Source organism: Eumetopias jubatus, unplaced genomic scaffold (assembly GCF_037043125.1).
Source record: "Eumetopias jubatus isolate StellerSeaLion01/CBP00866 unplaced genomic scaffold, mEumJub1_p1.0 scaffold_10, whole genome shotgun sequence".
Taxonomy (NCBI): domain Eukaryota; kingdom Metazoa; phylum Chordata; class Mammalia; order Carnivora; family Otariidae; genus Eumetopias; species Eumetopias jubatus.
In genome coordinates this window covers 73,322,433-73,465,641 of record NW_028274816.1, presented here as the reverse complement: position 1 = coordinate 73,465,641, position 143,209 = coordinate 73,322,433, and the positions used below count along the sequence as shown (strand labels likewise).

General features: G+C 47.3%; 2 protein-coding genes and 1 pseudogene across 2 annotated transcripts; 2 read left to right on the top strand and 1 right to left on the bottom strand.

Moving 5' to 3' along the window:
• Nucleotides 1–49,694: 49,694 nt before the first annotated feature.
• LOC114197872 (U6 spliceosomal RNA) lies at nucleotides 49,695–49,792 on the top strand (annotated as a pseudogene).
• A 21,558-nt stretch (nucleotides 49,793–71,350) lies between these two features.
• On the top strand, nucleotides 71,351–106,079 carry ARHGAP44 (Rho GTPase activating protein 44). The gene is made up of 13 exons (XM_088027230.1): nucleotides 71,351–71,401; nucleotides 73,570–73,651; nucleotides 74,076–74,203; nucleotides 76,927–77,038; nucleotides 77,456–77,537; nucleotides 80,384–80,464; nucleotides 82,919–83,032; nucleotides 83,654–83,745; nucleotides 84,482–84,662; nucleotides 95,639–95,860; nucleotides 98,414–98,568; nucleotides 101,274–101,657; nucleotides 105,940–106,079. The coding sequence occupies exons 1-13, from the start codon at nucleotides 71,351–71,353 to the stop codon at nucleotides 106,077–106,079; spliced, it is 1,824 nt and encodes a 607-aa protein (XP_087883356.1).
• Nucleotides 106,080–108,127: 2,048 nt separating this feature from the next.
• Nucleotides 108,128–135,550, bottom strand: ELAC2 (elaC ribonuclease Z 2). Its single transcript, XM_028089066.2, has 24 exons — nucleotides 135,291–135,550; nucleotides 134,671–134,721; nucleotides 134,465–134,535; nucleotides 133,659–133,723; nucleotides 124,507–124,564; nucleotides 123,747–123,815; nucleotides 122,557–122,664; nucleotides 121,222–121,280; nucleotides 119,083–119,141; nucleotides 118,907–118,979; nucleotides 118,036–118,148; nucleotides 116,612–116,707; nucleotides 115,682–115,820; nucleotides 115,519–115,604; nucleotides 113,847–113,965; nucleotides 112,699–112,795; nucleotides 111,431–111,569; nucleotides 110,915–110,953; nucleotides 110,679–110,788; nucleotides 110,102–110,201; nucleotides 109,905–110,025; nucleotides 109,726–109,804; nucleotides 109,075–109,219; nucleotides 108,128–108,529 (listed from the first exon to the last, which is right to left on the bottom strand). Exons 1-24 carry the CDS (start codon nucleotides 135,521–135,523, stop codon nucleotides 108,293–108,295), a joined length of 2,466 nt encoding a protein of 821 aa, XP_027944867.2. The 5' UTR covers nucleotides 135,524–135,550; the 3' UTR covers nucleotides 108,128–108,292.
• Nucleotides 135,551–143,209: the final 7,659 nt, after the last annotated feature.

The window sequence follows — 143,209 nt, the reverse complement described above, 5'->3', positions numbered from 1 at the left end:
AGGGGCAAAGGGAGCCCAATGCGGGGCTCAATCCCAAGACCCTGAGATCATGACCTGAGCTGAAGTCGAGTCGGACGCTTACCTGACTGAACCTCCCAAGCACCCCTCTTTCCTTTCTTTTCTTTACCTCCATCCCTTCCTCTTTTTTCTCATTTACATTCTTTCTCTCCTGGGATCATCATCATTAGGTCTTCCATGCTTTGTCCTAGGTTGACTGTAAAAGTTCAAAAGTTAATTAAGTGCTTGTATGGCTTACTTAAATGTTGTGGATTGCAGAGCCCGATACTATGTCAATGACTTTTCCCATTCTGGAGACCTGATCACACAGAGCGGAATAGTGCCAAGGCCACACAGAATCCCTTTTCTTAACATTCTACCAATTCTCCAGTCATGCATCAGTTTACTTTGATTCATATTCGAATCCTATCTTTTTTGGGCATTTTTTCCCCTGGAATTGTATGGATTACCCTTTTTTCTTTGTTCCTAGTGGGAGAATCCTATGCTTTCATACCTTCCAACTTACTCATTCCATCTATTATTTTGATTGTGCTCTTCACTTTAAAGGCTACTGAATTTTGATGTGGATTTGCTACTTTCTAAGTCTCTTGCGGGGCTGGCATTCTGGGCATCCTCCTGTTGCTCTCAGGCTTAGTTCTATCATTTCTTACTTGGTTCAAGTATTACCCTGATTTTTCTGGAGTGCGTCCTCAAAGAGTTTTCTCAGAAAAGGAGGTTCTCTCCTTTTCTGTTTCTACAAATGATTTTGTTTTGCTTCTAGACTTGGCTGACAAGTTACCACAGTACAATTTTTTTTTTTTTTTTTTTTTTAGATTGAAATGGATTCTCAGTAAGAACTTTGGAATTGTTCTGTTTTATTCTAGCATCAGTTCTTATAATTTCTTCGTCTGGTCTGATCACTGCAGCTTGATGGCATCCTCCTCTCCAGCTTTTTAGGATCTCTTCTTCATTTCTAGGCTGCATCTGACAGCTCAGATCCTTGCAGTTTGAAGATTTGAGTGCGTCTTCAGTTCTAGGAAGATTTCTGTCTGTCTCTCTCTTTTTAAAATTATTTCCCATTCTGGGGCACCTGGCTGGCTTGGTCACCAGAGCGTGTGACTCTTGATCTTGGGATTGTGGGTTCAAGCCCCATGTTGGGTATAGAGATTATTGAAAAATAAAATCTTAAAAAAAATAATTTCCCATTTTTTTCCTATCTCCACCCACCCAGGGACTTGTATTATAATTTACTTTCAGAAGTTTTTCCTGTGTTCTAACTGTTCTTTTTCATAGCATTCATTTTTTGTTTGTTCGTTTGTTTATTGGTATCTTTTTCTTCCTGAAGGTCTCATAAGAAACTAGTTAATAACACTTTTTTGGTTCTTACTGTAAGCATTTTCTGTGCCTCAAAAGAGTGCAGCTATCATGTTGGTTTAAAAATACAGATTTGTCCCAACTTTAGAATAACTTTGCTATCTGTTGCTCCTCATTTCTCTCTTTGCCCTTAATTCCCAAGAGGGAATTCTCCTCTCCTTAACCGAATCCTCTATTTTATAGCCTTTTTTTTGTGCCAAGAGAGTGTCTGTGGTGATTGCTCCACCATTTTGGACCTACTCCCATGTCTCTGCCTGGCAGATCCTACCAAGCCCTCAATGCCTACCAGTGGCCCCCCCCCCCCCCAGGAACCCTTTCTCCACGACTGCAGCCCCCTTCCCTCTAATGCACATCCTGGTACAGCTTGGTGTTCCGTGAGGGCCTTTAGGGAAAAGTTAATAATTGCTCTGATGATTTTAAGACTGGAGAACCATGGGCAATTTCAGGAATAACAAATAATCATGCTTTTACTCAGGATAAAATTAGTTGTAGGACAAGATCCCCTACTGCCAGTATATTAAGCTAGGATTGTATAGAGCTGTTGTAACAGAGAATCCACTTAGGATGGCTTTGGACAGAGTTTATTACTCTCAGAAATAAGTCCATGTGTAAGTGGTGGTTGGGTCAGTGGTTGGATCAGTGACTCAGTGATGTCAGGTCAGGTCCATCATCTCTTCATTTCTCTCGCTCTCCTTTTTTAAAGATTTTATTTATTAGAGAGCGTGAGCGGGGCGGGGTGGGCAGAGGGACAAGCAGACTCCCTGCCAAGCAGGGAGGCCCATGTGGGGCTCTGAGATCACGATCTGAGCCCGAAGACAGACGCTTAACCGACTGAGCCAGCCAGGGTCCCTCTTCATGGTTCTTTGCCATTCCTTCATGGTTACAGGATGGCTACCACCATTCTTGCCATTGAATCTGCATTCAAAACAGGAAGAAGTGACAAGGCTCCACAGCTGTGTCTTGTTCATTTTTAGCAGGAAAGCAGAGCTTGGCCGGATGACCCTATGGCACACTTCTGCTTTTGTCTCATGGCTTGGGACCAGGTCCCATGGGTACTCTGAATTTCAGGGGACCCTGGGACTGTACTGGGCTTCTGTCTTCTATAGCAAAGAAGGCAGTGGTGGATAGTGGCCTTGGGAGAGCCAGGTAACGGAGTCTACCGTAACAAGCAAGACAGGGCAAGACAGTGAGCAAAAGCAGTTGTGCCCAGTTCTATCAAGGTTGTACTCCATCTTAATAGGCATTTACAGAGTGCAGGCATCCCCCGCCATTTGAAAGTTCTCAATTGTGCCACTTTGCTTTTACAAAAGACCCACATTAGTACCTGTTTTTGCTAACTGAAAGGAAATCCAAAGCTTATTTTTGCATTTATGAAAAAAGGTGAAAAAAGAAAATAGCGTTCAGTGTTGGTCTTGCAGCAAGCCGTTGGAGAGGCAGCACACACCCCAGGCATCGCGAGTGACCCCGCCAGCCTCCTTCCCAGGAACACTCAGCACCTCAGCGTCCAGCTGCCATAGCCTTGAACCCTGTCTGTGGGCATCTGTGCTTTCCCTCAATTTGTTTTGTGCGTCTGTCGGCAAGATGTGTCCTCAGATATCAGAAATGTTTAAGGGAGGTTATTTATTTATTTATTTATTTATTTATTTATTTATTTATTTGGATCTGGGAACGGCTCAGACATCGTTCCGTATAAATTCATGCTTCTTCCCTTTACCTCATTTTAGCTTAGGAAAGGCTTCTCAGGACTGCTGTACTTTTGGATAGCAAGGGAAGGAAACCTGCCCTTGCTTCGCCTCAGTACTGTGCTAGTGTGGGGCGTGCTGAGTCCCAGTGGGAACAAGGGAAAGAAAGAGTTTATCAGGCAGGGCAGGGTAGGAGAGGGACAGAATGAAGGGCAGGGGATGGCTGGGAGTAGAAGAATGGGGTAGTTTAGGGGAACTTGAAGAGCTAAATCTGTTGACTCAGAGTGGGATTTTCCAGAGCAGGGATTTTAGAATTTATTCCATGCACCAGGGTTTCTTAGCATGCTTCAGAATCATCTGGAGGGCTACTTGAAACACATGGTGCTGGCCCTCCCTCCCAGAGTTTCCGCCTCCGTAGGTCTGAGCTGGTGCTGGAGAATGTGCATTTCTAAGAAGTTTCTAAATGACGCTGATGCTGTAAGTCTAGGGAAGGCTGTGACGACGTATAAAAAAATGGGTATAATAACATCTTCTAGGTTTTTAAAGGAATGAGTGACTGAATGAACTATATTTTCTGTATCCTTGATGCTCTGGCATCTGCAACCTCACTGACCTGGCAGATGCCGCCCCTCCCAGGGCCAGCTAATTTCTAGAAATAGCAAACAACTAGCCTGCAAGCACATCTTTGAAATGCAGACCAACCAATCCTAAGTCTGTACCTCCACCCCACCTTGTATTAGGCTCTTGCAGTCTGGACACTGTCCTCTGCCTAAAGTCACCCAGGGCGAGGTACTGGACATCTAGGGACAGCCCTGATAGCCCAGAGCCCACCAAAATTATTCAAAACTATCCAGTCCTAAACCTCAGTTGGTTCGCCTTAACTCCCTTATTCCTTTCAATGAAAACTACAGTGAAGGCTCTTACCCACACTTTGCCTTTACTGTCTTTGCCCCCTGCATGGTGCACGGCGCCTCCCCCCCCCCCCCCCCATTGTAGGAATCCCGGAGCATACATTTCTTCAGGGCTGTCAATTTCATGTCTTACCATATCTGATTGAAACAAACCCTGGATACATTTTAAAACAATGTACAATATACATTTTATTTTATTGTATATTTTACAATATACATTGTAAAACAATGACAAAATGCTTGTAAAGCACTTACCAGAAGACCTCCTAGGCTTTAGGCAAAAGGGAGTCGGGAGGCATTTGGGGAAGAATGTCTGAGGACAGCGTGAAGGGTGCATGGGAGGGTGAGGATGGTGGAGATCCAAACCTCAATTTGGAGGATCCGGTGGTAGTTCAGGGCTGAGCCCTGCGGGGCTAGCCTGGGACTGTCCAAACAGAAAGGGAGAAACAGGGGGCTGCAAAATATTAGTGGTGTGAAAAGAAGAGGATTTGGCAATTTTTTCGGTGTGGCCAGGTGGTGACCTTGTATCTGAAATGGTTTGTAAGGAGACTCTCTCTACCTGAAAAGCAGCCTATGTCGCTCAAGGACTTCTGTGATGGCAGCTGGGGAGTCCTGATTGCTTTAACCCTCCGTCCAACTAAATGTCTTTCTGTGATGAGGCCAGAACTCCCAGGGGAGATTTCCAGAATCAAGATGTAGTGTGGTGACTGTTTCCTTCTGCCTCACATTTCCTAAAGCATATTTGGCGCTTGGTGGCATGTGAAATATAGTTTCATATTTGCATACAGTTGGGAAATAATGGGCTAGCTCACATTAAAGCATTTTATTTACTGCAGGACTTCTCAGAACCTTTAAAAATTTTAATGAGCCTCCATTAATGAACATAGTATTCGGTGTTTCCTTAACTTAGTTGTCCACAGGATCTTTTTCTTCAGTGCTTTAGGAGTCTTTTTTTTTTCATGAAACACGTTTTGGGAAATGCCACTGTGACCGTACAAACTCAGGACAATGCTGATGACAATCAAGATTTTTTTTGTAGGTGGTGTGGATTGTTCTCCTGAAGCCTGTAACTAGAACAATGCACAATTTTTAGACCAGTTTGCCAAGGCTCTGTTTTGCTTTAGTCTGTTGATGTAAAAAATAAAATAAAAAAGACATGACTTGTACCCAGATGTCACCTACACAGTGTTTGTCATCCTGTGGAATGACTCATTCCTTGAAAATGGTAGTGTTCATTGTCTTGATAATGGATGATGCTCTGTCTTTCATTTACAAGGATGAGGCCAGAAATACCAGGCTTCCTAAAAATAGCATCACCTGCTAGCCCACCTCCTTTCCCCAAAGATTACCTTCCATTGGTCAGTCTGTAATGCTCTGTTGAAATGCCTCGGGAGTGATGGAAGGAAGTCTCTCAGAGGAGTGGAAAATTGGGCTCACTTCCTTGTTCCTTCCAACTCAGTATTGATGAGTCTTTCCCTCAGTATAATGTGTTCTAGAATGTTCTTAAATCCTTTGGATCTTCAAATAAGTTTATGACCCCAAATTTTTAAGAATAGACTTGAGCAGAATTTGTCTCCAGCACAAGATGCTTCCCTTCAGAGGAGCAGAGCTTGTTGCTTTCTTATCAGCTGTGTAGCTAGGGTGCTTTTATTGGTTATTTTAGTTTACATGTAGTTGATGTGTGAGTAATTGCCCTAGCTAACTGTCTGGATGTCCTGAAACTCAGCTGTTTCTTTTAAGCAAAAAGTAGTAAAAACTTTAAAGAAGGTGTTTATATATAAAATTAATGTGTACTTAAAAACTTATATATGTAATTAATGACATATGTTTATATATACATTGTGCATATATATGGTATACGATATGTGTGGGGTGTGTGGGTATTACTATTTTTTTAACCAGAATATAGAAAATCTGATGGGCATAATTTTTTAAATTTATTTATTTTTTTATTTTTTCTCTTTTTCTTTCTTTCTTTCTTTCTTTCTTTCTTTTTTTTATTTGACAGAGAGAGACACAGCGAGAGGGGGAACACAAGCAGGGGGAGTGGGAGAGGGAAAAGCAGGCCTCCCGCGGAGCAGGGAGCCCAATGCAGGGCTCTATCCCAGGACCCCAGGATCATGACCTGAGCCGAAGGCAGATGCTTAACTGATTAAGCCACCCAGGCTTGATGGGCATAATTTTTTGGTTTGTTTTTAGACTTGTGGGATTGTTGTAATCATTTATAAAAGTTTATGCTTGATACTTAATGCTTGGTTTTTGTTATTTTTGTTATATTACCTATCATTTAATACATAGATTAGCTGTATTCTTATATGTTTTGAAACATTAGGAGAGCCATGAACCTACTACACAAATTTAGAAACAACTCACTACCAGTTACATTGAAGCCACCTGTGTATTCCTCCAAATCCAATCTATATTCTTTTTTTGGAGATAACCACTTTGAAATTTTGCGAGTAAAATCTTTTCATTTTACTACACCTATTTTATCCCTTAACAGTATGTTGTTCAGTGGTGTTTGGTTTTGAACTTTATGAAAATGGTATAATTTAAGTAGTCTTTCTGTTATTTGTTTTCCCTATTCGGCGTTGAACTTCCAAGAATCACCATCAGGCTTCCCACTCAGCAGGGAGTCTGCTTCTCCCTCTCCCCCTCCCCCCTGCTCATGCTCTTTCTCTTGCTTCCTCGCTCTCTCTCAAAATCTTTAAAAAAAAAAAAGAAGTCTGTTTCTTGACTTGTCCTTTTGCTCATTTGTTTTGTTTTGTAAATTCCACATATGAGTGAAATCATATGGTATTTGTCTTTCTCTGACTGACTTATTTCACTTAGCATTATGCCCTCTGGCTCCATCTTTGTCATTGCAGATGGCCAGATTTCATTCTTCTTTTTATGGCTGAGTAATATTCTGTATATAGACCACATCTTCATTATCCATCATTCAATGGACACTTGGGCTGATTCCATATCATGGCTATTGTAAATACTGCTGCTATAAACATGGGGTACATGTATCCCTTTGAATTAGTATTCTTGTATTCTTTGGGTAAATACCCAATCCTGTGATTTACTGAATCATGACATAATTTTTTTTTTTTTTAACTTTCTGAGGAACCTCCATACTGTTTCCACAGTGGCTACACCAGTTTGCGTTCCCACCAACAGCACACATCCTCGCCAACACCTGTTGTTTCTTGTGTTGTTGATTTTAGCCATTCTGACAGGTGTGAGGTGGTATCCCATTGTGGTTTTGATTTGCATTTCCCTGATGATGAGTGATGTTGAGCATCTTTTCATGTGTCTGTTGGCCCCCTCTGTATATCTTTGGAGAAATGTCTGTTCATGTCTTCTGCCCATTTTTTAATTGGATTGTTTGGTTTCTGGGTGTTGAGTTTTATAAGTTCTTTATATATTTTGGATACTAACTCATTATCAGATATGTCATTTGCAAACATCTCCCATTCCATTAGTTGCCTTTTAGTTTGTTGTTTTCCTTCGCTTTGCAGAAGCTTTTTATTTTTGGTGAAGTCCCAGTATATTTTTGCTTTTGTTTCCCTTGCCTCAGGAGTCATATCTAGAAAGAAATCGCCACAGCCAGTGTCAAGTTACTGCCTCGCCTGTCCTCTCTTCTAGGATTTTTGCGGTCTCACACACATTGAGGTCTTTAATCCATTTTTAGTTTATTTTTGTGTGTGGTGTAGGAAAGTGATCCAGGTACCTTCTTTTGTTTGTAGTTGTCCAGTTTTCCAACAGGCATTGTTCGAGAGACTTTTTCCCATTGGATATTCCTTCCTGCTTTGTCAAAAATTAATCGGCCATATAATTGTGGGTTTATTTCTGGATTCTGTTCTGTTCCATTGATCTATATGTCTGTATGTGCCAGTATCATACTGTTTTGATGATTAAGATTTGAAATATAATTTGAAATCTGGAATTGTGATGCTGCCAGCTCTCTTTTCCTTTTTCAGGATTGCTTTGGCTATTCAGGGTCTTTTGTGGTTCCACACAAATTTTAGAATTGTTTGTTCTAGTTCTGTGAAAAGTGCTGTTGGTATTTTGATAGGGATTGCATTATATGTGTAGCTTGCTTTGGGTAGTATAGACATTTTAACAATATTCTTCCAATCCATGAGCATGGAATATCTTTCCATTTCTTTGTCATCTTCAGTTTCTTTCATCAGTGTTTACAATTTTCAGAGTACAGGTCTTTGACCTCTTTGTTAGGCTTATTCCTAGGTATCTTATTATTTTTGGTGCATCTTTATTCTCTATTTGATGGACTTTTTTCCCCTACTTTTTTTTTATTTTACAAAAAACCCACAAAAACAAAAAACTGCTAGGAATTTTTTATAAATGTCTCCTGGTAAATGTGTGGGGGTTCCTCTAGGATAGTGTTTCTTGAGTACAGGTTCCAACCTATTAGAGATAATAGAATCAATTTAGTGAGCATAGTAGAAAATATTAGAGCACTTCAGACATAATATGAGTAAATATTCTGTATTGTGCTCTTAAAAGATGTTTCGTTTGGGTACTGAGTTTCAGTGTCAGATGTACCAGATAATGACACACTATTTTTCTACAATGCTTTTTAACAGTTTATACTTAGAGTCGTGCTTTGTAGAGATTTCCCTTACTCCCTGTCTTCACTGTTTGGAATTGTCAGATATTTTTGTCAGGCTGGTAGATAGAGAACTGTATTTCTGTATAGTTTAATTTGTATATTCCTGCTTACTAATGAGGTTGGCCATATTTTTATATATTTGTTAATCATTAGAAGTTTCTCACCTAAGAAGTGCTAGTCTTCAGCCTATTTTTCTATAGAGTTGATTTTTTTTCATTGACTTTTGGAACTTTCTGATAGAATATGAATGTTAATCCTTTGGCAGTTATATTTGTTTTTTTTACATATATCTTCCTCCATTTTCTGACTCTCTTTTCATTGTTTTTTTTTCTCAACTACTGTAACAGAAGTTAATTTTTATGTAAACAAATTTATTATTCTTCTCTTTTATGGTTCATCTTTTTTTCCTCCGAAGTCTCATTCCATGGTCAGAAATATAAGACATTGTAGATGTATTTTCCCAGAAGTTTTAATATCTTGTGTTTAAATTTAAGTCTTTAATTCATTGGGACTTGGTTTTTATGCATGGTTTTGGGTAGAACTCTCATTTTCTTTTCTTTTTGTGTTTTTTTTGGGGAAGGGGTATGCAATTGACTTAGCACTACATATTGAATAACACATCTTTTCTGCAATCCGGGATCACACCTCTATCATCTTTTTCGTGTGTGGGTCTCTTCCTAGACACTCTCTTCTGTTCTCATGTTCAGTGTGAACACTGATATAATACTGTCTTAATTGCTTTGACTTTAGTCAGTTTCAATATCTGGTAGTGAAACTCTCCCAGCCTATTCTTCCTAAGGATGACCGTGGTTTTCTCTTATGTCTTTGCATTTTCATATAAGTTTTAGATTCGCCTCATTAAATTAGTTTTCTTTTAAGATTTTATTTGTTTGTTTATTTGAGAGAGAGCGAGAGAGACCACAGAGGGAGAGGAAGAAGCCGACTCCGCGCTGGGCAGAGAGTCTGACGCGGGCCTCTATCCCAGGACCCCAAGTTCGTGACCCGAGCCAAAGGCAGACTTAACCAACTGAGCCACCCAGGTGCCCCTAAATTAGTTTCTAAAAGTCCTTATTTGGAATTTTTATTGAAGTTCCATTGGTATAAAGAGAACTGATATCTTTACAAAGTTAATTCTTTCTATCCATAAATACAGTGTAGCTCTCAGTTTGTCTTGTTAATGTCTTCTGCTAATTTTTTCTCCATAAGATATTGCCCATCTTTTATTAAATTTATTTTTTTTCTGTGTTGTGATTTTAAAAATTAGATTTTCTAAGTATTGGCTGGTTATATTGTTATATTGCTCTTATATCAAGCTGTCATTCTAAACTTTCATTATGTTTAATAACTTCTATGGATTATGTCAGTCTAGGTTCTTTCTCTTCAGTTTTTAAATCTATTTCAGTTACTGAGCCAGCGAGAAAGTGATAGTAGGCATTGTTGTCTTATTCTTGACTTTATTATTTTTAAAGATTTTATTTATTTATTTGACAGAGGGAGACACAGCGAGAGAGGGAACACAAGCAGGTGGAGTGGGAGAGGGAGAAGCAGGCTCCCCACTGAGCAGGGAGCCCGATGCAGGGCTGGATCCCAGGACCCTGGGATCATGACCTGAGCCGAAGGCAGATGCTTAATGACTGAGCCACCCAGGCGCCCCTTATTCTTGACTTTAAAGGGAATATTTTCAACATGTTCCCAGTAAGAATAATGTTTTATAGGTACACTTTAAAAAACAAAGGTAAGGATTTCCTTTTTCCTATTTATTATGAATAAGCATTGAGTTTTATTAAATATTTTGTCTGCATTGTTTGAGGTAGTCATGGTTTATCCTTTAATCTGTCAATGTGATGAATTACACTTGCAGATATCTGAAGTTAAACCATTCTTGGGGTGCCTGGCTGGCTCAGTTGGTGGCACATGTGACTCTTGATCTCAGGGTTTTGAGTTCGAGCCCCACGTCGGGTGTAGAGACTACTTAAAAATAAAATCTTTAAAAAAAGAAAAAACACTCCTGCATTCCAGCGATTAATCTAATTTGTTCATAATGTGCTAATTTATTTTTTTTGAGGATATTTGTATGATTGTTAATGTATAGGACCAGTCTGTAATTTTCTTTGTGCATCCTTCTCTAGTTTTGATAACAAGTTATACTTATCTCTTGGCATGAGCTGTGTGTGTTGCTTTTTTTTATTCTTTTGAAGAGTTTGTACACATTTGGAAAGAAACATTTGTTGAAAAGTTTCCTGTTAAATATCTTGGTCTTCTTTCTTCCTCGTGGACAGATATTTAATTACCACTTCACTGTTTTTTAAAGGTTTATAGGACTATTCAGACTTCCTGTTTGTTCTTGAGTCAGTTTGGGCTTGCTTTATTTTTCTAGCTCTTTGGCCATTTTGTCTGTTTTCAAATAAAGCTGTTCATAACTTTCATTATCTTTTTAATCTCTGCAGTATCCCCAGTTATATTCCATTTTTATTTCCTATTGTTTCCTTCTCTCTCTCTCTCTCTCTCTCTCTCTCTCGGTAAATCCTGTAGAGATCGGCTATTTTGTTAGTCTTTTCAAAGAATTAACTTTTGACTTTGTTGATTTTATTACATGTATTTTTCTATTTTACTAATTTCTTCCCCTTTGTTATTTTCTTCCTTCTCATTTCTTGAATTTTATTCTGCTTATACTTCTCAAGTATTTTCAGCCTCTCTTCTAAAATAAGCATTTGAGTTTCTATTTTTTTAAATTATCACTTTGGTGACAAGTTTGATATTTTAATTGTTCAATTCTAAATATTTTAAATTTCTAGCCATTTCTTTTTGGCCTATAAGCTATTCAAAATTGTTTTAAAGTTTCTAAATCTTGTATATGTGTTTTTTAAAATTTTAACTTTTTAGGAATGCCTGGGTGGCTCAGTCAGTTAAGCGTCTGCCTTCAGATCAGGTCATGATCCCAGGGTCCTGGGATTGAGTCCCATATCAGGCTCCCTGCTCAGCGGGGCGCCTGCTTCTCCCTCTGCTTTCCCTGCCCCTCCCCCTGGTTGTGCATGCATGTGCTCTCTCTCTCTCTTTCTCTCTCTCTGACATATAAATAAATAAAATCTTTAAAAAATTTTTAATTTTTTAGCTAATTATTTCAATTTAAATTGCATTGGGGTAAGAGAACATTGTGTGGCATCTGTCCTTTGGTGTTTGTTGAGATGTGCTTTATAGGCTACTAAGTGGTTAATTTTTGGAAATGAATACTTATATGCATGAGAAGAATTTATATTCTATGATGATTAGATTCAGGGTTCCATGTGTGTCTGTCAAATAAATCTGCTAACTTATGTTTTTCAAATCCTCTGTATCTTTACTAACTTTTTATGTGTGTGTGTGCTTTACCTCTCATTAATTAAAAGAGAAATGATGACACTTCTATTGTACATTTTTTAGGGCTTTCCTAAAGTGCTCTTATCAGTTTTGATTTATATATTTTGTGATTCTAATCAGGTACATCCAAGTTCAGAATTCTTACAGGCTCTTGATGAGGTAAACTTTTTCATTATATTGGGTTCCTCTCTCCCTTATAATGCCTTTTTTTTTGGTTTTTCGTGTGGTTTTGTTTTTTCCTCAGAGTCTTTTTTGGCCAGCAATAATATAATATTAATTAAAAATAAAAATAATATAATATTAATTAAAAATTAAAAATATTAATTAAAAATACGTGTTTTTTTTTTTCTTTTTCTCTTCAATCTTCCCGATTCTTTATATTTCAGATACAGTTCTTGGAATTAGCATAGACCTAGACTTTTTTTATTTTATTATTTCTGAGCTGAACATCTTTAGCTTTTAACTGACATATTTAGCCCATTTTTACTAATAATATATTTGAACCGATGTCTCCCATTTTACTTTGTGCTATTTTTTTTCTTTTTTTCCCATAAGCCTTCACCTACTACTGTCTTTTCCCCTCATTTTGATTCATCGAGTTTTTACTGTGGGTTGTTAGGCTGTTTTTGTATTTTTGCCTCTATTAGTATGGAAGATACATAGTCTATTTCTACTCTTAGTGCTGCCCTTCCAATGTTTATCATGTTTTAGCCTAACAAAATCTAATGATCACTTTACCTCCCAACAACCAGTACTGGGAGCTTAGAATACTTGATTCCAGTTACCTTCCCTACTTGACTTAAACTATTGTCTATTATCCCAGTTTTCTTTAAAAAAATTATTTTTGGGGCGCCTGGGTGGCTCAGTCGTTAAGCATCTGCCTTCGGCTCAGGTCATGATCCCAGGGTCCTGGGATCGAGCCCCGCATCGGGCTCCCTGCTTCGCGGGAAGCCTGCTTCTCCCTCTCCCACTCCCCCTGCTTGTGTTCCCTCTCTCGCTGTCTCTCTCTGTCAAATAAATAAATAAAATCTTAAAAAATAATAATAAATAAAAATTATTTTTTTTAGAGGTGTTTGGGTGGCTCAGTCAGTTAAGTGTCTGCCTTCCACTCAGGTCATGATCTCCACGTCCTGGGATCCAGCCCCCAGTAGGGCTCCCTGCTCAAAGGAGAGTCTGCTTTCTCCTCTCCCTCTGACCCTCCCCCCTGCTCATGCACACGTACTCTCTATCTCAAATAAAATCTTTGAAAAAAATTATTGTTTTACTTCAGAAATTTGCACAAGGAGAGTCTGCTTTCTCCTCTCCCTCTGACCCTCCCCCCTGCTCATGCACACGTACTCTCTATCTCAAATAAAATCTTTGAAAAAAATTATTGTTTTACTTCAAAAATTTGCACAAAGTACACCTCAATTTTTCAGTACAGTTCTTTGAGTTTTAACACACATGGATTTGTGTAACCACCACCCACAAACAGGTAGGGAGCTGTCTATCACCTTCACCTGAAATTGGCTATTTTCACTGAGCGTAATGTTTCTGAGATCTATCCAGTTGTGGCATGCATTAGTGCTCCCATCCTGTTTATTGCTGAGTAGTAGTCTGTTGTTAATCCACTCACTTGTTGATGGTTGGGTTGCTTCCAGCTTTTTGTCATTGCAAATAAAGCTGTTGTGAACATTCATGAGATGTTATAGCAATGTGTGTGTGGACGTAAATTTTATTTTCTCTAAGGTAGCCTTGCTAGGTCGTATGGCAAGTGTATGTTCAAGTTTGTAAGAAACTGCCCAGCTGTCTTCCATAGGGGAAAACATTTTGCATTGCCCTCAGCTCCCAGCAATGTGGAAGAGTTACAATTGCTTTACATCCTCTCCAGAACTTAATATGGTGAGGTTTGATATTTGTTGTTGGTGGTCATGGTATTTTTGCCACATTAATAGCATTACCTCATTTGGGTATTAATTTGCATTTTCCTAATGGATAATGTTGAGAAGTGTTTCCTGTGCTTATTTGCCATCAATATATCTTCCTCGATAAAGCTTCTGTTCAGATTTTTTGCCCATTTTTTAATAGGATTTTTTTTCTTATTGTTGAGTTTTAAAGTTCTCTATATATTCTGGCTGTGATTCTTTTGTCATGTATCTGATCTGCAACTATTTTCTCTTTCTGTGGGTTGTCTTTCCAGTTTTTAACACTGCCTTTCATAGAGCAAAAGCTTTTAGTTTTGATGAAGTTTAATGCATCAATTCTTTTTCTTTCCTGGATCATGCTTTTGGGTTTTTTTGGGTTTTTTTAATCAGTTATTTTATTTTTAAATTTCATTTTATTATGTTAGTCACCATACCATACATCCTTAGTTTTTGATGTAGTGTTCCATGATTCATTGTTTGTGTATAACACCCAGTGCTCCATGCAGTACGTGCCCTCTGGAATACCCATCACCAGGCTAACCCATCCCTCCACCCCCCTCCCCTCTAGAACCCTCAGTTTGTTTCTCAGGGTCCATCGTCTCTCATGGTTCGTCTCCCCCTCCAACTTACTCCCCTTCATTCTTCCCCTCCTGCTATCTTCTTCTTTTTCTTTTTCCTTAACATATCTTGCATTATTTGTTTCAGAAGTACAGATCCGTGATTCATCAGTCTTGCACAATTCACAGTGCTCACCATAACACATACCCTCCCCAATGTCTGTCACCCAGCCACCCCATCCCTCCCACCCCCCACCACTCCAGCAACCCTCCATTTGTTTCCTGAGATTAAGAATTCCTCATATCAGTGACGTCATATGATACATGTCTTTCTCTGATTGACTTATTTCACTCAGCATAACACCCTCCAGTTCCATCCACGTCGTTACAAATGGCAAGATCTCGTTCCCTTTGATGGCTCCATAACATTCCATTGTGTATATATACCACAACTTCTTTATCCATTCATCTGTCGATGGACATCTTGGCTCTTTCCACAGTTTGGCTATTGTGGACATTGCTGCTATAAACATTGGGGTACACGTACCCCTTCGGATCCCTACATTTGTATCTTTGTGGTAAATACCCAGTAGTGCAATTGCTGGATCGTAGGGTAGCTCTATTTTCAACTGTTTGAGGAACCTCCATACTGTTTTCCAGAGTGGCTGCACCAGCTTGCATTCCCACCAACAGTGTAGGAGGGTTCCCCTTTCTCCGCATCCCTGCCAACATCTGTCATTTCCTGACTTGTTAATTCTAGCCATTCTGACGGGTGTGAGGTGATATCTCATTGAGGTTTTGATTTGGATTTCCCTGATGCCGAGCGATGTGGAGCACTTTTTCATGTGTCCGTTGGCCATTTGGATGTCTTCTTTGGAAAAATGTCTGTTCATGTCTTCTGCCCATTTCTTGATTGGATTATTTGTTCTTTGGGTGTTGAGTTTGATAAGTTCTTTATAGATTTTGGATACTAGCCCTTTGTCTGATAGGTCATTTGCAAATATTTTCTCCCATTCTGTCGGTCGTCTTTTGGTTTTGTGGACTGTTTCTTTGGCTGTGCAAAAGCTTTTTATCTTGATGAAATCCCAATAGTTCATTTTTGCCCTGGCTTGCCTTGCCTTTGGCGATCTTTCTAGGAAGAAGTTGCTGCGGCTGAGGTCGAAGAGGTTGCTGCCTGTGTTCTCCTTTAGGATTTTGATGGACTCCTGTCTCACGTTTAGGTCTTTCAACCACTTGGAAACTATTTTTGTCTGTGGTGTAAGGAAATGGTCCAGTTTCATTCTTCTGCATGTGGCTGTCCGATTTTCCCAACACCATTTGGTGAAGAGACTGTCTTTTTGCCATTGGACATTCTTTCCTGCTTTGTCGAAGATGAGTTGACTATACAGTTGAGGGTCCATTTCTGGGCTCTCTGTTCTGTTCCATTGATCTATGTGTCTGTTTTTGTGCCAGTACCATACTGTCTTGATGATGACAGCTTTGTAATAGAGCTGGAAGTCCGGAATTGTGATGCCGCCGGCTTTGCTTTTCTTTTTCAATATTCCTCTGGCTATTCGGGGTCTCTTATGGTTCCATACAAATTTTAGGATTATTTGTTCCATTTCTTTGAAAAAAGTGGATGGTATTTTGATGGGGATTGCATTGAATGTGTAGATTGCTCTAGGTAGCACTGACATCTTCACAATGTTGGTTCTTCCAATGCATGAGCATGGAACGTTTTTCCATTTCTTTGTGTCTTCTTCAATTTCTTTCCTGAGTATTTTCTAGTTTTCTGAGTACAGATCCTTTGCCTCTTTGGTTAAATTTATTCCTAGGTATCTTATGGTTTTGGGTGCAATTGTAAATGGGATCGACTCCTTGATTTGTCTCTCTTCTGTCTTGTGGTTGGTGTATAGGAATGCCACTGATTTCTGTGCATTGATTTTATATCCTGCTACTTGACTGAATTCCTGTATGAGTTCTAGCAGTTTTGGGGTGGAGTCTTTTGGGTTTTCCACATACAGTATCCTATCTGCAAAGAGTGAGAGTTTGACTTCTTCTTTGCTGATTTCGATGCCTTTGATTTCTTTTTGTTGTCTGATTGCTGTGGCTAGGACTTCTAATACTATGTTGAATAGCAGTGGTGATAGTGGACATCCCTGTTGCGTCCCTGACCTTAGGGGAAAAGCTCTCAGCTTTTCCCCATTGAGAATGATATTCGCTGTAGGTTTTTCATAGATGGCTTTTATGATATTGAGGTAGGTACTCTCTATCCCTATACTCTGAAGAGTTTTGATCAAGAAAGGATGCTGTACTTTGTCAAATGCTTTTTCTGCATCTATTGAGAGGATCATATGATTCTTGTTCTTTCTTTTGTTAATGTATTGTATCACGTTGATTGATTTGTGGATGTTGAACCAGCCTTGCAGCCCAGGGATAAATCCCACTTGGTCGTGGTGAATAATCCTTTTAATGTACTGTTGGATCCTATTGGCTAGTATTTTGGTGAGAATTTTTGCATCCATGTTCATCAAGGATTTTGGTCTGTAATTCTCCTTTTTGATGGGGTCTTTGGTTTTGGGATCAAGGTAATGGTGGCCTCATAAAATGAGTTTGGAGGTTTTCCTTCCATTTCTATTTTTTGGAACAGTTTCAGGAGAATAGCTATTAATTCATCTTGAAATGTCTGATAGAATTCCCCTGGGAAGCCATCTGGCCCTGGAGTTTTGTTTGTTGGGAGATATTTGATGACTGCTTCAATTTCCTTCGTGGTTATAGGTCTCTTCAGGTTTTCTATTTCTTCCTGGTTCAATTTTGGTAGTTGATGCATCTCTAGGAATGCACCCATTTCTTCCAGGTTATCTAATTTGCTGGCACAGAGTTGCTCATAATATGTTCTTATAATTGTTTGTATTTCTTTGCTGTTGGTTGTGATCTCTCCTCTTTCATTCATGATTTTGTTGATTTGGGTCATTTCTCTTTTCTTTTTGATAAGTCTGGCCAGGGGTTGATCAATCTTGTTAATTCTTTCAAAGAACCAGCTCCTAGTTTCGTTGATCTGTTCTACTGTTCTTTTGGTTTCTATTTCATTGATTTCTGCTCTGATCTTTATTCTTTCTCTTCTGCTGCTGGGTTTAGGCTTTATTTGCTGTTCTTTCTCCAGCTCTTTTAGGTATAGGGTTAGATTGTGTATTTGAGACCTTTCTTGTTTCTTGAGAAAGGCTTGTATTGCTATATACTTTCCTCTCAGGACTGCCTTTGCTGTATCCCAAAGATTTTGAACACTTGTGTTTTCATTTTCATTGGTTTCCATGAATTTTTTAAATTCTTCTTTAATTTCCTGGTTGACCCATTCATTCTTTAGTAGGATGCTCTTTAGCCTCCATGCATTTGAGTTCTTTCCGACTTTCCTCTTGTGATTGAGTTCTAGTTTGAAAGCATTGTCTGAAAATATGCAGGGAATGATCCCAATCTTTTGGTACTGGTTGAGACCTGATTTGTGACCTAGGATGTGATCAATTCTGGAGAATGTTCCATGGGCACTAGAGAAGAATGTGTATTCGTTGCTTTGGGATGGAATGTTCTGAATATGTCTGTTAAGTCCATTTTGTCCAGTGTGTCATTTAAAGTCTTTATTTCCTTGTTGATCTTTTGCTTAGATGATCTGTCCATTTCAGTCAGGGGGGTGTTAAAGTCCCCCACTATTATTGTATTGCTGTCAATATGTTTCTTCACTTTTGTTAATAATTGTCTTATATAATTGGGTGCTCCTGTGTTCGGGCATAGATATTTACAATTGTTAGATCTTCTTGTTGGATAGACCCTTTAAGTAGGATATATAGTGTCCTTCTTCATCTCTTATATTTGTTTTAAAATCTAATTTGTCTGATACAAGAATTGCCACCCCAGCTTTCTTTTGGTGTCCATTAGCATGGTAATTGGTTTTCCACCCCCTCACTTTCAATCTGGGGGTGTCTTTGGATCTAAAATGAGTCTTTTGCAGACAGCATATCGATGGGTATTGTTTTTTAATCCAATATGATAGCCTGTGTCTTTTGATTGGGGCATTTAGCCCATTTACATTCAGGGTAACTATTGAAAGGTATGAATTTAGTGGCATTGTATTGCCTGTAAGGTGACTCTTACTGTATATTGTCTGTGTTCCTTTCTGATCTGTGCTGCTTTTAGGCTCTCTCTTTGCTTAGAGGACCCCTTTCAATATTTCTTGGAGGGCTGGTTTCGTGTTTGCAAATTCCTTTAGTTTTTGTTTGTCCTGGAAGCTTTTTATCTCTCCTTCTATTTTCAATGACAGCCTAGCTGGATATAGTATTCTTGGCTGCATATTTTTCTCGTTTAGTGCTCTGAAGATATCATGCCAGTCGTTTCTGGCCTGCCAGGTATCTGTGGATACGTCTGTTGCCAATCTAATGTTTCTACCATTGTAGGTTACAGATCTCTTCTCCCGAGCTGCTTTCAGGATTTTCTCTTTGTCTCTGAGACTCCTAAGTTTTACTCTTAGATGTCAGGGTGTTGACCTATTATTATTGATTTTGAGAGGGGTTCTCTGTGCCTCCTGGATTTTGATACCTGTTTCCTTCCCCACATTAGGGAAGTTCTCTGCTATTATTTGCTCCAATATACTTTCTTCCCCTCTCTCTCTTTCTTCTTCTTCTGGGATCCCAATTATTCTAATGTTTTGTCTTATCGTATCGCTTATCTCTCGAATTCTGCCCTCGTGATCCTTTAGTTGTTTCTCTCTCTCTTTCTCAGCCTCTTTATTTTCCATCATTTGGTCTTCTATATCGCTGATTCTCTCTTCCTCATTTATCCTAGCAGTTAGTGCCCCCATTTTTGATTGCACCTCGTTAATAGCCTTTTTGATTTCGACTTGGTTAGATTTTAGTTTTTATTTCTCCAGAAAGGGTTTCTCTAATAACTTCCACGCTTTTTTCAAGCCCAGCTAATATCTTTAAAGTCATGATTCTGAACTCTAGGTCCGACATCGTACTAATGTCCGTATTGAGTAGGTCCCTGGCAGACGGTACTACGTGTTGTTCTTTTTGCTGAGATGATTTTTTTTCGTCTTGTCATTTTGTCCAGAGGAGAATAGATGAATGAGAGAACAAAATGCTAACAGGTTAACAACATCCCCAGGAAATATACTCTACACAAATCAGAAAAGACCTGAAACCAGGGGAAAAGAAAGGGAAAGAAAGAAAAAAGAAAGAAAAGAAAGAACGAAAAAGAAAATCAAAAAGATGAAAAACAAAAACAGAACAGTACAGAAAAAACCGAATATGATCAAATATGATCAGGCTAGTGCATATATCAGTGCCACAGACTAGATTTGGGGCGTATTTTGGTCTGTTAGAAAAAAGTGCCTCCTAAAATTTTAAAGGAAGAGAGACTTATATATGTACAAAATAAGGGTTGATGCAATGAAGGGATGGAAGATGACTGTAAAGATGAAAATTATAAAAGATTATATAAAAGGAATTGATACGATAAGTTGTTTGAAAAAAGAAAGAAGAAGATTTAGAAAAAAAAGGGAGAGAATGTGATCAGGCAGGAGACTAGAACAAAGCCATACATTAGTGATTTAGGGTATATTTTGATCTGTTAGAAGAAACCGTATCTGAAAATTTTAAAGAGAGAACAACTTATATATATATATGCCAAAAATAAGGGTAACTACTATGACGGGATAAAATATGACTCTAAAAAATAAAAATAAAAAATGTTTTTTTAAAAAAAAGGATTGATAAGATGTTGGTTGAAAAAGGGAAAAAGAGAAATTAAAAAAAAACAGTTAAAAAAATTAACTTTGAAAAACTAATGAATCATGGTAAAAAAAAAGCCATGAATTCTATGTGCAGTATTCCCCTAGCGCTGGAGTTCTCCCGTTCTCCTTGATCGGTGAACTTGGTCTTGGCTTGCTGGCTGTTCGTGCTGATCTCCTGGGGGAGGGACCTGTTGCTGTGGTTCCCAAATGCCTTTGCCGGAGGCGGAATTGCCCCGCCCTTGCCGGTCCGGGCTAAGGAAGCTGCTCGGGTTTGCTCTCAGGAGCTTTTGTTCCCTGCAAGCTTCCCCTACGGCTTTGGAGGACGACAGTGAAAATGGTGGCCTCCCAATCTCCGCCCCAGAGGAGGCAAGAACTCAGGGCCCCGCTCCTCAGTGCGTCCCCAGAGAAAAGCAGTCACTCCCGTGTCCCCGGTCTCCGGCCGCACTCCGTGCTCACCCGGCCTGTGACCGAGCATTTCTATCTCTGGCACTTGACCCCGTGTGGAGTCTCCAAACCCAGCAGATCCCTGCGGTGCGCTCCCGCGCCGCTCCTCCCAGGGGAGGAAGGGGAGTCTCCCCGGATCTGCCGCTTGTTGGGTCCCTGCTGGAGGAGCAGTGGCCTGACTGGGCCGAGGATCACAGTTTATGGCCACCCCGAGCTGAGAGCCCGCGCCTCGGCTCTGTCTCTGCAGCCGGCTTCCCCGCTCCGATCCCTGGGAGCTCTGCTGCACTCAGGCACCCCCGGTCTTTCTGTGACCCTGAGGGTCCTGAGACCACACTGTCCCGTGAGGGTTCCACCCCCCACTTAGCCACTGCAGCGACGTCCCTCCGCGGAGCCGGCTTCTAAAAGTTCTGATTTTGTGCTCCGTGGCTCTAGCACTTGCCAGAAGCGGTCGACGGAGGGCCCCTCCCCCGCCGTCTATCCTCCCGAATATCGCCTCGGATTCACTTCTCCGCACGTCCTACCTTCCAGAAAGTGGTCGCTTCTCTGTTCAGAGAGTTGTTGCTACTCTCCTCTTCGATCTCCTGTTGAGTTCGTAGGTGTTCAGAATGGTTTGATCCCTATTCAGCTGAATTCCTGAGACCAGAGGAAATCCAGGTCTCCTACTCCTCCGCCATCTTGCCCCGCCCCCTTAGTTAGTTTTTATACGTGATGCGAAGTATGAGTCAAGGTTTATATTTTTTGTATATGAATATTCAGTTTTATCAGAACCATTTGTTGGAAAGTCTATTTTCTTCCTTTGAATGGCCTTTGCACTGTTGTCATAAATCAGTTATATTGTCTAGATCTTTCTTATTTATTTTGTCTATTGCTCTTTCTGTCTTTTACCACCATACTCTTTTGATGACTTAAAGAAGTCTCAACATTAGATAGTCCTACAAATTTATTTTTTCTAAAAATTATTTTAGATCTTCTTTCTTTTCAGTTTTATATTGATTTTATATTCAGTTTGGCTGTATCTACACAAAATCCTCTTGAAGTTTTTATTGGGACTGCATTTAATCTATTACTAATTTTTGAATATTGATAACTTTATTATGTTGCATTTTCCAATCCACACAGTATGTGTCTCCATTTATTTAGAACTTCTTTGATTTGTCATAAGCATTTTGTAGTTTCCAGCATATACCTTCTGTACCTATTTTGATTTGTAGGTAAATATTTTATTTTTTTTGTAGCAGTTGTCAATGGCATTTAATTTTTAATCTCAGGATTCATGTGTTCATTACCAGTATATAGATGTAAATTTTATTTTTATATGTTTACCTCATGTCATGCAACCTTGTTGAACTCATTTGTTAGTTTTAGGTATTTTTTTCCCTGTAGATTTTTTGTCATTTTCTCCATAGTCAATAATGTCATCTGTAAATAGGGATATTTAAATTTGTTCCTTTCAGATCTATTTCCTTTTTGTTTACTTGTGTTAATTGCACTGACTCAGACTTGTGGCACCATGTTGGATGAGTGTCAAGGTCAGACATACTTGCCTTGATCTCCATCTTAGGTAGCAAAAGATCTAATCTTTCACCATTAAGTATAATGTTAACTGTAGGATTTTTTTGTTGATTTTGTGTCTTGTTTTGTTTTGCAGATGTTATTTAAGTTGAGGAAGTCCCCTACTATTTCCAGCTTTCTGAAAGTTTTCACCAAGAATGGGTTTTGAATTGAATTGCATTGTCAAATGCTTTTTTCTATGTCAGTTGATATGATCAGGTTTTTCTTCTTCAGTCTGTATGATGGATTACACTGATTGATTTTCAGATACCTGGAATACTATCCCTGGAACAAACCCAACTTAGTAATGGTGAATAATTATTTTTATATATTACTGAATTCTATTTGGTAATGTTTTGTTAAGGATCCGTACACCTATTTTCATGAGGAATATTAGTCTATAGTTATCTTTTTTTTTTTTTTTAAGTGTTCTTTGGTTTTGGTATCAAAAGAATACTCCCATCATAAAATGAATTGGGAAGTGCTCCTTCCTCTTCTGTATTCTGGAACAGATTGGGTCGTAGTGGTGTTAATTCTTTTTTAAACATTTGGTAGAATTCTTTTGTGAAGACTTCTGGACCTGAAGATTTTTTGTGGGGGGGTTATTTAATAGTACAAATTCAGCTTCCTACTATTATAGGATTATTTAAATTGTCTATTCCTGAGGTGCCTGGGTGACTCAGTTGGTTAAGCGTCTGCGTTTGGCTCAGGTCGTGATCTCAGGGACCTGGGATCGAGCCCCATGTTGTGCTACCTGCTCAGTAGGGAGCCTGTTTCTCCCTCTCCCTCTGCCGCTCCCCCTGCTTATGCTCTCTCTCTCTGTCAAATAAATAAATCTTTTAAAAAATTGTCTACTCCTTTTTTTTTAAATTTATTTGACAGAGGCTCCCCTTCTCTGTATTGAAATCTATTTTATACGTTCATATAGCCACTCCTGCTTGCTTCTGACTAATGTTTATGTGGTATATTTTTCTACAATTTTACTTTCAGTCTACTTACATAATTATATTTGAAGTGAGGTTTTTGTTGAGAACATATTTTTTCAAAGGTTTTATTTATTTGAGAGAGAAAAAAGCATGAGTGGGGGGAGGGGCAGAGGGAGAAGGAGAAGCAGACTCCCTGCCTAGCAGGGAGCCCAATGCAGGGCTCGATTCTAGGACCCTGGGATCATGACCTGAGCCAAAGGCAGATGCTTAACCAACTGAGCCACTCAGGTGGCCCTAGACAACATATTTTTTAACCCACTCTGCCAATCTCTGTCTTTTAATTAGCATATCTAGGCCATTTACATATAACATAAGTCCAGCTATCTTAAGGCTTAAGTTCATTTCATTTTTGGTTTTATGTCTGTTTTTTTCTGTTTTTCATTGTTTTGTTTTCTTTTTCCTTCTGGGTGAGATTACATTTTTATTTCTCTGTAGCATTTTTGAGTGTATATCCTTGTGTAGCTATTTTAGTGGTGGGTCTAGGTATTACATATACATAGCTTATCACAGTCTACTGGTACCATTATTTTACCAGTTTGAATGAAATCTAGAAACTTTACTTCTTTTTGTGTCCCTTTATACTCTCCCAATTATAATTGTATTAAGTATTTCCTCTACATACATTTAGAGCCACATAGACAGTGTTATAAATTTTGCTTCAACCATCGATTTAGAAGGCTTAAGAGAAGAAAGAAGACAATTTTACTTACTATTTTTGATCACCAGGATTTTTTTTCTTTCCTGATAATTCAAGGTTGTTTCTTTTACCATTTCTTTTTGATTGTTTATTTGTTGTTGTTTTTTTTTGTTTAGAACTTCTTTAGCAATTCTTTAAGGCAAGCCTGCTGATGCCACATTTTGTTTGTTTTCCTTTATCTGATAATATCTTGATTTTTTTTCATTCCTGTAGGATATTTTCATTGAATAGATTGTAGGTTAGCAGTTATTTTCTTTCAGTATTTGAAAAATGGTGTGCCACTTCCTTCTGTCCTCTGTAATTTCTCATCAGAAATCTGTAATTTGAATTGTTTCCCCTCTGTTAATAAGGTATCATTTTTGTCTCTCTGCCATCAAGTCTTTGTCTTTAGTTTCAGAAATTTGAGTCTTGGTGAGGACTTCTTTGTGTTTATCCTGTTTGGGTTTGCTCAGCTTCTTGAATATTAAGTCTTTTACCAAGTTTGGGAAGTTTTCAGCCATTATTCCTTTGAGTATTTTTTCATCCCTCCCTTCTTTTCCCTCTTCTGGGAGTCTGATGACATAAATATTTAATCCTCTGTTATAATTCCACGGGTCCCTTGTTTTTGTTTGTTCATTTGGTCTATTTTTGCTTTTTTTTTTTTAGACTGGGAAATTTCTATTGTGCTTTCTTCCAGTTTGCTGATTTTTCTTCTTCCTTCATTCTAGAGTTGAACCTGTCGACCGGGATTTTTCAGTTTAGATTATTGCATTTTTCAACTTCAAAATTTTCATTTTGTTCTTTTTTTTTAAGATTTTTATTTATTCAACAGAGAGAGATGAGGGAGAGAGAGAGAGCACACACAAGCAGGGGGAGTGGCGGGCAGAGTGAAAGGGAGAAGCAGGCTCCCTGCTGAGCAGGACTCTGGGATCATGACCTGAGCCAAAAGCAGACACTTAACCAACTGAGCCACCCAGGCACCCCCATTTTGTTCTTTTTTAATCTTCTGTTCTGAGACTTTGTTTTTTGTTTTTGTTCTTGTTTTGTTTTGCTTTAAGCATGTTCATAAATGTTCATCAAAGCATTTCACAGTGAATGCTTTAAAGTCTTTGTCAGATAATTCAAACATCTCTGTTATTCTGCTGTTGTCATTTATTGTCTTCATTCAATTTGAGATCTTTCTGATTCTTGATATGATAAGTAGTTTTTAATTGAAACTTGAGTATTGTATTATATTATGAAATTCTGGGTTTTATTTAAACTTTCTCTTTTAGCTGATTTTCTCTGATATCATTCCAGCAGGGGAAGGGAGAATTCTGCTTTGTTACTGCCAGGTGGAAACAGAAGTCCGGGTTTGCCTCTTGGCCTTCACTGGCTCCCCGAAGGGGGTGGTGCTGCTCATGACTGCTGGGTGGGAGTGGGAATTCTGACTCCCCACTGGGCCTTCACAGATACCTCCCTGACTGGGAAGGGTGGGAGTGGTTTGTTATGGCTATCTACTTGGCTTGCATTGATGCCGTGACAGAGGATGGTTTGTTATTACTGGATGGTGGTGAGAGTCCTGACTCCCCACGGTGCCTCCTGTTACACCACCTCTGTAGGGAGGGAGAGGGATGTTTTGTCACCACCAGGTGAGGGTAGATGTGTGGACGGCTCGTACGGTTTCCACTGTTATGGCCCAGCAGTGACAAATGTCCCAGCTCCATACTCGGACGTCTCTGATGCTATACTGGCCAGGAGGAGGTAGGGAATGTTGAGTGCCTTGTTATATAGCCTGGCAAGTGTAGAAGGCTAGGCTCCCTTCCCAGCGTTTGCTGGTATGGGTGGGGTAGGACAACAGTTTTTTGTTTTGTTTTGTTTTTGTTTGTTTTTCCTGTAGCATTTGGCTCGAGTGAGCAATTATTGTCTATAAACATTTCCTATCTTGCCAGGTTGCTTCTTTCTGATCCTTTGGTTACAGAGACCTGGCTTTTGTTGGGCTTGTTTTGGCTGTCCTCACTGGTATTTCAGTTCACAGCTTCTGAAGCTCCACGTGTGGAATATATGAAGCAGAAATCCCCACCATGCCATGCCATTCATTGGGTATGGTGGTACCTAGCCACGCTGCCTTCTGTCCACCTTGCAGAGTTTTCTTCTTTATTTTTTTTAAATTTTTTTTCTTAAAGATTTTCTTTATTTGACAGAGAGAGAGGGAGAGAGCGAGCACAAGCAGGGGGAACAGCAAGCAGAGGGAGATGGAGAAGCAGGCTCCCTGCGGAGCAGAAAGCCCGATATGGGGCTCGATCCCAGGACCCTGAGATCATGACCTGAGCTGAAGGCAGATGCTTAACTGACTGAGACACCCAGATGCCGTTCTTGTTTGTTTTATACATAAGGTGCCAGCGTTTTGTTTTTACTTAGTGAGGGGGAATAGGTGAAATGTGTTCACTCCATCCTCCCAGAAGCAGAAGTCCTCTCACACTCTTACTTCAATGTATCATTTGTTCTTCAATATTTCATACATATGTCACAGTTTTTGATAACTCTGGTCATTGAAGTTCTCCAGGCTCTCCGTATGTTGTTTCTTCTTTCTCAGTACCTTTAGTGTTGACAGTTTGTTTTCAGGGGAATTTGCACTTTGGATGTGGGAGCGTGAGAAGGAGAGACTCCTAGAGACACAGAGAACACACCTATGCGAGAGAAATCATTGACTGAACCTTATCTCTGAGATTCTCCAGACAAGAAATTGAGAATGCTTTGCTCCAAAGAAGATTCTCATTCTCCCCGGATGTGATGCAGGGGTTGCTAATTGGTTGGGGCCCCTCCAGCCCGTGTCCAAGTTCTTTCTTGGAATGTGTTCATCTCAGGTTCAAGCCCCCCACTTTCTGGTGGGGGCGCCTAACACTTGGTTGCCATATCTCCGTGGTGGCATTTGCATTTGTCACCAGAACTCAGTGTTTTTTCTTCTTTGCTGTTTATTGATGCCTGCTCGGATTTCTGTTTCTTTTACTTGCTTATTTGGGGGAGGCCATGGGGTACGGGTTGGGGAACATACTTAATTCTGTCATGTAAAAAAAGAATGTCTGGAAAGAAAGAAACGTGTTTGCTGTCCTTCATCCAGGTTCCAGTCTGTAGGAGAAGAGTCTGCAGAGGATCTTGTTTGCCAGAGGATTTACAGTTCCCAGTCAATCCCAGGATTATTTTCTCTTATTAGACATCTCTGCTGCTCATGTCTGTTTTTCTAGTCTCGCCATGAACAGAGAGAGTGGGGAATAAGAATGAGACTCTGTTCCTAATTTTTTTTTCTTTTTTTTACTGACATGTTTCTCAATTTTCTCTTTAGGGCAGAAAAGACTGAAGTTCTGAGTGAAGACCTTCTTCAGGTAAGGTCGTCACCAGCCCCTATATACGGACACCAAACATGTCTTCCCTTTACAACTTGAGCTGTTTCAACTGCAGAGACCGCTCTTGGTGCAATCTCTGTAGATGCAACCTTTTCTCCTTTACGGTCTCTTAATACCAGTTTGCATAAGAGTTTTCAGGAGACATGGCAGTCATTTGACGGTGGGGTTCACAGAGAGCCCCTGACTCTGCCATTGCCCGCCCCCCTCCAGTTCTCCAGCATTGGGTGTTGTCTCCCGAGCAATGCTTGTCTCTGCAGAGCATGGACCAGACTCCCCTCCCACGATCATCCCGATCAATGGCCCACTTCTCCTGACCTTGCCCTTGCGCAGTGACACGACCCCCCCACTGCTCTATCTGCAGGTAGAGAAGCGCCTAGAACTGGTGAAGCAAGTTTCCCACAGCACGCACAAGAAGCTCACTGCATGTCTCCAGGGCCAGCAAGGGGCCGAGGCTGACAAGCGTTCTGTAAGTGCCTTCCTACCCCCTGCCCCGCCAGCAGCTTCATCCCTGGAGGACAGGGCACCCACCTTGGAGCCTCGTTTGGTGTGGCTGTGTCGTCTCTCTGGCCATTTCTATGTCTGCGAGTTGTCAGGTGGTGTTTCTGTGGTGCGACAACCCCTTCGCATCTCTTCCCACCCTTTAACCTGCCTGAAGCACGCCCCACCCTGAGCAGGCAGGACACGGTCCCTCTCTCTGTTTTTCCTGCATTGGGGCAACCAGGGTGTGCTTGGGAGTCCACTGTTAGGAAGCTTAAACCTGGGTCTTGTCTGCTTTAGCTCGCTCATAGATTCCATTCCGTGTGCTTCCGTGGTACCATAAGATCTCCCGGAAAAAATTACACTGTGGTTTTGGAAGTGACAGGTGACCTATAAAGACCCTGGGAAAAGGATTTCCCCTATAACGAAACAGTTAAAGAGAGCCAAATGAAGGTATCCTAACGTCTTTGTGTGTAACCTATATCAGTACTCACGGGCGGTGCGTATTGTGATTCTGTTGAGCAGTTCTTGCTGTAAACAATCATCATCACTGGCTCACTTTCCCTCCTGACCTCCTGCCCCGCCCCCAACTCCACCAAAGCTTAAAATATTTACTTAGATGTTCCTTTGGCTTTATGACAAGGGATCTGCAATCTGGGACGTTTTAATCCTCCTTGAGTTTAGAGTCGACGTGTTTGGTGTCTGATTGTCTCTCACCTGGAGTTACTGTTGACTTCTGCTTCCCAGTGGTCTCTCTGAGCCTGCCTCCCACCCCCCAGCTCCCGTGGCCTCCTTTCTAATGACGGTCACATGATGTGTCCTGACACTTCATCCCAGTCCCACGCTGCAGTACAAGATGCCGTGCTGCCTGCCCTGTCCATCGTTCTGTCTTCTTCCCAGCCCTGGGTGTCTTCCTCTTCTTTTTTTGAGTATCCATTTTGACTTTTTTATTTATTTTCATTATGTTATGTTAGTCACCATACAGTACATTCTTTAGTTTTTGATGCAGTCATTCACGATTCATTGTTGGCGCACAATGCCCAGTGCTCATTGCAGTACGTGCCCTCCTTAATACCCATCACTGGGCTCACCCATTCCCCCACCCCCTTCCCCTCTGAAACACTGTTTCTCAGAGTCCATAGTCTCTCATGGTTCCTCTCCCCCTCCGATTTCCACCCCCCTTCATTTTTCCCTTCCTTCTCCTAATGTCCTCCATGTTATTCCTTATGTTCCACAAATAAGTGAAACCATATGATAATTGACTTTCTCTGCTTGACTTCTTTCACTTAGCATAATCCCCTCCAGTTTCATCCATGTCGGTGCAAATGGTGGGTATCCATCCTTTCTGATGGCTGAGTAATATTCCATTGTATCTATGGACCACATCTTCTTTATCCATTCGTCTGTTGAAGGAGCCAAGATGCCCTTCAACAGACGAATGGTGTCTTCTTTCTTAATATTGCCAGCAGGAATCTCTTAATGTGTGGTAGAAATGAAACGTTCATGGGTTTGGAAAATGTCTATGGAAGTAATTCTGTGTATATCGGGACTTTCAGCAAGGGGAACCTGAACAGTCTAAAGGGAGAGTCTGGAAAATTGCTTTGGACATGAGACCCATTCATTAAACAAACATCTAAGGTGGGACTCCAGGACATAGATGTTTTGAGTAGGGGCCTGCTGCCAGGCCTGGCCATGACCCACTTCCTTTCATCTGTTCTAAGAAGTACTGTTTTTAAAATAACTGGTCTACCATACAGAATAGGATCAGGAGTAGCAACTGAATATTATCTCTAGAGGGTTGAAACTGGCCTTTGGTGTTGGCAGGTTGATTACTACTAGTGTTATTTTTTCTGGGATGAGGTAAAATTGCCTAGATGTGTCGGATTTGAATTGAATTGAGGATCTTGCAAACTATATCAGTTAGGCATTTGGCTCCCTATGTGTTCTGAAAGATAGGATATTAATAGAAAATGTAAGATCTGGCAAGGCCAACAGGTCAGGGGATCACTGGCATTGAAAATGTAAATTTGATGGGGGGTGCACCCTGTGTCATGCAGGGCCATGCGGGGAAGCACCAGAGTTACTCAGGATAGGAGGAAAATGTGGGCGAGAGACATGATTGTGCTTTCCCCTGGGAGGAATGGATGAGGCAGGATAAGCAGGCTTAGTTAGGATTGGCTTGTTTGAGAAACTTCAGCAGGCTCTCATCCCTAGTTGTCTGGTACCTGGCCCTGAGGGGATTAAGGCAGGTGGATGGTGGCCTGGAGAATGAGAGCCCCATAAAAGAGGTAGTTGGGGTGTAGGCTAGGCTGTGGATTGGTTGGTTTTCATTTGACAGGCATGCTCATGCGTGAATTGTTGACTGTCTCTAAGTATTGGCTAACCCCGGCAGAGGCAGTTCCCCCAGGTTCAGCAAGACACCGGATGTCAAAGCCTCAGAATACAACCAAATAGAAGACATAGTTAACACACTAATTAATTGCGACTTCAGCAGAAAGGCACTTACTATGTATCACTTCACAAGATGTCTGGAGTAGCGGGTTCCAAGGTGTATTCAACAGCTTTGGGTCAGCAGTTCTGCAATGTTCTGGCTCCTCCCAGTTGTAATGAGGCTGCTGCAGCCCTGGACATCACGTCTTCACGTAACCACATCATAGGCAGAAAGTGTGAGGGTGGGTGGTAAGAGGATGAACTATCTTTGCGTGCTTTTTTTTTTTGTTTTTATCAGGGAGAAAAAAGTCTTTCCTGGGAGAATTTCTTTTATGTCTTCCTGCAAGAGAGGCTGAGGAAGTGAGCATGTGTTGGAGAGAATTGGGTTTGCCTTGACTGGCCGTGAGGCACCTGCTGGGACACACGTGATTGGGCTTCTGTGGGCAGGGAGGGCATGCAGTGGTATGGTCAGGCCCTGAGGGTTGCAGCCACATTGATACAGTGATCACCATGCAAGCTGGATACCCATGGGGTTGACCTGGAGGAAGTATGTGCTGGAAGTGGGTGCTCAAGTATGTATAGGTCAGTGATTTCCCCACACAGGCTTCGCATGTTTGATTGGGTCATTGATTTCTTGAGCTGATCAGTCTTTTCGTGTCTTCATAGGACTGAATATAGGATCCGGCTGAAAAGAAAGTCGGAGAGCTGTTTTAAATATTTAACAGCCACAGACCGGCAGGAGAAAAATGTCCAAGGCCACGACTCAAATACATTTTTCCAGTTTTTTCTAAAGTAACGCATCAAAGGATTTAATAGGACACATGACACTTATTAATGGCCTCGGGTACTGAAATATGTACTCGGTTCTTTGAGATTATTAGGAAAGGAGATGTGTCAAGATCTAAGGAACAGCGAAAAGAAAAAGAGATTAAAAGTAAGAAACCCAAAAAAAAAAAAAATTGAAGGGGGAAAAGTGGGAGTGAGGGAAGCAACGAACAAACACTAAATGGGGAGGTTGGGGGTGAAGAGAGGGTTGAGAGGTTAATACAGAGAAGAAACTGATGGCGGCCAGAGAGGAGGGCGGTGGGGGGGGGGGGGACGGGTGACATGGGTGGGAGAGCAGTGGGAGGTACTAGCTTTCAGTTACGGATTGTACAAGTCAACAGGGATAAAGGCACAGCATAGGGAACATAACGTATTGTAATGGTGCCATATGGTGACAGATGGCAGCTATGCTTATGGTGAGCATAGTGTGCGTGTGTATACAGTTGTTCAATCACTGTGTTGTATACCTGAAACTAATGTGACATTGTGTGTCATCTCTACTACAGTAAAAAGGGGGGGGCGGTCAGGAGATGGTTGTTCTCTGAGGGAATGAGGCCATCTGAAGTGAGCAAGTGGGGCCCTAGCGTCTCAGAATGGGAAGGGACTACAAGAGTGTCCAGGTAGAGGGGCGCCTGGGTGGCTTGGTGGTAAGCGACTGCCTTCAACTCAGGTCATGATCCTGGAGTCCTGGGATCGAGCCCCGCGTTGGGCTTCCTGCCTGGTGGGGAGTCTGCTTCTCCTTCTGCTCCTCCCCCATCTCATGCACACTCTCTCTCTCTTTCAAGTAAATAAATAAAATCTTAAAAAAAAAAGAGTATCCAGGCAGTGTTGGGCATTTTATTAGAGCATGTGACACGTTGCTATTTGTCACTTTTTAAACAAGCTCATTAGCCCTTTAGCAGTTGAGTGCAGTTTCCAACACCAAAGCTTTTATCATATGCCTCTAAAGGTTTGGCTCTAAAAAATGGAGCTGGCTGTCACATGGGAGTAGACAGAGATGTGGAGTTTTGTGGCTGCAACCTGAGTGACCAGAGCAGGGTTATTCGGTGAGCACGGAGTTAAACTGGATTCCTTATATGGGATGGAGAATAGAAAGGATACTAATTAGGTTTCCATTTTGCTTCCTTCAGTCCAAGCTGATCGCCGGTTATTTCATCGGTTTTTAAGACCGTCAGCATAAGGAAAATGTTTGGTTTTTCCCTGTCCTTGCATTTCTTGTGGGGAAGTAACATTCAGCAAATACACCATTAGCGGGAGTCCTTCTCCACCTTCCTCACTAAATACTTGGAAAGCGCCACGTCCACCACGCAAGGTGGTGCATCTGCCAAGTGCTGAGCAAACCCAGCAGGATCCCCATCCTCTGGAAGCTCATGGTCTTCCAGGGAAGCAGCTGGTACACGGAGTCATTAGTTCCTCAGCTGAGGTTTCAGGGTGAAGAAGAGCTCACTAGGAATTAAATAGTCGAAGGTGTCTGTGAGGAAGTGGCCTTTAAGGGCAGCAGAAGGGAATGGCAGCCAAAGGGATGAAGCTGCTTCTAGGACGGGGCAACAGCTGCAGAGTTTTCAGAGACAGGAAGGAGTTGGGGGCATCTTTGAGAGACACGAAGGTGGCCAGTGACTAGAGTACGGACAGCGACAGGGAGAGGGGCCGGAGATGGGACTGCGAGGACCCCATCGCACCTTAGAGGCCATGGTAAGGATTCGGGGGGGCCAGTGCTTTAATCAGAAGGGGCATGGTTTATTTATTTATTTATTAGCAATCGTGCCAAAAATGGATACATGGGGGCAGAAGCTATGGTGGAAGTAAGAGACCGACAAAGATGGGAGCCATCTAGGCGAGATGCATTGGGGTCGGGGAAGATGGAGAGAAATCGGCAGATGTGGTAGATACACGAAGTAGAGCATGAGGACTTGAGTCGACGTGGGGTCGTTAGGAGTGGAGAGGGCTTTCAGGGTCTCTGGTTTGAGTGACTCTTGACTTCGTAAGATTTGATGAGATCACCTAAGGAGACAAATGGCCCTTGAATCAAGAGCCCCAGTACCTGTAGCATTTTAAGCCCTGGCGGGAGCTGGATCTAGCAAAGAAGGCAGAACAGTCAAGAATAGTATGGGAAATCCACTGCCTACTCACTTCTAACTCCCAGAGGTCACCCGATATTTTTCTCTTTCCACACCCAGACTTTCAGAAGGTCCCACCTGCTCTTCCTCCAATTTCTATTGCCTTCAGTATTTGCCACCCTCATCCATGCACGCATCCTCTCTGGCCTCAACATGGCCAAGCCTGGCAGGTCTCCTGCTCCTCCTCAACCTGGTCCTCTTCATGATGCATTGTCTACACCGGAGATCAGACGGAGCCACCATCCTGCTGAAATCCCACCAAAGGATTCCCATTGTAGAATCAAATTTCACCTCCTTACCCTGGCCCTCAAACCCTCATGATGAGCCTTCGCCTGCATCTCTGAGCTCGGCTCTTGCTCCCACCCCTGTTAACACTGCACCCACGGCACTGACCTGTCACAGAACACAGACATGCCCACAACTTTTTTCTTTTCTAATTCTCAGCCCTGGGGTTCTCAGGATGGCTCCCCTTCCCACCTGATGTTTGCTCCCTTCCTCCCCCAATCACACTGCCACATTTTATTTTCTTCAGGGTGCATATTATTATCTGAAATCATGGTGATCGTTCCCCGTCACTGATGAGTTGAGCTCCATGGGAGCAGGGATCTTGTCTCTCCATCATGGCTATATATTTTAATTTTTTTATTGTTATGTTAATCACCATACATTACATCATTAGTTTTTGATATAGGGTTCCATGATTCATTGTGCGTAACACCCAGTGCTCTATGCAGAGCGTGCCTTCTTTAATACCCATCACGAAGCTAACCCATCCCGTCACCACCCTCCCCTCTAGAACCCTCAGTTTGTTTTTCAGAGTCCATCGTCTCTCATGGTTCGTCTCCCCCTCCGGTTTACCCCCCTTCATTCTTCCCCTCCTGCTTTTTTTTTTTTCTTAACATAGATTGCATTATTTGTTTCAGAGGTACAGATCTGTGATTCAACAGTCTTGCACAATTCACAGCGCTCACCATAGCACATACCCTCTCCAATGTTTGTCACCCAGCCACCCCATCCCTCCCACCCCCCACCACTCCAGCAACCCTCCATTTGTTTCCTGAGATTAAGAATTCCTCATATATATACAGATCCTTTGCCTCTTTGGTTAAATGTATTCCTAGGTATCTTACGGTTTGGGGTGAAATTGTAAATGGGATCGACTCCTTGATTTGTCTCTCTTCTGTCTTGTTGTTGGTGTATAGGAATGCCACTGATTTCTGTGCATTGATTTTATATCCTGCCACTTGACTGAATTCCTGTATGAGTTCTAGCAGTTTTGGGGTGGAGTCTTTTGGGTTCTCCACATACAGTATGCTATCATCTGCAAAGAGTGAGAGTTTGACTTCCTCTTTGCCGATTTGGATGCCTTTGATTTCTTTTTGTTGTCTGATTGCTGTGGCTAGGACTTCTAATACTATGTTGAATGGCAGTGGTGAGAGTGGACATCCCTGCCGCATTCCTGACCTTGGGGGGAAAACTCTCAGCTTTTCCCCATTGAGAATGATATTCACTGTAGATTTTTCATAGATGGTTTTTATGATATTGACATATGTACCCTCTATCCCTATACTCTGAAGAGTTTTGATCAAGAAAGGACGCTGTACTTTGTCAAGTGCTTTTTCTGCATCTATTGAGAGGATCATATGATTCTTGTTCTTTCTTTTGTTAATGTATTGTATCATGTTGACTGATTTGTGGATGTTGAACCAACCTTGCAGCAGGTTGGTTAAATCCCACTTGGGATAAATCCCACTTGGTCATGGTGAATATTCCTTTTAATGTACTGTTGGATCCTATTGGCTAGTATTTTGGTGAGACTTTTTGCATCCATATTCCTCAAGGATATTGGTCTGTAATTCCGCATTTGGATGGGGTCTTTGGTTTTGGGATCAAGGTAATGGTGGCCTCATAAAATGAGTTTGGAAGTTTTCCTTCCATTTCTATTTTTTGGAACAGTTTCAGGAGAATAGGTATTAATTCTTTAAATGTCTGATAGAATTCCCCTGGGAAGCCATCTGGCCCTGGGCTTTTGTTTGTTGGGAGATTTTGGATGACTGCTTCAATTTCCTTAGTGGTTATAGGTCTGTTCAGGTTTTCTATTTCTTCCTGCTTCTATTTTGGTAGTTGATACATCTCTAGGAATGCATCCATTTCTTCCAGGTTATCTAATTTGCTGGCATAGAGTTGCTTATAATATGTTTTATAATTGTTTGTATTTCTTTGGTGTTGGTTGTGATCTCTCCTCTTTCATTCATGATCTTGTTGATTTGGGTCATTTCTCTTTTCTTTTTGATTGGTCTGGCCAGGGGTTGATCAATCTTGTGAATTCTTTCAAAGAACCAGCTCCTAGTTTCGTTTATCTCTTCTGCTGTTCTTTTGGTTTCTATTTCATTGATTTCTGCTCTGATCTTTATTCTTTCTCTTCTCCTGCTGGGTTTAGGCTTTTTTTGCTGTTTTTTCTCTAGCTCCTTTAGGTGTAGGGTTAGGTTTTGTATTTGAGACCTTTCCTGTTTCTTGAGAAAGGCTTGTATTGCTATATACTTTCCTCTCAGGACTGCCTTTGCTGCATCCCAAAGATTTTGAACAGTTGTGTTTTCATTTTCATTGGTTTCCATGAACTTTTTAAATTCTTCTTTAATTTCCTGGTTGACCCATTCATTCTTTAGTAGGATGCTCTTTAGCCTCCATGTATTTGAGTTCTTTCCGATTTTCCTCTTATGATTGAGTTCTAGTTTCAAAGCATTGTGGTCTGAAAATATGCAGGGAATAATCCCAATCTTTTGGTACCGATTGAGATCTGATTTGTGACCTAGGATGTGATCTATCCTGGAGAATGTTCCATGGGCACTAAAGAAGAATGTGTATTCGTTGCTTTGGGATGGAAGGTTCTGAATATGTCTGTGAAGTCCATTTGGTCCAGTGTGTCATTTAAAGTCTTCATTTCCTTGTTGATCTTTTGCTTAGATGATCTGTCCATTTCAGTCAGGGGGGTGTTAAAGTCCCCCACTATTATTGTATTGTTGTCAATGTGTTTCTTTATTTTGTTATTAATTGCCTTATATAACTGGCTACTCCCATGTTAGGGGCATAGATATTTACAATTGTTAGGTCTTCTTGTTGGATAGACCCTTTAGGTAGGATATAGTGTCCTTCCTCATCTCTTATTACGGTCTTTGGTTTAAAATCTAGTTTGTCTGATATAAGGATTGCCACCCCAGCTTTCTTTTGGTGTCCATTAGCATGGTAAATGGTTTTCCACCCCCTCACTTTCAATCTGGGGGTGTCTTTGGGTCTAAAATGAGTCTCTTGCAGACAGCGTATCGATGGGTCTTGTTTTTTAATCCAATCTGTTAGCCTGTGTCTTTTGATTGGGGCATTTAGTCCATTTACATTCAGGGTAACTATGAAAGATATGAATTTAGTGGCATTGTAAGGTGACTGTTACTGTATATTGTCTGTGTTCCTTTTTGGTCTATGCTGCTTTTAGGCTCTCTCTTTGCTTAGAGGACCCCTTTCAATATTTCTTGGAGGGCTGGTTTCGTGTTTGCAAATTCCTTTAGTTTTTGTTTGTCCTGGAAGCTTTTTATCTCTCCTTCTATTTTCAATGACAGCCTAGCTGGATATAGTATTCTTGGCTGCATATTTTTCTCGTTTAGTGCTCTGAAGATATCATGCCAGTCTTTTCTGGCCTGCCAGGTCTCTGTGGATAGGTCTGTTGCCAGTCTAATGTTTCTACCATTATAGGTTACATATCTCTTCTCCTGAGCTGCTTTCAAGATTTTCTCTTTGTCTCTGAGACTCGTAAGTTTTACTATTAGATGTCGGGGTGTTGACCCATTTTTATTGATTTTGAGAGGGGTTCTCTGTGCCTCCTGGATTTTGATGCATCATGGCTATATATTTAATGCCTAAAACAGGGCCTGTCACAGGGTAGGCAAGGCTAAAAATACATTTGTGTCATGAATGGATGGCCCATGACTATTTTAGGCGCAGAACCTGCAGAATATGTCAGCACGCCACTTTGAATCTTTCCTGTTCTCTACAGAAGTAATTTAGCATGATGATTCTGCATATAAACTCTGGCAGCTTGACTGCCTAAGATTGAAGCCCATTTCCCCTGCTTCCTGGACAAGTCTGTTAGCTCTGGAGGCCCTGGTTTCCTCATTTGGGAAATGGTTATAACAGTAATAAATTTTTACCCACTAAGGTTGTTTGAGAGCTTGGTGAGGTTAGTCCGTGTAAACGCCTAGCACGATGCTTTAACATAAGAAAATATTAAAGAAGTATAACTTGCTGAAAGAGGACACTATATCCTACTTAAAGGGTCTATCCAACAAGAAGATCTAACAATTGTAAATATCTATGCCCCTAACATGGGAGCAGCCAATTATATAAGGCAATTAATAACAAAAGCAAAGAAACACATTGACAACAATACAATAATAGTGGGGGACTTTAACACCCCCCTGACTGAAATGGACAGATCATCTAAGCAAAAGATCAACAAGGAAATAAAGACTTTAAATGACACACTGGACCAAATGGACTTCACAGACATATTCAGAACATTCCATCCCAAAGCAGTGGAATACACATTCTTCTCCAGTGCCCATGGAACATTCTCCAGGATATCACAGACTAGGTCACAAATCAGGTCTCAACCGGTACCAAAAGATTGGGATTATTCCCTGCATATTTTCAGACCACAATGCTTTTTTTTCTTTTTATTTTTTTATTGTTATGTTAATCACCATATATTACATCATTAGTTTTTGGTGCAGTGTTCCATGATTCATTGTTTGTTCATAACACCCAGTGCTCCATGGAGAACGTGCCCTCCTCAATACCCATCACCAGGCTAACCCATCCCCCTACCCCCGTCCCCTCTAGAACCCTCAGTTTGTTTTTCAGAGTCCATCATCTCTCATGGTTCGTCTCCCCCTCTGACATACTCCCCTTTTCTTCCTCTCCTGTTATCTTCTTCTTTTTCTTTTTTCTTAAAATATGTTGCGTTATTTGTTTCGGAAGTACAGAACTGTGATTCAACAGTCTTGCAAAATTCACAGCGCTCACCGTAGCACATACCCTCCCCAATGTCTATCACCCAGCCACCACATCCCTCCCACCCCCAACCACTCCAGTAACACTCAGTTTCTTTCCTGAGATTAGGAATTCCTCATATCAGTGAGGTCATGTGATACATGTCAGACCACAATGCTTTGAAACTAGAACTCAATCACAAGAGGAAAGTCGGAAAGAACTCAAATACATGGAGGCTAAAGAGCATCTGACTAAAGAGTGAATGGGTCAACCAGGAAATTAAAGAAGAATTTAAAAAATTTAAGGAAACCAATGAAAATGAAAACACAACTGCTCAAAATCTTTGGGATGCAGCAAAGGCAGTCCTGAGAGGAAAGTATATAGCAATATAAGCCTTTCTGAAGAAACAAGAAAGGTCTCAAATGTACAACCTAACCCTATACCTAAAGGAGCTGGAGAAAGAATAGCAAATAAACCCTAAACCCAGCAGGAGAAGAGAAGGAATAAAGTTCAGAGCAGAAATCAATGAAATAGAAACCAAAAGAACAGCAGAAGAGATCAATGAAACTAGGAGCTGGTTCTTTGAAAGAATTAACAAGATTGATCAACCCCTGGCCAGACTTATCAAAAAGAAAAGAGAAATGACCCAAATCAACAAAATCATGAATGAAAGAGGAGAGATCACAACCAACACCAAAGAAATACAATCAATTATAAGAACATATTATGAGCATTATGAGCAACTCTATGCCAGCAAATTAGATAATCTGGAAGAAATGGGTGCATTCCTAGAGATGTATCAACTACCAAAATTGAACCAGGAAGAAATAGAAAACCTGAACAGACCTATAACCACTAAGGAAATTGAAGCAGTCATCCAAAATCTCCCAACAAACAAAAGCCCAGGGCCAGATGGCTTCCCAGGGGAATTCTATCAGACATTTAAAGAATTAATACCTATTCTCCTGAAACTGTTCCATAAAATAGAAATGGAAGGAAAACTTCCAAACTCATTTTATGAGGCCAGCATTACCTTGATCCTAAAAGCAGACAAAGACCCCATCAAAAAAGAGAATTACAGACCAATATCCTTGATGAACATGGATGCAAAAATTCTCACCAAAATGCTAGCCAATAGGATCCAACAGTACATTAAAAGGATTATTCACCATGACCAAGTGGGATTTATCCCTGGGCTGCAAGGATGGTTCAACATCCACAAATCAATCAACGTGATACAATACATTAACAAAAGAAAGAACAAGAAGCATATGATCCTCTCAATAGATGCAGAAAAAGCATTTGACAAAGTACAGCAAGTATAGGGATAGAGGGTACATACCTCAATATCATAAAAGCCATCTATAAAAAACCTACAGCAAATATCATTCTCAATGGGGAAAAGCTGAGAGCTTTTCCCCTAAGGTCAGGAACGTGGCAGGGATGTCCACTCTCACCACTGCTATTCAACATAGTATTAGAGGTCTGAGCCTCAGCAATGAGACAACAAAAAGAAATTAAAGGCATCCAAATCGGCAAAGAGGAAGTCAAACTCTCACTCTTTGCAGATGATAGCATACTGTATGTGGAGAACCCAAAAGACTCCACCCCAAAACTGCTAGAACTCATACAGGAATTCAGTCAAGTGGCAGGATATAAAATCAATGCACAGAAATCAGTGGCATTCCTATACACCAACAACAAGACAGAAGAGAGACAAATCAAGGAGTCGATCCCATTTACAACTGCACCCAAAACCATAAGATACCTAGGAATAAATTTAAGCAAAGAGGCAAAGGATCTGTACTCAGAAAACTATAAAATACTCATGAAAGAAATTGAAGAAGACACAAAGAAATGGAAAAACGTTTCATGCTCATGGATTGGAAGAACCAACTTCTTGGTTCTTGGAAGATGTCCATGCTACCTAGAGCAATCTACACATTGAGGGCAATCCCCATCAATATACCATCCAGTTTTTTCAAAGAAATGGAACAAATAATCCTAAAATTTATATGGAACCAGAAGAAATCCCAAATAGCCAGAGGAATATTGAAAAAGAAAAGCAAAGCCGGCGGCATCACAATTCCGGACTTCCAGCTCTCTTACAAAGCTGTCATCATCAAGACAGTATGGTACTGGCACAAAAACAGACACATGGTCAATGGAACAGAATCGAGAGCCCAGAAATGGACCCTCAACTCTATGGTCAACTCATCTTTGACAAAGCAGGAAAGAATCTCCAATGGTAAAAAGACAGTCTCTTCAACAAATGGTGTTGGGAAAATTGGACAGCCACATGCAGAAGAATGAAACTGGACCATTTCCTTACACCACACACAAAAATAGACTCCAAATGGTTGAAAGATCTAAATGTGAGACAGGAGTCCATCAAAATCCTAAAGGAGAACACAGATAGCACCCTCTTCGACCTCAGCCGCAGCAACTTCTTCCTAGAAACATCGTCAAAGGCAAGGGAAGCAAGGGCAAAAATGAACTATTGGGATTTCATCAAGATAAAAAGCTTTTGCACAGGAAAAGAATCAGTCCACAAAACCAAAAGACACCAACAGAATGGGAGAAAATAGTTGCAAATGACCTATCAGATAAAGGGCTAGTATCCAAAATCTATAAAGAACTTATCAAACTCAACACCCAAAGAACAAATAATCCAATCAAGGAATGGGCAGAAGACATGAACAGACATTTTTCCAAAGAAGACATCCAAACGGCCAACAGACACATGAAAATGTGTTCAACATCGCTCGGCATCAGGGAAATCCAAATCAAAACCTCAATGAGATACCGCCTCACACCCGTCAGAATGGCTAAAATTAACAAGTCAGGAAACGACAGATGTTGGCGGGGATGCGGAGAAAGGGGAACCCTCCTACACTGTTGGTGGGAATGCAAGCTGGTGCAGCCACTCTGGAAAACAGTATGGAGGTTCCTCAAACAGTTGAAAATAGAGCTACCCTACGATCCAGCAATTGCACTACTGGGTATTTACCCCAAAGATACAAATGTAGGGATCCGAAGGGGTATGTGCACCGCAATGTTTATAGCAGCAATGTCCACAATAGCCAAACTGTGGAAAGAGCCAAGATGTCCATCGATAGATGAATGGATAAAGAAGATGTGGTATATATGCAGCTATCAAAAGGAATGATATCTTGCCATTTGCGTCGACGTGGACGGAACTGGAGGGTTTTATGCTGAGTGAAATAAATCAATCAGAGAAAGACATGTATCATATGATCTCACTGATATGAGAAATTCTTTTTTTTTTTTTTGTATTTTATTTTTTAATGACATGCAACATACAGTGGAGCACATGAATCTTATCTATATAGCTCCATCAATGTTAACAAAGTGAATACACCTGTATAACCACCACATATAGCAAGATATAGAACATAATGTCCCAGAAATCTCATTCCTGCTTCATTTCACTCACTATACCCTGCATCAAAGGTAAGGACTATTCTGACTAAAATCATCAAAGATACGTTTTCCTTTTTTCAGATTTATGGGATCAGACCTCAGAAACGCATGCATCTCTTCTTTCTTTCAATCAAAATTATCTATGACCTGTCCTTTTTACATTGTTCTATAGTGTTTCACTGCATAAATAGCTCATAATTTATAAGTTTTACTCCTAATAGAAAACTGAGTTGTTTCTGTTTTAAACAATTACTAATGATGCTATGAACATTCTTACGCATGTCATTTGGTGCACATGTATATGTTAAGTATGCCTCAGAATGTAATTCCTGGATCCATAGTATGTTCATATTCAGCATGATAGGTCATACTAAGGAGTTTTGTAAAGAACTTGGATCAATTTTACACAACCATCATCATTTTACAAGAATTAGGGGTCCTCCATATGTTTGCCTATACTTAGTATTGTTACTTTGTAAAATTCCAATTTTATGTGCATGGAAACATACCTCATTATGGTTTTTTTTCTCATGTGTATGGAAACATACCTCATTATGGTTTTTTCCCCTGATAATTAAAATTGAAGATCATTATATAGGCTTACTGGCTATTTAGCCCTTCTCTCTTATGCAATATATGCATTCTGGTTGCAAGTTCTTCTTTAGATAGACGTATTGCAAATATCTTCTACCAGTCTGTGGAATGCCTATTCACTCTCTTAATGGCATCTTTAATGATCAGAAGCTTATAGATTTAGTGAGGTTCAATTTACCAATTTTTAAAATTTAATCGTTAAGTCTCTATCTACCCCAGATCATGACGGTATTTTCTTTTGGCATCTTCTAAAAATGATTGTTTGGGCTCTGATTGGAGCCAGCACGTGGTCATCTCTATGCCTCCAGGTCAGCAGCAGAAGGCACCAGAGCCAAGTGAGACTCAATCCGCAGGGTATACGACTTCTTTGAGTCTGCAAGTGGACCACGTTTGGCACATCTGCCATTAAGATGTGGTCCTGCCTTCTCCCAGCAGCTCTCCTCAGTATTAGGCTTCGCCGAAATTTCACAAACTCCCACCTGGATCCCCAAGCTCCTAAAAAGTTATTTTTGTCTGAGGATGGCCGCATCATTGTTTATTGATGAGGACAGGAGCTGGGGACTTCCTATTCTACCGCCTTGCTCACCCTACGAGTCTTTTTTTTTTTAAATTTTTTATTGTTATGTTAATCACCATATATTACATCATTTGTTCTGGTGTAGTGTTCCATGATTCATTGTTCGTTCATAACACCCAGTGCTCCATGCAGAATGTGCCCTCTTTAATACCCATCACCAGGCTAACCCATCCCCCTACCCTCCTCCCCTCTAGAACCCTCAGTTTGTTTTTCAGAGTCCATCCTCTCTCCTGGTTCGTCTCCCCCTCTGACTTACTCCTCTTCATTCTTCCTCTCCTGCTATCTTCTTCTTTTTCTTTTTTCTTAAAATATGTTGCGTTATTTGTTTCAGAAGTACAGATCTGTGATTCAACAGTCTTACACAATTCACAGCGCTCACCATAGCACATACCCTCCCCAATGTCTATCACCCAGCCACCCCATCCCTCCCACCCCCGACCACTCCAGCAACCCTCAGTTTGTTCCTGAGATTAAGAATTCCTCATATCAGTGAGGTCATAGGATACATGTCTTTCTCTGATTGACTTATTTCACTCAGCATAACACCCTCCAGTTCCATCCACGTCATTGCAAATGGCAAGATCTCATTCCTTTTGATGGCTGCATAATATTCCATTGTGTATATATACCACATCTTCTTTATCCATTCATCTGTCGATGGACATCTTGGCTCTTTCCACAGTTTGGCTATTGTGGACATTGCTGCTATAAACATTGGGGTGCACGTACCCCTTCAGGTCCCTACATTTGTATCTTTGGGGTAAATACCCAGTAGTGCAATTGCTGGATTAAATGGTAGCTCTAATTTCAACTGTTTGAGGAACCTCCATACTGTTTTCCAGAGGGGTTCACCAGCTTGCATTCCCACCAACAGTGTAGGAGGGTTCCCCTTTCTGATATGAGAAATTCTTAATCTCAGGGAAAAAACTGAGTGTTGATGAGTGGTGGGGGTGGGAGGGATGGGGTGGCTGGGTGATAGACATTGGGGAGGTTATGTGATATGGTGAGTGCTGTGAATTGTGCAAGACTGTTGAATCACAGATCTGTACTTTTGAAACAAATAATGCAACATATGTTAAGAAAAAAGAAAAAGAAGAAGATAGCAGGCAGGGAAAAATGAAGGGGAGTAATTCGGAGGGGGAGACAAACCATGAGAGAAGATGGACTCTGAAAAACAAACTGAGGGTTCTAGAGGGGAGGAGGGTGGGGGTTGGGTTAGCCTGGTGATGGGTATTAAAGAGGGCACATTCTGCGTGGAGCACTGGGTGTTATGCACAAACAATGAATCATGGAACACGACATCAAAAACTAATGATGTAATGTATGGTGATTAACATAACAATAAAAAAATTAAAAAAAAAAGAAGTAGAACTTGCTGCCATTATCATGGCCCTGCTGTTCTGCTGAAATGATCATCGGGAACTCCTGACCCTGAGCAGTACATCTGGGCTGTGTCTTTTGGGGAGTGAACCCCAGGAGAGCTCCTTGCCTGGTCTTGGAATTAGAGGAGAGTGGATAGCAGTTTTCAGAATTAGAGGGTGGGTGGGGGTGTCTGCGTGTTTGGGAAAAGAGTGGCTATTAGGATTAGACTTTTTGTCTCTGAGTCAACCTACAAACTCTGTTGCTTGTGCCCGAGTTATTTTAGAGAGAAGAGTCATCTCAGAAAAGTTAGATTGTCAACTTCCAAACCCTGGAACATTCTGTCTTTCCTAACCTTAATTCTTCAGGTTCTTTTGGTACTCTAGAATCAGGGGAAAGATTATTTTAATACCTTCTTTTTGATCTGAAAGATCGCTGGCTGGGATGAAGGTTGGTAAGTAAGGTCTTTTTACCCAGGCATTCATATCTCCCTGAGCATCGCGTGGCCTCAGCCTAGATCCTTGTTCATAGAGGGAGACCAATTTCAGCTGCTTCTGTAAATCACTGGGCAGTTTAATCCTTCCTTATATCCTTTACATGAAGAGACTCAGTGTCCTTATCCATGAAGGTGGGGGTGAGCAGACTGGGGGTGGGCGGGAGGAGAAAGCAGATATTACCTCAGTTATAGGCAGTCATGAGGTTCAGTAATGTGCCATCCACCGAACCCTCAAGTTTTCCTTCATCTCAGAGAATCTCTTTAGAAATAGAACTAATTTGTAGTCTGTTGTAGATTACAGTTCATTAACTTCTCTTTTGCCATCTTTGATTATACACTGTCACTGTCCCCTTTTTGACATGAAGGTATACAGCCTTGATTCATTTCTTCCTTCCTCTTTTTGCTTAGTGGCTTCCTTCTCACTCATTGATCTCAAAAGCATCTATACAAATAAAAACAAATCATTAATTTCCACCAAGGTTTTGCCCAATTAACACCCTTCACCCCTGCCCTTGGAAGTCCACACACAAATTCCCCCTCAGCCTCCCTCCTAGAGGGGATTCTTCCTCCTGAGAGTCACCTGTGCCATGAGCACAGGCCCTGGGTTGTGACAGTTACACCATCCAGTGGAGGACTTCTTAAAATAAATTTTCTCCTCTTCATTCTGTGATCTATGTAGCCGTTAAAAAAAAAGAAGAGGAAGAATGGAACAGCTCAGTGTGTCATGATGGGAAATGACCGAAGAGGTATTTGTACACAAAAAGGAAAGGAAGGCTCAGAGTGGTGGGTATAGTATGCTAACATTTGCAGGGGAAAAGCATCCACTAAAAATAGACACACACATAACGTATAATTGGATCCACTTAGTGTTTATGGAAGGATGTACAAAAGACTTATCACTGTCATGGTGTCTGGTGAAGGGCGCTAGGTGTCCAAGAGTCAAGGATGGGAGGGACACTTGCTGCTGTAAACTTTCTAGTGACTTTTGAGTTTTGTGCCATGCGCATGTATTTACTGGTTAAAAATTAATCTGTTAGAGTGTTGGCTCGCAAACTGGCTCTTGGACACAGAGGGCAAAGAGAGACCACAGAAAGAGACTGCTCCAGGTTTGGTAGGTGGCAGGTTTAAGCAGCAAGGGAGCTTATACATGAAGTTCGTCTTGGGTGGTCACAACACTAATTGATTCCCACACCCACCTGCCAAATCTTAAAAGTTCATAAAGAGACCGTAACTGGGTTCGGTCACATATATGTCCCGATGGTCTCAACAGCACCTTACTTTCCCAGGACTGTGTCCTTAGGGCAGCTTCTAGCTTGGGCAAGACAGGGTAGGAGTGGGGCAAGGAACCTCTGATTGCCTGGGTCCAGCTCACGGGTCAGTCAGCAGTCACATGCTCTCAGAGACCTCCTCCAACACGTAGCTAGCTAGCTAGATAGAACAAAGAGCAAGAGAGAGAAAGGTTATTCTCCATGTTAAAATATTATGGGTTAAAAGACCATCGAAACAGGAATAACTCTCACTTTGTGATAATGTGTCACTGGATGCTACTGTCTTTGCCACCTGAAAGCCTCTCAGAGTCATTAGTGAGGGTGTTAAGTGATGAAATGAGTGGAAGATAATAATAATAATAAGTGGAAAATAATAAAGTCCTGCACTTCAGGCTGCTTTTTCTAGTGTGGATTGTGCAGAACAGACGCTTGGCTGTGCCCACCATCCTTCTCCAACACTGGCTAGCCTCGCGGTCCTCAGCGGCTGTTTTTGTTCCCTTGATCATGGCCCTCCTGCCTTTAGCCACCCACAGGCCCAGTTTCCTGCTTGCTCCCCTGGTAGGACTAATTGAGCTCATCTTTGTCCATATTAGAGAAACTCAAGTCATCAACCAGTAGATACATTTCCCCAAAGGATGTCAATTTTGAGGCTATTGGAGGTCCCCTTCAGTCTGTTCTAGGCATGGTCTTTCTTACTTTGTTTCATTGTCAAATTTTAAAGAAGGATTCTGGATAGCTGAGGTCCTGCCCCAAAGGCAGGAGTCATGGGACTCGGGATGCTCAGCACAAACCAAAGTGGTCTTTCTGTGTGAGCTAACCCGTACCGGGATTGTTCTACCTGACAGTCAAGGCAGAGCATCTTCTCTGGTTTGTTATTGGAATATTTTAGGAATTTACATATTGAAGACCTTTCTCCGTAAACCGTGTCTCAGCCTCAGCACTCTTGATATTTTGGTCTAGGTAGTTCTTTATTTTGGGGAGACTGTCCTCTGCATAGTAGGATGTTTAGCAGCATCCCTGGCTTCTCTCCATTAGATGCCAGTGGTGTTTCCCATGTTGTGAGAAGTGAAAATATCTCCATACATTGCCAAAGTTCCCAAGAAGGCAGAATCACTCCTGATTAAGAACTAATACCTTAAGTCATGGTGCCTCTGTGAGCATATATTCATACCTGCCTAACTCTTTTCATTTTTAACCACTTTAGACACTTTTTAAAAAATGTGCTTTAAATAACTTTCTTTAAAAGGTGATGTGGGAGTACCCACTCTCATAACACTGTTTACTGCACCTTTAATTAAGTCTCCAGAACTGTGTACATAATACCTTTGTAGGACAACTAGAAAGTGACGTTTAAATTTGGATACATTAATACTGAGTTGCGTGGTCTAGTTTTTACCAAGGAGAATGTCCCATTTTATTTGAAGTGATGAGTAATGAGTTTATCCCTTCAGTGAAAGGCATCTGACTTCACTGGAGGGGACATGTCTAAGCACAGGGAGGGGTATATATTTTAGACCCACTGAAGGACCTTATCCACACAGGTGTCTTGGGCTCTCTACCAGGATTTACCTCAGGAACGGCATGAATTTCCACGTCACTCTGGGGGGCTGACCTACCTGCCCGTGTCTTCCCTGGAGATACCTTAGAGCATGTGGATCTCCTGGGGGTGTTCAAAGCAGGGACCTCAAGCCAGCCATGTTAGTTCTACCTCAGGGCCTTTGCACTTGCAGTTCCCTCTACCTGGACTGTTCTTTCTCAAATCTTTTTGAGGCATGGCTGACTCTCTCCCACTTGAGTTGCATCTTAAATGCCACCCCCTCTGAGAGGTCTTCCCGTGTCGGGGCTCCATGCCCCGCCACAGCCCACTCCCCGTTGTCCTGATTTCTGTTGTCCATACCACTTCCAACTATTTGAAATGATCCCCGTTACAGTTTGCATGTTTATTTTTTGTTTCCCTGCATGTAGAATATAAGTTTCACGAGAGTAGCTGAAGATCTCTGTGTAATAACAGAGGAGGCTCTGGACTGCGTGCAGTCCAGTTGCTTTCCAGTTGAAGAGCTTATCCATGTAGCATTGTGGTTTCAGCTCAGTGAGGAGAGGGCTTGGTGCTTAGCAAGGAGGGAATGGGCCATGCTACAGTAGTGTGGATTTGCCTCTTTTGGATATTTCCTGTAAATCGAATCATCTGATCAATGCCTTGTGTGTCTGGCTTATTGAGCATGATGTTTTCAAGGTTCATTCATGTCCTAGTATGTGTCAGCCATTCGTTACTTTTTACGGCCGAATAATATTCCACCATACGCATATACCACTCGTAATCCATCCATTCGTCAGTTGACGGACACTGGAGCTCTTTGCACCTTTGGGCTGTTGTGAATGGTGCTGCTGTTCACCTGCATGCATGGGTTTTTGTTTGACAGTCTGTCTTCAGTTCTTTTGCATGGCATTGAGTAGCCTTGCCAGGCCACTTGGTAATTTTGTTTAATTTACTGAAATACTGCCAAACTTCAGCACAGTGCTGCCCCGTTTTATGTTTACACCTGTACGGCACGAAGGTTCCACACAGGCTCACCAACACTCCTCAGGCTCACCAATACTTATTTTCTGATTATTATTATTACTCCTCTTGCCATCCTCGTGGGTGTGAGGTGGTAACTCACGGTGGCTTTGATTTGGATTTTCTTCGGACTTTCTTCGTGACTCATGATGTTTAGTGTCTTTTCTAGTGCTCGTCAGCCATTTTCTGTCTTCCTTAGAGCGTGCCTTTATTTTTATGCTTATTTTCTTTGCATTGTTATTGTATGTGAACACTTCTCTCTCTTTCTGGACCATGAGCTGCCTCATTTATTGATTTTTTTTTACGATTTTATTTATTAAAGAGGGCACGTTCTGCGTGGAGCCCTGGGTGTTATGCACAAACAATGAATCATGGAACACGACATCAAAAACTAATGATGTAATGTATGGTGATTAACATAAAAAAAAATGCAGCCTGTAAACCTTGGGCTAATTTTCCAGATTGGCACATTTAATTCGGTTTTTATTTTCTGAATTTTGACCTCTGAATCTAATCTGTCCTGTATGCCATGAATGTTTAGGTTTTAAACATACTTTAAAGTCCGTTTTTGTCTTAGCTAATACAGTACCTAGGCAGTATTTGACTTTTTGCTGTTTCAGAGTAGGCAGTGGCTGTTGAAGTAATTTTCATTACAACAGGTTTTTTTGTTTTTTGTTTTTTTTCCTTTTCAGAAAAAGTTGCCTTTGACAACACTGGCTCAGTGTTTGATGGAGGGGTCAGCTATCCTGGGAGATGACACACTTCTCGGGTAGGTGACACCATGTGTGGGATTGCATCGAGTCTAGGTAAGCTCCCATCCCTGAGAAGTGGGCCAGAAATTCTCAGGGATGCACTGAGGACCCTTGAAGACTAGTTGGGACTGGGGTGGGAAGAAGAAAAGGTTTGCTGGTGAGAAAAATCAAAACCCCAGGCTCCAAAGTCATATTGGCTGTGCGGGGAGGCAACTCCCCCGGGGGGGAGAAATTAGCATAATAAACACAATAAATGGTTGAAGGACAAATGAAATCCCCAGGGCTCCAGCCGAAATAAATGGGAAACCTCTCCATGTCAGATGTCAAAAATTATAGGATTCCCAGAACAACCCAGGCTGAGTTTGAGCTCACAATAAAAACAAACTAAAAATAGAATCGTCCTGAGGGAGGATCAGCAAGGCGCGATCAGCAGGAGAAGCGGAGAGAACTAAAAATAATGCGGTAATATGAAAGAAAATAGGAAGTAATAGATATCGATATGTATGAAAGAGTTATGCTTAAAATGAAGCTTAAAAATTAAGTAAGGACAATGCGCGCTTTAGCAGCACATATGCTAAAATTGGAACAGTAGACATTAGTATGGCCCCTGAGCATGGGTGACAGGCCAATGTGTGAAACACTCCATATTTTAAGGAAAAAAAAAATTCCTGTTGTAACTATCTATGGTGACACGTTAACTAGACGTACCGTGATGCTCATTTCACAGTATATGCAAATGTTGAATCCTTCCATTGTACACCTAAAACAAATGTTATATGTCCATTATAGACTTCAATTTAAAAGACAAAATCGTCCTTGACCAAAGAACCAAATGATATGGAAGGAAAAAAAGAATAGACTGAATTAAAGAAAAACCAAATAGATCTTTTTAAAATTCAAATCATACTTATTATAATTTAAAGCCATGAGACAAGCTCTTGGCGAGGATTCAGAGAAAAAGGAACCCTCGTGCCCTGTTGGTGGGAATGCAGACTGATGCAGCCACTGTGGGAAACAGTATGGGGGTTCCTCAGAAAGTTAAAAATAGGCTTAACCATATGATCCAGCAATTGCATTACTGGGTATTTACTCAAAGAAGACAAAAACACTAATTCAAAAGCGTATATGCACTCCTGTGTTTATATTGCAGCATTATTTATTATAGCAAAGATACAGAAGTAGCCCCGGTGTCCATTTATTGATAAAATGAATGGACAAAGAAGATGTGGGGTGCATGAGTGTGTCTGTGTATAAGAGTATTTATATATAATGGAATAGTACTCAGCCATAAAAAAGAATGAGATCTTGCCACTTGTGACCGTAAAGATGGACCCAGCAGGTATTATGCTAAGTGAAATGAGACAGAGAAAGACGAATACCATATGATTTCACTTATACCTGGACTCAGAAAAACAAATGAACAAACAAACAAAAACAGAAACAGACCTATGAATACAGAGAACAAACTGATGGTGGCCAGAGGGGAGGGGCATGGGGGGGTGGGCAAAATGGGGGGAGCGGAGTGGGAAGTTCAGGATTCCAGCTATGAAACAAGTCAAGGGGATGGAAGGTGCAGCATAGGGAATTAAAAAAAAAACAAAACACTTGAGATAAACTGAAATTGCACACCAATAAAGAATTGGTGAGCTTGCAAACAGATGGGAAGTTGCCACCGAGAACGAGCAGTGATTCACAAGAGATGGGGAGGTGGCATTTGGAAATGGACAAGTATGGATGATAGAAAGCAGACCTGTGTCTGGGAGCTGTTCCCCAAGAAGAGAATGAGGACAAGGGGAAATTACAGTGGAACTTTTATTTTCTAGATTTAAAAAAACAAACAAACAAACAACCCTAAATCTTTAGATTGAAGAAGCACAAAATATGCTAACTGAGGTCAACAGAAAGAAATCTATCCCTGGATGCACGATAGGAAGACTACAGATTATTAACAAGAAAAAAAGAGAAATTTAAAATCAGGCAGAGGAAAAGATGATTGCATGTAAAAGAGCAATTCAAGGGGCGCCTGGGTGACTCAGTCAGTTGAGCATCCAACTCTTGATTTCGGCTCAGGTCATGATCTCAGGGTCATGAGATCGAGCCCTGCTTTGGGCTCTGTGCTCAGCGGGGAGTCTGCTTAGAATTCTCTCTCCCTCTCCCTCTGCCCCTCCTGCTCGCTCCCTCAAACTCTCTCTCTCAATCAGTCAATCTTTTAAAAGAGAAAGAGTAATTCAGTTGATAGCAGACTACTTATTCATCAACCAAAATAAATGTGAGGCAGTAATGGAGGAATCCCTTCAAGTATTGAGTGAAAATATAAGAAACCTAGATTCTATGATGAACTTAACCATTATGTAAGAATAAAGGGAAAATAAAGATAGTGCAGGCAAAGATTTAGGAAAAATTACTACTCGCATATTCTCACTGTAAGAACTAGTTAAGGTGTGTGAAACAGGTTACATGCAGAAGGAAGGAATGACATGCAAGTAGCCAGATAGCATAAAAAATTGAGTGAGCGCCGTGCAGGGGCTGGAAATTCTCTTTCTCTCTACCTGTCTGAGGTTCCTTGAGTGGGGCCCTGCAAATTAAATTGATCAACAGAGGAAAGCATGCACATTTTATTAACAGGTGCAGTGCATACACAGCAGAACTCGGTGATGAGTAACTCAAAGGCAGGTTCGAACTCGGGCTTAGGTAGCACTTTTTACAAAAGAACAACAATTTTTAGGGAAGTGACAAGGCAAAGGAGAAGAAATGTGAATTCCTAGGGTGGCAGGTATATGGGGGAGCAAATGGAAGATAAGGCTTATTAGTCAGGTTTATATGTAGGTTCCTGTGGTGCATTTCTGGGTTCATGTCTGGCTGATAAGGCTCTGGAGTTGTGTTTGGTGATTGACTTCTGTCCTTCCAGGTAGGGAGGGGATGATGACAGCTTTACAGTCCATGTCCTGCTCTTAGGGCAAATAGGGGGAGGGCAGAGATCTCTTCTGTATCTGCTTCTCGATTGTCTTCAGCTCAAAATAGTCCTTATGCCCAAGCGGCATTTTGGGGATGGCATATTCTGTTACCTTTTGGTGTAAAGAAATACAAATAAGCATTGAATTAAAACGTTAATTTGTGTGTGTTGAGGGAGGGTGTAAAGCAAAGTGAAACAAAAATACCAGAAAATAATAGCATGGAACATTGGGAAGGTGATCAGTGTTTCAAGGTCTTTAACTCTTTGAAAGATAAGGTGTTGCATTTTTGTGTAAGGTGTGTGTGTTAGAAAAGCAAGAGGAACCCCAAGAGGAATAGAATGTGGCACTTCGAAATTAGTAACAGGATGAAAAGGGAAGTAAATAAAATAGGGAAAAAAAAAAAAAACACCCTAGAAGGGACTAAAAGAGCAAAAAGCAAGGAAAGAGAAAACAAAGTAAAGGTATAAGTTAAGAGCTTTTTATCTGCAGTCATAAAAGATGGAATAAACTCGACAGCTCATAATACAGAGCATCACAGGTGGAGAAACATGCACGCTCTTTTTTTTTTTAATTTTTATTGTTAATCACCATACATTACATCGTTAGTTTTTGATGTAGTGTTCCATGATTCATTGTTTGACATGCACGCTAATTCTGAGATTCGCCTGAAGCACAGGGACACAGGAAGGTTGGAGGTGAAGGGATGAAGGACACCCAGGTAAAAATGACAGACTGAGCACAAACATCGACTTTCGTTCCCTTCCCAAATCCACTATGATGAAGGGATTTTTTTTTTTTTTTTATTATTAAAAGACATGAACCCAGAAAGGCATGAAAAACAGGAGAGGAAACAAAATTTTGTGAGCTGTGAAGCTTAGAATGGATTGATAACTCACTGGACAGGTCTCAGAAAGTGAACTCTGGAGCCAGAAGTAGGATATACAGACAGCCAATGTCATTTACATCCTGAAATGCTTGCAGGCTCAGGCGTGGTGGCCCCAGGGATCTCTAGAATGGTGAGTGGGTCTTTGGGACTGGGAGGTGATCCAAGTTATGAGTGTGTGTTGAAAGCTAGCTTATTTTCCCACTTGGGTGGCTCACACCCAGCCCTTATCCACAGCTCTGGGAGACCCTCATCGCCTCACCTCCAGCCCCAGCAGAAGAGTCTGGAGCTTTATTCTCTGGAGGGTATAAAGCAGAGTGTCCCCAGGCTGTGGACACCATGTAAGGGTATCACACATTAAAGTGACTAATGCCTACTGGAGGCTGAGATTCTGCATCTCTCTCCCCCCCACCCATGCGACCCCCAGGTCTTTCCTCTGTAGGCAGGAAAGCAAGAAGAGCCTTCTCTGGCAAATGTGACCGGCCCAACAGGAATGAACTAAAGACTCAAAGATATTGGAGGGGGCGATGCTTGAACAAATGACCCAGCTCAGCCATCCTATAGATAAGCTTGCAGCCGATGAGCTTTACTCACATACTCCAAGCTGTTGAGTCCCCACTCTTAAATATAGACAGGCGTCCAAGCTCACCAGACTTTGAAGGAAGTCTAACCTGCAGCCTACATACCAAAACAGTAGGGGAGGAGAAAATATAACTCGGAAGAAATAGATACTGCATGGGAAGGAGATTTCAGGAAAACACATTGCTTACATTGTCAAGTGCTAAGAGAAAATAATGCGTCCATGAATGAAAGTCAGTATGTTTTTCAATTATATCTCAATGAAAAAAGAAAGAATTAAAAAACCCAGGATGTCAATAAAAAAATGCTATGGGAAAGAAATACTCTGAAGTCGAGAGCAAGCTCATGGAAACAAAGAGTACATTTTCAGTGGCAAGTTTGGAAGATAAAGTCGAAGAAATTCAGAGACGAGAAGAAGACAACCATGACAGGAAAAATAGAAAAGTTGGAAGATTAGAGGACCAATCCAGTAAGTTGTAGGCCTGAATAACTTATATTATTAAAATACAAGAATAACAGTAGTAATAAAGTAATCCAGAACAGAAGGACCTGAGTTCCTATATTGAAAGGGCTCACTGAGCTCCTGATACAATAGAAAAAGTTGAACCTGTGCCTGGGCTCACTGCTAGGGAAGACTAGTGACAAGTACAGAGATTCTACAACCTTCTGGAGGAAAAAAAATGGTCACATAGAAAGGCTCAGAAATCTGAATGCTTCCAGACTTGCCAAACGCAACAATGGAAGCAAGGAGATTGCTGTGGAGTGCCTTCAAAATTCTGAAGGAATATGATGCTCAGCATAGAATTCAGTATCCTGCCTAGCAATCAACGTGAGGGTAGAGGGGAAGGTCATGACATGCAATGTCTCAAAAATTGGCTTCCTGCACATTCTTTCTCGGGCAGCTAAAGCAAGGTGTGCTCTACAATGGAGTGACTAAGAAAGAGGTAGACACAGGATATGGGAAATAAGATCTATCTGGCATAGGACAGAGGGAGAGAAAAATCCCAGGAAATGGGGAAGGAAGTGTGCAGGAAGACAGCTGTGCCAAGGGATCGAAGGGAAAGTCAATCCAGGTTGACGCGGGTCCAGGAGAGACGAATTCAAGATGGAATTCATTCACATCAAGTGTGGTTCAGTATCTTAGACAAAATAGTGGTGGAGGATTTGGGGTTCAGTCAGGTCTATAGAAAAACTAAACAAGCAAACCAAAGCAAGACAATTATTAACTCTACAGAGAGGACAAATGTGTGGGAAAGACCAGTGATCACCATATCCTACCCAGCCAAACTCTGAATGGCACGTGGGATCAAAATGTAGTGCAAATACTAAAAGTCTACTGATATAAATAAATGCAGGGAGGGCAGATGTAAAGATCACCAAATTCTCATTTTCCAGAGTTGACTGTCAATAGCCAATGCTTAAAAAAAAAAAAAAAAAAGATTAACAAGTAGCATCCGGAGCATGGAGGTAAGTAATAGACAAATCAAATCAAAGACACCATTAAAAAAAGGAACAAAGAGAAGTCCACGACCTGAAAGTTGAAATTTGCAGCAGATCGGAAAAAGAATTTGAATGCCCTCTACATCCACACCTATGGCTTTCCCCTCCCGTTGCAGGAAGATGCTGAAACTCTGCGGAGAGACAGAGGACAAGCTGGCTCAGGAGCTGATCCACTTTGAGCTGCAGGTGGAGAGAGACGTGATCGAGCCCCTGTTTTTGCTGGCCGAGGTAAGCCGCACACGTGAGACCACACTGCCCGGTGACCCTGTTCTTCATCAGGAATTATCACTGCCCGTCCGCCTGGTCTGGATTCCCCGATGTGGCAGCCCCTCCTGCTGCCTGCTGGTCCCCTCTCCCACCCACACTCTTCTCCCCTGGTGTTCCGGTGGGGACAGGAACAAAGCTAGCTCCCAACATCCTTCCCCACCAGAGCCTGCACGCTATACCAACCCTGCCCTCCACCCATCTCCCATCTTCTGGAAAAGGAATGGCAGCCCCCAGTCTCAGGAGGAGACTCCCTGTAGGGCCATTGGCACCTTATGTGTACATGCATCCCTTCTCTTTCATTTCATTCGATTTTATTATTTCTTACTTTAATTCCAGTGTAGTTCACACACAGCATTCTGTGAGTTTCAAGTGCACAATATAGCAAATCAACAGTTCTATACCTTCCTCATTGCTCGTTGCGATAAGTGCACTCTTCATCCCCTTTGTCTTTGGATCTTAAAGGATACCAAATAAAACCATTTGCGTACAAAGACACCTTGATGTCCGCGTGACAATTTGGCTAGCTTCAACCAAGTGAAATTGTGTCAAGTAAGAATGGAAATGGTTGGGGATTTTATGTGCCTTGAGCCCTTGACTTCCCACCAGTTGCCCTGAATTGGCCATCCAGGACCGCCCCAGCCCCGTCCCGTGGAACTGCAGATGCTCTGTGTCTGCACGGTTTGCTAGCCACTAGCCACCTGGGAGCTAGTAAGCTCTTGAAACGTGCTTAGTGTCACTGAGGAACTACCTTTTAAATTTTATTTAATTTTTGTTCATTCGAATTTAAAACGCTGTAGCCACAGGAAGCTAGAGGCTACCATATTGGACGGCATTGCCCTAGACCAGGCCTGGTTTCCTTCCTGGACTGCCCCCAGCACCTCCCCATCCTCTGGTGCAATTTCTGTCACAGAATGGATGGGCAAATCGTTAACCAGAGTGCCTAAAAGTTTTCAAGGAGAAAATCCTATATCTGGTGGTTGGACAGAGATCAGCTCTAGACTCCTCAGATGCTATCCTCTTATAGGCTGTTGCCCAGCCAAGTGCATATGTGAGAGGCCCTTTGCTCTTCGGAAAGGTGGCCTGGGGTCTCAGGCAAAGCCTGAAGTAAACCCAAGGGACGCGTTTGACCTGGGTGCTGAGACTCACTTGTACCAACCAGATGTCCCCAGTCCCCTCCAGCTTTGCTTGCAGGCTCTATGGTGCTTGGAGGAACCCAGGGCCACTTCTTCTCTTCCATATCAGATATGGTTCCCTTCCATACGTTACTCACCCCTGCTCCAAAGACCTTCCTCACGGTTCTCCCTTCTCTATAAAAGCCGTGGCCTGAGATGATTTTTGGTTTCAATATAGTCAGTTTTCCCTTTTAAATTCTCACTTCCTGCCCCTCTTTGGCTGAGCCCCGGGGCCCAAAATCCCACACTGGGATGTTCAGTGGAGATATTTTTAGAAATAAAACTGTAAAAAGAGCATCCACATACAACCAACCACTATGGAAGAACTTGTCATAGCTGAACAGAGCCGTGGTGATGTTTATCGGGTATTTATTTGGGGGAAAAGTTTTACTTTATTTCTATAAAAATACATCCTGATTGCATTCCCCCATCAGATCTCAAGCCTCCTGAGACTAGTCATGCTGCTGTCTGTTTTGAATTAGGTCTGTGTGTCAGCTCGTTCTGCTTTTCTCCCCACGCATGGCCCTTGTGCTGTGGACAGAGCTGGGATGGAGCCCACGTTTGCTGGCCGAGGCGGGGGCAAGAGTGAGGCCGGGCATAATAAAGTGAGCAGAGGAGTACAGAGCCCCCTAAGAGGGTTGGGGTAATGGAGGGCCTGGCAGGTGTCCAGTGAAGAAAGAGCAGCAGTTAGCTCAGGCAAGAGAATTGAGGGTTTCCTCTGGAAATGAGCCCTCCAGCCCACTTAAGAATTCATCTGAAGCTTCAGTCTGACTCTGTCCTGTAACCACAGGTGGAAATCCCAAACATTCAGAAGCAGAGGAAACACTTAGCAAAGCTGGTGCTGGACATGGATTCTTCACGAACAAGGTACAGAAGGGTTTCTTTGCTTTCCTTTTTGCTTCTTGGAAAAGGAACAGTGATTGTATTTGGGGGGTGGGGAGGGGTGTGTGGGTAGAGGCATTTGTTGAGTGTGTGTTTGTTCTCTTAAGTTTTTCTTAATACCCTTGACGTGGCAGGCACCGGAGGTGAGTGTCGTGAGTCAGAGATACGGGGGCCCTGCTCTCACGGGGGCTGTAGCCCAGTGTGGGAGACGGAGACCCTAGACAAGTCTGTAAGTCCTGTGAAGAAGGTAGCATGGTGCAGTTTTAGAGGAGAGTGATGGAGAAAGGGAGACTACAACATTAGGTAGGCTGAAACAGAGAAGTCTTCTTAGAGATGACACTTGATCTGGGACCTAAATGATGAGAAGGAGGCAGCCATGCAGAGATTGGGCACAGGACATTGAGTCCATGACAGCAGGAACAGCATGTGCAAAGGCCCTGAGGCAGAGGGTAAGGGGAAGATAAGGCTGCCATGTTCAGGGTATAGCACCAAGGCGGCGTGGCCGGGGTAAGAGCCAAGGGGGACATAGTAGGAGCTGAGCTCAAAGAGGCAGGGTGGGTGAGGTGTTGTGTCTAAAGAAGGGGGAAATTTCTGGTTCTGGGACCTGCCCACCTTTTCCTAAAGCCAGTGTGTACAGCTCTCCTTTCTGTAGCCATTCTCTGAACCTGAGGCCAGTATGAGGGAAGCAGCATTCTAGCTGTGTTGCTCTCCTCCTGCAGCATCTCTCAGAAGCCTCCAGAAAGTGCCTGTTAGAGCAGGGGGTCTCCAGAGGCCCTGAGATGCCATTGACTCTGACCACCATATGTCCCCATGGTGCCTATACAGCTTCCTAATTCTCGCAGTGGTGTATGCGCCTAACTGTGCAACTGGAAGGAATGCAGGTTCCTGAAGATTAATACAGAAGGAACATTTTGGTGCTACCAGAGGTCCTTTGCAGGTCACTTTTAATCCTCTCTGTACCTCTTTTTAATTTTCTTGAGGAAAAGAAAACCAGAAAATACTGATGTACTCGGACTGAGAGATGTAGTATAGGGTCCTGAAGCCGGAGTCCAAGGTGAGGTGGTGAGATCCAGGTCACCTGTTTTTGAGACCTGTGAGCTTGGTCAAGTCAGTCAACCTTCCAGAGTTGCAGTTCCATCACCTGCACGTAGGTAGTAATACCGTTCATGAGTTGACGTGAGGAGGTTGTGTTGAGTGTCGGTTGAGATCACATTTGTCACAGCGCTTCCCAAGTGCTAGTTGGGACCCTAGAATTCTGCATCTGGACCAATACGAAGTGTAGGGCGGTCCCCCCAAGACCAGAAATAGAACAGGTTAGTACAGCAGAGAAACAAAGATGTCTTTCGTTAATTTAGTGTTTCCCAAACTTCAGTCCACCCGACCAGTTTTGGACATCTGAACCCATGCATCTCGCAAAAAGTCGATCCGCTTCTTCAAAATGAATCCGTTCAAAAAATGTTAGAGCCCTACCACCCATCGAAAGGCACTACCCTTTGCTGTGAATGCCAGGTAGACACAGAAGTGAACAGGACAAAAGCAAAGCCAGTGCAGTTAAATTTTACATCCTGTTGCCTATGGAAGGCTGTGATCCCGAAGCTCATCCCTTTCTGTTAAGAAGGAAGAGGAGGAAAGTTGTCAAAGTTTTTCCGACCCAGGTCTGAGGCTCTCTCCTTAGTGCTTGTGGAGGAAGACTGAGCAGGCTGCGTGGGGAATATGGATTTGGCATCACCGACTACCGTATCCTCAGACCACGTCCACTTGCCGCCCATGACATCAGCGTTCAAGACCCACATCTGGGGAGTCACACGAGGAGTAAAGACATGCTGATTGTCAGGAACTCTCTACCTCCCCCATCCAAATTTTTATGCTTCTAAACTTCAGTCGAGACCCTTGACAACCTTTGTCTTTTCAGAAGCCAACCCACCCCAACTTCCTGCCTTTTCCCTAACCCCTCACTCTTCATCCAGCATGAGGACCACATCCCAAGATACAGCAGTGAGAGTAAGACCAGATGCTATGCCGTTGAATAGCAAGGATCACCAGCTGCTCTTCTGGAACAGTGGGTTCTTCCTGCCCCCCACCCCCGCCCCACCCTGCCTCCCACTGTGGTCAGTTTGTAGGTTCTGTTCTTTGCGGGATTACCAAACCTCTCTTTAGTCCTTTTTTGTCGTTCCCGAGTTACCTTGAATTCTACAACTTGGGTGGATACTGTCAATCCAACTCCTTTATCCAATGTTTAAGTAGGTCTGAATCCAAGGTGTGTATTTGCCTCGATTCGAGTAAATCTGGCTTGTCTGCTTGGAAAGCCAATTGTACAAGCCTTAATATCCTAGAGAAGACCGAAGCTTAGAAGTTGAATAAAAGATGATAGATAGGGAGGCTGGAGGAAAAACTCAAGCTTTATGCTGAATTTAAGATCGTGAATTGAATTGAAACGAATCAAATGATACACAGTGTCTTTTCTGTGATAGATTTGGTTTGGCAATGGTTGCAGAAGGAGCCCCGTTCCTTCCCAAAGTCTGCCTCAATTTTTCTGAGCGTGTATCTCAAGATCAACCCTTCTGGGTCCAGAACCCTTTATGCTTCTGCTGAATAGCTGTGGACTAAATTTCATCCTCCCTCCCCAAATTCACATGTTAAAGCTCTAACCCCCTAATATGACTCTATCTGGAGATAGGACCTTTCAGAAGTAATTAAGGTTAAGTCAGGTCATAAGGGTAGGGCCTTAATCCAGGTTGGGTTGGTGGCCTTCTAAGAAGAGGAAGGGACAGATTTCTTTCTCTTTACACGCTCACTCAGAGGAAGGGCCCAAGTGAGGAGGCAGTAAGAGAGCCTCTACCAAACCCAAATCCTGCCAGAACCTTGATCTGGAGCTTCCAGCCTCCAGAACTTCTAGAAAACTAATTTCTGTTCTTAAGCCACCTAGTCTGTGGTATATTGTCGCGGCAGCCCGGGCAGATGAAGACACCTGCCTTCCCTGGAAGCAGGTGAACTAATAATATAAATAAAACAGGAGAGTTGGGGGATGGATATGGGGCAGCTCATGGAATTAAAGAAGTAGCTAATTAGGAGAGATTTTAGTGCCTCCGGGAAGGACCGCACAGTCTCATTGTCTTAGAAGCTGTTCCTTACCTCCTACCTCTCCCGAATCAGGCATGTTAGATCCAGTGTCTTCATAGTCCCTTGGGCTCCTGTCTCCCCAGCATGAGACCTGTTCTTTTTGTTCTAATTGTAAAAGTACAGAGAAGGGGGTCCATTTGTCTAGACTTTGCTTAGATGCCACTCCCTTGGCCTCTCAATAGGTCAAGGTGATGAAGGTTGGGTGTGGACTTGGCTTGCATCAGGGACCCTCACCTGGGCCACTCACGGTGAGGGTCATTGCAAAACTGGCAGCTTCCCGGGGCACCTGGGTGGCTCAGTTGGTTAAGCGTCCACTCTTGGTTTCAGCTCAGGTCCTGATCTCATGGGTTGTGAGATCAAGCCCTGCATCAGGCTCTGCGCTCAGCGGGAATCTGCTTTGCTTGGATATTTTTTCCCTCTGCCCCTTCCCCTGCTCTCTCTCTTTCTTTCTCTAAAATAAATACATCTTAAAAAACAAAAACAAAAAACAAAAACCCTGGCAGCTCCCTTTGGCCCACACATCAGAGCAAGAGTAGGGCAGGACCTCACAAACCGGAGGATGCCAATGGCAGAGGAAAGGAGACCGGACAGATGAAATAATACATGTCCCTTTAAAGGAACGTTCCTGTCTGCCTCCCAAAAATTCTTCCTTTCTACTTCCCGTTGCCCTGAACTCTTGCCTTTGCCCTCTTGACCCTTTTCCTGATCCCTAAAATTCCATACCCTTATTTCTGGCCCTTTTCTCTCCTCTAGCCTTCATTAAAGCTAGTATTCTGTCTCTACCTCCCCCAGACCCTATAGCAATGGCACCTTTTCCCAGCTAATAATGGTGTCACATCAGAGAAGAACTTTCTTCTTTTTATTTTATTTTATTTAAATTCAATTAACGTATAGTGTATTATAAGTTTCAGAGGTACAGCTCAGTGATTCCTCAGTTGCATATAACACCCAGTGTTCATTACATCACATGCCTTCCTTAATGCCCAGAACTTTCTGCTCTGCAAATTTGAAAGCTCAGACTTCTTGGTCGAGAATCCCTGGTTTCTTCTCTTGACGGAGCAGGAAAGTGCTTGAGTTTATTTACAGAACAGATGTCTGACAAAGCCACCATACCTTGAAATTCATGATTATGGTCTCTTTTCCCAGCAGATTACTGTCCATACACATTTTCCCATGTTTTCCTTGCTATTTTATTATCTGATTTCCACACTCTCATTCTGCATCTTTTTATTTTTTTATTTTTTTTTTATTTGACAGACAGCGAGAGAGGGAACACAAGCAGGGGGAGTGGGTGAGGGAGAAGCAGGCTTCCCACGGAGCAGGGAGCCTGGTGCGGGGCTCGATCCCAAGACCCTGGGATCATGACCTGAGCCGAAGGCAGACGCTTAACGACTGAGCCACCCAGGTGCCCCTCTCATTCTGCATCTTATCACTTTTGTAATCTCAAAGGAGGTTACTTCTCTATTGCGAATAAAGTTCCCTATAAAGGGAGAGGGAAAGATCTAAACCGCCAAGAGATTATCTAAAGTAGATATTTAGGGGAAAAGAGGGAAATAGGAAAGAAAAGAAAGGTAGTTTGGGGAAATATCTTCATTTTAATAGACACATATTAAGGATGATTGGGGTTTTTACAAAAAATCAAATCCAGATCTTCGAAGCCTCAAAAAATCAGTGTCTGTTTACTTAATTTTTTTTCATACCTATATTGTTTGGTTGTTTTTTCTTGAGATAGCATGAGCCACATGGTGGTTGCAGGTTGGTTGGTTGGTTGGTTTATTTATTTGTAGGCTCCACACACAATGTGGGGCTTGAACTCATGACCCTGAGATCCTGAGATCAAGAGCCATGTGCTCTACCCACTGAGCCAGCCAGGCACCCCTGAGCTTAATCTCATAATCTACCATATTCATTTTCAGCAATCTAAATTATAGCCATGGCATCTCCTATTTTATTTGACAAAAAAAATCCCACAACGCTTTAATACTCTGTTTCAAGTGGCTAAACTGTGAGTTTATTAAACAGATCATTTCTGTCGGGCAAACCATTATGAGAAAGAACTACCCACGAGTTTTTGCAGTCCGTATCTGTTAGATTTTTCAACATCTTTGAGTAGACTATTTCCTTTGTAATTTGCCCTGAATTCTTAACTCGGATGAGGAATGAATGGTTTCCAAGACATGTGTGTCCATCTCCGGACCTTCAAGCCAGCTTGACATCCCAAAGCCTTCTTAAGTCATTTTCCTGTGAATGCATTTGTTTTTTAAGATTTTATTTATTTATTTAAAGCGAGTGTGAGCAGGGGCAGAGGGAGAGGGAGAATCTCAAGCAGACTCCCCCCTAAGCACAGAGCCAGACCTGGGGCTTGATCCCAGGACCCTGAGATCATGACCTGAGCCGAAATCAAGAGGCAGATGCCCAACGGACTGAGCCACCAGGCGCCCCCCCCCACATGAATACATTTTTTTTAAAGTAACACAGAATCCTTTATTTTATTCTTTTTTGCTAATAGCAAAGAGGACTTTCATTTCCCTTTCTTGTGTCATAGTCTTGTACTCTTTGTCCCACAGATAACAAACTCAGAGAAAGAAGAAATCATGTAGAGAAACCAGCTAGGGATTGTTGACTCTCAAAATGAGGGTCACATTGCACTTTGTGCCTCTAGGATGGATGGCCTAAGAGCCAGATAGGGCCTATAGGGCCATCAGGTTTTGTCTGTACGCCACTGGCCTGCATGGTGTTTAAGCAAAACTGTTTATAGTCTGTTGCCCTATTTCTTTAGAGTGTTCACATGACAATTTCCAGCATCTCTTGTCAACTGAGGGAGGCCAGCACCCCCATCAGGGTCCCCTTCCCCTCACTGTCCTTCCCGACTTCCCTGAGAGACTGCCGTCCCCTGTTGGCCGCCCTTTGTCATCCTAATGACCCCACTGTTTTTCTTAGGGCCATGAAGTGGTTGTGCATCTCAACTGTCCCAGTTACAAGTAGGGAAACAAAGGGTGGACTCGTTTTTTAAGATACTGACCCATCTGACTTGGTGCTCTTACTCCAGGGCCCCTATAAGCCATTGAATGTACAGACTCCATGGAAAAAGAACCCACTGCTCATCCCTGCTGCAACTCCTATAACTGTCTTGTGTGAGCGGAATCTTCCTTCAGGGCTCTTGGTAATTCCCTGATAATGCCAGGGCCGGCAGAAACATCTGTACTTTGCCACGACACTTTCCCGAGCCGCGTCCTCCGACACCTGCTGTCTCTGCACAAGGACAGACGTCGAAGGAAATACGAACGCGGTATCCGAGTGTCTACGGGAAGCTTTTTTGTGCTGGCCGGTGGAGATTTTGGCTTTCGGATTTGTTTTGATTCTGCTCTTCTGCTCCCTCCCACCCGACACCCGTGACTGGCTCCAGCCACGTCGGCGAGTGTTTCCAGACTCCGAGCCCACGGGGAAGGAAGGCAGGGAGCTTACGGGGATGACATAGACCGGGCCTCGGAGAAAGCACCAGTGATGGTCATCGGGCGACACATTTCCGGGGAAATGGTGGCAGGCTGGGGCATGCCTGTCCCCTCCGTGTCCGGCCACAGCTGCCCCCTTCCTCCTGGGTAGTGTTCGTAAGCCGCTTCTCTTCTCCGCGTCCCCACGGTGTTATTCCCAGGGCGCTCCACCTGTCTCACGCCTCCCCTCTTTTTCTCCCGTTTTCCATCAGGTGGCAGCAGACTTCCAAGTCTTCAGGTCTGTCCGGTGGCTTGCAGCCTGCGGGTGCCAAAGCTGATGCCCTCAGGGAAGAAATGGAGGAAGCTGCCAACAGAGTGGAGATTTGCAGGGTATCCTCCCCCCCCCCCCGTCTTTGCTCCTCTTTACCGGGACAGATGGGGGAACCCTAAGGGAGTCCCTTTTTCCTCACAGGCATTTTAGTAAAACCTAAGCGGGAGCTCTGGTTGAGCTGAATGTCCCCAAGCTTGCCTGCTGGTGTCTCTAGAGCCTGGGGTGAGCCCTAAGAGTTGGGGGCTTCGAGGCGGCCTCAACAGGGGGGACAGCAGTGCGTTAGCAACGGGGTTCCCGTGCATCGGGCACAGAGGAAGTAGCCTTGGTGTCTCTGTGAAGCTTTTGTAAGGCACCTGAGTCCCACAGAATGGACTCTTGGCTGGGTGGAACAGTTGAGAATTTAGACAGTAGACCAACCTTGACTTGCTGTTGGTATTAAATTGTTTCTTTTTGTTCACCTTGGAATAACATTTCCTGAGTCACTTGACCCATCTCCTGCCTCCTTGGACATAGTCATCTGTGAAGTTGAAATGCTGACCAAGGAGATAGTCCGCGAAAAGAGGAGGTCTCCCTCTTGTTAAGAGAGGAATGTCGCATTCTAAGAAATCCATGCCTCTGCCCTTGGGAATGTCAGCAGCCCTTTGTGCACCTGCTCAGACGTTTCCCATCTTTGCCACAAATGTTGTTTGGGGCAGAACTAGCAAGACCCCGTTCGTGAGATTTTATTTATTTATTTAATTTATTTGAGAGACGGATAGAGAGCATGCACGAGGTGGGGGAGAAGCAGAGGGAGAAGCAGACTCCCTGCTGAGCAGGGAGCCCGATGCGGCACTCAATCTCAGGACCCCAGGATCATGACCCAAGCCAAAGGCAGATGCTTAACTGACTGAGCCACCCAGGCGTCCCCTAATCTCATACGGTTTTAAAAGAGCGTCGCCACTTGGCATCCAGACATCTCTGTTCTTTGTGGCTTTTTCTAGTCTTGTCAGCTTGCCCTTTGGCTTCTCTTTTTATAGCCGCTCTGCGTGGGGTGGCTTCAACCTTGCATTCAGGTGACGTTCAGGGTCAGATAGAATTGCTCTCTGGAATTAGGAACCCTGACGAGTTGGTAAAGAATTCATGATCTCTCCACCTACAGTACCATGGACTCGAGCAAAGTAAGACCTTGAAATGCTTCATCAGGTCCTGAGATACATCGTCAGTACAGCTGGTTTGTCATTTGAACTCCCAAAAGACAAATACTTAGCTGGTGCCATTTGTGAAGTCTAACTCTCATGCTGATCTCACTTTGACTCTGTGTAACGTCCCCATTTTCCCGTAGACTTGTGTTCTTTAGTTAAGAGTCCCGTTTCTTACAAAAATCACCCCGTAACAGACAAGAGACAGTGGTGTCGAGGGGATGCTGAATATGACTCTCCAAGTACATCACAACAGTAGTTTAATACCTTCGCTGTTCTGTAGCTCTTTACATGTGCTGTTTTTTTACCAAAAAAAATATGTTCAGTTCCCTTTGAAAGATTAAAGAAGTAATACATTTTGCCATAACCAGTGAAAAAGCATGAAAATATATCAAGGAGAAAGACCAGTAATTGTCCCCCATTCCTACCCAGCAACCCCTCTGTTTCCAGAGAGAGTGGCCAATTCCCCTTCTTCACCAACATTTATTCAGAATTGTTGTGAACAGTGGTGCTCTGTTACATGCCGAGTGGCCACAAAAGTTACAAAGATGAAGGAGGTCAGTTGTAGGGCCTTTATATAGACTCCCACCCCTTTTTTTCATAATCATACAAACATATGCTCATAGAATTTTCCTAGTTACTTGTGTGTGTGTGTGTGTGTGTGTGTGTGTGTGTTTATAGAACAGTTCTGTTGTTTATATTAATTTACCACTTACTTTCCTCAATTAATACATCCTGGATATCTCTCCAGGTTAGTAGCTATAGCTCTTAGTCTTTTTAATAAAGTCCATAGTATTCCATCATAAGGATACGTATACACCATGATTTGTGTAACTCTTTTCCTGTTGATGGATATTCAAACTAGTATGTTCTGTTTTTTGCCCTCACCAGGAATGATACAGTCAGCATCTTTATATGTATATTCTTATGCACTGGTAATTTTTTTTTTTATGGGATAGCTTCCCCAAAGTGATATTTTTAGGTCAAAGGCTATACATTTTAAATTTTGGTAGTGACAGTTAACTTCTCTCAAAAGGAAATAGTTCACATTCCCACCAGCAATATACAAAATTGCACATTTCCCCACATCTTTCCCTGTGATGTATATTGTTCCTATTTTCAACTTTTGCCAGTCTGGTGAGGGGGAAAAAGCTGTCTTATCTCTATGTTACTGTAATTTTAATTTCCCTGACTTAGTAATGCTGAGTGGATCTTTGTGTCTTTATTGGATATTCTTCAGATACGCATAGACATTCCCAGGCTGGCAAATTGCCTATTTGTATTGGCAATTGGACCAACATTTCTGTTTTTCTTAAATATCAATTTATAAATTTTTTTCTCTGCATATTAGGGGTATTAAACTTTCTTCTTTCTGTTGTGTTGCAGATCATTTTTCCAGTCTGCTATTTGCCACTTGGCTTTGTTGATGTCTGCCATTAAAAACTTGTTTATATGCGTGTATTCCTTTGCATGGGAAAATATCCCAGGCATCTTCCACCTCAAGGTTGAAGCATTTGGTGTGGTCTGTGTTTTGAGTATTGGCCATTCCAGCAGAGGTACTGTGGTGTCTCGTTGTTCTAAATTGTATTTCACAGATGCCGTAAGATGATGAACCTCTTTTCACACACTTACGTGCCATCTGTCCATAATACTTTGGTGATATGTCTGTTCGGGTCTTTTGCCCATTTTTAAATCAGGTTGTTATTTAGCATTGTGTTGTTTCATCTCCAACTATTGGGGGATTTTTCCAGCTCTATTTCTGTAATTTTATTTCTGGTTTAATTCCACTGTGGTCAGAGAGCCAACACTGTATGATTTCAGTTCTTCTAGATTTGTCAAAATGTGTTTCATGGCCCATGGTGTGATCTGTCTTAGTGGACATTCCTTGCGAGCTCGGGAAGAATGTGTATTCTGCTGTTGTTGGATGAACTAGTCTGTGGGTGTCAGCTCTATCTAGTTAATGGATGCTGCCGTTGAGTTGAGCTCTGTCCATACTGCAGTTCTCCCTGCTGGAGCTGTCCATTTCTGATAGATGGGTGTTAAAGTCGCCAGCTGTAAGAGTGGATTCCTGTATTTCTCTTTGCAGTTCTATCACCTTTGCCTCATGTACTTTGATGCTGTGTTGTCAGGTGCACACACACGAAGGATTGTTACATCTTGTAGAATGACCCCTTTAGCATTAATGTTGTCCCTCTTTATCCCTGATAATTTCTCTCACTCAGAATGCCAGTCTCGGGGACATAGAGCCAGCCACTCCCACTTTCTTTTGATTAGTGTTAATAGGGTATGCCTTTCTCCATCTTTTTACTTTTAATCTATACATATCTTTTTTTTTTTTTAAGATCTTATTTATCTGACAGAGACACAGCGAGAGAGGGAACACAAGCAGGGGGAGTGGGAGAGGGAGAAGCAGGCTTCCCGCCAGGCAGGGAGCCTGATGCGGGGCTCGATCCCAAGACCCTGGGATCATGACGTGAGTCGAAGGCAGCCGCTTAACGACTGAGCCACCCAGGCGCCCCATAATCTACACATATCTTTATATTTAAAGCGGGTTTCTTGTAACCCACATATAGTTGGGCATTGGTTTTTGATCCACTCTGACAATATCTGCCTTTTAATTGGTGTCTTTTCATTGTTGTTTAAACAATTATTGAATATAGTTGGATTAATATCTATCATAATTGTTCCTGTTTTTTATTGGTTGCCCTTGTTCTTTATTATTATTTCTGCCTTCAGGTTTTCTGCCTTTTGAGTTTTACTTTAGCATTTTATATGGTTTTATTTTCTGTCCTTTCTCAGCATATCAATTATACTTTTTTGTTTTAGGTCTTTTTAGTGGTTGCCTTAGAGTTTGCAGTATACATTTACAACTAATCCAAATCCACTTTGGAATAGCTAGATACTCTTTCATTTATAGTGCAAGTATCTCTTAGTAAGAAAATGTCCCTAGTTCCATCCACTGACTTGTACATATTGTACATAAGCCAACATAAGCACAGGTGTGTATATATGAATGTATCCATGCATTCATGTGTGTTTATCTGGATCCATGGATACATTCACATAGATATGAATACATTGTTGCTATTGTTATGAACAAATGTATCAGTTGGATTAAGAATAAGAAAAATAAAAGTTTTATTGTAGCTTAAGTACCCATTCTCTGATGGTCTTCCCTTCTTTGTGTAGGTCTGAGTTTCTGACCTATATCTTTTTCATTCTCTCTTAAAAAACTTTCTATTTTTTTTTTTTTTAACATTTCTTATTAGGTCTATGGGCAACAAAGTTTCTTCAAGTCCCTTTTGAAGGTAATTTTGTAGGGTACAGAATTCTAGGTTGGAGGGTTTTGTTTTTGGTTTTTGGTTTTTTTCTTCTCAACACTTTAAATATTTTACCCCACCCTCTTCTGGCTTGCATGGTTTCTGAGGCAAGGTCAGATGTAATTTTTATCTTTGGTCACCTCCTGGCAAATGTTTTTAACCTCTGGCTTCTTTGAATATTTCATTGTTATTGATTTTCTGAAGTTTGAATATGATATGCTCAGGTGTCATGGTTTTTTTTTCTTTTTTGACCAAAAGCCTAATATCCCAAGTCATGACTATCTAGCTAATATTTTTTAAGTTTAACTATAGGGAGTGGCCACTAGAAAGAATGTTTATCTGGGGGGTAATGAGCTACAAAACCATCTGGTCCCATTTTTGTAAACCAAGCAATCATATAAAACATATGACTGATTAAAATAGATACAAAATGAGCAGCCCCATCATGGTATTTAGAGCTTATCTCTCTGTGGTGGGATGGCAGGTGAATTTGGTTATACACTCTGTATCTTTCTGAGTGTGGATTGGTTGCCAAATCAAAAAACAAATGATTTTTGAAACACGTTAAACTCTGGTGATTATTGATGTGTTTTTTTTTTCTTTATAAAGAAAATTCACTAATGATTTAGATACATGGAAATTGGATTTAGTTTCCACTTTTATTTCTGACTTTGGAGTGCAGCTTATTTGGGACCTGTATTCTTAACTCAGTAAGAATGTAATCTAATTATACCTTTAAAAAACCTTTTGGTGTTCCTGAGGGCACTCACAGACAGTCTGTCTGCCTTTTCTAGGATTATCGTTTGGCAAACCTCGAATGCTGAGTCACTGACGGTGTATTCAGTGTGACATTTAGTCTTTCAGGGGTCCCTCCCTTTCCTCTGCCTGCTGAGCCATTTTGATCCTTTGACCCTTTGTGTTTTCCCTGACTTGACATACCTCCCTCACAGCTGCCAGTGATGGATGTCTCCTGACCAAAGAAAGCTGCTTGGCGGACGGGGGGGGAAATGGCAGACGAAGTCGATTCCTCTAGAACCTTTGCTAGATTCAGCAGCCCCACAAAGGCTTTCATTGCCAGGATGCTCCGGTGAGCGGGAGCTGAGGCTTAGAACACATTTTATTCCTCGGGAAAGTTACCATTGCTAAGCCTGCGTGTCTCCATCTCTTACATCAGCAAATAGTTACAAAGCCCCTACTAATGTGCAAAGCACATTTCAGACGGTGGAGGACAGACAGGAGATAAGACCCTTGAACTCTCGGTAGCCACTCATCCAAAATTGGAAATTGAGCACTTTACCCTAAGAGAGTTAGGTGAGAACTCCAAGTGACATTGTGCTTGGCCCTTAGATTGTTCCCAACGAATGTTAATTCATTTCCCCCTCCTCTTTCTTCATTCTTTGAACCTGGACCAAGTGTAGCATTGACTAATCTGTGCTTAAAGCTCTCCAGAGAACAGATTTCCCTTTTAACTCTGTGCCTTGGGTGCAAGAACTCTTCCACATGGTTTGCCTGTCAAGGATACTAGAAGAGGAAACTGCCGCTCACATCCCAGTGTTCTCACTGAGAATAGCTTAATGGGCAGCTGGAGGGGCTGAGGGTTGGTGGGGTTGGTGCAGGATGCTTGAGGTTTCCACGCACCAGGCTCTTGCTGAGGCTCGTAGTTGCTCGCTTGAATTCATTCAGCATCTGGATCAGCTTTCTTGTGCTGTTCTCCTATTTTCCTCAGTACAGACATCATAGATTCTTCTCTCCACTAAGCCCTTGTAAAGATCTCCTACCTGAGGCTCCCAGACAGGGAGGACCTTTAGAGCTCACCTGACTTGTGCAGACAAGGTCACACACACGACATGCTAAAAATCATGGTTAGTGACCGAGTCTGCATCCTTCTCAGAATGTACTTTTACCGGACCTCACTATGGGTGTTTCTGTGGAACTGAAACCGTTTTTCCTCCCAGGGGGAGGACACATTCCAGATTCAGATGCAGCGTTAGGTCGTTGCCCCCTGATCCCACGCAGAGCTGGATGGCGAAGGACAGTTAACAACATTAGATTTGCCTGGGGCATTGACTAAATCCCGGTTTTTCCAAATTTCGAATCAGCAGCCTTCCTTTGAATCCGCCCATCTGTCTTCGCCAACTTCCCCCAAATTGGTGCGTTTCCGCCTCTTTCCCATATGCTTGTGATGGACCAGTCAATATTGGGGGCGAAGGAGAGCAAAGCAGTGCAACCATCAAGGAGAAGAAAGGGCGGACCATTTTCAGGAGTGGTGACACAGACTACAGAGATGTATGGAAGTAATTTGCACATCACTCCCCCACACCAGCTTTCCTGACTCTGGATGTGGTTCATGCTTTATAATCCCTGGGGAAATCGCTCCTTCCACACTTACTCATTCTCTGGAGTCATGGCTGGGAAACGCAGGAATGCCCATGAGAAAAGTCTGGGCCATGGCGCGAATCATTAAAAATGAGATTAAACAGCGGTGAAGGTTCTTGCTTCTACGATGTCTAGACTCATGCATTAGCCGCTAGAGTGTTCTCTGTTTTACCTCGGTTGTGCATTTTACCTTCCACAGGACCAGCTCTCGGCAGACATGTACAGTTTTGTGGCCAAAGAAATCGACTATGCAAACTACTTTCAAACGGTAAGGGTCTAGAAAGGTAAGGGCACATCGGGTTTGCTCATAAGAGTCAGGGTGCGAACAGGAAGGAACGTGGCATGGAACCGAAGGGTGCTCGGTGAAGCACATCATGGGAAAGAGTATGGGTTTTAATTCTTCTGTCTGTGCATAAGTCCGGTCTTCTATTTCTCCCTGGATGAATTTCTCTAAAAACCTAAGAATAAAACTCAACCCATCTATGAAGTTGATCGCGACTCCATGGTCTGTGGCGGTGGTTCTCAACCAGAGGGTGATTTTGTTCCCTCCTCCAGTGGATGTCTGGCCATGTCTACAGGCGCTTGAGGCCGTCACCATGAGGGGAGGAGGTGCATCTAGGGAGGAGAGGTCAAGGGTGAGGCTAAGCATCCTCCAGTGCATGGGACAGTCCCCCAAAGCAAAGAATGACTCAGTCCCAAATGTCAGTCTGGCCAAGGTTACAAAAGCCGGGTCTGTCATAAACAAGGAACTTGGGGAGAAGAAGATAACCCTGCCCTCAGCAGATAATTGTTTCTCATTTTGATTTTGGCCGAAGACAATGACAAGTAGGTATACGGTGATTAATGGGGCCTGTTGGCCTGATTCTCATCGATGAAAGCAGATTTAGACCCAAGAGAAACAGGATCTGAGTCATCCATACTTGAATAATCTGGTCCAAATAATTAAGACCCTGGCTCTCTACCAGGGTAAGTGCAAGGCAAGTCGAAAACAAAATAAAACAAAACCAGCGCTAATTAAAAAAAAAAAAAAACCTGAGAGAAAAAAATACAAATTAAAAATCCAGTTAAGTTCACATGCCTTCTAAGCTGGGGACAAAACTCAAACCTTAAATGATTGGGGAAGTGATGGAATGATAAGGAAGGTAAGGAGGAGAAAAAGAAGGAGAAATCCTGAAAATTTTAAAATTGTAAGCACCCTGGGCCGGTAGCAGTCCCCCAATGCTGTGATCAGTGAGTGATCCAGACCTTGAGAGGCGTTCCCTTGACCCCAAAAAAAGAACCGATAAGCATTCCTTCCAGCCTGGAAAGTTTATTTTAAAATAATAGCACTTCCTCAAGTATATTCCATTGGGTATATTTACAGAGATAATATTTTAGAATTTCTGGAACTTAATGACATTTTTGACATTCCAAAGCTTTCTTGGACTGCCTCCTTGCCATTTATGTACCATTTTTTTCTAATGTTCTGATTTTTTTTTTTTAATTCTTAACTAGTGTTTAGTTTTTACTTGGAGATAATAGTATCTGCCCTCCGTGCCAAGCGTTTAAACGGAACGATTCTCTCCCCTTTACCTCAAGCACATCCAGCTGTGGGGTGAGGGTGTGGGGGTCTCAGAACAGAAATGGCAGGACTATTGCTTACCGTGGTTCATCTGCTCTTGGCTAACATTTCAGCAGCTGTTTTAGTGGCAGGAGGGTCAAAACAGGGAAATTGAAAGAATTTGGGTTTGGGGGGGGCTATATCATGGAGCCGGAGCAATTTCACCCCCAAGGTCCTTGAGGATTGTGGACCAAGCCACACGGTTTCTGATCACTTATATGTTAAACTGACTTTGCAGAAACCAAGATGTATACAGCCTAGCATTTAGCTCTGTCTTCTAGGCAAATGGATTTTTTTTTAAAGATTTATTTATTTATTTGATAGAGAGCATGAGAGCATGCATGCTCAGGGTGGGGGAGGAGCAGAGAGAGAGAGAGAAAATCCCAGGCAGACTCCCCACCGAGCACGGAGCCCGACACAGGGCTCGATCCCACGGCCCGGAGATCATGACCTGAGCCAAAACCAAGAGTCAGACGCTTCACCAACAGCCACCCAGGTGCCCCTAGGCAAATGGATTTCTAAATGTGTTCCCCATTTATAGTTTCCTGTCGTACCTCTGTCTGTTGCCTTTGCTTTGAGGCTGGGGTGCAAGGCAAGGTCATCCTCAGTGGCTCTCCTGCCTCGAAAATGTCCACTTGTTGGGGACTCCTTTGCTCCCGAGGCTGAGGAGGAGGCAAGCTCGAGTCGTCATTTGAGGCGGCCTGAGAGAGAGCAGGGGACTCTGCCTCCTTCCCTGCGAATCAGGTAGCACCTTCACATGGAGCCCCCCATGGGGCACAGCAGCTATGCTCCCCACCCTCCAGCGAAGGGTAACATTCGCCCTTGTGTCTCCTCAGCTCATCGAAGTGCAAGCAGAGTACCACAGGAAGTCACTGGCCCTCTTGCAGGCCGTGTTGCCTCAGATAAAAGCACAACAGGGTAAGTGCAGACCTTCCTTGGAGCGGGGAGGTGGGTGAGGCCGCTTGCCCGCTGGAATGAGACCCTCGGGCCCCGGACCTCCTCCACCCTCACGCACCTCTCAACAGGCCCACGCTGAGACGAGCCTCTAGAACTTCCCACACTGGTCCCTTGAGCCAGCACACCCACACACACACTTTTCCCCGCAGGGGATGAGTTGGGGGGTGTGCGTGGATGTGTGTGGTTGGTGCATATCCAGCATGAAGCCCGGCAGGTCCGGATGCAGCTCACCAGCCGTCTGCCCTGCCCGGGCTCCTCCCTCCTCCCCAAACCACAAGAATGGAGACTCAGCCGGGCCTCCGTGTCTTGGCGAGTCAGGCAGATCTTTGACCAGAGGAGAAGAAATATTCGAGCATGAGGGCCCCTCTCTTGCTTCCCCGCTCAGAGGCCTGGGTGGAGAAGCCTTCCTTCGGGAAGCCTCTGGAGGAGCACCTGATGATCAGCGGCCGGGAGATCGCCTTTCCCATCGAGGCCTGTGTGACAATGCTGCTTGAGTGTGGGATGCAGGAGGAGGTAAGTCCGGGGGCGGCCGAACCCAGCCCCGAGCAGGTATCCTTCTCCAGGCCACAGAGCCTGCGGGGTCTCCTCCTCTCCCCGGCCTCCGCCAGCCCAGACGGTCCCCATCCTGCAGCACACACACTGGTCCTTCTTTCTCCCGTGAGCCTTCACTTGGATTGTGGGAGGCTGGTACCACTGACCCCCAAGGAACGTCTAGCCGCCCTCCGGCCATCCTGTCTCCATATTCCCCAGGATGTGTCCAGGCTGCTCCCCCTTCCTCCCCCTTCCCTCCTCCCCCACTTCCTCCTCTGCTTGATGAGTTCCCTCATTTTAAAACTAGACCTTTTAACCTTTTTGATCATAACTCTTCTCTAGAGATCCCGAAAGTAGGATTGATAGTGACGTTAGCAAGCCCTTCTTGAGGGCCACATGTGAAGAAGTCTATGGGAAATGGGTGACTGTTGTTTTATTGCCGTGTAAACGGTCTCCTGGGACGTGGACCTCGCATTTGGTCCCTTCTGTGGGCTATTTTAAAAATCTCTGGTCCATCTTCCTTTGATCTGATCGGCCAGTCGAGATTGACTTATGGTGTGCTGTGCATTTATCGCTGAGCGGAGTGTACGAGGGGGAGATGGTGGCTTATGAACGTGCTGGGGGACATGTGTCTAGCGTCCGTCAAATGCACCCGATTAATTCAGATTAATTCAGAACAGCTGCGAGTCTTTACGTGGGCCCTGGGTCACGTGTGACAAACCGAGGTGAGTCTGCACCAGAGAAGGAAGCCAGTGAGTGTCCGGATGCATGTTGGCCACCGCCTCTGTGCCAGGCGTGTTGACATGTGGCCTGTTCTCAAGGGATGGGGATAAATGTGGGTTTTTGGACCACGTTTTAAGTGCCGGGCATTCCCGTGCCTGTTATCATAAGTTACTAGATGAGGAGATCTTTACAGTCCCTGAGCGAGAGCCTTATGGACGGAGGTGAACTGAGCCTCCCCCACCCCCCGCCATCGCTTTTTAAAATTACGGAAAAACTGCAACACATAAAGATAAAATAATGAGCCTCATCACGCAGCTTATGGACAATCCTGCTTCCCCTCTGCCTCCGTTCCTGCCCCCGCCCCATGCCTGCCTTGGATAATTGGAAGCCCATCCCAGACGCTGTGTCATTTCACCTGTAATACTTCAGTATGTTTCTCTAAAAGATAGGGAATAAATAGTAATTACATATAATATGGAACATAAAAACATTATATACAGAAAGGAAACGGATGTGTTAATGTCTTCAAATACTTAATCTGCGTCCACAGGTTCTTTCCGCCTCTCCCTCAGCCACCCCGCTCTCTCTTCTGTTTCTCTCTACTTTGTACCAGCTTTTCTCCTTTTAGTAGCAGAAATGCTCAGGTGGTCCCAAGCCTGGGGGGGGAAAAAACCAAAAAAAACCTTTTTTCAACCCAACTACAGCCTCATACTCCTTCCCCAGCTCTTTGGTTTTGTTTTTGCCTTGGCTCCCCGGTTTCCCTTTCACCCCTGCCAGCACCATCGGGATTATCAGCACCATCACCCCATCCCTGCCCTCAGGGAGCATTTGGGGTCCTCCCTCCTCCTCTGGGCTCCACTCCCACGCGTGCCGCCATGTCTTCATTATGCACCCACAGATTTTCCTCAGATGCCCCCAAACTGGACTCACTAGCTTTTGTAAGAATCTCCTCCTCCCCCTCTTGGTTTTGATCTGTTGCTCGGTGAAACAGCCTTCTCAGTAACACGGTCAAAAATCTATAGGCTTCTATTTGACAACCTACTCGCTTCTCTTTGGCATTGTTCATCACCAAGTGCCATTGCGTTTGGTTTCCTCCTCGGCGGTGGCATGGTTTTCTGAGAATCCAGCCCACTGCTTTGGTATCTGCTGTAGCTTGCTCTTGGTCACATCAGCCTTAGTTGATACACTAGTCCAAACATATTTACGGAGCTTCCTCGTGTACACGGAGGAAGAGAGCTTTGGACATCTACTTAGAACGGAGTTAGCCATCTTAGCAGGCCAAACACTCCGTATTCCAGACCAGGCACGTTTTCTTCTGAAGAACCTTTGGAGATCCACATGTGGCCACGAAAGGTTGAAAGAGCAAGGACTGTTCTGCCAGCCCGTTTCTCAGTCTGTGGGCTGCATCACAGAACGCCAGGAGCTGAGAAAGCGAAACCAATCAGTAGCTCTTCGACCATGTCTAACTCAACCTGTGGCTTGGGGGGGGGTTCCGTTCTAATGGCGACCTGCATTTGTCTCCTCAGCACACCCCTGTCTTCTTCTTCCTTCTTCTTTCTTCCTTCTTCTTCTTCCTTCTTCCTTCTTCTTCTCTTTTGCTTCAGGGCTCACTTTTGTACAAGGTACGGTGGTTCACTTGGAAGAGGTGACAGGGATTCAGAAGTAACTTTAAGAATGAAACACAGAGGGGCCAACCGAGGTGTCGCTCCCTGAAAAGCTGCCCCTAATTTGCCCGTCCCCTGAGGACATAGACTTGGTCTCTAAAAGTAGAGTAGAGCCCTGCGTCTCCCAGGACACGCACGCACGCATGCATGCACTTACCCTGCAGGGAGCAGAGCAACTATGATATTGGGTGATGGTGATGGGGAAAACGCATCAAGGAGATTTTGGAGGAAGGGAGCCAGGGAGACTTTGTGTTTGTTCCTTTTGCTCGTGTGCCTTTGAGTTTCAGGGCTGCGCACTGACCCCCTGTGCTGTCTTAGGGACTCTTCCGAGTAGCGCCGTCTGCCTCCAAGTTGAAGAAGCTGAAGGCCGCTCTGGACTGCTGTGTGGTGGATGTGCAGGAGTACTCAGCAGACCCCCACGCCATCGCAGGTGGGCGCCCCTGGCCCCTTAGCCAGGGGCTCCCTTGTGCTGGAGAGCTCACGGGGAAGGGCGTGTGGTCACGTGACCCTCGAGCCAGTGGCTTCCCAGCATGTGTCATATGTATCCACTCAAGGCTCGGTCTTAAGCCTGATTGCTGGGGCCCCCTGAAGAAAGATCTCCCCAGTATGCCGAGGGCAGATGAGATGATGGTGGGAAATAAGGGGGAAACCAATGTGATTGGCAGTCCAGGCCCCACTGCCCTGCCAGAGCCTCCGATCCAGTCACGTGGGAAGGCACTGTTTGGTCGTGGTGTGTGGGTCAGGGGGCACCCATCCCCCGACCCACATGCCACGGGTGATGCCGGCTGGTGGGACGCGTCTATGCCAGTGTAAAGTGGCTCAGAACCAATATTGTGTCGATGTCCAGGAGCTTTGAAATCTTACCTCCGAGAGTTGCCGGAACCTCTGATGACCTTTGAACTCTATGACGAGTGGATTCAGGCTTCCAAGTGAGTACACCACGTGTTGGAGTGTGTGGTTGGGTGGCATTTATTTGGAAGTATTTATTGAAATTAGGAAAGCATGCAACCTATGATCTTAACTCCGCTTTTTGGTATATGTCATGGAGAAGTGCTCATGCTTGTACCCAGAGGAGCATGTACAAGGATGCCGTTGACAGTGTTATTTTGAATAGGAAAAGCCTAGATATGATTAAAGATGTATTGGTGGGGGGGGGGGGCAGGTGCATGAATAAATAAACCATGGCATATCTACACTGTGACATACTCTGTAGCGCTTAAAAACCCTGGTCAAGGGGCGCCTGGGTGGCTCAGTCATTAAGCGTCTGCCTTCGGCTCAGGTCATGGTCCCAGGGTCCTGGGATCGAGCCCCGCATCGGGCTCCCTGCTCAGCGGGAAGCCTGCTTCTCCCTCTCCCACTCCTCCTGCTTGTGTTCCCTCTCTCGCTGTGTCTCTCGCTGTCAAATAAATAAATAAAATCTTTAAAAAAAAAAACAAACAAAACAAAAAACAAAACCCTGGTCGAGCCATTCCTGCTAACACGAAAAGATAAGACTTAACTTCTCAGTGAAATAAAATAAGTTAATAAGGACACATATGATATTCTGTTTTTTTTTTTAAAAACACCACTCAAAACCATACAATTTTAGGAATGCCTCTATAGATGCATAAATCCATAGAAGGTTCTGGAAGGGCTCACAGAAGCGGATCGTCGTGATTCCCCTCCAAGGGAGGGGCCACAGGGTCTTGACTCTTACTTGTAATCGTTACAATTCAATTAATAATGGCTCATTAGTAGCTAATCTAAAAACTTGACATCTGGTCTGCAGGCTGCCCTCAGCCAGATGCCTGAGAAGGGACATGATTTCTAGAGCTCTCTAGTCGTAGGTTTAGTCTCAAAGCACAGCCAGCTTAGGTTGTCAGAGGGAATGCTCGAGTATGTATGTGCTTCTTTGGGCCCTGCAAGAGCCCAGCTGACCTCCAAGGGAAGCGAGGCTCTGTGTGTGTGTGGTGTTCGAGAACCCACTAGCTGCAGTCATGTTGCGTGGCGCTGGCTTTTCTTCCCCAAGGTAGAGTAGAGACTATGCATCAGAAAAGCCAGGCTAATTACCTGCTGTGCTTACATCTCTTGTGGAGCGTGGGTGTGAGCTCCATGAGGGTATTGATCATGAGCGATACCTCTGCCGAGGGTTTTTTTACAGGCTTGTCACTGTTCTAAGCTCCTTATACGCGTTTAACTCATTTAGTTGTCACAGGAACGAACCCTTCGAAAGTGGGTTGTGCTGTTTTCCCCAGCTTACAGGTGAGGAAGGTAAGTCCCAGAGCAGGTGTGTGAATAAATGGCAGAATGAGGATTTGAGTCCAGGGGATCCAGTCTGGAACCCATGTGCCTAACTACAGCACTTAACGCCTCTCTAGAGCCACTCAGTGGTCCTAGGGATGAAGAGAAATGAGACCGTATCCTCTGATGGAAATGGTCCCTTTTACTTCCAGACCGTATATGTGATCTTGATGATAGAGGAGCTAGAGAAGGGAGGACAGCCAGGGCGTTGGGATCTAGCCGGGTCTTGGCAGCGTCTGCCCTTTCCCCTCAAGACCCTGATTGGAAGCCTGAGATCAACCAGACCCTCTGCTGAGCACTTTGTACAGAGGCCCCTCTATACCGCTCATGCCAACTCCAGGCGGGAAGTCGTCCCATGAACCCATTTTACAGAGGAGGGAGGTGAGGTTGCACAGAGATGCAGTAGTTGGCCCAAGATCACGGGCAGGATAGAGCTAGGTCTTTAATGGCCTCCCTGCACCAAACCCTCCTTGTCCAGCCTTTGGTCAAATTGCAGCCACTTCGCGAATAGGATCTGTTCACCTTTGTAAATGGCACGTTTGGTTTGCACTTCAGAGTCCTAGGAAAAATGTGTTTTGGAGAATGCTTACCTCTTCCTCAAGGCTGAACTGAGGGAAAAGAGAGGTTTTCTCCCCTCGGTCAGGATCTGGGGGAGGACCTGTCGGTACACAGCAGTGAAGTCCGTGGGTGATGGTCACCGCCCTCAGGGCCCCAGGTGAAGGGGTCAAAGCTGAGCCCTCACCCTGCTGACATTTTCCTTTTAGTTTTTCTGGAGAAAAGATTCTTTGAGCAGAAAGGCCATCCTAACCATGTGTGCCTTGTAGATTTTCATGAGAAGCATATATAAAATGTAGTCCTATAAATAATCTCTTTAAATTCTTACAGGCCTTATTAAAAAATTAAAAAAAAAAAAAAAAACCCTTGGAGCAGACCTTTCGTAGAGTGGAGAGTCTTTGGTTCATGGAAATGATCCATCTCTGAGTTAGCTCGTGAAGGTCAGATTTCCGTATGTGTATTTTGAGCTCATAGAACGTACCAATTCAAAAGGTATTTATGGAGCACCTGTGATGCGTCAGATGCCACGGAACGTTAAGTACCATCTATTGAACTGGACAGTAGGCTGCCCCACGGTGTGAAAGTGGGTTGAGCTCTCTTGACGGGTGCATTGTATCCTAGTTCCTGTGCCAGGCTCCCTCCTGACAACCCCACGGCCCTGCCTTGCTCTAGAGCAGGTGTCTGGCTTCTTCCCTCCTGCCCCCGCCTGCTCCCCCGGCCTGCATTCACCCGAGACCCGTGGCACGTGCTGGGGAGGTCTGCGGGACAAGACAGGGGCCGCAGAGAGGGAAATAGTCATCACTCAGCACTCAACTGATACTAGCTCACTGGGAGGGTCGGTCGCAACCGTTGGCGTCTCATTCTCCAACTGGTTAATATGATTGCCAATGAGATCTGATTGATCCATGCTCAGCCAGTGGCTTTCCTGTTTATTCCCCAGTATTCAGGAGCAAGACAAGAGGCTTCAGGCTCTGTGGAATGCTTGTGAAAAATTGCCCAAGGCCAATCACAACAACATCCGGTAGGTGGACGGATCCTGGAGACGCGGGGTCAGGGTGATTTAAGCCACGCACACACGGTTTCCCGGCTAAAGGTCATGGTAACTAGCCTGCGTGACATTTTATGGGGTGCCGAGCTTGGTTAATGCGCATGGTCTCCTTTCAACCTCAGACAACCCTGCGAGGTTGTTAATGACCATGTTGCCAAGGAAGGAACAGAACGGAAGGCGCTATATGACTTTGGAAGGCCATTGGCTAATTCAGTTGAGTTCTCTGATGTGCAAGAAGCAAAGATGAATGCAAGCTATTTTTACGATTTTTTACGATTTTTTATTTATCCATTTGAGAGCGAGAGCATGAGTGGCGGAGGGGTGGGGGAAGGCTCAGAGGGAGAGGGAGAAGCAGACTCCCTGCTGAGCAGGGAGCCCGACGCCTGGCTCCATGCCAGGACCCCAGCAGGCAGACACTCAACCGACGAAGCCTCCCGGGCGCCCCAATATTGTGCATTTATTGTAAAGATAAGCGTTCAGGCACAGCTGGGAGAGGTTGAGCAAACCTGGAGCTGCTTGGCGGAGGTGTCCTTGAGCTCGTCTGCAGGGAGAAGGAGCCAGATGAGTATCCTCTGGTGCTCTACCGTTCACCGCCTCTTTTCCGCACGTCTCTCTCTCTCACTTTCCTTGCTTCCCCCCTCCCCCTGCCCCGGGATTTTACTTCCCGCTCCTCTACAGATCTTTTCTGCTTCTCACACTCTCTGCTTCCTCCTCCCTTCGGCTTGCCAGCACCGCTCCTGGCCCTGCCACCCCCCCTCCGTGCTTCCCTAGATGCAGACTCCCAGCTTCAGCTCCTGTTGCCATCTGCCCGAGTATTTCTGCTTTCCTGTTCAAAATTCTAGCAGCCAAAGGTATGGCTCACCCTTAAGAAATTAAACATAGAATTACCATCTGATCTGGCCATGCCACTTCTGGGTATATATAGACCCAGAAGATGTGAAAACAGGGACTTGGTACTGGTACACTCATGTGCATGACAGCATCATCCGTAATAGTCAAGAGGTGAAAACAGCCCAAACGGCCATTGCTGGGTGTATAAACAAATTATACATGCAATGTGATGTTCGGCGGGTGAATCTTGAGGACATGGTGCCAAACAAAAGAAGCCAGACACAGGACAGATACTGTATGATCCCACGTATGTGAGGTACCCGGAGCTGGCACATTCATGGAGACAGAAAGGAGGGGGGCGGGGCTGCCAGGGGGGAGGGGAGTGTTTAATAGGTATAGAGATTCTGTTCTGGAAGCTAAAAAACGATCTGGAGATGGATGGTGGTGATGGTTCTTCACAGTGCGAATGTACTTAATGCTACCATACACTTAAAGAGTGATGAAAGTAGTAATTCTTATGTAGATTATGGCACAAGGTAAAAAAAAAAAAAAAAAAAAAAAAGTCCCAAGAGCGATTTAACGTACGGCTTCCTCATTGGTTCCTTGAGATATAATTCACATACCGTTGTGTCCTCTTAAAGGGTGTGATTTAATGGTTGTTTGTATGTGTGTCGAGTCACACAACTACCACCACTCACTTTAGACCATTTTCATCACCCCGCAAAGGAACCCTGTTCCCATTAGCTGTCACTCTTCATCCCCCCGCCCAAGCCTGGCCCCTTGCAAACACGAATCTACCTTCTCTGTCTCTGCAGATTTGCTTCTGCTGGACATTTCACCTGGGTGGGGTCCTACAACACGTGGGCTTTTATGTCTGGCTTATTTCACTCAGGATAATGTCCTCGAGGCTCATCCGTGTGGTAGCGCATGTCAGTATTTTGTTTCTTTTCATGGGTGAATAGTATCCCGTTGGATAGACCACGTTTTATTTATCTGTTCCTCCCTCGGTGGACATTTTGGATGGTCTCCACTTTCTGGCTGGCTTGCATAACACTGCTGGGATGCACATTTGTGTACAAGTTTGCATGTGGGCCTATTTCTCTTGGGTAGGTCTCTGGGAGTGAATTGTTGGCTCCGGTGCTAAATCTATGTGTAGCTTTTTTTTCCATTAGCTCTCAAAGCCCCACTGAGGTGAATCCCGGGGCACACCAGTCCTGGCATGTAGAGGTCCCCGTTGATGACACCTGGACACTTTGCTTCTCACCTCTGCACACAGGGAGAGTGGCAGGTGACTGAGGTTTGAAAAGGAGGAGGGACTTCAGGTCACCAGATCCTGAGTCCAGAGGAAAGACGGGGAATTTCTTTGGCCAGGGTTCACGGCAGCAGATGTTGGCATGTAGCCAAGTGAGATCGGAGTCTGTCTGTTTCTCAAGCATTCTCATGGCTGGACATGTGACACATCTTCATTATAATGCAGGATGTAGGAGTCTCATTGTCAGCAAGATGGGCTACACGGGAGAGATTTCTGCCCTCTGCTGGGGGAATGTGGCTTAGGTTGAGCCCGAGTTGAACCTGGCCCTTCTGTCTTCCTTTCAGATACTTGATCAAATTTTTATCCAAGCTATCAGAATATCAAGATGTAAACAAGATGACTCCCAGTAACATGGCAATTGTGCTAGGACCCAACCTCCTGTGGCCACAGGCGGAAGGGTGAGTGCACAAGGAGGAACATGCAGAGGGGTGGCGTGTGGGCGGGACAGCCAGGGCCCCAGATAAGTCATCAGCCTCTTTTATTTGTCAAGTCCTATTTCTTTCTTGGCCTGCTCATGTTTTAGGCTCAGGAGAAGACCCAGAATTGTGCAGATCTTTCTCACTGATGGTCTCAGGGCTACAGGCCTGCAGTGAGCTCAGGTCTTCTCTGAGCTAATCTGAGTCTGCAGTGGGGCAGGCAAGCTCTTCTAAGCCTTCCTCACGCCCCTCATGTGTGTGAAGAGCACACATCCCAGCATCTGGATGCAGGGGATAGAGGGCTGTCTCAAAAGAGAGAACAGAGTTGGAAAGCAGATGAATCTGGCGTTTGTGAGAATCACACCTCACAGTGAAAGGTGCCTGGTACTTGGTGATTTCGTATATATTACTCACTCACACGTCTCTTGTAAGGAGGACATCTATGGAAAGGTGAAGTGTCCTTCCAAAGAGAAAGCCTACTCTCAGACCTAGGTCAGCAGGCTTCCGGTCCAGGGGCCCTTCCCAGGCTGTGGGGCCAGGTGTGCCTTGCCGCTGCCTCGGCTAGTAACCTGGCCCTGCCCCCTCTCTGCTCTGTACTCGCAGGAACATCACGGAAATGATGACCACAGTTTCACTGCAGATTGTTGGGATCATCGAGCCCATCATCCAGCATGCAGACTGGTTCTTCCCTGGGGGTACGTGGTGGCATCGAGATACAGGAGTGGGGGGCCGGGGGAGGAATCAGAGTGTCACTGTGAGTTCACAACTTCTGAAATCAGAGGTGTTTGTCGTTAATCCTCCTACACACATGCGTGAGTCATGGCGGTTTCTTACTATCTAATCCCCGACTGAGCGACATTCTGGCCACAGGTGTCCACTGCCCGCACTAACCAGCCAACAACCATAGCGACCTTAGTGAAATCTCTGGTTTCCAATCCTTTTTAATGTTTTATCTTTGGTTTTCCAGAAAGACAATGTCGTCACCTATAAATAATAATACTGCCTCTTATTTTATTTTCTTGGCTTATTCCCTTGGCCAGCACTTTTCCAATAGTGTTAAATAACAGCAGTGGGAGTGGGCATTGCCCTTTTTCCTGATTTGACTGCTGTGTTGTTTCACTTGTAACCATGAGGTTTGAGATAGATGATTTTGTCTTTTTCAGAAAGTACCCATCTGTTCCTGTTTCACTAAGTTGGCTTTTAACCATAAATAGAAACTGCTTTATTTAATGTTCATCATATTAGTGTGATAGCTGAGCACTTGTGTTCACCTTCTAATAGGATGAATTATATTAGGATGAATTCGTATCAACAGATGACCTAACATTGAACCACGGGACACAGTTTTCTAGGGGTAAAGTGTAGAGGACAGGCCATGTCAGGAACGGCGTGACCAATAGATCGCGTACACCCATTCTCTCATCCCTGCAGAGATAGAGTTCAACATCACAGGGAATTATGGGAGTCCCGTACACGTGAACCACAACGCCAACTACAGCTCAATGCCCTCCCCAGACATGGACCCTGCTGACCGGCGCCAGCCCGAGCAGGCCCGCCGGCCCCTCAGCGTTGCCACGGATAATATGATGCTGGAGTTTTACAAAAAGGATGGGTATGAACCAGTGTCCCTTTCTCAGCGTTGGAGGGGCGGAGGGGAGAGGGGTGGGGAGTTAACACCAAACCAGATTGCTGGGAAGGTTGCACTCTCTAGCAGCGGTTTAGGCGATGTGCGGCAATTAAGCTGTTTCCTCCTTCTCTGTGTTTCTCCTGTGCTGTTGTGACTGAGTCCCTTGGCTTGCTTCCCTTGCTCTAGGGACAGAGGTAAGTGCAGTATTGATTACTTCTCACCAGAAGGAAAAAAAAAAAAAGTTGGCCAACAAGGGCAATGAAAAGAAATACGTGAACACTTTATTTTCACTCAAAATGTATAAACATAGGTCAGTTCTCAAATCCCAAATGGTTTTTCACTGACAATGGCTCTGCTCCTTCCCATTCTTCAGCAACACTCCTGCGTAAGCATCTCCTGGAATGCGTGGTTGAACGTTTCCAGGTTCAGTCTCTTTGAAACAGAGAGCAAACCTACACTTGAAGCAACCTGAATGTAAAGTCCTTGTAAGTGTTTAAGACGCCTTCCCATCGTTGATGATTGATACCTACACCTCCTATGATGCAGTCCCCACGAGACTCATAAATGCGTTCAACTTCATTTGCATGGCAACGGCCGTCTCGACACTCCTATTCAGATCAGGTCACATAACATGGAACTGTGTACTGTGGTTCCCAAAACCAATAAAGTGGGCATAAACAGGTTTGGTAACAAGCACAGCTGATCCATGGGGAGCGTCAGCCACGAGGACCAGAGTATGTGCATTGAGAGCACCCCGCAAGTTCAAGGCATCAGCGGAATGTGTCTTACAGAAGGAAACGGGGATTGCATTGTTTGCTCCAGCAACCCAGTCGAGTAAACTTTGGTTAAGAATTAAAAATTGCGGCTGTAGCACAAAATTCAGCGGCTGCTCTTTCAAAATGGACCAGGAGCATAAAGCACTGAATAGGAATATATTATCAGAGATTCGGACAACAACCTTCCACCTCCCTGACAGATCTCGAGGCAGCCAGAAAGATATGCTTCCTCCCAAGGAAGGGCCTCAGAGGAAAGGTTGAAAACCAAGAACAGTAGGGGTGCATCTTACTGTTCACCCCTCTTGGTTTCTGAGTGGGAGCTGGCCCTGGAGACCTGGACCTGTGTCCTGGGATGACAGATCCCTGCCTGTCTCCTTACCCTGCGGAGACCCTTGCTGTGTGAGGCAGCTGGGGAGTTGTTTGCTTTGTGCTGTTGGTTACTGATTCTCCAGTGAATGGGGAAAGAAAAACTAGAAATTCCTAGAAGTTGGAGAGAGTAAGGGGAAATATCTTAAATCTTTTTTTTTTTTTTAAGATTTATTTATTAGAGAGAGTGGGGGTGGGAGCAGAGGGAGAGAGAATCCCGAAGCAGACTTCCCGCTGAGCACAGAGTCCAGGGACTCGGGGCTTGATCCCAGGACCCTGAGATCATGACCTGAGCTGAAATCAAGAGTCAGATGCTTAACCGACTGAGCCACCTAGGTGCCCCTTGAATGATGATATGTTTAAGCAACTGCCTCCTCTCTGATGACATTCGGTCATTCAAGAACTTGGTAAATGATTTGCCCGTTCCACACGCTGTTCTGATTTAAAACCAGAACTGCCACCATCAACTTTTAAGGGTATAGGGAGGGGATGCACTGCGTAAATTACTCTTGCACGCTAAATGGATGTGGTTTGTGTATTTTAAAATTTGTATTAAACATGAAATTAAGTGGAGGGCTTACTGGTTTAGGGTCACCCTTGCTCCGTTGTCTAAGGTACTGGCCCAGGTGCTTTAAGGTACAGTGAGCTTGCAGATGATCAGTTTCTAACCAGCTTTCCCAGAAACAGAAACCTAAAGTTGTAAGTGTTTTGGGGAGAGAAGAAAGTCATTTGCATCAGTTGAAGGCCCCTGTGCTATTTTAGCAATACCAGGGGGATTCTCCACATTTATCCCATTTCTGAGCTCCGAAAATCTACGGACACATTTTAAAGTCTTCAAACTACCCTCTTGAAACACTGACAAATTAAAGCTCACTTTACGAAAGCATTTTGGTCAAGTTAAAAAAAAAAAAAAAAAAACAACAAACAGTTGTATATAATTTTCCTGGCTGATGGCTGTTATGACCTAGACATCATACAAAGTGGTTCACTCCCATCCCAGCTCCAGGCTTTGGTCCTGCTGCCTTTGATTCAGGATGACTTGGGAAAGTGAGTTTCTTTAGCAAGACCTGGAGGCAGATTTTGGAGCTCACATCCACCTTTCTCATTATTGGGGTTGGCAGAATAATGGTCCCCCCCAAAAGCTAGCAGCAGGTCCTGAACCCTGGAACCTGTAAATATTACCTTATTTGGGAAAAGGGTCTTTGCAGATATGATTAAAATAAGGACTGTGAGGGACCACTCTGGATTACCAGGGTGGCCCCTAAATGCAATCCCGTGTATCATAAAATGCAGAAGGAGATTTGACATAGGCACGCAGAGAAGGAAAAATGGGAAGATGGAGTGGAGAGAGATTTAAGGATGTGGCCACATGCCAAGGAATGGAAGCCACCAGAGGCCGGAAGAGGCAAGAAACGGCTTCTCTCATGGAGCCTCTGGAGGGAGCGCAGCCCTCCTGCCATCTTGATTTCAGCCCATTGCCACTGATTTTGGCCTTCTGGCCTCCAAAATGGCAAGGGACTAGATTTCCGTCATTTACTGACTTTGTGGTACTTGTTACAGTAGCCACGGGGACCTAATACATCCCTCCACATGCAGGAGCTTTGTGGTAGAAATGGCAGCAGGTGCTTGGTCCTCCCTCCATTGAGGGTCGAAATCTAAGTGCACTCCCTCTGACTATGAGCTGGCCTCAGCGACTGACTTATCTACCAGAATGTGGTGGAAGTGATGTGCTAGGACTTCGGAAGCTGGGTCAGAAAGAGCCTTGTCGATTATGCCTGGGTCTCTTGAATACTCACTCTTAGAACCCTGCTACCTTGCCGTGTGGGAGCCTGGGCGGCCCCTCGGAGAGCAGTTAAAGCCCCCGGCCTTCACCCCCCAGCTGGGCGCCGAGCTGACAGCCAGCACCCACTTACCAGCTTTGGGAGGGGATGGTCTCGGAGTCTTCCTGGCCGGGCCGGACCTTCTCGGCTAATGCCGTATACGGGACATGACTGTGCCTGCCAAACTCTGCCAAGAGTGTGGATTTGTGACCCAGATAAAAAATAAGCTGCTTCGTTTTGAGGATGGCTCATTACGCAACAAAAGATAGAATAAGCTTTTAAAAAAAAAAGAAGGCTGCTCTCCGGTGGCCCTGACCCCATTCTTCGAGGCTGCCCTAATTGGCCTGGGCTGGGATTCAGGCACTGGTGCTCTTTAAAAGTGTCCTGGCTGATGATTCTCATGTGCCTGTAGGGTTGAGAAGCACCGAATCACAGAAAGATTTTGTCATTCTGAATAAAGAATTTGGCAGTGATATAATTTTTTAAAAATTTTTCAAAATTTTCCTTCTGTAGCCCTCGGGTGTTGGTGTGAGATATGAGCTGTCCTGACTCTGCCAACACTCGGAACCACGAAGTATTGATTCGGTCACCCCGTGTGCCCTTACACCCTGTGTAAGCTCCGACTTGGAAATTTGAGGGTACAGGTTACTATGTATTTTTCATGCCTTGTTAGTACTGGCTTTTTGCTTTGTTTTATAAAATAGCGACATCTGTTTCATGGATCCTTTGTCCCAAATAGTACACGAAAATCACCTTGCAGATCCCTTTTATTTTTCGGACAATGGCAGTGTCATCCCTGGTCCCATCAAGTATTTTTTTATGTGAGCCCTACTGCCTTTTTGTTTTTTGTTTTTTTTTTTTTAATTTTTATTTATTTGACAGAGAGACAGCGAGAGAGGGAACACAAGCAGGGGGAGTGGAGCCCTGCTGCCTCCTAAAGAGTTGGCCAAGAGGTCTGCACTCTCTTGCCCGTTGGTCAGGGGGGACCCATAGTCCCTCCGCATTTGTCCGATGCCTCCATTGGCCGTGTCCCTGGCAGAGTCTGCACAAGCTCAGCAGGGATCGTTGAGAGGACAAGCCTGGAGGTGAGAAGAGAAACGATGTCAGTGGTGGACTGTCCTTCCTCGTTCACGTCTCCCCCCGACGGCTCTCGTCCCCCCTCTTTCTACTCCTCTCTGCTTCCTGCCTGCTGCTAGCCGTACACTTCAGAGACCCCACCGGTACCATCCCATCCACACGGTCTCCCTGCTGCCTGTTTGCTGCCTTCTGGCTCTGGCCCGTGCTCTCCAGTGTTACCCTCCTGGCCGACGTCCACCCCGCTGTGCCGGCTCAGTCCTAGCCTCTGGAGCCCCAGCAGGATGGCATCTGTTCACAGAAATCCCAGTGGCCTGGGCTCTTTATACTCCAAAGACCGACGCATAGCTCCTCTTTCAAGTCTGGAAACTTGACATGCCTGACGCCATCTTGCTTGTCCCACAGCGGTCTGGTCCTCAGAGGTGCTCTACCAGAGCCACTTGACTGCAACCCCCAAATCTCTGTGGTCTCCCCTAGAGCTCAGTTTGGTGTGTGACGCATCCTTCGCCTGTGTTTGACACCCGGCTCTGCGATGGGTCTTGTCCCACCCATCTGGACCTTCATCTAGGTGTCCAGCAATTTGGAACAGGCACCTTTAATTGAGAAGGTTCGGGAGCAATGTGAAAGGTGCTCTGTGGACGACTAGTTCCACGTGGTGTTGGTCGTATTGGGCTGGGAGGGGACAGAAACCTGGGGTCTGATGGGCTCCTAAAGCACGTGATTCAACACACTGAAGCCAGTTCATGTAGTGTGTGACTTCTTAGGGTCTTTAGCACATCGTCACAGGCCACAGGTCTTCATAAGGTGGCTGTGGCATGCTTCCTTCCCCAAATTTATTAAATCTAGAAAACCCATGGTCACCCGACAACCGAAACTAGGGTCTTCTGTAATTGCAGATATCAGGGTGTTCTGCAGACCCTGCGGGGGAGGATGAACAGCGCACAGAGACCGTGACCCCAAAAGGCATGTCACTGTGGCTAGCTGGTGCAATAATTTTATTTCAGATAGAGCCTGAAGCTGTCTGAAGACGAGCTTACCTAGAAAGCCATCCCGGGTACCAGTGGGAAATTTGACTCCTATTTTGGGTTTGTGTTGGCCAAATGGACCTTGTTAGAGGTATATTCTTGGCCCGGGGCCCCAGCACAGCTTCCACACCACCAGGATTTATGCATTTTGGGGTGCTGAGACCGGGTCTGTGAAATGTGGCCAGATGACTCCAGTCTTTATTTGTACTGGGGAGGTGAAGAAACTTCATTGTTATGCATTTAGGAAAGGAATTATCTGTCCCCAGTGGAACTGGAAATTACCTGATTCTGGCCTTTCCCGGGTGAGTGTTTGCAAGGCTAAGTCTTAGGATGTTTAGGTTTCCTGTCGCTCACCATCTGGGGCCCCACGGGCCCCGGCCACTGCTCCCTGGCCCCCGAGTTTATCTTAAACATTCCCTGAACTTACAAGTCTTCAGCGGATGCTTGGGGACCTTCCCAAATCCCCCAGGCTCTGCCATCTGATGGCAGATGCATTTCTTGTCTCCTCTCTCTTGGCTGGCCTTTGCCAAATATAACTGCTTTTTAGAACAGCAATCAAAACCTTCCAGATCTCTCTAGACTTGAGTACTTCAAAACCATATTTTAGTTAGTACCTCTGGCTAGGCTTCTTCCTGACCAGGATTCAAAAGCAGCGTGGCACATGTCTGTCCTACAGAGGGGGGAATAAAGCAAAAAGCACCTGCTAATCCTTGACGATCCATTCCCTAGAATGGTTCACAGCAAACTTCTGCTCTGTGATAAATGTGTTCTTGATGTAGATGCCTGATCTTCTGTCTTCAGATTTGGGCTTTTTTCTTCCGTCTTCCTTCCACTGGTGCAGTCTTTTGTCTCTTTTAAGGTTCTGGATCTTACGCTTTCCCTGTGTGGCCTACCGGGTTACAGACTTTACAACAAGAATACCACTTCATTTCCTGCATCAGGGGAGACATTTCTAGGTCTGACCTTTCTACTCCCTTGTCTCCGTGCCTTGTGGGAGAAGAATCCCCCGTATGTGAAAGAGCCCTATTATGGACATGCAAAGGATGAACTTTGGGGTCGGGCTCTCTTCCGAGTTCAAATTCTGGCCACGTGACCTTGGGAAGTGACTCACCCTCTGCATGCCTCCGTTTCTTTAGATGCAAAGTGGGGAACTAAGAGTTTGTTTTGAGCATTAAGTAAAATCTTACTTCGGAAGCATTCAGAAAAATGCCCAGCCTGTGGGAAACGTCAGCTGCTTCAAGGACACAGACTAGGTTTTTGAGTGCCTTTGTCCCATTTTTAAGATGGTGACATGGCTGGGCATGCTTCTCCAGGAGGAACTCTGCCCGGCCCCTTCCTTTGCCATCACACTAAGAACACCATGAACGTCTGTCTGTCTGTCTCCACCCACCCACGGGCGATCGGGCTAGTTTCGCAAGCACAAAATACACCAAAGCCAACATGGACTGGCCAAGGACTATTGAAGGACTGGCCTTCTGTAGGGTGAAGGGTTGTGGCCATTTCTGCCTGAGCCTCCTGCTCCCCATCATAAGTTTTGTTTCCCAAAGAACCTTTCAGCCAAGACGAGACCTTTCTGGTTCTGCCCTTCTTTCCTGCCCAGATGCCCCAGGCTGGGCTGTAACACTTCAGGAAAGAAGAGGATCCGCTCTTTGGTTTTCTTTTCCTTAAGCCTAGAGTCCTCCACGGATGCTTTCCCCGCCTCTGAAACGCACAATGGCCCATCTCACCAGATTCCCGAAAGACTCAGGAAGCCAGGAAAAGGGTTCATTCCCCTTCCACCAGAGAACCCCCCGCCCCCCCCTATCTTTGGTGTTTTGTTAAGAAGGGAAGACCGTCTCGTGGCAGATCCTGTAAACCCAGGTGGCATGACCCAGATGGGGGTCTTCCCAGTGTCTCCATCTCCCGCTAGCCTGATTCACGGGCACCATATGCTTCTGTCCCCCTCCTGTCAGCCTGTTTTAGGCTTAGGTTCACGGCCTATTTCTTTCTCCATGAGGATTATAAAAAACAAAACTGTACTTGGCACCTATAAGGACAGAGCATTATCATCATCAAGCCTGCCGCTTGTTGGCTTCTTAGCAGGTGCTTCGTAATTTGTACACACTGTTCTTGTTCTTTACAACCCTAAGGAGGAGGGGTCACTCTTATTCCCATTTTACAGAGGAAACTAGATGTTCAGTAACTCATCCCTATCACACAGTAATGAGAAAATCTGGGATTCAAACCCCAAATCCCTCCTTCCAGAGGGCAGTGCTACTTCCCTGAAGCAGGACAGGGAGTGGGGTCACCCCATTGCCCAGCTGCCACTCCAGCTCCTCACAATCCAGCTACCCAGCCTCTATCTTCCCTCCATGAACGTGCCGCATGATTCTCTTTGTTCTCCAACTTGTCAACCCTTTAAATGCCATTGGCATAGCCAGACGGACTCCTTATAGGGCACACCCTGTGTTTCCTACCCCTCACCCATCACCGTGGCCCCTTGAGTGGCCACTTGGCTTCCTCCCGCGGGTTAAGGGTCCAAGAGCGTGCTAAATGTATCTTACCACTCAGTCACTGGTAAATTACCTTCACAGCAATGCTGGAAATGGGATGGGAGGTGTTAGCCTCATTCTGTAGATGAAGAGTGGCTTAACTGGGTCCAGAGGCTTGGATGGTTCCAGAACCTATTCCCTGATACTGTCTGTTAGAAAAGGTACAGAGTGTGTCCTATGATAAGTTCCATACAAATATAAGGTCCCGGTAGACTAGGAGGAGTTCCACAGGGCAGATTGTGCATCAGTAGGAATTGTCATTGGGTCCCCTCTCCATGCATCCCAATGATGAGCGGCTGAAAACTCTGAATTCCCTGCCCCCCTTGGCTCTTTACCCTAAAAGACAGGAGTGGGAGACAGGCATCCCAGGGCCAAATGCAGGCACTCCTTTCCTGCCTCCTTGCTCCCACCTCCCACAGGACCCAGAAAAAGCCAGAAGCGAGGCTTGCCCTGAGGTCCCCTCCAGGATTCTGGAACGTACTCCTGCCTCCTGCTTATTAATTTCCAAACCCTTTGCTTCTTAGAGTTTCTTCCCGGCCTCTGGCTTCTTGCTCGCCGTGGATTCATCTCTGAACAGGTCTGAAAACCAGTTCCTCTTAAGTTTTCTCCAGGAAGCACTGGGCCACGGGAAATCTTAGACATCCAGACTGGCCTGAGATATCTGGGCAGTGACTCCTAATGGAGTCAACAGTGTTTGATTAATTATACTTCCATTTCACTCCTCTCTTGGTAAACACAATCAGCTTCTTGACTCTGACAACTGTTGCTTCTGTCTGTGATAAAACAACAGAAACTTCTGTAACCTTTGGGTTGTATTCCCCTCTGTGGCAGCGCACCAAGCAGTTTTACCATTTTTGTCTTCGGGTTGGGTTTTGTGTAGACATTCAAACGTTTAAATATTCCATTTATTTATACCAATTTTTTTTTCCCTGAAAGCAAATATGCGTTGAGTCCCCCCCAAGAGCACTGCCTTTGTGGTTGATTTGTAAAGATTTGTACTGCTTTTCGGAAAGATCGGCGAACGTTTGATGCACGTGCACTAGGAATGTGAGGTGCTGCCTCCCCTCAGAAAGGAGTTTCAGTGGGGAAAGTGGGGATTGCATGCAGCACAGCGGTGTCTTTGTAAAAGCAGAAGTGTGTGCTCAGCTCTTAGTTCTTGGTTGCTGATTTTTGCCACGGGTACTTCCCGGGTCTCGCTCAGTCTGTCCCCCATGGCCTAGCTGGCCCCTTTGCTTGGTGAACCGGACCACCAGGGCGCCTGGTGTCTGAGCTTGCTGATGCTTGAAGATGCCATTGGAAGTAGAAGGCATCCCCCAGGAGCCCTGATCCTGGACCCCATGCCTGCCTGGTGCTTCCCCACCCCCACCCCCAAATGGAAAGAGCATAGGGTGAGGAAAATGGGGTAAGACCGACATCCCCTAGGGCTCCTTCTATTGATCACCATCGCTGACATCTTGCATGCATGTCATCCCCGCTCACCATTGCAGCTAAGTGCTTCCACTCCCCTCCCCCAAGTGGAATATGAAGCTTGTTGGCGCTTTTCATCCTGATAAATTCGGAAGCCCATAGTTTGATAGTCCCTTGCAGTCCCCTTTAAATGTCAGGGGATGCAACTGGACCTTTTCCCCGAGTTTTGCCTGGCCCCCAAGAGTGATTCTGGAGCTCCTGCTTATTTATTGGCGGAGGGTCTGCAGACCCGAGGACTTGAGAACTAGTGGGTCCTGGAAAGAGACCCAGTCCCCAGAACCCCCGCCCCCAACTCCCCGGGTGCCTCCTCAGAGCCATACAAGGGAGGTGAGAAATAGTTAACAATGACAGGACATGAAAAGTGTCAGGAGGCTGTCATTTACTGCCATCTCACTGCGGGCTGTACCCCATGGCTCGCTTCCTTAAAGGACCCAAATCCTACCCGCTACAGCTAATCTCCAAACTTGCACCTTTTTTGTTGGTTTGTTGAATCTCGCTGCCGGTCTCTAAGGTAAATGCCCTGCTGGGTGGGCAGAATTCAGAGTGTACGAGCTCTTGCCTCTGACCGGTGTGGGTCAGAGTAAGCACCCGATCACCCTCTACCCACACCCCACTGTGCCTGTGCCTGTCTACCCGCGGCAGACACAGATGCTGGAAGGTTTCCTCCCTGCTCAAATGTCTCTGTCTCCCTAAGTACTGGAAATGTCAGGTCTCGGCTTCGTCAGTGAAGGTCTTGACTTCATACCACAGTACCAGCTAGCTCCTAGACCAGAGGAAAGAAAGGACAGGCTTCCAAATCATGTAACTTGGAAGCCAGCAGATGGCTAGTTCTGACTTTTATTCCCCCCTTAGGACACCCTCTCCCCCGCCCCGCCGCACCCCTACCCTACCCCTACACACACCAATATCCGCTCTCCAGCTTCTCTCTTTATATTCATTTTGGAATAAAGGATGGGAACTTCACCCCTTCAAACAGAAGAGCCCCTTTAACTAGAGAGGCCAACCAAATCGAATCAAATTCAGGGCACAGCAAAAGCCTCACGCTCACACCCTGACCTTGACGAGACAACCTGTGTGTCCAAAGGAAGGCACAGTTTTTTTGACACTAATATCTGTATGTTTCTGTCCCTGCAGCCTTAGGAAAATCCAAAGGTACGGTACGAGGCCATGTTCAATCTCTGAAAACAAAGCAAGCCATGCCTTTAGTGAGCTCTGCGAGAGAGTGGATGTGCCGTGTTTGGTTGCTTGGCCGACTTAACGGGAGCTGGGTCTCCGTGGTTAAAACTGAATCGCAGCTCGGAGTGACCATAGGCATGGTCAGCCCCTTACCTGCCGACTAGACCCGCGGGTGTGGCCTGCAGAGATTGTAGCTCGGCCAGGGTCCCCGGGCTAGTGCAGGAGTCCTGAGTCGGGCCTGTGCCCTAGACCCCAAGTGACAAAAAAGGACGGATATTTAGATTTAGAGGTCTCCCGCTGGTCAGTGCCACGTTCTAGTGCGATGCTGCCCCGCTGCCGCCCCCCTCCCCCATCCTGCCCACCTCCATCTCCCACTTGGGGGTTGGGAGTGAGTGCCCCCAGAGAGGCTGCATTCTGCTCTGGGGGGCGAGCTTGGATTCCACACGCAGGTCCTGAGGCCAGCTGGCTTTGGCAGAGGGAGGAAGCGGAGCCGCCCGGCGCGCCGGGGGCGGGGGGGCGCTGCTGTGCGGCCCGGGCCGGAGCAGCCTCGGGCGGGCGCGCGGGGCACAGCGCCCCGGCCCAGCCTCGCTTCCCCGGGCCCAGGAGGGTGCTAAGGCTGCGCTGTTGTTCTCCTGGCGGACGTGCTTGAATGTGTCCGCTGCGCGGGGGAGGGCGCGTGCTCCTGGTCACGCGTGGGTAAGCGGGTGTCTTTGTGTCCCTCGCCAGCATGGGCGTGAGGGTCATGGACACGTCCTGGGTGGCTCGAAGAGGCTCCTCGGCCGGCAGGAAGGCGTCCTGCGCCCCGCCCACCATGCAGCCCCCCGCGCCGCCCGCCGAGCTTGCCGCGCCTCTGCCGTCGCCCCTCCCGGAGCAGCCCCTGGACGGCCCCGCGGCGCCCTCGCTGTCGCCGTCGGGCTTGGGCCTCCAGCCCGGGGCCGAGCGCACCAGGTAAGCGGGACCAGGCCGGCCGTGGCGCGCGCGCGCGCGCCTGCACGCGGGACGGGGGCGGGTGGGCTGCGCTCCAGGATGCTGTCACCTCCCCGTTCCTGAGCCTTTGCGTTTGGCGTTCTGCATCCTGCTGGCACGCAGCGAGTGATTCCCAGGATTCCCAGCACTCCCCCCCACCCCCCGCCGCCAACTTCCCCCCGGATTGTCGGATGGAGCCCCCGGGCTTCCCGAGAATAGCATCCCCCCCAGCAAGCGCATAAGGTGGCAGCTCGCTAAGGCCCTGAGAGCGGGAAGTTGCCAGCTCTCGTCTCCCCTTCTCCTTCTGCCGGAATGACTTGCCGGTTTTGAAATGCGGGGTTGCGGTATTCCTCCCTTTCTCTCCTCTCTGCCTTTAGATTCGGGGGAGCCGTTTTCCCGGCTTACGCGGGCGCAAATTAGGGGAAGGAGTGGCGGTCATGTGGTCGCTCGGGGCCTGAGGCCTGGTGCAGTGTGATGCTGGGTTGTGTTTCCATTTGTTCCCGGGAAGAAGAAAGCGAGCGAGCTCATGGCACCCCTAGTTCAGTGAATGTTTATGGGGGACGGAGTCCATCCAGAGATAAAACGTGGGGTCTGTGGCCTTAAGGCAGCCCCATCCCGTCCCAGCATGCAGATACCGGACACGGAATCCGGGCACGTGGCCGTGCGGGGTCCCAGCGGAGAGGGGCCTCCTCTGGCCCTTCCTCGGAAGGGGCATCCTGGCAGGGGGAATGGCACAGGTTCTGAGAAGTGGGAAAAGTACTTCAAATCAGAGGCCGCTGTGCATTCTGTTAGCGGGGGCAGCGTTCCCTTATGTCCTGCTGAAAAAAAATCTTGGAGGCTTTGGGAGGCTGAACCTTTTCATCCAATCTTTTTTCTTTTTTTTAAGATTATTTATTTGAGAGAGAGCACGAGAGGGAGAGAGAGTCTTCAGCAGACTCCGTGCTGAGCATGGAGCCCGATGCAGGGCTCCATCTCATGACCCTGAGATCAGGACCTGAGCCCAGACCAAGAGTCGGACACTTGATGGCACCCCTTCACCCGATCTTTATCATACACACACACTCACACACAAACAACCACCTCCCTAAATGAAGGGACTGCAGGGTTGGGTTTGTTTTTTTTTTTTCCCTCTCCCATTTTAGTGAGTAGAAGGCATTTTCCCCGTGAAATAGGGAAATGACAAAAGGAAAACAGGAACAGTCAGCGTTCAGGAGTGGGGAGCTGACAATGGTTGTGCTCAGGTTGTTGATGGCTCCAGCTCAGGGCACGAGGACGCTGGCCTGGCTGTGCACTTGCTAGGCTTCAGGTCCCCTTGGGAGAGGCCGGTGCGGGAGAGCACGTTCTGCAGAGATGCAGAGAAGGATCGCTGTGGACCAGAGAGGCTGATGAGGAAGAAATGAGCGAATAGACAGGAGATTTCCAATGGTTTCCTTTTTGCGCTCTTCTTGGCTTCATCCCGATTTCCCATCTTACAACCGACACCCCGTGCTAAACGCTATTTGCCCTATTAAAAATATTTGTAGAAAATGCCCCTCAAAGATGGATTTCCCCAGCCTCTGAAGGTGTTCCCAGAATGTCATAGATGGGTGGCCCCAAGACTCACTCATGAGCCAGGAGCATCACCTGTGGGTTTGGAGTATTTAAGAGGCCGTTGCCATTGCTCATACCATCCCTTTTTCTTGGGGGTGCCCAGCTCCAAGGCTTTCCCTTGGGTGCCCATGTTTTTCTACCTTTCTTTTTCTCTGCCCACATGGATTCTTCCCAATACAAACCGGTGTTCCATTGTTTTTTTTTTTTTGTTTATTTTTTGTTTTCTGGACATTTGCAGCCCAGGTGATGTTTTCTCCAGTTGCCGGATTCCTGTCCGCCCCCACCCCACCCCCTGGATGTCAGGCCCTCCCCTCCCTCTGGCTTGCTCCAGCCTCCCCATTCTCCACCCAGGCCCACCCCATCCAGACCTGGCGGCTCTCTCCAGCCAGGCTCAGCCTCTGCTTCCTGCTCCTCTGCTTGGCATTAACTCTGCCCCCGAACACTGCTTCCTGCCCCTTTGCACCCCAGCTCACTGTGTCACATGTCCTGCCATTGGCCCTGACCCCCCCCCCAAGCCTGGGGGGCTGGGACTTGAACTCGCCATATTTGGGAGCACAGCGGGGTTGGGGGCTGTGTTCACCCTCCCACCTGCTGGGACTGCTACCAGGCTGGGCCCCAGAAGCCTCCCCCTGCTCGGGGCTGTGCTGTGGAGGTCAGGGGAATTAGCTGTGGCCACAACATAGAGTGGGGATGCTCGTGGGCTCCTGGCAGACAGAGGGCAGAGGCGTGGAGAGGGCGTTTGCACCTGGGGTATGGAGGTGGGAGAAGAATGCAGGTCCCCAGAGCCCAAGAAGGGACAGTCATCTCTCCCAGAGCATCTCCCAAGGGCATGGGGCAGACCAAGAGCTGGCCCAGCGGAGCACGTGGGATTGCGACCGCAGGCTGGTGCTGCGCTGGCCTCGCTGAGTTCAGGGTGCTAACTCGTCTCGTGTGCTTGTGTTCCAGCACTTTGAAAAGCAAGGAGCTTTCTCCGGGATCTGGGAAAGGAAGTGCAGGTTCCATCCAGGGGACGCCCGGTGCAGGGACGCAGCCGGGGGCACAAGCAGGCGCCAGCCCCAGCCAGCCACCCCCCGACCAGAGCCCGCACACTCTCCGGAAAGGTACGGCACCGCAACCCTCCACTCAGGTCTCCGGCCGGGGACAGCTCTCACACTGCCCGGACACTCGTGCCCTTCGCTTAGCGTGGATGTTGAGAGACCGCGTGACTTCGTGAAAAACCCCTGGGCTGGGTGTTAAGAGCTTTGGGCAGTTAACCAACTCCAAGAGGGACCGCTTCATCTTCGTTCCTTGTGTCTCTCACTTGAGCAGCGGGCTCAGTGGGGACGGAGCAGGGGGGTGTTATGCAGGGCGTTGCGTCCCGTACACCGAGACCTCTGTGCAGACCTCATTATCCATGACGACACGTGTCTTCCACGGACCCTGCCGGGCCCTACCACCACCTCTTAAGATGCTGTGTGGAGTCTTGTGCTGGGGTCCGGCGTGGCTGCCTCCCCCTGGGATTGTTTCTAGAAGGGGACACGGAGCAGGGAATTGGGATTGTGGCTATGCGAGTGCTGGCCTTCGATGCTTCTGGAAGGCTGAGAGTCTGTACACTGACCCAGGAGCCGCCCAACCCAGGATCTGCCACGGAACCCGTGCTCAGAGGCCCACTTACTCTCTCTGAAATGACCTTCCCAAAGCTAAGGACATGCTCTGCGGTGACATTTCATAAACGGAGAGGTGCACAGATGGTGTGCTTTAAAACTTTTTTTTTTTTAATGTTTTATTTATTTATTCATGAGAGTCAGAGAGAGAGGCAGAGGGAGAAGCAGGCTCCCCGCTGAGCAGGGAGCCCGAGGCGGGACTCGATCCCAGGACCCTGGGATCATGACCTGAGCCAAAGGCAGACACTTAACCATCTGAGCCACCCAGGCGCCCCTTTGCGTTCTCTCTTAAGCCAAGCCTTGAACTTAAAAGAACAGCTCCTTGACTATGTTCTCGGTTCTGGCCTTTCTGGCTTCCCCCGAAAGTCAGAGCGGCGGAAGGGGAGGCGTTGGAGCACGGTTCCAGGGCACCACGGGGGGGTGGGGGGACTCCCTTCCGGGCACAGGAGTTGGGGCACCACTGTGGCAGTGGGACTTCAGCATCCCAGCGCCCCCGTCCGGCACCAGCGGGTCGCCGTTGTGGTCCGGACATGCTTTTCTGGCCATCTTTGTGTGCAGAGCCTTTAAGCCTCCCTCCAGCCCTGGGAGGCAGGGTGACGCCTAAGCCACGGTGTCCGGTGGGGTCGGGCCTCCTGGTCCGGGCCGGTGACACATGGGGAGTGAGGCCTGGAAAGCCTCCGGTCCCACCCCCAGGGGGCACTCGGCCGCTCAGCGTCCTCCTTTGGGAGGTCCACCTCTCTCCTCCACCCACCACCAGCTCCCGCTTAGCTTTCTTGTGTTTTGAAGCTCGCTAGGTCTTTTCACACTGCGTCTCCAGTTTTATGTCCTGGGCTAGTCCTGTCGCCACCAAGGAGGGGCAAATGCCCTCTCGAACGTGGTGCCGTCCCCTGCTCCTCCCCTCCTCCGGCCCGTGCAGGGGAAGACGTGTTGGAACGTCGGTGCCTAGGGGCCCCGCCGGCTGCCCACCCAGTAAGCGATCCTGGCATCAGCCACCTGGCCGTCGGGAGCTGCTGGAGCAGCTGCTCGGAGAGGCCACCCGGTCCTCGGGTTCGATGGCTGAGAAGTGCTTGTAGGACGGGTCACGATTCGGTGATGCTTTTGCACGCACGAGGCTGCCTAACCGCTACAACCCTGGCGAGTCCACTGTCCTTGCTCTTGGGGAGCAGAGGTTTAGATCGACTGTCAGGGCACAGGGTGGTTAAGGCGAGGGAGGGAGCTGAAGCCACGTTGGAGAGCCCGTGTCCTTGTCCATATACTGCACGCTGACGGAGCCTGGGGAGCGCGCACCGTCCTTGGAATAGATTTTGTTCCGTGGGGGGTGGAGGGGGAGCGGAGCTGGGAGAGAAGAGTGCCCAAGGCCTCCTTGAGCACCTAAAAGACGGTTCCTTCTGGACTTAGCGCCGTGCCCAGCAGCCCTCGCTTGATCCTGACACGTGAGTGATCGCTTTCTCAGAACGTTTGCCCCTCGGCAGGATCGTCCCGGTGTCCGATTTGGTCATTCTTATGGGTTCAGTGTCAGTGAAATGTGTCAAGTGTCCGGCATTGTGTTGCACGATCGAGTCCATAAAAGGAGGGGGATGAAGGCAGCGTGAGGAGGGGGAGCCCGCAGTACATACGTCTGCAGAGTCCTCGCCCAGAGGGCACGAGTCTGGAAAGGAAAACACGGGGGAGGCGGGTACACAGGACCGGGCGGGACGGAGAAGTCAGTGCAGGACTTGGCCGTCTGTGGCTCTCTCGGGACCCAGGAGCCGGCGTGGGCAGGGGCAGCCAAAAGCCAGGGTTTCCTGTCCCGCCCCGCTCCAGTCGTCCCTCTTGGGCCCTGTGTCACCGACTCCTCCTTCCTCCGTGTAACCCCGACACCTCCTACCACCGCGAAGTGAAGGGAGGACACTGGGCGGCCGGCCACGGCCCGTGCTCGGGAAATTTGTTCTTCGCTCCGGCCAGGGCTGTGTAGATCGTGGCAGCCATCCAGGGAAGGGGAGGTTAGGGAACAGAGGAGGAGACGTGAAAACTTGCAGTTTGAGGTGAATTTTTAGAAACTGCATTGGCTGTCGCGGGAGCCGGGTCGAGGGGGCTGTGGAGGGGGTGGGGTGGAGGGAGGGGCCCTCGAGGACAGCGGCTACATCTCATGACCTTGTGTGTGCCTGTGTTTTCTCTTTCAGTTTCCAAGAAGTTGGCTCCGATTCCACCCAAGGTCCCCTTTGGCCAGCCGGGGGCTGTGACCGACCAGTCCGCCAGCCAGCCGTCCCCGCTCAGCCTGTCCCCCACCCCACCGAGCACCCCATCGCCCTACGGACTGAGTTACCCGCAGGGGTACTCCCTGGCCTCCGGTCAGCTCTCCCCGGCGGCGGCCGCGGCCCCTCCCCTGGCCTCCCCTGCCGGCTTCCCGAGCACTGCAGCCAAATCTCGGCCCACCCCCAAGCCCCGACAGAGACCCACCCTGCCGCCCCCTCAGCCTCCCACAGTCAGCCTGCCAGCCCCGAGTCCACAGTCCACGGAGCACCCCGTGCTGGACGGCATGGCCCCCGGGGAGAGCATGTCGACAGGTAACCAAGCCACGGCATCGCCACGGTTTTCCACGAACCTCAGCTGGGTGTGCCCAGTAGCGGGATCCCTGGTGCCACTGCCTGTGATCACGTCTGTCTGCCCCGGGGTGGTACCATGCGTGGCTTCTACGATCATCTTGGGAGCCGCCCCCCCCCCCTCCCATGAGGCCGGTGGACATCAGCCCCGGGATCCAGATTGTCCTGCAAAAGGGCTTTTTATGGGATTTCTCCCAGTGGATGCCCGCCAGTGCAGGGTCCTGATTCTGTTCTTAATCGGGGGGTTGAGCACCGAGAACTTTGAGGTGGTGCTCGGTGCTTCGGGAGAGGCTGGGGAGGCGGGGGCCGGGCTATGATCGCAGACCGGCTGGCATCTAAAGCACAGGTGAGGCATTTGCAGCTCTCCTTGGATAGAGTCCAGGCATCTACAAAGGTACAGACCCTTATCTTGAGACCAGAGGCTAAGAGCCAAAGACATTGTTTCCTACTGATGTAATAAGCCTTATTAGAAACCTGCATTTCCAGCAGTATTTAGAGAAGGGTCAGTTTCAGGAAAGATGCCGGTCCCCCTGATTCTTGGAGGAGCTTACTGACAAGCCCACAGCTACTAAATTTAGTCTTGCTTTAAGTTTAAGAGTCAAGATGGAGCTATTCTCCATCACCACCGCCGCCCCAGGAAAATGTAAAAGTGTGAAATTACAAACACACCACATTGGGCAAAAACCGTTCGTTGGTTGAAGAGGACGTTTTTGCAACGTCTCCGCAGATACTCTGGCCACGTGACAGTAGAGACTCGGGGCGTGTTTGTGGCTCTAGCCAGGCTAGTGTTTCCCTCGCTCAGGGAGGCAGACAAAGCGCTGGACTGTGTCTTGGCATAGATGCAGGCCACGTGTCACCAGGCAGCAGAGCCCGGGCACATCTGTTCAGGGTTGCCCCAAGTAGCAGCTGAGGCACACACGCCCCAGATACATGCACGCAACACGCAGATGCCACACACACACCCACACTAGACAAATACCAGATTCGTACACATGCATACAAACCACACGCACACACACACACAATTAGACTAATACCAGATTCATACACATGCATACAAACCACACACACACACACAATTAGACCAATACCAGATTCATACACATGCATACAAACCACGCACGCACACACACAAACCAATGCCAGATTCATACACATGCATACAAACCACACATGCACACACACACAATTAGACAAATACCAGATTCATATACATACAAACCACACACACACAATTAGACCAATACCAGATTCATACACATGCATACAAACCACACACACACTAGACAAATACCAGATTCATACACATGCATACAAACCACACGCGCACACACACCAGATACACGCATGCAACATGCAGATAGGCTCTGCGCACACACAGATGTACGCACCCACAACACACAAGTACACATCACCTACACACGTACCGCATCCATACACTGCTCGCCGCATATGTGCACACGCCCGCACACCTCCGTCCACGTGCTTCGAAGGGCCATGTGGTCCTAGGTCGTCGGCGTACTGGGATTTCTGACCGGGATTATACTTTCAGGCCGGTGTTTTTGTGCAGGAGTGAGGTTTTCCCCCTCGGTCCGATGGAAGGGGGAGTGAGCCTGTGGGGTTCAGCTCCTGGCACCCATGACGAGGCTAGTCCCGTTGGAGTGTCTGTGAGGAGTCAGGAGGTTGAGATATTGTGGGGAGCAGGCAGCCTCTGGTGGTTCAGCTGCTTTATTTGTGGACGTGATCCATGGCGAACAGCTGCTGACACCTACCCCGAGGCTTATAAAATATTCAGGAAATTCCTCCCCGAAAGTCGACAGCACCACTTCCTGCTGGTCGGTGGTGCCGGTGATGCCGGTGATGCGCGTTTCCCACGGGAACCTCCGCGGGAGGAGGCACAGGTGACAGCAGCAGCAGCAGCTCAGGGTCACCCCGAGTCAGCCCAAGCCCCGCCCCCCCCGCCCGGCCGCCCCAGGGAAGGGCCGCTGGGGAGCGTGGACGCTGAAAGCATCGGAAGGAGCGCAGGGGTGTCACTGGAGAGGAACAGAAAGGTGGGAATGCCATGGGAGTTGAAATCGGGGGGCCCAAAGTGGGCAACAGAAGAGCCCCGCCTCCTGCCGGGCCCTTCTGACCGGCCGACCCTGAGTGGTCACAGCACTCCGGCCTCCGCACCGTGGCGTGTCCGTCGTGTTCTTTGGCAGCAGGCTGTCGTTCTGTCCGTCCGCACGGGTCTCGGCCGGTGCAGCATCTGTGATGCTTTGGTGCGACCCCCCCCCCCACTGTGATACTCCGCGTAGTGGATTGTCACGTTCTCGGCTCATTGTGTTTATGCCCTTCTCCCAACCCTGTCGTTGTGTTCCTGCAGCTGTGTGACCTGAGGGCCGCAGTTGTGGATACGTGTGAGGGGGATTTCAGGGTAAGCGGCCCCAGCCTGCCGGGCCCCGGCGCTTGCTCGGCTCTGCATGTGGCTCGGACCTCCTCCCCGCATGGCAGCTCCGCTCCGTGCCTCCCCCCACGCGGCCTCGGCGTCCGCGAGCTCCTCTGGCTTCCCGGGGGGTGGGGGGGGGGATCACTGGCCTTCTGGGAGCTGGCTGGCTTCGCGCTAGGAGACGGGGAGCAAGTCCGCAAGCAGGCTTCGCCGGCTCTCCCCTCCTCCTCTGGCTCTCGAGCACCCGGGTCAGCCCCGCGACCCCTCTCCCTTGGGCCTAGAACCGCAGGGCTCCCAGGTCCGCTCTTCCTTGGGTTGCCTGCCACAGACCTTGGTGCCCGGTGCCCCAGTCGCTGTGTACGCCTTGGCTCAGAGAGGTGTCCCCAGGAGGGTCCTGGGGCACAGCGGGCACAGCCTCTGCTGCGGGGTCGGGAGCGGCTTTTCTGTGGCCGTGGGGTGGTCCTGGCAGACCCCCACTTCCCGAGGTGGGCTCTAGCTTGTCTTCCTCGGGGCCGACACAGCGGGCGAGTCCTGAAGAATCCACAGTGGTAGGGTTCAGGCCGGGGCTTATGTCCCCCAGGGCCTCTGGCCGGCTGGCTCCTCGCTCACTATTGGGGGGGAGCATTATACCGCTTTCTGCCTCCTCTCCTCTGCCCACAGCGGGCAGGTGTTCAAGATTAAAACCAAGGGACAAGCAGGAGAGAAGCCGGCGGAAATCAGGGGTTCTTGTCTGCTAAGCCCTAGGTCCTGTGGACACTTGGGGCGGCAAGCACAACACAGGGGTGTCCCCTGCCTGCCCACCCACAGGTCTTTCCAGACACTTCTGACCCTGGCAGTCGGTGGGGGCTTCTCTCCCTCGATCCTGCTCTCTGGTGACTGAGTTGCCTTCCCCGAGGGGTCTGAGGGAACATCCCCTTGGCTCCACGGGGAAGGTAAACCTGCCCGAGGCCACACTCCCCACATGACAGCCAGGAGATTTGAAATCCGAGCAGCAGAACGCTGCAGGGCAGGGGGCCCCAGGCCAGGCATGGAGTGGGGGGGCCCCAGCAGAAAGGGCAGGACACAGGCCGGCAGCTGTACCCCGAGGCTGGAGGAGTGTCACTGGCAGAGCCGAGCCTCGGACCCCCACCCCTGTGCTGAGGCGGCGGGATGAAGACAGGAATGACGTTTTGAGGACTGGGGTGGGGGGGAGACGATGACAGAAGGACTTTTTGTCCCACAGCTTCCATGTTTGTATGTCTTTTAGCGCAGCGTCCAAATGTCTGTCTGTCCACCTGGTGTAATATGCTTAGGCTGAATGTTGGTTTTACAAAAAACTCCTCAAGACAAAGAAACCAGCCCACCCACCCCAGGCTGGCCCAGGGCTGCCCCCGTTCTGGGAACACCTCCCCTGTCATCCGGGCCCAGGGTGACGGCAAGGTTCAGTGGGGCCCGAAACGAGGCAGGCCAAGGAGGGGGTAACAGTGTCCGGATCCTCGCTTCTGGGCCCACCGTGCTCCCCCAGGGTCCACAGGCTGAGCGTGCCGCCAACCCCTTGGGTGTCGTCCGTGGGCTCGCCTGCCCTGAGCTGCCTCCCCACCGGGAATGGAGCTGGGGGGTGCGCGGAGGCCGTGGCCCGGGAGCTGTTGCGGCGCTCCTCCTCGAGTCGCCCCCGGCCCGATGGGACTGGGTCGTGCGTGCTCACCGGGCCGGAGCAGAGCAGCCCAACCCCAACCCTACCGTGCGGCGGGCTGCCTCGGCCGGCCCCGGGGCCCGGCCACTACCCCCTCCTGCGCCCGGCCGCCGCTCTCAGCCGCCTCTCTCTCTGCCGCCTTGCAGATCTCGTCCACTTTGACATCCCCTCCATCCACGTAGAGCTCGGGCCGCCGCTCCGCCTGAGCCCCCTGGAGCACGCGCGGCGACACTCGGTGACAGAGAAGAGGGACTCGGAGGAGGAGTCTGAGAGCACCGCCCTCTGACCCGCGCCCGCCCCGCCCCGCCCCGCGTGTACATACCTGGGCCCCGCCCCAGAGCGCCCCTGGGCTTGCCAGGCGGGAGTTGTGCGGATCGCCCTCCCCTGTGCGTGCCCGACTTGGTTCGTTCCCTCGGGGTGGGGACTCTGGCCTTTTGTTTGATCTTTGCCTTTTGACTTTGTGCCTCTTTTGATCCACTTTCAGCCTCCATGCCAAGCGGCACCCCCTCCGCCCAAGGGCTTCCTTTGCGGGTGCAGGCTGGGGGAGCCGTGCGCAGGAGGGTCGGGGTGCCTGGTTCCACTCGTGGCTACGGTGGGGGAGGGGCACACCCTCTCCCCTACAGCGCACGAGTTCTTCATTCTAGAAGGTCTGGCACTGACCTTTGCCTGCTGCACAAGTTGGGGAGGGGGCCAGCCCCTGTAAAAAATCTTTCAGGCTGCCCTTACTGCGTGGGCTCCAAAGTCAATGGCTTCAAACACAATTTGTTTCACTTCCCCTAACGGTTTTACTTTTCCCGACCACGTGACTGAGAACTTCGGTCTCTACCTTCTTGTTTTGTACTTCTGAATTTGAAAAGGTGATCCTGAGGGTGTCTGGACGGCCCACCGAGCGCTCCCGCAGGCTCCCAGAGGCGCCCAGCTCAGCGCTCTGCTTGGGTGGAGGCCGGGAGCCTGCGTCTCCTCCCGGGTGGCCACAGGGACTAGCAATAAATGTTACCCAGAGCATGCGCAGGGCGGGAAGGTGGCCCGCGGGGACCCGAGGCCACCGGGCCTGCAGTGTGGTGGGCTTCGCTCAGCCACGGCTCACCCCCCGCCCCCTTTCCTCCTCCGGGGGGTCCCATCCGTTCTCGGGGAGCCCAGTCACACTTCGGGATTGAAGGAGCAAGACACAGATTCGGGTCATGCATGCCAAGTCACACTTTCCGATTTTATCCTTTTAAAATAGATCTGATATACCTATACAGGATATAATATTTGTATATATGAAATCTATATTTGTTTAATTTGAGCCATTCAAACTAAACTAATGTATAGGTGTACAATGAGAAATTTAAAGGCCTAGTTATTTTTCCCGACAACAGTGTAAGATAACCCTGCCCCGCTGGTGGGATTCACCAACTTTGGATGTTAACAGCTTTGCTCACTTCCTGGCAAGGACGGGTCCGTACCCAATTTGTAATGGAGCCCAGGGGTCGAAAGTTACCTTTAAATACATGTACAAATAGTTGTTGAAAGTAATGTTATTAAAATAGGTTTATTATCCCTGAGCGTGGCCTATCTTCTTGTGTTGGGGACACGCCTCTGTGCAGGTGACCCGCGGGAGGACATCGGAGGTCACGGCTGGGCCAGGCTAAAATGCTCGGTCAGTCTCTTCCAGATCGTCTGCGCTTTTAAAGATCTGTGTTCTCACAAATAAATACCAAATTAGTCGGAAAAGTCTCTCCATTTCCAAGTACTGACCTCAGTGTTTGTTGTTAAATCCCAAAGGGAGGGCAGGAGAGCTGGCTTGACGTCCAATCTCTCCAACGCTCTGAGGGCAGTGAGGGCATCTTGTTCTCGCCGTGGGGCAAGCACATCTGTGGTCACCCATTTCCCCTGCAACAGCGCGAAGACTTGCGTTTTCCTGAGCCGCTGCCCAGATCCTGCTGGCATGGCTTGACTCGGTTAAAAACTAGGCTACGGCGGGGTGGCGGCTCCCTGGGTCCCGGCTGCGATCAGAGCTGGCTTGCAGGTCACACCGGGTACCGGGTGGTGCAACTCTGCAGGGCAGGGAGACGCCTGCTCCGAGGTGGCCCCGGGATGAAGCAGAGCTCTCAGGTTCCAAGCGGCCTCTTTATTTTATCTTCGCAAAGGCTATTCCTGGAGTCCTGTCCACCACCCAGCGCTTGGGAACGTGGCTGGCCTCGGGCGTGGGCAGGCCGGTTTTCCACGTGACTTCTTTAAAAATCAGTCTGTACCACATTCTAATTGTCCCTCGTCTTCCATCCAGCAGCCTCACGTCCCGAGGCACCGGCTGTAGGAGGTGTCCAGCAGGGCCACCCCTGTGCGGGGGGGGGGGGGGGGGGGGGGCCCTGGCCAAGACCCAGGTGCACACCCCGCCCCCACACCTTGGTGCCTCTCGGTCGAGCCGAGCCCTCCAGCTCCCACCAGGTCAGGGGAGCCCACACCGTGCCGTGCAGAGAACGCCAGCCTTGCGAGTCCAGGGTCCCTCCCGCGCCCTCACTGGGCCCTGACCTTCTTGCTCTGGGGGTTCTGAGGCTGCTCCGTGAGGGCCCGTTTCTGCAGGCGCGTCCCATCCTCGGGGCCACCCGCCTGCTCCCTGGACAGCAGGGCCGTCCGCGCCAGCCGCACCTCCCGCTTCTCCCTGCGCTCCTCCATCTCCTCGATGTCGCCGGCAAACAGGGCTTTGAGCGGCGCGGTCAGCTTGGGCACTGTCGGGAGGTCCCCGAAGCTGACCTGGAAGGCGAGCCCAGAATCAGGACGTGCGTCCGGGGCCCGGCAGGAGCTGGACGGAGGGGGCCCTCTGCTTGCGGGCAGGCGCCGGCTCCCTCTCGCCCACCTTCATGTCAGCTGACCATAGGGATGAGGCCAGGGAGGGAGGGAGGAAGCCCTCTCAAGAAAGGGGCACAGACTCCCCACTCCTGGCTTAGGAGGCCCCACTGAATGGGCCTCCGGAAAAGAGGCAGCCCAGACTCTGAAAACCAGAGGCACACCCCGGCCCCCACCCTCATTCAGGGAGGCCGGAGGGGCGAGGCTGGCTTCCCCAGCGGGAGAGGGGAGCACACCTGTCTCCCCCAGTCACAGGGCTGGGGAAACGGCGTGGGCCGGAGTCCCCCCATCACTTCCAGCAGCCTGAGGACTCAAGTCTGTCCCGAAGGCCCTGGAGCAGGTGGGCCCGCCGGGGAGCATGGACAGACCCTCCTACCCTCGGCCCTGAGCACCGTACGTAGGGAGCACTGTCTCTGCCCCACCCCACCTCAGCCGGCCCGCGTGGCACAGACCTTCATGTGGTCAAAGGCAATCCCCACTTTCTCGTTGAAGTCGGGGCTGAAGAGCGGCACCTTGGCATAGCGCTGACTGAAGTGGTTCAGCATGGTGAACCCCGCGTTCATCCGCACCCCCACGCCAATCGCCTGGGAGGTAGTGCTGCCAACGGAGGGGCCACGTAAGGCTGATGCCCAAGTGCAGGGAAGACCCCAGCCCCCAGATTTCCCCCGTGCACCCCAGGAAGGCCACCTCTGTCGCCGACACCAACTCTCCTAAGGGCCAGATTCCTCGCTCACGCCCCTAGATGGAGCCCAGGCCGAGCGCTGGCGGGCACACCACCCATCTGTGAGGGCAGCAGAGAAGAGGCAGGTGGCTCCTCACTCGGGGGACACTCTTGTCCCAGCAAAGCCCAAGATCCGCCCCGGGCCCTCCATCCCCTGGCAGTTCCCTGCGTGGCTGACAGCTGATGTCCGCGTATCTGCAATACTCTGAGAAACCCGCCCCAGCTGGCCCCCTGCCCGGACAGCGCTGCAGAAGCAGATGCAGAAACCCCCACGGCCTCGCCGGGAAGCAGGCCGGCCAGCCTCGGGTCACTGGCACTGGAAAGCGCAGTGCATCCCCGCGGGTCAGGGAGCGGGTGACCGCAGCTCAGGGCTCTCCCCTACCTGTGTGTCTTTTCCACGGCCTCCTCCTCCAGGCCGTCTTCCAGCGTGGCCTCGTGTATCAGGAGGGTGGCATCCTTCCCTAGAGGATAAGGAGCACGGCCAGTGGAGCAGAGTGCCCTGCCTGACAAGCGCTGGGCCCGGGGTCCTCGGCCCCTCCCTGGCCTGCTGCCTCTACTTACCCATCTGGACCAGGGCGTCACAGGGCATGGTGTCCCCGGAATAGACCACTTTCCAGCCGGACGTGTGGACCAGCGCGCAGCCGAAGGCATGCTTGCAGTGCCGGACCAGGCAGGTCTGAAACTGAAGCAGCAGGCGAGCGGCTGTGCAGCCGTGCCGTGCCCCGCCCCGCGCCGCCGGCCTGCGGGCGCCCCCTTACCTCTGCCAGGTCACACGCTCCCCGCAGCGAAGCAATCAGCCTTTCAACCGCGGGGCTGGGGACCTCTGCTCCTTTCTGAAGGCACTTGGCGGGAATCAGGCTGTGAGGACACACAAGGGTTACACAGCAAACACGAAAAACGTGATTCAGAGTTCGAGCGTCTGGGGAACCCCAAACTCCTTCTCAGAGAGAAACACAAATCCGTCACCAAGAGAAGAGCAGACAGTTGAAAAGAGCAAACGCAAGCCCCCCTCCAGGCCGTGGCAAGGGACCCGCAAGACAGGAGAGGCCCGCCCTGTGGCAGCCGCCGCTCCAGGGTTTCGTGGAGAATCCCGAGACTAGATCAGAGCTGCAGAGGCGGGGAGCAGACGCAAACGAACGTGCACGGCGGCCGCTGGCCTCTGCCCTGGACAGGAAGCACTCCTTCCCACCGCCGCGCCCCAGGGCCCGGGGAAGGCACACTGGGGCGTGGCCACAGTCGGGGCGTGGCCACAGTCGGGGCCGGGGCATGGTCGGGGGCGGGGCCGGGGCGGGGCGGCGGCGGAGTTGGGGTCTGGATCGCCGTGCTGGCGCCCACCTCACGTGCTGCAGCAGCTGCTGGCACTGGTTGTGGTACAGCTGGAGCCAGGCCTTGAGCTGGGTCGGGGCGACCACCAGCAGCGGGGGACACGGCTTCCCCAGGGACGCCTGAGACAAGGACACCGGAGCCGCTCGAGTCAGCGACAAGAACGGTTCCGGGCGGCAGCAGCACGTTTTGCGAACGTGCAAAAACCACCAAACTCAAATGTCCAGAAGATTGAGGGCCACACTCACCAGAGCCCGTTCTCTCTGCAGCAGAATATTCAGCAAGCCCTGGGGGGCCGGGGGCGGGGTGGAGAAGGGGACACGCGTCAGCCACGGCCAAAGTCGGCTCTCTGCCCGGCGTCCGGGTTCGGGCGTCCTCCTCCCTCCCTATCGGCCGCCATCCCCCAACGCTGCCGTGGGCCGTGTGACCGGGGCGGGGGACCCAGCCGGCCCGGGGACAGCAGGCCTCCCGTCTCCGGCCGAGGTCCCCTCGGAGCAGGCCAGCCGGGGTGAAGGCCAAAGCCCCGCTGCTGCGGGACAGCGGGGCGCACGGAGGGACGAGGCGCCCCCCCCCCCCCCCAGCAGAGCGACTGCACCAGCGAGAGGAAAAGCGGCGCCTGGGGCCGTCTGGGAGGAATGGCAGGAAAGGCAACGGGGGGGGGGGGGTGGGGGCGGTGGGGGGGGTGGGGGGGGTGTGTGCAGGGGTCACGCTGACCGGGTCAGCCCGTGCCCTCCGCTGGGCCCTCATCATCTGCCGCCGCTCACCGTGTGGTGATCCGCGTGCAGGTGGGACACGAACACGGCGGCGAGGGTGCCCAGGACCCTGTCCACCTCATCTCCGTAGTGACGGCACAGCTGCCCGAACGTGCCTTCGCCACAGTCCAGGAGCAGGGACCTGTCGGGGCTGTGGACAAGAGTGACAGTCACTGGTGCGCGGAAAGCCTTCAAGGTCTGGAGGGTTTGCGTTTCTGGAGAAGAGGCGGAAGCGGCTGTGTGCTTCCTACGTCTTCCAGAACCTCTCGTGCTCATTCCGAGAAGCTTCTCTAAACACGAAGGCCATTTCGGACGGCCGAGCTCATTATATGAAGGGACTGATTAGTCAGGGAACCCTGAAACCCCTAAACGTATGCGGAGTCCCCTGAGCCACACAGGTGCTGCTGGCACCCAGTTTGGGGAACGGGATGGCAAAAGCACGTAGCCCTGAGAACACGGGAGATGCGCATGCACCTGCTGCCCTTGTCAAGCCCCCGGGGACGGGCCGGGCTTGCCGAGCCGCTTGACTGCACCCCCTCAGCAGTGAGAGAATGTGTCCCAGACGGTGTATTTCTGCCAGCGGGGTGCACTTGTAAGTGGCGCGTTAGCCTGTTGGCCGCCCTCCACTGCCAGCATCCCAGCTGGCACAGCAAAATTTCAGAGCCAGCCTGCTATACTGCACGGTCTGACTTCCCGCAGATGTGAACACTGCTCGGGGCCTGGACTGACCTCTCTGCAGGCCAGGACACCAGGCAAACCCAAGCGAAGCCCCCAAAACCCACCCAGTCCTGGGGCTGAACCCGAGACAACGCACACACCCAGCAGCTGTCCCCCGCACCGGCAGTCACCAGTCAGGACACAGCCCAACCAGTGGTGTAGGCACCAGCTCATGCTCCGGATCCACCCCTGCCGAGCTGTGGCAACTGGTAACCTCGTAGAAGGTTAGTTTACCGATCAAGGAAATGGGCAATCACTACTTCATAGGATTACTGTGAAAATTCAGCGAGATCATTTCTTAGCAAGGTGCACGGCCTACAGCAGAGTCAGCTGTTTTTGTCAACAGAACAGGGGATGAAGTCTGGTGACTCCCAGAACCTATTAAAGGCATTAACGCCCACTACTCCCCTTCCGGACGCTCCGGCCAAGGTGACAAGCGTACACACTTTGATACGGCTGCATCTTCAAAGTAGCCTGGGCTAGGGGGTGTGGGGGAAGGGGGGTGGGGGGCAGGACGCATGTGCCCCCCCATGGATGGAGGTCTCCTGGGAGAACAGCAGTACCTTACGTTGACAAGCGTGGCACTGACGTTTCGAATCTTCATCGGGATGGCAGAGCCTGTTCCGAGGAAGACGATTTCTGGATATTGGCTTCTTTTCTCTGTGAAAAACACCCGTAAAAGGGTCCATTTGTTTGGATCAGACGTGAGCCAGCATTCAGCCCTGAGAGGGGTAGGTCCAGCCTCCCAGGAGGGGCTAGTCATCCCACCTGGCAGGGGTCCTTCTGAGGCGGGGCCCCCGGCTGTTTGTGGGTAAGTGGCTCTCTGGAAGGCAGAGTGAATAAACCCGGAGCCTTTCCTTCCAGAGACGTGCTCTGAGTCTTTCGCATCACAAAGGGCACTTCTTCAGGCTATGATTCATTTACCGCAAGGGGCTGGCATCAGCCTGGCATCCAGCCCTTACCACCAGACCTGTTCTTCTTACAGGCGCCATAACCACCCTGCTGGGGTGGGGGAACCCTTGGCTTTACAGGGGTGCGAACAGGCTCAGAGGGTCAGCCCTCCAGATGGGAAAAGGCAGAGCCAGGACTGGAGGCCAGGGAGACCTGGTATGTCCCTTCCATGAGAGGCGAGGCTCTACACCAGCCCAGGCTGACTTCTCCGGAGAACCTACTGTTGGGGGGAAGGACCACCTGGCTGCATTAACGCCCCCCACTTTCTAGTCCGGCATTCTCTGCTTCTAGCATTAGTTGAAAAGCAGGCTAGAAAACCCAGCTACTAGAGCAGAGGTCCCCAAGCTCCCCGTAATGACTTTTCCTGATGGGGCAGTGAAAGCCCAGCAAGGTGAGTGACGGGGCCAGACCTGCCGTGGCTCCCTATTAGCCAAGCCAGGACCAGATCCCGAGTCGGCAGAGGCCCGGTACAAAGTTCTTTCCAGGGTCTTGCAGGAGCTCCCAGAACCGTGGCACATGGTGCATGCCCATTATACAAGGGCTGGGCACCATCACCCAACATTCGGATTGAGCTGGTCTTTGGTGGGGAGGGCAGGTGGGCAGGCACAGGCACGGGCGTTTTTGGAGAATAAAGCAGCATGGGGTTATGGAACTAGACCTGGTTAAATGGTGCCAGGCTGTCATTCTCCTTAGCGCTTTGAAACACCCGCAGGAGGGCAGCAACCAGGAGGGGAAGGCGGCTCCGGGGCCTTCTGCTCACCTGCTGGGGCTGGGCCATCCCGCACGGCCTCCCGGTATTCCTGCACGCTTTCCTGGAAATTGGGGAGCTCCAGGGCCTCGGCTATGAATTCATCGGAATTGCAGACAATAACAGCATCCCTGCAGGGAGGACAGCATCTCAGTGACCAAAGCGGGCGAGTGGCCTCAAGCAGACGCCCATCTGCAGAAAGTTCTCCAAATCAAGACTGAAGAGGAAGCAACCCGGGGCAGTTCTGTTCTCCTGCCATGTGGAACCCTTCTCAGCGAAGCGGGGGCCTTGGAGCACGTTCTGAACAGCTTCGGCCCCTCAGGACATCTCAGCTCAGAGTCTGACAACCCTGGCAATACTGACATCCGGCAGGGTCCTGACCTCTGCCTGCCGGATGCCACCAGCACCCCCACGAACATGGGCACAGCTCATCCCCCAAGAACCCTGTGGAAACGCAGGCCCTGATTTGGCGCCTCGGGGATGGAACCCGAGGCTGTTTTCTAGCAAGGCCCCGATGCTACAACATGGCTGGTCCCGGGCAACTCTGAGAGGCCAGCCTCGGATGGGTGGCTCTTCACCCAGACTGGGTGCTCTGCTCACCTGGGAGCTCACACAGCGAGGCCAGGCCCAGCTCCCCAGTTTCTAACGCAGGAGGCCTGGGGCGTGCACTCCGCCCAGGTAAAGGCGAATCTGGGTATCGGCCAGGCTCGTTACTCAAGGTTTGTGAACCGCCGACAGCAGGCTCCAAAATCCCAAGCCCGCATCTGTGGGCCCCAGTCACGCGACCATGTGGTCTCTCAGAAAACCCAGCTACTCAACACCAGAGCCTCCTCATCCAGTTACAACTAAGACGGACACAACGCAGCACACAGGAAGCTTCGACCTGCTCGAGATGCAGATCGGACACATGAGCCACATGGAGGGATTGCTGGCGGGACCGTCCATGGGCAGGGCCTTTCTGGACGTCACGTTCACATTTACCGAGGGCCTCAGAACGGGTCACACCCCAACCCAGCCATCCCACATCTAAGAATCGCTCCAAGGGGATAAGAGTTCCACTCAAGACGCTTACACACTAAACATTTAACGCTTTACATTAAACAATGTTGTTAACAACAACCTAGAAATGACTGAAATGAGCAAAACGTCCCTATGTGGAGAACCCATCAAAGTCTTGTTCCTGAAGGCTACATAATGACTCGGGAAAAGACGGGCCTGTCAGGCCACAGACCCACACACACACTTTTCCAAAAGACTGCATTCCCCATGTGCTCCAATTTAAAAGACAAAATGTTAATGATTCTCTCTTATCTCGGAGGATGGGACCACGGGTGCCTAATCTTCTCCATCAAACACTCGCGTTCTTTGTTGTAAAACAAGAGAAGTGGTATCACCATTATCATGAGGGAAAACGCCTTGAGGAAAGAATAATCGCTGGCCTCTTCTTCCCACCTCAGCCCGGACCAGAGCAGCCGGTTCCGGGACCGGATCTTGCTGGGGAACTCAGCCGCACCGGCTCATTGACTGGTGCTCCAGGCCCCGGCAGAGGCAGGGATGGAGTTCAACACCCAGGACACACACCGCATGGCCCACTCGGGCTGAAACATCTACCGCCTGGCCCTTCGCGAGAAGAGCTTGGCAACCCCCGATCTAGACCCTTCGGTCAGCTCAGAGTCCCACAGACCTCTGCCACTCCCTCCGAGGACGGAGCTGATACTTGAGGAGACATTCGCCCCGGACTGTGGGCACACGGAAGGCAGTGTGTTCCTCCTGGAAGACACAAATCCCACTTGGTGGAGAGAAGGAACAGGCAAGGGGGCGGGCCAGGGGACCGCGGGGGACACTACCTGGCTGTGGGGGATGGCGAGCGGGGGGAAGATGGTGGGGTGGATGAGGCTGAGCTGCGTCTGGATCTTGTGGCTGCGGAGATTGTGGACCGAAGAGCAGCTCTCGTTCAGGACCAGGTGCTGGGTGGCGGGCCCAAACCTACGGCAAAGTGACGGGGCGTTCACAGCGCCCTTTAGGAGGACTCCCACCAAAGGGGTAGTGGTGACACCAGGGGCAAAGAAGGTAGAGGGAAGGGTTCAGAGACACTAAGTGGCGGGTCCAAAAAGACCGGCTGACAGGGTCCCGCTCCTCCGCCTCCAAGCCCAGTGCCCTCTCCAGACCGAAGCGCCTCGGGCTGTGCTGAAGGAGCACACGAAGAACCCAGAAGGCTAGATGTCAGGAGCCTGCAGCCAGGGACTGGGAACGAAGTGGAGTACGGGGCGGAAGAAGAGGCAACACCGTACAGGGATCCTTAAGGACGCGGGCCCTCCAGGGAGGGCAGGCCAAGGGCAGGAGCCTGCGGGGCTCGCGAGGAAGGAGCGGAGGGGGCGCCGAGTTCGGCTCCAACACTCCCTCCCCCCGGCTGCTGAGCTTGGCCAGTGGGGCCCCGAGGAGAAGGCAGGGCGACCCCTTCTCCAGTTACTAGACGCTGGTAGACCTCGCAGGGTGGGTGGCGAGAGGCGAGGGAATGCAATGAGCTGCGGACTCGTCCACACCCCGCCTGTCACTCCCTAACCTGAGGCTCACGGAGAGCGGGCGGCAGGTACTCCTTCGGAGTGGGGAGGATGGCAGGCGGATCCAGCTGGGCCCGACACGAGCCGTCTGCACCAGCGGCACGGGTGTCTGCTCCCCAAACTCACCCCAAGCTCCGGGAGGGCAGGGAGCCCCGGGAGGAAGGGGAGGGAGCACCTCCCGGTGTGAGGGGGATCACGGATGGAAATACGTCCTACCTCTCCATCCACTGCTGGTATCTGGGGTCCGCAAGCACACACTCCGGGGCCATGTGCACCACGAGCGCCACGGGGGCATCGGCATTTCCTTGGTACCTGGGCGGAAGGAAGGAGGAGTGGAGTCGGGCCGTGTACAGCGATGCAGACTCAGAACCACCACAAGCCGTGACCGTGCGGCCAGGGAAGGGCACCACGCGGCTTGCTCTCGACTGCAGGGACCCACAGCCTCCGCGCCCAGGCCAGGCTGTGGCCGGGCTGCTCCCAGAGGTACCTGAGCCCGCAGGGCACCAACCCAGGATCCCTCTAGTCCACAGGCTCTGGGGCTGGCCCCTGGGCCTTCCCACTGAGAGCCCGAGCCTCCTCCTGCCCCCTCCGGGCACAGGGCTCTGACCTGCACAGCAGGACCCAAGCTCTCCCAGCCTGTTCTTGCTCCGGTTCTCCTTTATCCTTCACAGGACCCTTCCCCATGAATCTCTGGCACCTGCAGTCCCACCTTGCCGTCTGCCTTCCAGCAGACCCGAGCCACGGGCGTGGAGAATTAAAATTGTAATTCCGTCTAGAGTTGTCACTTACTAACACACTGAGGTGCTTCCTTCCGGTTCCTCCCCCCAGAAAATACACGCAGTACTTTCTCCCTATCCCTCCCTTCTGCACAAGGGTGACCTGATGACAACACAAAGCCTGCACCACCACGGAACCCGGATTCACCCATTGAGAATAAAGTGCATCTCAGGAAGAGCTTCCAACGCTAACTTAAAAGCGTTATAGCTGCCCAAAAAAGATCTGTTGTGATAAGTGTAATAAAACAGTGCGTGCAAAACAGAAAATACAAATTAGGAACGGAGAAATACACATAGAGTAAACCATTAGGAATGGGAGAGAAACGAAAACAGCGTTTTCGCGGGGGTCAAAGCTCCCCGGGACTGAGGCTGAGCTGCCCGTGGGTCCACTTTCTTGGGTGACGAGAGAGAATGGCACCCGGGCCACCAGAAAAGCAGACCAAAGGTGTGTCCAGACTGAGATTCTGTCCCGTAACACGGGCTCTCAACCAAGACGGTCCCACAGCCTTCAGACCCGCCTACTCAGATTCAATATAGGCAAGCGAAGAAAACTTACTTAGGTAAAAATAACCCAAATAACGATCGGGGTATTAATTAGAACTGAAGAAAGTTCTAGAATTTGTCCTAGACTTTGCACTTTAATGGGCCACTGGTTTTCTAGTCGGCAAGTGGTCTCTGACTTTCGCTCTTTTCTAATTTCACTTCCAAGGCTGCACGCACAAAGCCCACCAGGCAGGAGTCTGGAACTCAGAGCATGGCCTTCCGCAGCCAGGGCTCAGTGCCAGGAGCAGCCACGGGTCAGGCAGACACCCTGACCCTGGTCGATGCCGGCTGGCCTCCCCCCACCCCCAGAGCCCTCATTACCTCTTGAAGGTGGCATTCTCACAGATGGGTTGAATGAATCCTTCGTCCGGACATTCTACCACAACAAAGGCAAGACCAGGGTCCGGAGGAGTACAGATCTCTTCAGGCAAAATCTGCAAAATCACTGGGGTCATGGTTCTCTCCCAGGGCAGAGTCACAGCTCGGCAAACACTGCCTGGCCTTCAAGGCAACGGCCCACCTTACGTATAATCCCTCCTGAACAAGCACAAAGCCAACATGAGGATCACCACCCATGCCCTTGCCGCGCTCTGCTCATGTATGCCCAGGCGGCCGGCTTGCAGAGGGCGTCTCAAACCCAGGGTGACCACGAAACCAGGCGGGACATTCGCGGCGCCCTCAGGTCTGCGGCCACTGGCCCTGACACCCTTAGACGCCGGAGGAAACATCCTGGCTAAGAACACAGTGGCATTCCTTGGGGCCAGGGGCCTAAAACGCATCCCTCGAATGCTAAGGAGATGCTCCGCAGATACATCCAAAGGCAGGCAGCGTGGACAAGCGGGACAAGTCCAGATAAGAGACCCTGCTGCAGGGGCGCCTGGGTGGCTCAGTCGGTTAAGCGTCTGCCTTCAGCTCGGGTCATGTTCCCGGGGTCCTGGGATCGAGCCCCACGTCGGGCTCCCCGCTCGGCGGGGAACCTGCTTCTCCCTCTGCCTCTCCCCCTGCTTGTGCTCTGTCTCTGATAAATAAATAAAGTCGTAAAAAAAAAAAAAAAAAAAAAAGGACCCTGCTGTATCGCTCAGCCCAGTGAAGGAAGGCTGAGCTGTCTTACTTCCCTCAAAGGGGAGGTCTGCACCCGCGCTCCAGGCCCCGGCCGTAACTGCTGAAACGTGGCAAAAACGGGGTGTCTCACCTCTCTGCCCTCGTAAGTGATGCTCTTCCCGGCCTTGACTGCAGCAATGATGGGAGCGATGGCAGCTGTCCCACTGGAAGAAGGGGCCGGCCGGCCGTGAGACGAGGTGCGGCAGGGCCACAGGCGCCCCCACCCCCTCCCCCCGGCCCAACGGCGCGCCCCCCGCCGACACTCACACTGGCAGGCCCAGCTCCTTGGCTTTGAGCACCAGGAAGTTGCCCTTCTTCACATGAAGCTGTGACAAAAAGAACGTGAACACCACCTCAGCGAGGGAGGAAGGGGGCAGCTGGGCTTTACCCAGCCTCCGTCCAAGCACGCCGTTCTGGTTTTACTCCCTCGTGTCGCCTCCCCAATCCTCAAAATGCAGCCCGGGTACTGCTCGGAGGTGAAGTACTCTGTGTTCCATGCTATCTCGCGAAGAAGTCCTCTACTCTGAAATACTCCAGGACTAGAAGCTGAACGATTAAAACACGGGGCCTTACCTCCCCATGTTACCGTCTTATGAATGTAATAAAATTCGATCCATTTCCAAATCAAACAAAAAGGCTCCTTCGTGTGTCCTTGAGGACGAACACCTCTATCCCTCCGTCTTGCACTCGGCGTGCAGGAGCTAACAGGACGTGACCCGACCATGCCGATCCCTGTCCGACTTAATATTGCAGTGACAGGAACAGGGCAATCAAAGCGTGGAGGGTCTTTCCCTGGTGTTTTTCACAAACCTGCAACACGGTGTTGCTTTTACCCTGGAGGAAAGCTGTAATGAACAATCCCCAATACACTATTATGTTACAAGGGCGTACGACAATCCTGCCACAAAACCTCATAATCATCAATCATTCTGTTCCTGAAAATGTGTATTTATGTCATATGTAATAACAAAAAAAAATTGGAAAGCACATAAAATGCTAATAAATTTTTGAGTATTGAATTACATTCGATTTTCATTTTTCTTCCTTAGATCTTTAAAAGGAAATTACTCTTAGGGCAAAGTCTCCGATTTGGATCCTCAAGCCTTACTAGGATTCTAGAATTTTCTGGCGTGGCAAATGCTATCCTAGAGGAGGGATTACAGCCTAAGTGTGTGCATAAAACACAAAGGTGATGAGCTCCAATGACATTTTCAGATGATGACATTAGCAGGGCCTGTTGTGACCCAGCCTTCCCTCCACAGACCCAAATGCGTTTCAGGATGGCAACCAAGTGCCCTAACGTTTCACAGGGACTTGCAGACCTAAGGCAGGCAAAAGCCCTCCCTCTACGATGAGCTGGGCTCAACCCACGAGAAACTGTTCCCACCGAGGGTGCGGGGTGTGTGGAACACGGAGGCGAAGCAGAATGCAGTCCCCAGAGGTCCGGGACAGCCACAGTCTACAGGGGTGCGTGCCCCAGCACACAGAGCACAGGCCATCCTGCCCCACGGCCTCTACTGAGGAAGGCGGGAGGGACCAGAGAAACCTACCTGGAAAATTATTTTGCTGCCGAAAAACTCAGAAACACACAAGGAACAAGCCTACCAACAACCATCCTTCACTTTCATAAAAACTACTACTTAAATAGTGACAGACGGGATACCGGTAATGATCTCGCAGCTAATAATGATTACTGCTGACCTTCCGGAAGGGTTATCCCTGGTGGGTGCGATCATTTGGATAAGAAGTGCAAATATATTTTAAAGTCAACATTACTCCTCAGAAAATAATCACTGCCCACAAAAAGACAACGTAGGGCCTTACCGCAGATGAAAGTGTTCACTGCAGAGAATCAGATTTTAGCGCACAGCCCTGTTAAAACGAGGCCATTCGTCCAATTTTTAAAACACCCTATGGTAATAGAATTTTCACAGAATCGGACCAACTTCAGATTTATGGACACATTACGTTCGATTTTCATTTTTCTTCCTTAGATCTTTAAAAGGAAATTACTCTTAGGGCAAAGTCTCCGATTTGGATCCTCAAGCCTTACTAGGATTCTAGAATTTTCTGGCGTGGCAAATGCTATCCTAGAGGATATCTGGGAATTCTAGATGCCTCTGGGAATGCTAGCCAACATGAAAATGAGCCCAATGCTAGTGGTTGAACAGCTACGGTAAAATGATACAAAGTAAAACAGAGTTGGAGGAGTCTGAACGAAGGCTCAGTTCACCTGAAGGCAAATAAGGCTACCTTTATTTCTCAAGTGCAAGACGGCCAGGCCAGTCGTAGGCAAACATAAACCAGGGGACGTAGGAGCCGCTAGCTTTGAGTCACTGGACGAAAGCTAAGCAAGGGTCACCATCACACACTCACAGAAAGCCCACCGGAGAGACACTTGCTTACCTTACAGACAAAAGCTACAACCAAGGAGGGGTCCCTGCCACTCTTTTTCTGGCCAATACCTGAGAAAAAAACATAGCTGATTGTAACAAGGCAAACAGGAAGGTTTATGGGCTTCACAGACCAATGATCGTCTGAAGTTTAGTTCGGCTTCGTGCCAAATTAAACGGACATGACAGTTTGATACAAAAGCCAAAGGAAACACTGGTGTTCTTTCCCCCGCAGACCTGTTCTTTTTCCTACTCACACCCGAGGTCGGAGTGAATGGAAAACACAAATCGCCAGGGGGAAAAACTTTAGAACTAGCTAGTGAAACATTTAAAAAAAATGACCCATTTTACCCAGATGGGGAGGAGAGAGAAAAAAATAAGTTGTAGCGTGCTTTCTAAACAAGCGAATGCGAAACACCACGAAAGCCAACAGGCCTGCAGAGAAAATGTGGGTGTGGGTCTTCAGCCGGCCATCCCAAGGAACACGGCTCCCGGGGTCAGCCCCTTCTCAGTGGGTCTGCAGCCGGCCATCCCAAGGAACACGGCTCCCAGGGTCAGCCCCTTCTCAGTGGGTCTGCAGCTGGCCATCCCGGGGAGGACAGCTCCTGGGGTCAGCCCTTTCTCAGTCATCAGACAGAAAACAATCCAGGCAGAAGGAGGAATGTTAGCAGCCCTGCCCAACACCAGACCACAGCCCCCGAAGGGGTCCCAGTCCTCCGACACATCTAAGCTTGGGATTTTTAACTCCACTTCTCAGCAGGCTGTCCTTCTGGAAGAGAAGGGGACCAATCCCCTCACTGACCCGACTGGTCGGCTCTGCAGTTTTCTGCATTCGTGAAAAATTCCTTTGCATTAATGAAAAACACAAAAGCCTCTGTAGGAACCAATCTGCCAGACCCTGCCCTCCTCCAGGGAAACTGAACACAAAGTCTGGAGCCCAGCCATGGCTGGGGGTCAGCCCCAGAGCTCTGTACAGCCGTCTTCACGGCAACCCCGCCCCCCCACACTCGCCAAGTCCCACAGCACGCCAAGGAGGACGGACCTGTCTGACACACAGGCTAACAGTGCCAGTTTGGCACATGAAGGGACAGGAGATTAAGAAAACCATTCTCTTGGGCGCCTGGGTGGCTCAGTTGGTTAAGCGACTGCCTCTGGCTCAGGTCATAATGCTGGAGTCCCGGGATTGAATCCCGCATCGGGCTCCCTGCTCAGTGGGGAGCCTGCTTCTCCCTCTGACCCTCCCTTTTCTCATGCTCTCTCTCTCTCATTCTCTCTCAAATAAGTAAAATCTTTAAAAAAAGAAAACCGTTCTCTTGACAGGTGCACTGTTCTGTGTAAACAGCATTACCATCTGGAAGGTGCTGCTCCTTTTCAGCAGATCCGGAATCCAAAGACCGCCCTGGACTGAGTGGTTCTGGACTCTGAGATGACCGGTGTTCTCCACACTTCTGCTCACCTGGTTGGCAGGGAAGACAATCAAACCCCACGCCACAGAGGTGAGCGCCGAGCCAGGGCCCCGCTGTTCCCACCAGTCAGAAGCAGAGCGCCCGCTGAGGCGGCCTGCCTTCTCCTACGACAACTGCAGGCTGGCTGACGCACCAGCACCACCCTCAGAAGACAGACCTAGGCTGAGGGTCACCCAGCCAGCATGGGCCACAGACTCACGGAGAAGCCACCGGTCACGTGCTAGGAAGGGAGGAACAGCGAGGGACGCGAATCAGGCCCGGGGGTCAGCGGGGATCAGGAAGAGAAGACATCAGATCAGGAGCGAGCCAGGCAGGGAGAGTTCTGATGTGACCGGCTGTCTCACTGACCCCCGGGCGCACCTGCCTCTGCTCAAGCAAACCCCCCCCCCCAGCCTCTCTCCTCCACCGGCGCCCTACAAGCTTCATCTCCTGGCCAGGGCCGGACTTCTCTGCCCCTCGCTGGGGGCTCTGATCTGTGTCCCCTCTGCACTTGGCAGGCATCAGAGGAGTATCAAGGAAATGTCCCCAGCGTCCTGTGTTCTCCTCACAACCGGTAAAACCCCGCATGGAGGGTGACTGGCCTGACCCGCCGACTGTGTGTCCCTAAGTCAAAACCACACCATCTGGCTCTGGGGCCTATGAAGGTTCATGAGACCTTCTGACCTGCTCACAACACTTCCATCAGCATTAGTATTTATGGAAAAGGGTTACCAGGGCAAACCTCTCCAGCAACCTCTCTCCCAAGGGGTACTTACATCTGCGGCAAATAAACCCCAAGCAATAAATGTGCACATCCGAGAGCCGTCTATTTTCTGACACTACTTGATTACATAACATCCCAAAGTATAACCATGATCATTACCTAGGGGCTAAGCGTGTCTGTAAGATTATAAACTCCCTAAGGGCAGGAACCCTGTCTTAATTTCTCAGCTAAATTTCCTAATCATATTCAGAAACACAAAACTGGGTACACAGCGCCAACATTCCAGCCGTTTCTATCTTTACCCCACATTTTCCTTGCCTGGAACCTGCAGCCCTCCCTCCTGCTAGGAAATGGGACTTGTGCACTCACTGTATATGGGGATCTGGAAGACAGTCATGGTGTCATCCTTGTATTCTGGTGCCGAGTGGGGCCGCACAGCTGCATGAGAAAGACCAAGGACAGTGACCACACTGGACAAACACACTGGGGAAAAATGAGCTTTCCAGATCACCAACCACAAGCAACTGATTTACCTTGGAAGTTGGCTGGGAATCTACACTAAACCCAGAATCTCTGAATAAATGACAATTTTTAGGAAAGAAACACCCATATATTTTCATCGGCTATTAATATCTACTACATTAAAAATAAAACACATAATAGGATCACTGCCTGTTAAAAAATAAAAAAAAAAAACAATTCTCAAATTTAAGAGGCGTAAGTTAACACACAGCATTGTGAGGCCAGGGAATCGGCCATCTCAACTGTAAGAACGGGAATTCAATTTGAAGTAAAACATTAGTGTTTCTATTGAAGAGGCACACTGACAAGCCAGGGAGGCAGGACGGGGCCCTGCTGGCCTCCTTGGTTAGGCCTCTCCCCAGGAAGAGGCCACGTGCCTCCCAGCACCGCTGGAGCAATTCGACTGAGAACCATCTGTAAACTATATCTGGGGGCATGACGTGGGGGCACAGGAATTGCAACAGGCACTATTTTCAAAATTCATCTCATTGATGAAGCATTTGATGTTAAGGCTTAATTTAGTCCAAGTTCTATGGATTCTAGTTTGGGAGACTGGGGCATATATAAGAAAGAAATGGCAGATGGTGAGTCAGACTGAGGAACATACCCAGGTCTATTCCTTTCAATGGACCAGAAAATATCTTGATAGCTTCTAGGTATTTTTCCTACAAAAGACAAAGAAACCAGCAGTTACGGCTGTACTAAAGGCAGAATGCAGCTACACGGCAGCACGTGAGAATTATCAAAGGGCATCAACATAGGGGCGCCTGGGTGGCTCGGTCAGTTGAGTGTCCGACTTGATTTCAGCTCCGGTCGTGATTTCAGGGTCCTGAGATCAAGCCCTGCATTGGGCTCTGTGCTCAGCAGGGAATCTGCTTGAGATTCTCTCTCGCTCTCTTTCTCTCTCTCCCCCCGTCTACCACTCCCCCCACTCACCCACACATGCTCGTACTCTCTAAAATAAATAAGTAAAATCTGTAAAAGTACTCATAAAGGAAAAAAAATCAGTATTTTACTCTCTTTTTTAAAAAGTTAGTAGATGGGGTGCTTGGGTGGCTCAATCAGTTAAACGTCTGCCTTGGGCTCAGGTCATGATCCCAGGGTCCTGGGATTGAGCCCTACATCGGGCTCCCTGCTTGGCAGGAAGCCTGCTTCTCCCTCTCCCACTCCCCCTGCTTGTGTTCCCTCTCTCGCTGTGTCTCTATCAAATAAATAAATAAATAAAATCTTAAAGAAAAAAAACTTTGAAGATGTTAGTAGTTTATTTTGTCCCCCCACCAGCTTTATTGAAATGTAATTGACACATAATACTGTGTAAGCTTAAGCTGCACAAGATGATGATTTAAGTCTATGTTGCAAAATGACTACCACCATGTGGCTAACATTCATCACCTCAGTTATAAATACATCTTTTTTTTTAAAGATTTTATTTATTTGACAGAGAGACACAGCGAGAGAGGGAAAACCAGCAGGGGGAGCTGGAGAGGGAGAAGCAGGCTTCCCGCCAAGCAGGGAGCCCAATGCAGGACTCGATCCCAGGACCCCGGGACCATGACCTGAGCCGAAGGCAGACACCCAAAGACTGAGCCACTCAGGTGCCCATAAATAAATCTTAAAAAAAGAGGGGGGGAGGCATCAACATGAACTTTAGCACTTTGAACCACCTTTACAAATATTTAGTGTCCACTATATACCAGGTTCCAAGGGTTTAGCAGGGGACACGGTCGCCGCCCTCGTGAAACTTAAAATCCAGTGGCGAAAGAACTGAAACAAATGAGCATGGACAACTGGGTAGCAGCAGTTGTGCTAACGATCTGCAAGAAGCTGGAGAGAAGGGAGCAAGATGGCGGAGGAGTGGGAGACCTGGATTTCATCTGGTCTCAGGAATTCAGCTGAATGGGGATCAAACCATTCGGAACACCTACTAACTCAACAGGAGATCAAAGAAATGAGTAGCAACAACGCTCTTAACAGAAAAGCAACCACTTTCTGAAGGTAGGCCGTGCGGAGAAGTGAATCCGAGGCGATATTCGGGAGGATAGACGGCGGGGGAGGGGGCCTCCGTCGGCCGCTTCTGGCAAGTGCTAGAGCCGCGGAGCACAAAATCGGACCTTTTAGAAGCCGGCTCCGCTGAGGGACGTCGCTGCAGTGGCTAAGCAGGGGGTGGAACCCTCGCGGGACAGTGTGGTCTCAGGACCCTCGGGGTCACAGAAAGACCGGGGGTGCCTGAGTGCGCCAGAGCTCCCAGGTATCGGAGCGGGGAAGCCGGCTGCAGAGACGGAGCCGAGGCGCGGGCTCTCAGCTCGGGGTGGCCATAAACTGTGATCCGCGGCCCAGTCGGGCCACTGCTCCTCCAGCAGGGACCCAACAAGCAGCAGAGCCGGGGAGACTCCCCATCCTCCCCTGGGAGGAGCGGCGCGGGAGCGCACCGCGGGGATCTGCTGGGTTTGGAGACTCCACACGGGGTCGGGTGCCAGAGATAGCAACGCTCGGTCACAGGCCGGGTGAGCACGGAGTGCGGCCGGAGACCGGGGACACGGGAGTGACTGCTTTTCTCTGGGGCCGCACTGAGGAGCGGGGCCCCAAGTTCTTGCCTCCTGTGGGGCGGAGATTGGGAGGCCACCATTTTCACCCTGGTCCTCCAAAGCTGTACCGAGAGCTTGCAGGGAACAAAAGCTCCTGAGAGCAAACCCGAGCAGCTTGCTTAGCCCGGACCGACAAGGGCAGGGCAATTCCGCCTCCGGCAAAGACATTTGAGAACCACGGCAACAGGCCCCGCCCCCAGAAGATCAGCAGGAACAGCCACCAAAACCCAAGTTTACCGATCAATGAGAACGGGAGAACTCCAGCGCTAGGGGAATACTGCACATAGAATTCATGGCTTTTTTACCATGATTCATTAGTCTTTCACAGGTAATTTTTTTAACTTTTTTTGAATTTTCTTTTTCCCTTTTGCAACCAACATCTTATAAATCCCTTTTTTAGAAAAAAATTATTTTTCCTTTTTAGAGTCATATTCTATCCCTTCATGGGTTACCCTTATTTTTGGCATATATATATAAGCTGTTCTCTCTTTAAAATTTTGAGATAGTTTCTGCTAACATATCAAAATATACCCTAAATCTCTAGTGTATGGCTTTGTTCTAGTCTCCTCCCTGATCACATTCTCTCCCCTTTTTCCTTTCTTTTTTTTTAAATCCTCTTCTTTTTTCAAACACCTTATCAATGCCTTTTTAAAATTTTTTTATAATTTTCATCTTTACAGTCATATTCCATCCCTTCATCATATCAACCCTTATTTTGTACATATTTAAGTCTTCCTTTAAAATTTTAGGAGGCACTTTCTTCTAACATACCAAAATACACCCAAAATCTAGTGTGTGGCACTGATCTATGCACCAGCCTGATCATATTTGATCATATTCTGTTTTTGTTTTGTTCTGTTTTTGTTCGTCTTTATCTTTTTCTTTTTCCTTTCTCTTTCTTTTTCCTTTTTTTTCCCCTGGGTTCAGCTCTTTTCTGATTTGTTTAGAGTATATTTTCTGGGGATGTTGTTAACCTCTTAGCATTCTGTTCTCTCATTCATCTATTCTCCTCTGAACAAAAATGACAAGACGAAAAAAATCACCTCAACAAAAATAACAAGAGGTAGTACCGTCTGCCAGGGACCTACTCAATATGGACATTAGTACGATGTCGGACCTAGAGTTCAGAATCATGATTTTAAAGATACTAGCTGGGCTTGAAAAAAGCGTGGAAGTTATTAGAGAAACCCTTTCTGGAGAAATAAAAGAACTAAAATCTAACCAAGTCAGAATCAAAAAGGCTATTAATGAGCTGCAATCAAAAACGGGGGTACTAACTGCTAGGATAAATGAGGCAGAGGAGAGAATCACCGATATAGAAGACCAAATGATGGAAAATAAAGAAGCTGAGAAAAAGACAAACAACTACTGGATCACGAGGGCAGAATTCGAGAGATAAGCGATACCATAAGACGAAACAGCATTAGAATAATTGGGATCCCAGAAGAAGAAGAGAGAGAGGGGCAGAAGGTATATTGGAGCAAATTATAGCAGAGAACTTCCCTAATGTGGGGAAGGAAACAGGCATCAAAATCCAGGAGGCACAGAGAACCCCTCTCAAAATCAATAAAAATAGGTCAACACCCGACATCTAATAGTAAAACTTACAAGTCTCAGAGACAAAGAGAAAATCTTGAAAGCAGCTGGGGAGAAGAGATATGTAACCTATAATGGTAGAAACGTTAGACTGGCAACAGACCTAATCCACAGAGACCTGGCAGGCCAGAAAGGACTGGCATGATATCTTCAGAGCACTAAATGAGAAAAATATGCAGCCAAGAATACTATATCCAGCTAGGCTGTAATAGAAGGAGAGGTAAAAAGTTTCCAGGACAAACAAAAACTAAAGGAATTTGCAAACACGAAACCAGCCCTACAAGAAATATTGAAAGGGGTCCTCTAAGCAAAGAGAGAGCCTAAAAGCAGCATAGACCAGAAAGGAACACAGACAATATACAGTAACCGTCACCTTACAGGCAATACAATGCCACTAAATTCATACCTTTCGATAGTTACCCTGAATGTAAATGGGCTCAATGCCCCAATCAAAAGACACAGGCTATCAGATTGGATTAAAAAACAAGACCCATCAATATGCTGTCTGCAAGAGACCCATTTTAGACCCAAAGACACCCCCAGATTGAAAGTGAGGGGGTGGAAAACCATTTACCATGCTAATGGACACCAAAAGAAAGCTGGGGTGGCAATCTTTATATCAGACAAATTAGATTTTAAAACAAAGACTGTAATAAGAGATGAAGAAGGACACTATGTCCTACTTAAAGGGTCTATAAAACAAGAAGATCTAGCAATTGTAAATATCTATGCCCCTAATGTGGGAGCAGCCAATTATTTAAGGCAATTAATAACAAAAGCAAAGAAACACATTGACAAAAATACAATAAGAGTGGGGGACTTTCACCCCCGACTGAAATGGACAGATCATCTAAGCAAAAGATCAACAAGGAAATAAAGACTTTAAATGACACACTGGACCAAATGGACTTCACAGACATATGCAGAACATTCCATCCCAAAGCAACGGAATACACATTCTTCTCTAGCGCCCATGGAACATTCTCCAGAATTGATCACATCCTAGGTCACAAATCAGGTCTCAACCGGTACCAAAAGATTGGGATTATTCCCTGCATATTTTCAGACCACAATGCTTTGAAACTAGAACTCAATCACAAGAGGAAAGTCGGAAAGAACTCAAATACATGGAGGCTAAAGAGCATCCTACTAAAGAATGAATGGGTCAACCAGGAAATTAAAGAAAAATTTAAAAAATTCATGGAAACCAATGAAAATGAAAACACAACTGTTCAAAATCTTTGGGATACAGCAAAGGCAGTCCTGAGAGGAAAGTATATAGCAATACCAGCCTTTCTCAAGAAACAAGAAAGGTCTCAAATACACAACCTAACCCTACACCTAAAGGAGCTGGAGAAAGAACAGCAAATAAAGCCTAAACCCAGCAAGAGAAGAGAAATACTAAAGATCAGAGAAGAAATCAATGAACTAGAAACCAAAAGAACAGTAGAACAAATCAACAAAACCAGGAGCTGGTTCTTTGAAAGAATTAACAAGATTGATCAACCCCTGGCCAGATTTATCAAAAAGAAAAGAGAAATGACCCAAATCATCAAAATCATGAATGAAAGAGGAGCGATCACAACCAACACCAAAGAAATACAAACAATTATAAGAACATATTATGAGCAACTCTATGCCAGCAAATTAGATAACCTGGAAGAAATGGGTGCATTCCTAGAGATGTATCAACTACCAAAATTGAACCAGGAAGAAATAGAAATCCTGAACAGACCTATAACCAGTAAGGAAATTGAAGCAGTCATCCAAAATCTCCCAACAAACAAAAGCCCAGGGCCAGATGGCTTCCCAGGGGAATTCTACCAAACATTTCAAGAAGAATTAATACCTATTCTGAAACTATTCCAAAAAATAGAAATGGAAGGAAAACTTCCAAACTCATTTTATGAGGCCACCATTACCTTGATCCCAAAACCAAAGACCCCATCCAAAAGCAGAATTACAGACCAATATCCTTGATGAACATGGACGCAAAAATTCTAACCAAAATACTAGCCAGGAGGATCCAACAATACATTAAAAGGATTCTTCACCATGACCAAGTGGGATTTATCCCTGGGCTGCAAGGTTGGTTCAATGTTCGCAAATCAATCAACATGATACAATACATTAACAAAAGAAAGAACAAGAATCATGATCCTCTCAATAGATGCAGAAAAATCACTTGACAAAGTACAGCATCCTTTCTCGATCAAAACTCTTCAGAGTATAGGGATAGAGGGTACATACCTCAATATCATAAAAGCCATCTATGAAAAACCTACAGGGAATATCATTCTCAATGGGGAAAAACTGAGAGCTTTCCCTCTAAGGTCAGGAACGTGGCAGGGATGTCCACTGTCACCACTGCTATTCAACATAGTATTAGAAGTCCTAGCCACAGCAATCAGACAACAAAAAGAAATCAAAGGCATCCAAATCGGCAAAGAGGAAGTCAAACTCTCACTCTTTGCAGATGATAGGATACTTTATGTGGAAAACCCAAAAGACTCCACCCCAAAACTGCTAGAACTCCTACAGGAATTCAGTCAAGTGGCAGAATATAAAATCAATGCACAGAAATCAGTGGCATTCCTATACACCAACAAGAAGACAGAAGAGAGACAAATTAAGGAGTCGATCCCATTTACAACTGCACCCAAAACCATAGGATACCCAGGAATAAATCTAACCAAAGAGGCAAAGGATCTGTACTCAGTAAAGTATAAAATACTCATGAAAGAAATTGAAGAAGACACAAGGAAATGGAAAAACGTTCCATGCTCATGGATTGGAAGAACAAACATTGTGAAGATGTCAATGCTACCTAGAGCAATGTACACATTCAGTGCAATCCCCATCAAAATACCATCCACTTTTTTCAAAGAAATGGAACAAAGAATCCTAAAATTTGTATGGAACCAGAAGAGACCCTGAATAGCCAGAGGAATATTGAAAAAGAAAAGCAAAGCTGGTGGCATCACAATTCCGACTTCCAGCTCTATTACAAAGCTGTCATCATCAAGACAGTATGGTACTGGCACAAAAACAGACACATAGATCAATGGAACAGAATAGAGAGCCCAGAAATGGACCCTCAACTCTGTGGCCAACTAATCTTTGACAAAGCAGGAAAGAATGTCCAAGGGAGAAAAGACAGTCTCTTCAACAAATGGTGTTGGGAAAATTGGACAGCCACATGCAGAAGAATGAAACTGGACCATTTCCTTACACCATACACAAAAATAGACTCCAAATGGTTGAAAGACCTACACGTGAGACAGAAGTCCATCAAAATCCTAAAGGAGAACACCGGTAGCAAGCTCTTCAACCTCAGCCGCAGCAACTTCTTCCTAGAAACATCGCCAAAGGCAAAGGAAGCAAGGGCAAAAATGAACTATTGGGATTTCATCAAGATAAAAAGCTTTTGCACAGCAAAAGAAACAGTCCCCAAAACCAAAAGACAACCGACAGAATGGGAGAAAATAGTTGCAAATGACCTATCAGATAAAGGGCTAGTATCCAAAATCTATAAAGAACTTATCAAACTCAACACCCAACGAACAAATAATCCAATCAAGAAATGGGCAGAAGACATGAACAGCCATTTTTGCAAAGAAGACATCCATATGCCCAAGAGACACATGAAAAAGTGCTCAACATCGCTCGGCATCCGGGAAATCCAAATGAAAACCTCAATGAGATACCACCTCACACCAGTCAGAATGGCTAAAATTAACAAGTCAGGAAACGACAGATGTTGGCGGGGATGCGGAGTAAAGGGAACCCTCCTACACTGTTGGTTCGAATGCAAGCTGGTGCAACCATTCTGGAAAACAGTATGGAGGTTCCTCAAAAAGTTGAAAATAGAGCTACCCTACGATCCAGCAATGGCACTACTAGGTATTTACCACAAAGATACAAATGTAGGGATCCGAAGGGGTACGTGCACCCCAATGTTTATAGCAGCAATGTCCGCAATAGCCAAACTGTGGAAAGAGCCAAGATGTCCATCGACAGATGAATGGATAAAGAAGCAGTGGTATATATATATACAATGGAATATTATGCAGCCATCAAAAGGAATGAGATCTTGCCATTTGCAATGACATGGATGGAACTGGAGGGTGTTATGCTGAGTGAAATAAGTCAATCAGAGAAAGACATGTATCATATGACCTCACTGATATGAGGAATTCTTAATCTCAGGAAACAAAGGGAGGGTTGCTGGAGTGGTGGGGGGTGGGAGGGATGGGGTGGCTGGGTGATAGACATTGGGGAGGGTATGTGCTATGGTGATCGCTGTGAACTGTGCAAGACTGTTGAATCACAGATCTGTACCTCTGAAAAAAATAATGCAATATATGTTAAGAAAAATAAAGATAGCAGGAGTGGAAGAATGAAGGGCAGTAAATCGGAGGGGGAGACGAACCATGAGAGATGATGGAGTCTGAAAAACAAACTGAGGGTTCTAGAGAGGAGGGGTGTGGGGGGATGGGTTATCAAAAAAAAAAAAAAAGAAAAAATATAAAAATAAAAAGAAGGTGGAGAGACACAGGGGCCGCGGTGGCACCTGTCTGGAGATTCAGGCAGGTTCCTGCGTGGCATGTCCTTCCAGTGGAGCCCTGAAGGCTCAGAAGCAAAGCCATGGGATGGGAAGGGGCTTAGGGAAGGGCCGAGAGTGGCCCACGGAGCTCCGGCGGGGAGACTGGAGACAGATGCCGAGCGCAGGCAGGGGCCCAGGGCCCACAGGGCTCGCAGGCCCGATAATGGTGTTCTTGCAGCACTGCAGAGAAGCCCCAAGGGTTCTGGGTGTGACACACGTACATGTATGCCCCAGAGGTTCCTCTGGCTAGTGTTGCAGGGGGAGGGATATGCAGCTGTCATAGTAGACGGGGAAGGCTTCACAGAGGAGACAAATGGGTGGATTTGAGGCACTATTTTAGAGACAAAATGAACAGGCCTTGGTGACTGGTTACCTTTCACCTTTCTTTTTAAATATATTATTTATTTAAGACAGAGAAGGAGACTCCCTGCTGAGCAGGAAGCCCCGATGCAGGGCTCGATCCCAGGACCTTGGGATCATGACCTGAGCCAAGGGCAGATGCTTAACCCACTGAGCCACCCAGGCGCCCACCTTTCACCTTACCAAGTGGGAAATGAATTGTCAGCCAGCAGTGTAAACAATGTGCACACAGCTTCTCAACATTGTTCAGAAGCTGTTCTGGAAGATATAAAGAGGTCTGAAATGTAATAAAAATAAATGCTAACATTCCCTGTGGGCCTCCTTGGTGCCCAACATGTAATAAGTTGGTTCGGTGTTATGTGTATTTCGTGTAATTCTTAGCAACTTTATGGAATTCGCAGGCATCTCACAGATGAATGACTGAGGCTCTAAAAGGTAAAGGAACTGGTGCAAGATCGTACAGTTAATCCGGCTTTGGACTCTTTAATTTCAAAGGCTCCACCACCTGTTAACTCTGTAGGACCAAAGACGAATTTGCAGAAATAGAAATGCTTGTCACTAACACGAAAAAAGGAGGGGTCGGCTCTGAAAGCTGAGTCAGGAGGGACTCACCAGTTGTGGGGGTCCAGAAAGCACACACTTTGGGAGCCCGGTTTCCTTTAGGGTAAGAATCATTCCTGGAAGCAGAAAGAACATCAGCTGTCTCATCATGGTGCTGTGCAGCTGCCACCAGGAGGCCGACTCCGTACTTAACCAGCTACATCTGTACTTGTCCTCATTCCTGTTTCTGCACAGTGATCACGGGCCCTGGGCAGAAGTGACTCCTGCTGGAGGTGTAGGGGACACCAGATATTCCTCAGATGCCTCCAGAATGGGCAGGGCTGAGATTGGGGCAAGGCAGTGAGGCACCCGGGATGCAAAATCACACCAAATGATGGGACGCCCTTAAATTCTGTCACCTAGACCCCTCACTGCCTCGCACTGCAGGGTCTCAGCTCTGAGAACGGGAAGGGCTCAACGCTGCACTCCCTCCTATCCATGTCACAAAGCTTATGGACTTTGGCAGCGACACAATCTTGACCTTCCTCATTGGTGGGCATGCATAATGGGGTAATCCGGAGAGTGGGTATGTGCGTGTGGCGGCGAGAGTCTCAGTGGTAAATGCGTGTCCTGTAACCAACACCCACTATATCCTCCAGTTTACTGGCACGTATCTCCAGTCCAGCAACTCAATAAACAGAGTAGATGACAATGCTTGGAAGCAGCATTCATGTCCAAATCTGTCCTTTTGAGTCACAGCTTTCCAAGCTGCAGCTGACAGGGCAAGCATAGAAAGAATTCCAGCTCCCCTGGACTTGGAAGATGGGGGGTGGGGGGGACAAGGCAGGAGCCTCTGACCTCAAAAAGAATATACTTACCACACAACCCCCCCACATTACACCAGTGCATTCGGGTCAGGAATATGTTATCCAAACGAGCCACCTTCAACCTAAGAATGACAAAACATTTGAGCAGGACCGAACAGGTCGACCAAGGACCCTCTCTTCTGCTTTAAAAACACTGTCTCTCCCCGTGGAGAAGCCCCCATGAGCATCTCCACCCCAAAAGAAAATGGTTGACTCACTTGTGCTCCTGCATGAGCCTCTGGACGCCTTCTCCACAGTTGAAGAGGTACCTACAGGACAAACATTAGGCAAGATACTCAGCAGATGTGACTCTGTGAAATTTCTGCTGCGGTTTTAGATGCTCTGTTGTACGCTACAGAAAACAAACAAAAAACACCAAAAAACAAAACAAAACAAAAACTCACGTTGGGCTACTGGGCTGCATTTCTGGCGTGAGGATGCTGCTGGTGAGCCCTCCCTGGGAGAGGCCAGCAGGGTACTGGGGGCCTAACAGGCTAGTGCTGGGGTAACGTGGGTCCTTTCCCCCATCACCTCCTCACCTGACCTGATACCCCACACGCCAACCATGAGGTCCCGGTCTTGGGGCGCACGGGAGGGAATGCGGCTCAAAGTGTGTCAAGTGGGGCCTCGGGACCCCAGGCTGGAAAGGGGACGCTCACACCCAAGTCTGGGGCTCCTCCGGGGCTCCCGGGAACTCCACGGGCGTGTGATGTAAGGAATCGGGGAGCCCCCACCACCCCCCCGAGGGTCCAACGTCGGCTGCAGCAGCGGAATCCCACACGAGTGACACGTGGGGGACCCCGGCGCGCAGCACGCGGGCCGGGCGGGGCGCACTGACCGGTTATACTCGGAAAACACGTAGAGCGCCGCGCCCACATCCCGGCCGCCGGCCGCCACCACCTGCAGGTACACGGTGTTCGGGCCCCCGGGCTCCCACGCCGCGCCGCGCTTCTCCCGCGTGCGCAGGTGCCGCAGCGGGTCCTTGGGCGGCCGCTGGCGGCGGGCGGGTCCCTGCGACATGGCGCGCCCGGCCGCGGAGCGCAACAACAGCACAGAACGGAGAGCCCACATGCACCAGCCTCCTTCCCAACGCGCCGGGTGACCTGGCTCCTCATGCCCCACGCCCCGCCCCTCCGCCCCGCGTGGCGGGCCCAGCCAATCAGCGCTCCGCGAGCCGAGCTGCCCGCCTACGCGAGGCCGCGCGTCCAATAGAGAGGAGCCTTGCCCCTCGCGACCTGTCAATTGGCGACGACCATAGAGTAGGCGCAGGCTAGAGGGCCCCAGACGACCTTGTCCCTTGCTTCCTTCCGGCTTTCCCTGGTGTCGATTCTTTCCGGAAACTCCCTTTCGCCCGGGGCGGGACTTCCGGGAGCGCAGAGCCGGAAGGAGCTGTCCTGGCACGGGAGATGACTTAGGGGATTTCGAGGTGCGGGAAGGGCGCTCGAGCCCTGTCTCCACCGATTGTCCTGTATCCCGCTGGGCGGGTCAGCCCTTGGAGCTTCGATTTGTTCTTACTCGTGGTGGTGGTTAGGATGAAATGGGAGGAGGTGGGTTATAGAGAGCGTTAGCAGAGGAACGTTCACTAATTTTATTTCCGGCGTGATTCGCGGGAAGGCAGGCTTCAAATGATTGTTTTTACGGTCTTTGGGAAAGAAAGGCAAAAATAGGGGTTAAAAGAACAAACTCCGGAGCAAGAGAGCCTTGGTTCGTTCATTAAGTGGGTGATCTTGACCAGTGAGCCTCAGTTTCCTTATCTGTAAAGTGGGGCGGGAGTAACAGTAACTGTGCTTTAAAAAGGTCTTTATAATTAAAGCACCTGATAGCATCTTGAAAGCGCTTTCAGTGTCAGTGGTAGGAACGAGGCACTCAGCAAGGGGTAGCAAAAATGAAAGGGAAGTAACAGGCTTCAAGCCACGTAAAATACATTGAAACGACCTGCCGTGGCTGAAGAGGTGCTGACGGGGGACATGGCTGGGTTGATGTCCCAGGACAAGCCCTTTGAAGAGCAGAAAGGGACTTACCGTCCCCTCATATAGCTGATGAGGATTTCTCCCTGAGCGAGATCTCAGTTAAAAAGCCTCTAGACACCCCTATGATCTGCCCTTGATAAACACAGCGGAACCAGGGCTCTGTCCACACCAGTGTCTGTTCCTCCAGGCATAGATTTAGCCGGAAGGTAGGTCAGGAAAGGTCAGGGCAAGTCAGTTCAGCTTCTCTAGTGGCCAATGTTAGTCATCTAGAACTTTGAGGTCACAGGTGCAGCATTGAAGAGAAATCAAGACAAATACCATGTCAGCTTCTTTGTCTTCTAACCTTTACTGTGTGAATTTACAGAAAGCCAGGAACAGAAAGTTTAAGAGAGAATGCTCACTTTTCTCATAGTACTCATGAGGCTGTGTTAAAAATTATTCCTTTGCAGTCTGCTATTGTCACTAAAATTGTAGCACTTCTCAGACTGAACCCTGGTATGTGCAACTGTGGATGGAACAGAATGGAATTGGCAAATGCTTGTTGAATTAATCAAGTACACTCATGGAAAAAAAATAAAAATAAAAAGCCTCTAGAGATGCAAGGAGCACCCTGAATCAGGGAGTTGGGTTTACCTGGAAGCTCCACCCAAATACGAAACTGGCTCGTGGAAGGCTAGCGCACAACTATGTGAAAATACAGGTTCCGGGGGCGCCTGGATGGCTCCGTCGTTAAGCCTCTGCCTTCGGCTCAGGTCATGGTCCCAGGGTCCTGGGATCGAGCCCCGCATCGGGCTCCCTGCTCGGCGGGAAGCCTGCTTCTCCCTCTCCCTCTGCTGCCCCCCCCATGCTCTGTGTCAAATAAATAAATAAAATCCTTAAATAAAAGCAATACTTGATCCGCAAAATGAAAAGGCAACCTACAGAATGAGCGAAAAGATTTTCAAATTATGTGTCTGATACAGGGTTAACACACAAAATCCGTAAGGAACTGCAACTCGATAGCAAAAAAAAAAAAAAGAAATCAATTTAGAGATGAGCAAAGGAATCTGCATTTTTCTTCTGAGGAAAACCCACGAATGGCCAACAAGTGCGTGAAAAGGTGCTGAACATCACTAATCAGGAAAACGCGGATGGAAACCACAAGCTACCACCTCACACCTGTTAGAATGGTTTTATCAAAAAGATGAAACAAGTGTTGGCGAGGATATGGAGAAAAGGGAGCCTTGTGCATGGTTGGTGGGAGTGTAACCTGGTGCAGCCTCTAGGGAAAACGATAGGGAGGTTCCTTAAAACAAAATTTAAAAATAGAACCATAGGATCCAGCAATCCCCACTTCTGGGCGTATATCCAAAGGACATGCATTCACTGTCTTGAAGAGATATATGCACCCCATGTTCACTGCAGCATTATTCACAGTAACCAGGCCATGGAAAGAACCTGAGTGTCCATAGATGGGTGAATGGATATACAAAATGTGAGATATGTATGTATATCCCTGTATAAATATATAGACTTATAACTATAATTGTACAATATACATGTTTGTATAAAAGATTTATGCAATAGTATGTAACATGTATCAGTTATAATTATTGCATATATATAAGGCGATATTAGCAAACAAGGGTTTGCAACATCTTGGATGGAACTTGAGGGCATTATGCTAAGTGCAATAAGTCAGAGAAAGACTATGTTCTCATAGATGGAATTTAAAAAGAATTGAGAATTGTGCAAGACTGTTGAATCACAGATCTGTACTGAAGAATGAAGGGGAGTAAGTCGGAGGGGGAGACGAACCATGAGAGACGATGGACTCTGAAAAACAAACTGAGGGTTCTAGAGGGGAGGGGGGTGGGGGGATGGGTTAGCCTGGTGATGGGTATTAAAGAGGGCACGTTCTGCGTGGAGCACTGGGTGTTATGCACAAACAATGAATCATGGAACACTACATCAAGAACTAATGATGTAATGTATGGTGATTAGCATAACAATAAAAATTAAAAAAAAATAAAAAGAATTGAACTCCGGGGTGCCTGGGTGGCTCAGTTGTTAAGCATCTGCCTTCGGCTCAGGTCATGATCCCAGGGTCCTGGGATTGAGCCCCGCGTCAGGCTCCCTGCTCCACGGGAGGCCTGCTTCTCCCTCTCCCGCTCCCCCTGCTTGTGTTCTCTCTCTCGCTCTGTCTCTCTCTGTCAAATAAATAAAATCTTTTAAAAAATAAAAGTAAAAAGAATTGAACTCCTAGTGATGAGGGAGCAGAAGGCAAGCTGAGGACAAAGCAGCAGCTGACACTCTGCAACCTCCCCCCAAACCCCGGGTGGGACCTGTGTGACATTCTTCCAGGGATCTCCCAACTATCTTAATATTAATACCTCGCTAGAGGGGGAAACAACCTTAACTTGACAATGGCAAGGTCTCTGCTATCTTGTTGGTATCTTGTAGGTCGGTCCTCTTTAGCATATGAAAGTTCTTTTGAAACCTCCCTTTTCCTTACTTCCCCCAACTCCCAAGTATATAATCACCCCTCAAGCTCCCCGGAGAGCAGCTCTTTCTGCCCACGGGTTCTGTCCCCGTGCTTTAATAAACCACCAGTTTTGCACCAAAGGCGTCTCCAGAATTCTTTGTCATAGGCTCCGGACCTCACCCCACCGAACCTCACCTATATTCCAAAACCACATCACTAGAAACAGAGAGGAGGTTGGTGGTTACTCTGGGGGTGGAGGGTGAAGGTGGTCAAAGGGTACAAAACTCCGTTATAAGTTCTGGGGATCTAGTGTGCAGCGTGCAGACTATAATTATTATATGCTTGAAAGTTGCTACGAGAGTATAGATCTTAAAAGTCCTGACCACCACACACACAGAAATAACTGAGGTGATGGATGTTATTTACATGATGGTAATCGTTTTGCAGCATAGAATTATATCATCTTGTGCAGCTTAAACTTCAACACAATATTATAGGTCAATTACATTTCAATAAAGCTGGGGGGAGTGGGGGACAAAATAAATTACTAAACTTTTTTTAAAGTTAGAAAGTGCAATAACATACTGATTTTTTCCCCTTGATGAATTTTTTTTTTAAGATTTAGAGCGAGAGAGCATGCGAGTTGGGGGGAGGGGCAGGAGGAGAGGGAGAATCTCCCAGAGGACTCCCCGCCGAACACGGAGCCTGATACGGGGCTCGATCTCATGATCCTGAAATCATGACCTAAGCAGAAATCAAGAGTGGACGCTTAACCGACCACACCACCCAGGAGCCCCTTAATGAATACTTTAGATCCTTTTTAAAAACTATTAAATTCCACACACAAAAATAAGTTGTGGTTCTGTTTAACTGGTTCCCTAGGCTCCCGTCTGTCAGGTGATCCCAAACTGCTCAAAAAATAAAGGAAGAATCACTGTTGGTCATCTATTTGTATAAAATTCCAAGAGATGGGTGAAGAAGGTAGGGCAAGTTAGTGGTTATCAGGTTGGTTCCAGGGCATGGTATGCTTTTCTGCAATGATGCTCCGGGTCCTATTTTTATGCCTAAAATAAAAAGACAAAAGCCCGGACTTCCCTGATCTGAATTTATCCTGGAATGTAAATCCCATTGAGTACAGGGCTTTGTCAGTCTGGTTCTCTGCTTTATCATCAGCTCCTAGTGATAGGGCCTGGATTATGGAAGGCAAACAACACTAGGAAATTAGGAAGAACGCAGTAGCTTCAATGAATCTGTGCCCTTGTAATTGAACAGGGCCCCACATTCGATCCAGACAGCAACAAATTGTTCTCAGATGGGATGGTCTGACTGGTGCTTCCAGAAGGAGGAGTCAGAGACAGAAGAGTATCTCCAGACTTGGAGTAGAGGGAGCCTGACATCAGAGCCATGGGGAAAGTGGACACAGAGGCAGGGGGCTTTCCAGATTCAGCGATACCAGCATTTTGTACAACCCAACTACTTCCTCGCATTGGGTCTCTTAACGTTGTTCATTGCTGTGTATACAAACGAGCCCCAAAGTCAAGAGGCTTGAAAACCATTTCCAATCATCTTAACGCTCACGGTTTTGCTCACTGAGGATGGCTCATCCTCTCTGTCCCTTGCGGTGGCTGCTAGGGTAGCTTGGTGGGTGGAGGATCCTGCCTGGTATCACTCCCAGGTCTGGGGCCTTGGTGCTGGCTGTGGTTTGGGGTACATCTCCACATGGACTCACCCTCCACCCAAATCCTTCTCATCAGGTAGCCAGGCTGAACTTCCCAAGAAGGTAAACGTGAAACCCCGGTGCTCCCGAAGGACCAGGCTCGGGGGTCAAAGCAAGTCACAATCAGACCCACCCAGATTCAAGGGGAGGGGCAATAGATTTCGCCCCGTGTCGTAGAAGATCGAAGACATTGCAGAAAGACACCTGGAAGGAAAGAGTCCATGCTTCCCCAGAATCCTCTGATGAACCTGTGAGTCTCCGTGAAGATGGGGCCATCAGGCCAAATAAGGTGGCTGGTGAACCCTGGTGTACGGGTGTGCCCGTGGATGTACAAATGTGAATGTGGAATTTACTACTTGGCTCTCTGGTGTATGAGTGCCGTGAGTCAGCCCCCTCACCCCAGCCATCTCTGTGTACCTCCCAGATCTTCATTTCTGCATCCACAACGCTGAGGCAAATCCTGGGCTGCCTAGGCTCTCCTGATCAGACCAGGGGACACCTACTCTTGGGGCCTGAAGCACCCACTGACGTTCCCCATACATACATTCATTCCTGTGTTTATTCAATCAGCACGTGGAGCTTATACTATGTTCTAGATCCTGTGCTAAGACATCGATGTACAGATAATGAATAGGACCAACATAGGCTTGCCACCGAGAAGCTTGGAAAGCTGGTGCCTTGGGGACTGGGGTGGGGGCGTGGCCCCAGGACAGAGAAAAATGTTCTAAGGGAGTGTAGACAATGATGTTGTCTTCCTTGGGTCTAACTCAGGTGTTCCTTGTTTAGACCCCCTAGAAACCTGACGATTCCGCAAGATAACGCATTGGGTCTAACTCAGGTATTCCTGCTTTAGACCCCTCAGAAACCTGACAACTCAAGATCTTAATTTTTAAGTGAGTTACTTTGAAACAAATCATATAGTCTTCCAAAGAGAAATTCTATTGCCCTCAAGTTCCTCAGCAGGTTCTCGAAACTACATATTCTTTGTTACAAAGAACTTTGAAATAGTTCAAGCAGGAAATTCTTAGCTTAGCCTCCCCAGGTATATTCTCGGAGGCTGTCACACTGCCCCCCTCCCTTTGCAGGCAGGAGGAGCCCGCTGCAGGCTTTGCTTATTGATCTAACCCTCTGTATGCATTACTTCATTTACTACTACTCACAAATCTGCTAGCATGTAATTCTTACCCCCTTTCACAGAAGGGAAAACACGCTCAGAAGCTCAATAACCTGCTTATTGTCTACACACCTGCCTGACTTCAAAGCCTGAAAGCCTCACCAACAGGCCGGCTTATCAGCGCCTAGAGATAGGATTCAGATGTTTTGGCCTAGGCTCCTTGTTCAGGGAGGGACTCAGATTTAAACTTTGATAGTATTTCTCCCTGAGGTTACACAGTCAATCCATGAGCAGGATTGAATGGAAGTGCTTTTCATACAACTTTAAACTCGGGTGCCCTTTCTGGATCCAGGTGTCTGTACCCCCATGTCAGCAAGAAAAGGCCTGGGGGCAAATCCAGCCCACCATCTGTGTTTGTAAATAAAGTTTTATTGGAACATACCCACGCCCTTTATTTATGTGTGGTTGCTTGGTCGCTGCCACAGAGCGTGGAGGACCTGTGACTATGTGGCCTTTTACAGAAGCTGTTTGCTGACCCCTTGTCTATCCTGTAGACTAATTTTTAAAATAAATCTCGTTTTTTCTTGGGCATAGCAACCTTCTGTTGCATCATTGTGTGTGTTAAAGGTACCTCTGTGTTTTCAAGAATACCACTGTTTTTGCCAGAAGGGAGGAAACAGGGCGGGGGGCAGGGGAGAGGGCATGGGTGAAATAAAGGGAATTGAGAGCACACTTAGCACGAGGAGCACTGAGAAATGTATAGAATTGTTGACTCACTATATTGTACAGCTGGAGTTAATATAACACAGTATGTTAATTACACTTCGATTTCAAACGAAAGAACACTACAGTTTTTAAGACTCTGGTGTATAATTTGGGCGCCTGGGTGGCTCAGTCGGTGAAGCGTCTGCCTTCAGCTCAGGTCATGATCCCGGGGTCCTGGAATCGAGCCCTACATCAGGCTCCCTGCTCCTCAGGAAGCCTGCTTCTCCCTCTCCACCTGCTTGTGTTCCCTCTCTCGCTGTGTCTCTGTCAAATAAATAAAATCTTAAAAAAAAAAAAAGACTGGTGTATATTTTAATATACCAGAAGTCTCAAAAAAAAAAAAAAAAAAGGAAAATGGGCTCAACCTGTCCCAGGCTCCGAGAGGCTACGCTCGGCCACAGTTCATGCTTCCTACACTTTGTCCATTTTCGATCTTCATTGTCAAGCACAGTGCCCAGGACTTGGGGTGCAGGAGGAGGGGCTCAGTAGGTGTCTGCTGATGGCATAGAGGCCCTGCCTGGTGTCCCTTTGCTCCAGCTACCATAACATAATACCACGGACTGGGAGGCTTAGACAACAGAAATTAACTTTCTCACCATTCTGGAGGCTGGACATCCAAGGTTGAGGTCGTCAGGGTCGGTTTCTCCTGGGGCGTCCTTTTTCTGTGCGTTTGCATAGTTTTTCCTCTGTGTGTCTCAGGTGGCTCTCCATGTGCCCAAATTTGTTC

Coding starts and splice junctions, on each gene's coding strand:
- ARHGAP44 (XM_088027230.1), top strand. CDS start 71,351: ATGTACAGTTTTGTGGCCAAAGAAATCGACTATGCAAACTACTTTCAA. Junction 73,652..74,075: donor TCAGATAAAAGCACAACAGG/GTAAGTGCAGAC, acceptor TTCCCCGCTCAG/AGGCCTGGGTGGAGAAGCCT. Junction 83,746..84,481: donor AGACTGGTTCTTCCCTGGGG/GTACGTGGTGGC, acceptor TCATCCCTGCAG/AGATAGAGTTCAACATCACA.
- ELAC2 (XM_028089066.2), bottom strand. CDS start 135,523: ATGTGGGCTCTCCGTTCTGTGCTGTTGTTGCGCTCCGCGGCCGGGCGC. Junction 119,142..121,221: donor TTGTAGCTTTTGTCTGTAAG/GTAAGCAAGTGT, acceptor TTTTTGTCACAG/CTTCATGTGAAGAAGGGCAA. Junction 118,149..118,906: donor TCACTTACGAGGGCAGAGAG/GTGAGACACCCC, acceptor GTGATTTTGCAG/ATTTTGCCTGAAGAGATCTG.